The 143,717-nt window shown below is 51.6% G+C and overlaps 1 protein-coding gene across 2 annotated transcripts; it reads right to left on the bottom strand.

The window, feature by feature from the left end:
- Positions 1–52,754: 52,754 nt before the first annotated feature.
- Fbln2 (fibulin 2) lies at positions 52,755–115,056 on the bottom strand. Of its 2 annotated transcripts, XM_041635374.1 has the most exons (18): positions 115,014–115,056; positions 92,640–93,931; positions 76,248–76,359; positions 73,834–73,963; positions 71,818–71,998; positions 68,951–69,160; positions 68,374–68,472; positions 67,684–67,785; positions 65,714–65,854; positions 62,082–62,216; positions 60,444–60,581; positions 58,780–58,923; positions 58,538–58,666; positions 58,233–58,358; positions 56,508–56,624; positions 55,988–56,116; positions 54,790–54,913; positions 52,755–53,693 (listed from the first exon to the last, which is right to left on the bottom strand). In XM_041635374.1, the coding sequence occupies exons 1-18, from the start codon at positions 115,049–115,051 to the stop codon at positions 53,336–53,338; spliced, it is 3,705 nt and encodes a 1,234-aa protein (XP_041491308.1). In that variant the 5' UTR covers positions 115,052–115,056; the 3' UTR covers positions 52,755–53,335. The 2 variants fall into 2 exon arrangements, with proteins under 2 accessions (XP_041491308.1, XP_041491317.1); XM_041635383.1 differs by lacking the exon at positions 65,714–65,854.
- Positions 115,057–143,717: the final 28,661 nt, after the last annotated feature.

Raw genomic sequence — 143,717 nt, 5'->3', positions numbered from 1 at the left:
TGCCTAGCATGATGGTGCCCATGTGGCATGTCCCATGTGGCAGGAAGTACACACAGGTCCTGCACTGGCAGTTTCCCTACACAGAGAGTCAAACAACAAAACCCAGAGACGGTGTGAAGCAGAGCCAGGGAGACCCCTCTTAGACATGGTGGTAAAGATGACATTCGGAGCAGGCAGCAGCTGGGGCACAATCTGCTATGGCTTGCATCTGGACTGCCCGCAAAGGCCCTTGTGCTGAGGGTTTCATCCCCAGCTTGGTACCCTAGAAGGGAGAGAGACCTGTGAGAGGCAGGATCTAGTAGAAGAAGGTGAGGTCACAGGATATGCTCTGTGCAGAGTCTGGGAGGACAAGGACCCTGGTGTCTTCCTCTCCTTTTCCTTCATCTGAGCCATTAGAAAAACAGGCTTTCCCCGCCATACACTGTCAGACCACAGGCCTAAAAGCAACTGAACCAAATGACCAGAAACCTGAAACTCTAACATTGAAAGCCAAATGAAAACTCGTGTTGTGGGAAAGCAGCACAGGCAAAGGTCCTGAGGCTCCAAGAGAGACCAACATGGGAAGAGCCAAACATCGAAGTGGCAGCGGATAGGTATTGGGATGATGGGCATTACTGGACACTGAGAGTCAAGTCAAGGTCTTTGCTGTGTGTCTTCCATTCAAAGAGACCCTTCCTTGCCTTATGTCTTCTCCCAAGTCCCGAGGAAGTTCCCTGGGCTGCCCAAGGAGGCGTCTTTTCTCACACCAAACTGAAACTGCCTAAGGATTCACCCACCACACTCCTGGGTCTTGGCTTTATTCTAAAGTGATACTCCTGTCCCTACGGTGTCACACAGCCCCACTCCTGCCCTTACAGTGTCACAGAGCACCGCCTCTGACCCTGTGATGTCACAGAGCACCGCCTCTGACCCTGTGATGTCACAGAGCACTGCCTCTGACCCTGTGATGTCACAGAGCACCACCTCTGACCCTGTGATGTCACACAGAACTACCTCTGACCCTGTGATGTCACATAGCACTGCCTCTGACCCTGTGATGTCACAGAGCTCCGCCTCTGACCCTGTGATGTCATAGAGCACCGCCTCTGACCCTGTGATGTCACACAGCACTACCTCTGATCCTGTGATGTCACACAGCACTACCTCTGACCCTGTGATGTCACACAGCACCGCCTCTGACCCTGTGATGTCACACAGCACTGCCTCTGCTCCTAAAGTACTGTTATTGGCTTAGTTGTGTCTTTGGAAGGGAGAATGGCACCTTGAGCAATCCCCAGTCTAAGTGCAGTGTGTAATAGACAAGAAAACAAATATCAGAAGGAAATAAACATTGAGGCCACCTGAACCATCCTGACTCTAAAGGTACTCTGTGCAGCCATCACCAGCAGTAGCAGAACACAGCATCCTGTGCTCCAGAACAATCTACCCAATTACTGAACAAGAGGCTTTATCTCCTTCTTACCCATTTATTTTTGAGACAATCTCACTATGTAGCACAGGCTGACCTCAAGCTCATAACCCTCCTGTCTCAGTCTCTCAAATGCCACAGGCCTGTGCCACCATGTTTGGCTTTGCTGAATGACTTTTAAGCCAATTGGACACAGAGATGATACCACCACGACATGAACTGAGCAGCTTTGCCAACCACACACCTCCATCATGATGTGTTACGGAAAGTGAGGGGCCGGTGCTCTGTTGTGGGAAGGCCGCTTGATCATTCCAGCCACTTGGCAGCTCAGACCCGAAATAGCCACACAGAAACTGTATTAATTAAATCACTACTTGGCCCATTAGCTCTAGCTTCTTATTGGCTAGCTCTTACATATTAATTTAACTCATCTCCATTAATCTGTGTATCACCTCGTGGCTGTAGCTTACAGGGTAAAGTTCTGTCCAGTGTCTGTCTCTGGCAGGGCTACATGGCTTCTAATGACTCTGCCCTTCTTTCTCCCAGCATTCAGTTTAGTTTTCCTCGCCTAGTTCTGTTCTACCCTATCAGGCCAAGCCAGTTTCTTTATTAACCAATGGTATTCACAGCATACAGAGGGAAATCCCACATCAGTGACCGAGGCTGCAACTTGCAAAACTTTCAAACATGTGAGCCAAATAATTATTTTCTCATTTTAAGGTGATGTGCTCAGTGATAGTGATCCAAGCTGAATGAATACACAGAGTTACTCTATAATCTAAAATGTTCAGCAAACTATAGGGTATGAAAAGAATTATAAAGTACGAGCTACATTCTGGGGGGAAAAAAAACAACTTGATAGAAATAGTTGGGTGTCCCTGGCATTAGCTTAGATGAAAATAAAATAAAACTTCAAAGAGAATATTAGAAATATATCCAAATAAAGTATATTTAAAGAACTAAAGAAGTGTATGACAATAATGAATAAATAGAAATGGATATTGATTAGGAGATATGAATTACTTTTCAAGAAAAAAAAATGAGGTTCTTTAGTTGGAGAATGTAGCAGATGAAACTGAAATGACTGTATGAGTTTTTTTAATTTATTTATTTATTAAGGATTTCTGCCTCCTCCCCGCCACCGCCTCCCATTTCCCTCCCCCTCCCCCGATCAAGTCCCCCTCCCTCATCTGCTCAAAGAGCAATCAGGGTTCCCTGACCTGTGGGAAGTCCAAGGACCGCCCACTTCTATCCAGGTCTAGTAATGTGAGCATCCAAACTGCCTAGGCTCCCCCAAAGCCAGTAGGTGCAGTAGGATCAAAAACCCACTGCCATTGTTCTTGAGTTCTCAGTATTCCTCATTATCCACTATGTTCAGCTAGTCCAGATTTGTCCCATGCTTTTTCAGACCCAGGCCAGCTGGCCTTGGTGAGTTCCTGATAGAACATCCCCATTGTCTCAGTGTGTGGGTGCACCCCTCGCGGTCCTGAGTTCCTTGCTCGTGCTCCCTCTCCTTCTGCTCCTGATTTGGACCTTGAGATTTCAGTCTGGTGCTCCAGTGTGGGTCTCTGTCTTTGTCTCCTTTCATCGCCTGATGAAGGTTAATATTCAGGAGGATGCCTATGTGTTTGTCTTTGGATTCACTTTCTTATTTAGCTTCTCTAGGAACATGAATTATGAAGAAAGTATGGAATATATACATATTAGAGTATTACTCAGCAGTAAAAAACAAGGACTTCTTGAATTTTGCATACAAATGGATGGAAATAGAAAACACTATCCTGAGTGAGGTAAGCCAGACCCAAAAAGAGGAACATGGGATGTACTCACTCATATTTGGTTTCTAGCCATAAATAAAGGACTGTATGAATTTAACAGCTGATTGGGACAGTCAGTATGGAGAGAGACTAGGAGAGCACTCCAGAACTGAGCACATGAAGACAGAGAGAAATGAGCAGCATCTCAGAGGCCAGTGGGCATGTAGAAAGAGTCAATCAGTACAGACAGAAGAGGCTGAGAAAATGAGGACAAAATGGCCGAAACAACCAAAGAACAAACACATTACATAACCAAAGAGCTCAGCCTCCCACTGGAAGTGTCCAAAGAGACCCACACAGATAGACATCATCAAACTCTTGTGACCTAAAGAGAAAAATCTTAATGCACCAAGAAGGGATTGTTCTGTAGTCAGACAATGGTTGGCTTCTCCCCAGAAACAGGAGACCATGAGGGGCAGGAGCCACAGCCAAGTGATGGAAACAGAAAGCTGTCAGCCAAGACTTCTATATCCAGCAAAACTATCCTCCAAAATTAAAGTCAAAATAGAAATACTCCCAGGTAAACATAAACCCAGAGAGCTCATGGCTGGCTGTTTTGCCTTAAAAGAAGCTCTATAAGGGGCCTTTCAGGCTAAAAGAAATGATTTCAGAAATTACTAACCCCCAGGAAGCAATAAGAAAACAGCAAAAAGGTAAAAAAAAATAATAATAACTTACGACAAATATGTAGTTCTCATTTCTTTTTTTCACTTTCTTTTTAGTTCTGAGGGTAGAACCTGGACCTGTGCATGCTAGACAAGAGCTGCCACTGAGTCACCTCTCATTTCTTCTTTAACACCATCAAAGAATATATTACTATATAAAGCAATCATTAGGGCCATTGAGACACTTCATGGGTAAAGAAAGGCAGTTACCACCCAGGCCTGATGGCCTGAGTTGGATCCCTCGAACAGTAAAAGGAGAGAATCATCTTCACAAAACTGTACCCTTGACCTCCACACCTGTGTGCTTATACTCACACAAGTGCAATACACATACAATATTACTATTGTTATATAATAATAATAATAATGATAATAATAATAATAAATTCACTACCATAACACTGTACTGTTTGTCTTAGAACATACACCAAATCATGAGTACAAAGTGTAAAATATAGAGAAACTCTTATGTGAATTATATGGAAATATTAATGTAAAGGGGGAGAAAGAAACAAATCTTGGTGGGAACAAAGTTTGTGTTTCCCAGAGTTAAGCTGAAGTGAATTGTAGTCATTTAAAGATGCATACTGAAATTCATTAAGCAGCAATTAAGAAAACAACTTCAAGGGACTGGGCAGATGACTCTGTGGATAAATTACTTCCTAGACAAGTAGAATGACTGGAGTTTTTCTCCCCAGAACCCACATAAAAACCAGGCTGGCATGCCAGCTCTCTGTAATCCCCAAGTTTGGGAGGCAGAAACAAGAAGGCTGGTTCACTAGAGAAGCTAGAATTGGCAAACTGTGGGTTCAGAAAGAGACCTTGTCTCAGTGATACAGTGGAGAGCAATGGAGGAAGACATCTGACATCAGCTTCAGGCTTCCACACGCATGTACTCCCACACCCACACAAACACACATATATCCACACACACACATACACATTCAAGAAAAGAAAGAAAAGCTTAAAATGGGAAAACTCAATAGATAAGTTAAAATAGTACACCAACAAAAATAAATAAAACAAAACAAACTGCCTAACACAAATGAAAGCAGTCAAGAAAAACGCAAACCAATAGGACTGAGGGGCTGGAGAGATGGCTCAGTGTCAACCTGCTCCTCTTGCAGAGGATGTGGCCTGGACTCTCAGCACTCACTTGACCCACAACCTCTGGTCAGCACCACTTCCAAGGCATCCAAGCCCTCTTCTGGCCTCCACAGCCACTGCATATATGCTGTATACAGACACACATGCAGGCAAGATATTAGTACACATAAAACTTTTTTAATTTAATGGAACTAGCAAAGTGGCAAACTTAACTCCAGATGCATTAGTAATTACATAGAATGAGAGTCTAAATGCCAGAAACAAAGACTGTGGGACTGACAGAAAAAGAGAACCTCAACAGAAGACACACGGGCTTTGAAGAACAAGGCCAGGAAAAGCCACACTATAGGAAGCAGAGCCACAAAGCAGAGAAGTTTCATCTTTGTATCAGAAAAAAAATAAACTCTATGGCAATAAATGTTACTAGAGGGAAAAGTGAACATATCAGGACAACACAATCAGTTGCTACAGAAAAAGATACAATAATTACAAATGTGTAGACACTAAGCAAGAGCTTCAAGACATAAAGAGCAAAAAAAATGACAAAGTCAGAAGAAAAATAGACAATTTTACAATAATAGTTGGAGACAAAATAACATTAGAAGCAAATAAAAACATTTTTGAAGACAGATAGGTCAGTCTTTCAGGAAGATATAGCAGCTATAAACATAGTTGCTTCTAACAGCCCAAAATACAAAGTGGACACAAAGAGAGAAGGACAAGTCATCAATGGCATGGGGACTAAGAGAATAATATCATAAACCAATAGACGAACAATAGCAGAAGACTCCTCCAAACAGCAAGGAATACCCCTCAGGAAAGAATTGTCAACTGGACAATAAACCAAATCTCAAAACATTCTGGAAACTGAAGTCTTACAACTTTTCTTTTCTAACCATGAAGAAATTAACAACAGAGGAATCTGGGAAATCCCCAACCACTCAGGAATTAAGCAACACACTATCTACTGGGTTCAGAAGACACATCTTCTTGTCTTTCTAGGAACAGTTCTGGAGAACAATCGGCACAAATGTCAGCAACCTATGCCAACAAAGTAGGTGATTTAGAGAAAACAGACAAGTTACCAACAGACAACGGTTACCAGAGAAAACTGTAGTAGCATACACATAGCAACATCTGTGTCAACGTTACTAGTGATTCCAGCAGACATGTCCAACTTTTGATCCAGCAATGTCATATTGTCTACACAGCTCAGCCTCAGGATCCAGAAATCAAGTTTCAGTAAAACAAACCTCACAATGTTTTAAGCTGTTTGTGGTGTTGTGTTGGTCTGAGTTTATAGTTTCTCTTGGGCATGAGCAGCCCACAGCCAACAGCTGGTAGAAGCTGTGGCTATCTTGGTTTCCCAAAACACATACTACGATGTCTGTGCCTAGTGAAGTTGAATGCATTCCTCTGTAAGGCTCCACCCTCAGCAAGGCTCCACCCTCAGCAAGGCTCCACCCTCAGCAAGGCTCCACCCTCTGCAAGGCTCCACCCTCTGCAAGGCTCCATCCTTACAGGACAGAAATGAGCAGCAAGTAAAGGGACTACGAAAGAGAAACTCTTCACACAGTACAAAATGGGGAAAAACCATGGCCCATTATACTCTCAAAGTGCAGATGAACTGCTACTTCATATTAAAAAAAAATAGCATTAAGACCCTGAAAAGTCAGATTAAACACCCCAGCTACAAACCTTAAGATCCAAGGAACAACATGGCACACTACAAAAAAATGCAATTCCAATAATTGTTCAAGTGACCCAAAGGAATATAAGTTAAAAGAAATGGAGAAAAAAAGAAAGTAGACAGAAAATGAGATGGCAGATTGAGCCTTTACCTAACAATAATAAATTATATCAACTTTAAAGCACGGCATTGGATCTAAGTTAAAAGATTTGCACAGTGAACACAAACACTGAACAACTGTATGCTTTCTACAAGAAACTCACTCCAATAGTAAGAGTGCAGGTTGACTTAATACAAGATGTTGCAAGAGGGGCGCTAGTTAGTTCCTTATCCCAAAAAAAAAAAAAAAAAGCCCGCTTGTTCATTCTGGCTGCCCAGAACCGAAATAACCACACAGAAACTGTATAAATTAAATCACTGCCTGACTGCCTGGCTCATTAGCTCTAGCTTCTTATTGACTAATTCTTACATCTTAATTTAACCCATTTCTATTAATCTGCATATCACCACAAGTTTGTGGCCTACCAGCAAAGATTCAGCACATCTACCTCTGGCCGTGGATCCATGGCGTCTCTCTCCACCCTTCTTTTTTCCCTAGCATTCAGTTCCATCTTCCCTGCCTACCTAACTTCTGCCCGATCAATAGGCCAAGGCAGTTTCTTTATTCATTAATGGTAATCATAGCACACAGAGGGGACTCCCACATCAACAAGAGAATGTGGAAAATCCAGTACACAAAGATTGATAGCAAGGAAGTACCAAGCAAAAGACTTATCACAGAACTATGCTAATCAAGACTATGGTGCACCAGTGACACACAGCATACAAAACAAAGCAATAGAATGGAGAACTCCAAAACAGACTGACTATGAATAACTGATCTTTGACAAATATGCAGATACATTATCATCCCAACAAAGGTGTTAGACAGAGCAATTAGACCTAATTGCAGATCATATACAAAACTCAATCCAAAGCTGGCCTAGAATATAGCACTTGACTACCACAATGTCTTGGGTTCAACTCCAACACCACAAAAATTATAATAATCAACTCAAACTTGGAGAAATAGATCCGTCAGTGAAGTGCTCACTGCACAGCATGAGACCTGACACTCATTTGATAACTAACTCTTTGGCCACCAAAGCATGAGGACTGGAGTTCAAATACATAGAGCTCATGTAAGTGTGAGGGGGACACGTGTACCCACCTGCAATTCCAGTGCTCAGAAGGCAGAAACAGGTGAGCCTCAGAGCAAGCTGGCAAGCTATATTAGTTGTATCAAACAGCTCTGAGTTGAGAGACCCAGCCTCAAAGTATAAAGTGGAGCGATTGAGAAAGACTCCTGATGTCGAACTTGGGCCCACATACACCACACACATACACATACTAAAATAATAATTCATACTACTAATAATAATAAATTCAAAATAGGTGCCAAGTACACAAAGGTGAGCACCTCAGGTTCTACTCCTAGGTAGGCATGCCCATAGCAAAGCAGAGAAGGACACCCGACACCCTCTGCTGTAGGCAGTTGGCAGGCACCTTGTCTGATTACACTGTCGACCAGCCTGAGTGCCACAGTCAGGTGCTCTGGCTCTTGCCACCATCACCTCTCCCCGTGAAGCAAATGGATCCTTCAGGCCGCTCACTATTTCTGGTGAGGCCCATGTCAGAGACCCTTATGAGTCAATAGAAACATCAATGCTATCGCCTGACAGAGGCGTCACTTCTTTTGTAAGTGAGCATAGGAGTGAACTTCCCATGTACACTGCTGTTTACACGTGACTGCCAACATGGATCTCTCTGACACGGACATGATATATGCTTTGCTTAATGGCACTAACTGCGGTTAAATGGATTCTACACTACAGGACCCCATTGGGAAGAAATCAACATTCTAAAACACATTTTCATGAGAACTCTCCTTCCTGAGAAGCTACTCGTGAAAGTGGTAGTGAGACCCAACCTAGCACATGAGCAACATCAGGGCAACCCGACACCTCCGTATCATCCCAGCTCTCTAGCACTGGATTGGCGAGAAATGGAAATGGACGGTAAAAGACTCAAAAGAATAATTTTTAAAGGCTTGATGGATCAAGAGAACCCAGATGACCAGCTGAACAGACCTTGGAAGATACACAAGATAAGAATAAGCTTTGACTACTTCCCATAGCCAAGAGGACAACTATATGTTTTTCCTTTGGTTCACCTTCTTACTTAGCTTCTTTGGGATCACCAATTGTAGACTCCGTGACCCTTGTTTATGGCTAGAAACCAATTATGAGTGAGTACATCCCATATTCATCTTTTTGGGTCTGGGTTACCTCACTCAGGATAGTATTTTCTATTTCCATCCATTTGCATGCAAAATTCGCGAAGTCATTGTTTTTTACCGCAGCGTAGTACTCTAATGTGTAGATATTCCACACTTTCTTCATCCATTCTTCCATTGAAGGGCATCTAGGTTGTTTCCAGGTTCTGGCTATTACAAATAATACTGCTATGAACTTAGTTGAACAAATGCTCTTATCATATGATCGGTGGGGTGGGATGGGGGTAAGGGGAGATGGGGAGAGAAAAGGGAGAAGGGGAGAATGGGGGGAACTTGGGGAAAAAGGAGGATTGGGATAAAGGAAGGTTGGATAGGGGAGCACGGAAGCACAATTCTTAGTTAAGGGAGCCACCTTAGAGTTGGCAAGAGACTTGAACCTAGAGTGGCTCCCAGATGCCCAAGCCAAGGTCCCCAGTTAGTTCCTTGGGCAGCTGAGGATAGGGAACCTGAAATGACCCTATCCTATAGCAATACTGACGAATATCTTGCATATCATCATAGAACCTTCATCTGGTGATGGATGGAGATAGAGACAGAGACCCACACTGGAGCACTGGACTGAGCTCCCAAGGTCCCAATGAGGAGCAGAAGGAGGGAGAACATGAGCAAAGAAGTCGGGACCACGAGGGGTGCACCCACCCACTGAGACAGTGGAGCTGATCTATTGGAAGCTCACCAAGGCCAGCTGGACTGTGACTGAAAAAGCATGGGTTAAAACTGGACTCTCTGAGCATGGCGAACAATGAGGGCTGATGAGAAGCCAAGGACAATGGCACGGGGTTTTGAACCTACGTAATGTGCTGGCTTTGTGGGAGCCTAGCCAGTTTGGATGTTCACCTTCCTAGAAATGGACGGAGAGGGGAGGACCTAGGACTTACCACAGGGCAGGGAACCCTGACTGCTCTTTGGACTGGAGAGGGAGAGGAGTGGGGGGAAGGGGAGAAGGGTGGGAGGAGGGGGAGAAGGGTGGGAGGAGGGGGAGGGAAATGGGAGGCTGGGAGGAGGTGGAAACTTATTTTTTTTCTCCTTTTCTCAATAAAAAAATGGAAAAAATAAAAATAAAAAAAAAGAATAAGCTTTGAAGGAGAAGCAAATAGCACTTTTGGAAATGAGAAGCTAAATGACAATGAAACTTCTCCCAGAACCCTTAGCAACAGGTCAAGTAGTGAGAAGAGCAATGAGCTCCAGATGGGCATCAGAGAGACTGCTTACCCAGGAGAACAAGGATCCAAATGTCTAAAATACCATCATAAGACTGAGAAATCAGAGGTCATGGGTTTAAAAAATAAAATAAAACCCATAATTAACATGGAGTAGAATGAAATGTAAGTCTAAAAACCAAGAAGGATAATGAAACAAACAGTTCTTTGAAAAGATAAAATGAATAAACTTTACCTAGATTAACCTGGAGAAGAGAAAAAAAGTCCAGATAAAAATAGATATGGAAAAGGAGACATCACAAGAGATACCCAAGAATTCAAGGAAGCATCAAAGATAGTCTTAGAAAAACTATACAAAAATAAATTAGAAGACCTAGAATAAATGCACAAATTTATGGACACAAATGATCTCCCAAAATTGAAATAAGATATTTTTTTAAAAACCTGAACAGATGAATAACAATGAGATTGAACAATAATAAAGTCTCCCGTTGCAGAGAAGCCAATATCTATCAGCTTCTCCGGTGAATTTTAGCAAACTTGGTGTGTGTGTGGCGGGGAGGTCAGAGGTCAACATTTAGTATCTTCATCAGTCACTCCCCATCTTGCTTTTCGAGGCAGGATTTCCCACTGTGCCTGGAGCTCACCATTCAGCTAGACCATGAACTCCAGGGATCTGCCTGTCTCTGCCTCCCCATATCTGGGTTTACAGTTTCTTATGTGGGTGCTAAGGATTCAAACTGAGGCCCTTGTACTTTCAGAGAGTGCTTTACTGATGGAACTGTTATCCGGGTCCTCAACAAACCCTTGAAGAAGTAGCAGGATGCTTTCCAGAACATTCTGTAGAATAGAAAGGGAGGAAGCCTTTTCAAGACTCCTTTGGTGAGGACAGTTAACCCCATTACCCAAACTGGAGTACACAACAACAGCAGAATACAACTCCAGACCAACATCCCCGTGAACAAAGACACAGAAATTTCTTTAAAAAATATTCATGGGTCAAACTTAGTGGCTCATCCAGAGAATCACCCATGATCCAATAGGTTCCTTCACAGGGATGAAAACATGTTTCAACATAACATGCCATCTTAATAGGATGACAAAAATGATTTGATGATCTGAACAAATGGAGTGAAAGCATCTGGCTTTTTATCACATCCTGTGTGATAAAAACCCTGACCAAAGTAGATGAAGGTAGATTGGGCCTTAGCACAGAGAGGGGAATGGAGATGAACCCACTGCTGTCATCATCAGGAAAGCCTGCATATGTTTCCTCCAGCATCAGGAACAAGAGCAGAGTGAGCTTGCCCTGCTCTTCCATAGACTACTGTAGGTTCTACCCTGGGCCGTGAGATAAGGTGAAGAAGAAAATACTTGCAAACTGGAGGGAGCAATCAAATTAGTCATGGCAGATCAGGAAACAGAGAGAGAGACGTGGGCCAGAAGCCAAGCAGGCTGGGAACCTAAAGACCTGTTCTCACTTCCTCCAGTGAGGCCCTTCCTCCATGGGGCTCCATATCCCAAAACAGCACCACCAGCTGGGAGCCAAGCATTCAAACACATGAGCCTGTGGGGAACCTTTGACATCCAAGCCCTAACCGTAGGGTTTAAAAATGAAAAATAAAAATGGTACTGGTGAAATGGCTCAGTGGTTAAGAGTACCTGATGCTCTTCCCGAGATCCTGCATCTGATTCCATGAGCCCACATACCATCACAACTGCCTCCGCCTGTGACTCCAGCTCCAGGAAGATCCAGTGCCTGTGGCCTCCATGGGCTCCAGGATTCATGGGCACACAGACACCATACATACACATAGTTTAAAAAAATAAGATACAAAAATTAAAAACAAAATCATATGTAGAGGTTAAGAACAAAAGGTAAGGCGACAATTCATCAGTATAAAAACAAAAAATATAGAAGTGTATACACCTAACTGAGCCCCAACTACACGGCAGAAAAACTGACAGACCTGAAGATGAGAGCAGGCAACGGAGCCTACACAGCTGTAAATTACAACATGCTGCTTTCAGTAATGTCTCCGGCAACCAGGCAGGGGATCAAAAGGGAAGCAGTGGGGTGGAGAGGACTGTAAATTAAGTAGACCCCATAACTCTCCAGAGCCCCACCCAGTGGTGGAATGTACAGGGGACATTCCATGAAAGACTGTGTGTGGCAAGCCAGGAGGCCAGCTCAAGACATTTGAACAGAGAGGAGCAATGGGATGGAGTACGATGACATTCCAGTGAGGGAAACTAAGGAAGGGCACAGATGCGTGGGTATCAGACAACACTTCTTACTACGCAGCGAAGCAGAGAGGAAATTGGAAAAAACACTTCGAACGAGTGAAAACAGAGATGCGATATCCCAAACTTCTCAGATTCAGAAGGAAAAAAACAGAAGACCAATTTGTTATACTCAGAAAAAGAAAAGGGGGCATCACTTTGTCCTCACAGAAATAAAATGGAATACTTAAAGCGACTCTATGCCATCAACTAGACAGGCTACATGAAGCAGATGCAAACTGGGGCAAGGGAAGAAACTAAGCCAGGTCAGAGAAGAGTACAAACGTTCTCAAACAGAGGCTGTCGCTACTGTCCCCGGGCTACAGACAGGGCCTGGGAAAGGAGTTCTCATCCAGGACCTGCCACAGCTAGACCGGTAATTTGAATATGCTCTCCTTCCTTCCAGCCGTCGGTACCCGGGATCCTTAAACGCTGCGATGGTTGGATGAGGCGGGATTTGGATCTAGCGGTGCAATGGCCGGCTGTGCTGGAGGCTGAGCTGTGAGGGAGGAAGGAAGGTGAGTGCCTCTCCAAGGCTGCTTGGTCCCTGTGGTCTTTTCCCAGCGCAGCTTCCCCGGGATGCTTAGCTGTTCCTAACATCCAGGATATTCCCAAACAGGGAAAGGCAGGCCTTGCGCTCAGGACCAAGGGACATTAGGGCAGGCAAGAAGTAGCAGCCGCACCATGTCGTGGGTGTCTTTCTTGAAAGGAAGTAGTGACATATTGCTCTCACTGGCACTCAAAAGAGAAGCTGGCCAAGAGCAAGGTTAAGTGACACAAGCCTGCTATTGGTGGTGTGTGTTTGCCACAGCCAAGCGCCTTTACCTGGAAGAAGATATCCCATACATAAAGCTGCTATTTGTGGCCACTGAACAGTAAGTAGCCACAGCTGCAGGGAGCAGCCAGGTGGCGGGACAGCAGCTGGAGACCGACTTTACTCACACCTATTAAACTTTTGATTTCTGAACCCTGTGATCATAGCTCAGATCCAAAGAAAAATTAAATGAGAAAATAAATTTGAAATTAAGACAAGCGTGAAATAAATTAGAGCCATGCCCACTCCTCCAGCAGAAGTCTCAACTGTGGCGCCTGACTGACCGAGGCTGAGCAGCCACCAGCCGACCAGAGGCTGCTGCCCCTGGGGCACTGATTGTGGCAGTGGGCTGGATTCCTGGGCACTCAGCCCACTTCCCACCCTCCACCATCAGTCTGCTCCCAGCAGGTGCCAGGAACAGCTCACTCGGCCCATGGCACCCCCATCAACGCACAATGTCCAGCCTGTCCCCAGGGCCCAGTGAGAGGTCGCATGCTTCACCTCCCAGGCTGCTTTCCAGGTGAGTGCATTCAGAGGTAAGGGAAGCAGCTTGCCTCTGTGGTATGCATTTAAAATGGCTGTCTGGATTTGAACCCAGGCCCCATAGGCTAGAGGCCAGAGTCGAACACTACACATCCAGCTAAGGAACCACAGCTCTACCGCCTTTGGTCTCAGTCCTTGGGCACTACAGTGAGCCCTAAAGCCCAGAGCGAGAAGAGCCGTATAAAAACTCACATGAGAGCCACAGGTGGTGGGAGTCCTCAGGAAAGAACCCACCATCTTGGCATGTTCCCTGCCGTCTTCCCACCCGACCCCAGTCCCTGGCTCTGCTCACACCAGGCCTCACTCACATGGCTCCAGTTTCACCTAGAACACACACCTTCTTCTGTTGGAGACCACATGCCTCTCTTCCTACAGACGATCACAGAGAGGGGGTTTTAGGGGTTACTGTTTCGATCCAGGACGTCTACTGGGAGCCCTAGTGCTGAAGAGTGGGTCCCCAAGCAACAGTGCTCAGAGGCAAAGATTTGGGGAAGGGATCGGATCACAACTCTAATCCATGAATGGGCTCATAACCTGGCGGGCTGTCTACTGCGAGGTGAGGATCCTAGTTACTGTAGAATCTGAACCTAGTTGGAAGCAGTAAGAGGGCAGAAGTCTCTACCTCTGAGACTCAGCCTACTCCGTCTTTCCTTCCTGTCCCGGTTATAGACACAAGATGCTGACCAGCCCTTCCATCCACAGATTCCCCAGAACACACCTCAGGATCACACCTTTTCCTCTTCTCCTGCAGGCAGGGGCGGGGCAGATGCAGCTGTGGGCAGAAAGGTCCCCAGGGAGTGCAGAGCTGGCCCTTAAGCCAGTTCCAGATGGCCGCACTCTGGACAAGCCCAGCAGCAGCACCCATAGCCTCATTTGCTTGTCTCCCCAACTAGAAAGCTCAGTGCTGCCCCAGGTCTGCCCTCTGCCTATTCTGCTTGCCTTAGGACATCCACGGCCCAGGGTTCAATTGGTACCAGACCTCATAGTAGCACAGTGAGAAACATGAAGGCACATGCTAAGGAGTAGAAACCCATAGCTGTGTGAAGAGACAGGGAAGCCAGGCCCAAGGGGCCAGGACTGCACCAGGGCACAGACTAAGGCCAGGAGCAAGGCAATGGAAAGACAGCCTAAAGGAAGGAGCAATAACTTGGGCAGAGGAAGGGCTGACCAGAGTCAGGGAGGGTACCTATGATCCCAAAGAGCTCTGCCCTGACACCCCTCCCCCAGACAGGCCATAGGAGAGCAAGCAACAGTCAACACAGCAGCTGGGAACAACCTTCAGGGGCTCAGGATTGGAGTCAAATCCTTCTCGTTAGTTGTCTGCCTTTGGGCACTGTCCTCTGCCTCAGTTTCTTCATCCACAAAATGGACCTGAAAGGAGGTAAAATGTAATCACGGCAGAGCACTGGGTCTAACACATAGTAGGCCTCCGGCAAGTACATGCTGGTTCTTATTTATGGAATTCCATGTTCTAGGATTGAATGAATGATTGGGGTGGGTGGAGCTGGGCTGAGGCAAGCCCCTCAGGCAGATGGGGGCCCAGGAGTCTCAGGCTTTCCCTAGGAATGACCATTACAGCTAAGTACTAAGTCTACTCACTCACCAGCTCCAACAAGATACTGAGCCAATCCATACCCAGTGTAGGTGGCTCAGCCGGTATTCGAATATGAAAGAGTAGGCCAATAAGATGAGGCCCTGTGCACATACACAGAATGTGTGTTCAGAACAGTATACACAGAGAGGTGCATGGTCACGGAATACATACACACACAGGTAAGCACATTCACACATACCAATTCCACCTTGCCTTTGGGATTGTAGAGGCATAGCCTTTAGACAGACCCAATAACCTCCATTGGGCACACAATCTATAATGTTGAAGGTGCAAAAAACTTTTAAAAGGTTTTGTTATTGCTGCTTTTATTATTTAATTTCTCAAATTAACAGAATTTTTACCTGTCAGTTGGACATATGAAAACCTTCCCCCAAGCACTTTCTTTCAAGGTCAGGTGCAAGACAGAGACCATAGCTTGTCTACAAGCCCTCACACACCCCCTCATCCCACAGGAAGTGTTATCTGGGAACATTGCTGGCTGACCAGCTCCAGGAAACTACATTTCCCAGCCTCCCTTACAGCTAATTAAGGAGCCTCAGGGAGGGAGGGAGGGCTAATGGGAAGGGAGCCAAAAATGAATGCCACTTGGGGTCCGTGAAGGAATGGGCATTCTCCCCTCTTGCCCATCTCCATTTTCAACTGCCTGAAAATGAGAAAATGAGGGGACAGTGAACCTGGGAGCACTTACCCTGAACTCACAGAGAGTTCTGATGATGCCAGATTCACCTCTGGTACTAAAACACCATGTTGGACCATAAACAGGAAAAACTGTCAGAACTCCCAAGTCTCCATCACTTGTTCTGTCTTGTTTAAGCATCGGTGTTTGAAGGGCTCTACATTATGGTAGCCAAGCCCAGACCCTGTGTAACAGGACCAAGGAGATGGGCAGGGCCTCAGAGGGACACAGCCTAAGGGAAGATGGCCTCTCTTTCCACCCCTACTCAGGGACAAACACACAGGGCCCCTAGGAACATGATGGAGGAAGGAGGGAAGGCAGACTGTGAAGCAGATCCCTGCCCCAGCTCTCTCCATCCTGATGCCTGTGTGCTTCTCCCTCGGCTGCATGAAGCGTTCTCGCTCAGACTGTTCCTCGGTCTGCACAAATCCTCTCATCTCAGCACACTAGCACTGTAGCCACACAGGCCAGTCCTGAGAGACTGCCCTCTCTCCTGCATCTCCTCTTCTTCTCGAATCACACCAAACTCTACCTGCCTCTCGTCTCAGCCACTCAGCAGCTAGAGACATCATTCAGACTCTTTGGAGGACGTCATTCCGCTGCTCCCCAGTCTCAGGTGCTTACTCCCGGTTGGCCTGTGCTGTAAGCTGATGCCTCTTCCCCGTGCCTGCCTATCACATGACAGCTCTTTCCTGCACACTCTCAAGATCTGTGTGCAGTAGTGTGAGCCCGTCAGGGCTCCTTTCAAGAGCTGGCACCATGCTGTTTGGACGTCAGCCTCCCAAAGTACGAGCTAGATAAATCTCTTTTCTTTTATTAAAGCATCCAAGCTCAAGTATTTTGTTATAGTAACAGATAAGAGGCTGATAATGTGGAGATTTTCAAACAGAATTGGAGAAGACAGCATAGGATGGTTGAAGAAAGAAAGCCAGTGTGATGGAAAAACGGAAACGAGACCAAGTGAGAGGACCAAAGGTTAGCAGCCAAGGCTGGCACTGAGGCCTCGAAAGAAGGCTTCAGGTCAGTGTTGTGAGTGATGGGATTAGTCACAGGTTTTCCTCGGGAGGCTAACAATCTTTCAAATACCATGATACCATGATACCTGGATGATATGGCAAAGAGCACCCAGCAGAGCTTCGTAAACTATGGGTCTCAGCTCATGTGGGGTTGTGTAGCTGAACATGAGTGCTGAAAAAAAAGAAGGTAATAGTAAAATCTTTCTGAACATAAAACTACCAAAATTCAGTTCAAAAATCAAAAACTTAATGAAGCCAGGTGCTCCCGTTAGCGCTCGCTGGGCTGCACCGCACTTTCCCACCACAGGCTTGGTTCTGAGCACACACGCACACATGTATACATGCACACATGCACTGGGCATCCTTTCACCACACAGCCCCACCCGGTGCTGCCTGGAGCCAGGGACAGCATGGCTTCACTGCACAATGCAGCTTTCTGCTCTTACTGAAGCATAATGGCCGAATTACGGAAGCAAGGGCTCCATTTCCCTACTGCCATTTCCCGGTATGTAGCTGACAGACAAGGCTGGATTGTATCATGCAATGTTTTACTTTTAAAATTGCTTGAATTTCAGAACTTGAGTTTTCTTAGATGACTTTATGACTTGGAATGAGGGCAGACTTTCCAACAACTTGTGAAATGACCCTAAACATATTTTTGCTGTATTGTGTTACATATTTATATGAAATAGTTCTCAGCATTGATGACTATAAAATCAAAATATTGATCAACTCTGAAGATGCTAAAGATGCCCTCTAGTTTTCCAGTATAAAACATTCAGCCAAGATTTAATCTTTAATATGCAAAACTGCTTTTTTCTTTAATAGATGGTAAAATTACATGTATCTCAAAGAAGTATTTAAGATATCTGTATGGTTTACAGTCAGCAGATATTTGGACATTTTCATATCCCTATATATGCAATGTCACACATGCATAGCATAGTGGCTCAGTTTCCATGCTGTGCCACTACATGCCAAAGCTTTTTGGGCAAAAGGATTACCAAACAGAATCCCTGGGTTAAAGGAACTAAGAATTTTTTTTTCTCATGCATGTCACCACCTGGTGAAGGTGAAACAGGCCAGACACTTGCAGTGGTTTAGGAGATTCAGGCTACTTCCATCTCTCATACTTTCACCTGCACACGTGGCCACCAAGGCTTGTCATCATCCAGCAGGAGAATACGTAAAGGAGAGTATGAGATCTGAAGCCAGGCCTGGAGCCGATGTTGGTACCCCTCTGCCCACAACCTGTGGCCATGATCCATGCAGTGCCCAGAAAGAAAGATGGTGACACAGATATCACCGTATACTAGTCTCTCCACAGTCCACCCCTCAGGCTCCGAATGTCTACAAGGGCCATCCATCCAGACACTGATAAAACAAAACCCAACCTCTCTCCAAGAGGAACAACCCAAAGTCCCATGTAGCCATGGCATAGTCTGATGCCCATGCTGTAGAGGCTATGTGTTTGTTGCCCTTTATACACATGACACACACACATACACACACACACACACACACACACACACACACACACACACACCAGGAGATGACAGTGGGACAGGGTCATGGAGCTCAGTGAAACTCCCATTAAAGAAAAGGAGAAATGTCAGCCATCCAACATCAAGTGGCCCACAGTACAGGTCAACCTCGTGGGTGCACAGAGGCTCCCACTTTGATAGCAAAGGCTACCCCCAGGTTCTACACGTGCCTTGAAGCCTGCATCCATGGCTTTGTTTAAGGTTTTCTTTCTTGAATGTTCTTCCATGGCCATGGTCAATGGAGTAGGGCATGCTGCCCTCCTGGGGTGCTATGGGCTTCTTGGTCTGGATACTTGAAGGCCAACAGGATAGTTTAAGCTTTGTTCAAAGATTCTCCTCAGAGCAGAATCACCATTTCTTTTCTGATACAACTCACGACTCACCTAAGTTTCTCATCTATTTGCATCTGGTCTATTCTGCAAGCCATCAATTGTACCTACGGGTCTTTCCTTGACTGTCAAGCCCTGTGTGTTTCTTCCCTGCTTCCTTGCCTCCCTACCTCTTCCTCTCAATTTCTTCATGATGGTCCTAAGGCCACATCATGGAGGGAGATGCCTTGTTCTCACTGCAGACTGAGAGTCTTCAATTTCATTTCCTACTAAACCAGGCCCAGAAGGGACTGGCTTTTCCATCCCTAAGAACTCCTTCCCTGCTCTTTCTGTTTCTTCTTCGGACCAACTGTTACCCTGTCTAGCTCTGCTCTTCCCAATGGTGCTGACACTCAGCTCGCTCTCCATCAGCCTTTCCTGGAGCTGCAGGCTCTGTGCCCTGTGCTCTGTCTCCAGTTCTCTTGGGCAACGCTTCTCCCAAACCTGCTACCACCTTCTAACACGGGCCACAACATTCCAAAGACTCCGCTCTCAGTTCCCCTCACACTGTGCTACCACACAGCACAGCTTGTAGAGGGACTTTTGGTAGCCTCGCTTCTGAGTGAGCAAGGGAGTGGTCACTTCAGTAATAAATAGCCTCACACCTCCCATTCCTCGCGACACAGGCCTGTTTCTTAATCTTGTCAGTTAGAGGCGGATTGGCCAAGGCGTCCTCCATGCAGTTACCCTGGGCCTGAGTTCCTCTTGTTTACATCACCTTGACACCATCCAGCCGGAGGTGGAGTCAGGCCACAGATGTGCAGGAGGGCACCTTTCCAGGACAGACTCAGGAGCAGCTGGCAGCAGCAGTACCACCGCTGTCCATGTGACCAGATGTCATACCACGCATGAGCCCAAGTCCTGCCTCTCTGCAGGGAGGAGTTAGATCTCAGATTTAGGTCTAACCTCAGCCCCTGCTGTTTCTATTCTGAGACCTCCACCCAGGGGATGAGAGTCCAGGCACACCCAGCCTCCAGCCCTCTAGTCCATCTTTGAGATTTCTTTAGCCACAGCAGAAACGTCAAGTCCCTGTCCTGTGCCTGGCACAGCCTCTTCCCAATATACCTCACCTGGGACCAAGCACATCAGACTTGTGGCCGTGTGTCTAGCCTGGCACAGACCAGGGCCGAGTGTGAAAGAGACTCTGACAGGTACGCTGGCCAGGACCTGGATTCCCTGAAGCTGGTGGTTGTTTCTACACTTCTTACCGCTTGGAAGGTGTCCCAGGACCCTCTTGTCTTCTATTTCTCATCCTTGCCCTGGCTATGGCAGTCACAACCATCTCTAGAAGAGAAGAACCTGGAACATCTCACATGTCGCTCCGATGCTGTCTCCTGGGTACGACACAGCAGACCTGAGCCACATTGACAAGATACAGGGGCAAACCTGAAAGGACTAGGAAGGTCGTTTAGCCCATGAGCACTTGGCCCAGGAGTAGTGGGGACCTTCTATTCTTGAGGAACAATCCTGAGGCACCCACCACACTTCTCTGAGGGGACCTGGCAGGTGCAAGCCCTCATGCCACACAGCAGTGACTGGCTCAGGAGTACCTTCATGGATCAACCTCCTCCCCAGTCCCGACTCTCCCTTACTTCTACTTCTGGCTCCCAAACAAACAGGCAGGTTGTAAGCCCTTGCTGCCAGGGACACTTTCCTGAGTGGAAAGTTTAGGAGTCCCCTGAATCTGACCTGCTCACAAGGACCTACATGCAAGTCAGTTACCACTACAAAGATCATAAGACTGTGGGTCCCCAAAACCGCTGATCTGCTCCATCCCAACTTGATGCAGGGCCGTGGTTTGAAATGTCCTTCTCACCCGGAAGCTGCCAACAATGGGAACTGTGCCATGTGTCTATCCAAAAAGGAAAGAGAACCAGATCCCCTTGTCACCCAGGGCTCCAGACCCACAGTGTCCCCAGCTCAGCCTCCACTTCCTTCTCTCCTTAGTGTCCCCACCAACACTCTAAGACAAGTTATACTCTGATAGGCAGTGAAATTGCAGCCCTCGAGACCTCAGCTAAGACTGTATCTGGAGACAGGAACTTTGTGGGGTAGCTAAACTAAAGCAAGGTCATTAGCACAGCCCCTCATGCTGCTGGTGTCTGAAGAGAGAGGAGGACAGCAGCTGCCAGCCAGAGGGAGTGACCTCAGAAGATGGCATCTTGGAGGGCATCTTGGTTTTCGACTCCTGCCCCGTGGATCTCTGAGGAACAGTTCTCTGTGCTGTGGTGTCATATTAGCCTGAGTAAACTGCACACTCTTCCATACTTTGTCCCCATCTCTGGGCCAGGCATGCAAGCCCTGCCATGCTCAGGGGTCCGTTTCTCACTGGCCTCCCTACTCAGCTGCAGAATAAGTGTCCGCCTCCCATCCATAGATGAGAAGTATCACACTCCCTCACAGGAGAGGTAAGATAACGTAGAGCCCACAGTGGGTCCAGAACAAAGGAATCCGTCCTAAGAGCCTTGCATCCAAAGGACATTCTGGCTGAGGGGCGGATTTGGAACCCACCCTCCCAGGCTGCCTAGCCCCACATATCCAGCCCTATGTGGGGATCCTCAGAGCCATCCCAGGCCAGCCTGCAAAGAGCCCTGCTCAGCCACAGCTGTGCTGCCCAGCACAGCTTGTACCTCTACCAATGTGACTCAGATCAGACCCCTTTTATCCTGTCCTGTTGATTGAGAGACAAGGCGCTCACTGTGTCAGCAGGCCTATTCTGGGAGAATCCAGAAAACTTAATGGATATGCAAATTGATGCAAATGAACCAGTTTGAAGTAGAGAGCGTTTCCCTTGACACCCTTTGAGAGCTGTGCTAGTGAATAGGGGAAATGCTTGTGAGTGGCAAGGCGATCGGTCGGCATGGAAACAGGGCTGCCAAAATGCCTAGGAGACTTCAGTCAACCCCAGAACCAACTATGAGAAGCATCCCCTCTCAGCAATCCTGCTCACACTTGAGTCCCCACTTGACTGGAGAGGGCTCTGGACGCTGGAGATAAGCTTCCCCCCTGAACCCTGAGTGCAGACTCATGACATGTGAGCCCCAGAAAGCTCAGCTGGGGAGCCCTGGAGGTCACATCCTTCCCAGTCTGGGGAACGTCTAAATTTCGGGGGCGCCATCACAGGAATTCAACCGGAAGGTACTGACTGCCCTTCCCATCCTTGGACAGGGACCAGTAGGGACAGAGACCTGGTCAAACTCCTAACAAGTATTCCCCTCTTCCCGAGAAAGGGCCCTTCTATTAACTCCATCCATATAGCTTGGTGGGCTATTTTTATTTGTGTTCTGGGTGAAATAAAACAAGTTAAAGCAGAGCATGAAATCTGAGGATTCCACCTTAAGGGGAAAAAAAAATTCCCCCTTGCAATAACAATTCTCTAGAGCCGGTGTGCTACCTACTACCGCGTGAAGCCCTCCCCTCTAAGACAAGTCCGAACGCTGCAGCGTTACAAAAACTCGGAGGGCTGCCATGCCACCGAAAATTTATGACCCCCAAATCATTCCTAAAAGACAGTGCACATTCCCCCCTGCGGACCACCTTCTAGTACAACCAGCTCCTCTCTAAGTGAGCCAACAGGACCACAGCTGCCACGTCAGACACATTCAGGCTGCCTGGGGCATCTGTTCTGTGGGGCCAGGAACATTCTGTCTGTGCACATCTGCCTAGCGACAGCGTTATAAAGCCCTGGAGCGTCGGCTTCCACCCCTTAGAAACCGTAGTCACCTCCACCCTCAAAGGCACAGAGAGGATCTCGGTTCCAGACTCAAGCCCTCCGGCTCCCCACCTCCAGTGGGGGTGCTAAGGTGACTGCCCTCACACCGTCCTCTGAGAACCACCTTTGCCTTTGAAGACAATGAACCAGGGCACACCTTGGCTAAAAGGAAATTTCTAGAGCGTGTGACTCCCTGAGCTTTGGGGATGTGGAAACCAAAAGGGGTGGCAGTGCAGGAAAACTCCTTGGTCCACGCAGGGGTGGAGCTCTAGACCGGCCCCCGAGTCTTCGCCAATTCGGGGGGGGGGACCTCTCACACAGCAGGCAACCTAAGGCATTGGAATCCAGAACCTCGTCAAGCACCCAACTGCCCCAACCCGGGAACACATTCAAGACAGTCTATCTATCAACCCAAAAGGAAGGCCATTACAGCAGTCACGTCCTTTAGTGTCAACGTAGCTCCAGAGACAGGGTTCATGGTTTGGTCTTATTTTTCTTACCCTCGGTTTCTCTTGCCGCCCAGCCCCCTCCCAGATTAGCTGTGGGCTGACTGCTACTCTTTGTCTCCCTTTGGAAAGGGCCATTCCCAGGCCACGCCTATTTCTGGTCCTTGCAGGTCCTCTTAGGGCCCTTCCTTCCCTTCCTGGCTCCCCAAGCAACAGCTACATACCAGGCACTTCCTTGCCGGAGCTCCCTAGATGCCATAACCACCTGCCCCAGGCTTAAATCGGCAACACCAGCGGAAATGGGGCCTGAGAGGTCACCCAGGCCAGAGGCAAAGCGCCAAAATGAGGGCTTTACCCTGCCTCAGTCCGACTTATCAATCCCTCTCCCCCAGTCTATAGCCTCCATCTGACAAGCATGAGGGCGGATCCCTGAGCTCACCAAGCTCAGCTGCAGATAACCAGGCCACTGCCTCACCGACAGTCGGCCAAGGCTTGTGCCGAGCCCTCTTTGACACACATTCTCCAATTCACTCTGAGGCTCAGAGACGCTACATAACTTGCCCAAGATCACACAGCAGGTAAGGAAGGATTCCAATGAGTTTTATATCAGGTGAATTAGGGGTCACAATCCAGGCAACTCAGGGCCAGGTGGAGCGCACTGGCAGAGGGAAAGGGGACACAGAACATGCCCTCTATGCAAGAGAACCACTCCCCATTTCCGTCTGCCATTTACAGATGGAGTCACTGGGATGACCATGGTTTCTGATTCTTCAAGAGAAGGTAGAGGGGCTGGGGTGTGGCTCTGTGATGGAGGGCTTGCCCAGTAGCCACAAAGCTCCAGGTGCCAGCCCAGAAGCAAAACAGAAAGTGTAAAGTTGAACCTTAATAGGAAAAGCCACATACAGGAAGAAAACCTGCAGGTTGACTGGGCCCTAAGGCTGCCTGCTACATGGGGCTTGGGAGTCTTCGAATTTGAGAGGGTGAGCATGCAGCTCCCCACAGATGAGGAAACTGAGGCCCATGAAAACTGACCCCTGGCAGAGCCCCTTAGCAAAAACACATGAAAATAGCCAATACATTCTGTCTTGGCTCCTAGCCCAGGTACACAGACTGTGGCCAGCTTCAAAGGGATACCAAGGGCTGAGGCTCCCAGCCTCTCTGGGTGACTGGGATCAACTAATGTCTCAATGTATCCATCTGCAAAATGGGGAAGAACTTAAATGAGAAGGGTTCCCTCATGGAGACAATGAGGGATAATGAGTGTGAATAAATGAATGTCCCTAAAAGCGTAAGAGGCGTTCCCCCATTCCTGCACGAAATGACTGGGCTGCCAGACTAGAATAGACCCCATGTCATAGCCTTCAGCTTTACAATGTGCCAAGGGACTTGATGCTCTGCGATTCTCTCCGAGGCTCCACCAGTGGCCAGAGACCGGGGCCAGTGGCATCTCAGGCTGTGCACTGCCAGCCCCCAACCCTCTGGGCTGCCACCACAGCATAAGCTCATTCCCTGTCCTTTTGAAGTTCAAAGAATGGGCCTCACCCCTCCAAAACAGGCAGTAAATCAGGTAGGAGAAAAGAACCTGTCCATCCCGACTGAGTTATGGCAGCTGCGGCGAGACAACCCTCACCCTCTAGGCCGGCAGCCCCACCCTCACCTGCCCCTTCTGCCCCTTTCCTGGACCTGCCCAGCCCCTCCATCCCCTGCCAGCCCAGGACCCTAGAGCACGTGGCTAAAGGCCCCACCAGACCCATCCTCCAACCCCATCTTTTACAGGATGGGTTGCTGGCCCCTTCATTCTCTATTGAGGAGTTAAGTCAGCACTCACTTCCATACCACTGGTGTTGTAGGGGTTCACTCCTACACACGGCTAGTCCTGTGTAAGGGCTCGCCATGGGCTTCCCATGGCTTTCTCTTCTCCCTCTGGGTCCTAGGCCTCCACCCTAAGATGTTTCTGCAGAGATGGGGAGAGAGCAACAATTGTCTTGGGGGCTCTCTGTGTCTCAGAGCTATCTAGGGAGCTTTATACATAGGTGCAGTAAACAGGTCTGAGACAAGAGTGTGCACATGTGGGCAGATGAGAAGTGTGGCTGCCTGTGATATCCGTGCAGAAGCGAGCAGCCTCTGAGGCAAAGGGAGGAAGGGAGCATCTGTGGGTGCACACACAGATGGACAGAGGTCAGTCTGTGAGTGCTACAGAAAGGAAATGTTCGGGAACTTCCAAGTGAGGGAGCATGAGAGATGGGGAGATGCTCAAAGCACTTGCTGTGCACTCGGGAGGACCTGAGTCGAGATCCCCAGCACCCACCACAGGAGTGCACACCTGTGATTCCAGCTCTAGGATGGGTGCTGGGGAAGGCAGATCTTCAGATCTTCCTACTCTCTTCCAGTCTAGCCCACTGGGGAGCTCTGAGTTTAGCGACAGACTTTCCTGAAAGAAATAGGAAGGTAGAAAGCAATAAAAGACCCAGGACATCAACCTCTGGCCTCCACATACATGCACATATATATTACATGGGCCCCTGCCTTCACGTGTGCACACACACTAACAGGACATAGAGAACAGGAGATGAAATGAAAGTTGCGGGGGAGAGCGTGGGTGCCGTGTGTGTGCAGGAGCCGTGTGACGGGAGTTCTCTGAGACTCTGATGGGAAGTATCAGGGCGTGAGAGTCGGTGTGTGGCAGCGGTGTGCCAAAGGTGGAAGACCTGTGGAGAGCGGGTCACCAGCATGACCAGCATCTAGTGTTCCTGTCTGAATGGGGCTCCTGCCTGGACAGTGTCTCTAGACACCCCAGTGCCCGGACTCCAGTGAACCCTAGATGGGACTCGGTGGCATGGGTCTCATGGGCAGGCCAAATCTCTAGGGCATTGTTCCTCATTCTCAGTCGAGTGATTTCCAAGAAATGATAGGCAGGTGAATGGTTACCCTGCCCTGCCAGGCCCCTCCCAAGGCAATAATTGAGTTTCTGGTGGTACATTCTTAATCAGGGCCCCTCACCCAGGCCAGGAAGTGGCAAACTCAGGTTCAGACATTTTGAAACCATCTATCTGTCTGCTGCCCGCTGCTTGCAGCCTGCAACCTGGGACCAATCTCAGCTGTGGATACCCAGGAAGGAATTTAAATCAAAAGCCAGTCTTTGGGGGCACCCCCTAGATATCCACTGTTCAGTGGGTACTCTGCAGAAATGCAGGGGAACCCCCTGCAGGGTCATCCCTCTCCATCTCCGCTCTGAACCTATTTCTCGCTCAGTAAATGGACCGATACTCCTGCCTTCTGATGGAGGTTGAGCACTCAGGATGGTGGCTGTGAAATGCTGATCCCCGGGCCCATGGTGACTACAGTGTGGTCCAGGGTCAAGCTCTAGCCCCTCTAGTGAGAGGATCACCCTAGTAATCCATCTGGCTGGTGTCCATGCAACAACCATGCTTCTCTCTGCTATCAGGACTCTCGTTTTTCAGCACATAGTCCCAGCGGATGCCTGACACTAGGCACGCACAAATAGTGATGTTCCTCTTGTGATCATCTGTCTGTCGCTGGCTAAGGAATGACCATGAGGGATTGTGCTGGAGGCTTCTGGGAACCGGTGTCTACCCAGATAACAGAAGAGGACTGAGAAAACCCCTTTGCACCCCATTCTTGCACTTCCTAGTTTGAGTCTATGTTGTGGTTGCTGCTTGGAAATCTTTTTGAGACCAAGAATCAACCCTAAAAAGGAACAGTAAACATGCTGAGGAAACTCCACCAGAGGATGGGAAATACTGGGTCCCTGGTGTCTTTGTTGAGCCCCCAAGTCCTCATACCCCACTCACTTCCTGATTCTGTTAGGTAAAAGTCAATGCCCTTGGGCTCCCACAGATTCCAAATAACACATTCAAGGACACGCCAGCATTCACCAGATGGGTGGGACACAGAAATGCCCCCCAAGTTTCTTACCAGTGTGCTGATAATGGGGGCAAGGGTAGCACTGTACCCTGGCACAGGAGGACAGATGTAAGCCAGGCTGTGGGTATGAAGGGGTGAAGAAGGAGCCACCCACTCAGTATGGAGTCTGGACATTGAGGAATGTCTGTGCTGGAGGGTAAATTTGAATGGGAGATAGGTTAGCAAGAGAGACTGGAGGTGGGGAGGCCAGGGAGGATGAAGAGGAGAGCCTCTGGGCCAGCTGAGGGGAAGAGAGGAGAGCAAAGAGCTGAGGAGCCGCAGAGGAAAATGAACAGTCCAAAGAGGACTGACGGGGCAGAGAGCAGCCATTGTCTCAACGCTCTACAGCCTCCCAGCGACACCCCCCATTCCTGCCATCCATGTTCTAAGTGCCAGAGAAGCCTCAGATAACCCCCGCCATGCCCCATCGTTCTCTGAGTAAGACGCCAAACTTCCCAGCTGCCTTTGATGCCCTGAAGATCTGTGAGCACCCCACCACTGCCACCTCTCCAACCACCCCCCTCCCTGCTGAGTCTCAGCCATTTGGCCTTCCCATGCCAAGCCCACCTGCGTGCCTTTGCACCTGCTGTCCCCACTGTTGGAAATGCATTCCCTTCAAGAGTCCCTAAGTTCCACCCCTCATTCCTCAAGCCTGTCGGTGAGGTCTTGGCTGCTTTCCTTCACTCTGCCAAGTTTTTCTCCACGGCATGGACACGAGGCCCATAATGCACATGTGTCCACTCAAGTACTCCATGAAGGCAAGACTCTGTCCTGGACACCTGTGTCCAGCGGCCTAAAGTAAGTGATTGGGGCCCACAGATTGAATGCATACATGATACCCCGAGGACTGTAAGGACTGCCGAAAGTCCTGGGTCTCACAGTGAACCCAAACTCTGGACGATGACCGGGTAGAGGCAGCAATGTGTGACTTGGCTCTTGAGAAGTCTGTCCATGAGTGCGGAAAACAGAAGGGGATTTAAGTTTTGCTTTCAGGTGCAGGACAGCTGAGTGTGTTCGAAGGGCAAGTCCAGGAGAAGGAACTGATAGAGTGGTCCAGAGTAGATGGATGGAGAAGGGGGTCCCGCCGTGGGATGGGTGGGCCTGCAGCACCCTTGGAGAAGGGAATGGGTTGTAGGATTTACATAAGGTGTCCCTGGCACGGGTGAGGCACATCCAGACACAAGGGTCATCCAGAGAGGACTGGGGAGGGGGGGCATAGACTTCAGGAGCAGGAGCAATCACAGTGCAATTGGCCAACAGGCATCAAGAGCCACTCTACACCAAGAACTGAAGAAAATTCCACTTGTGACAGTCAAAAATCAGTGCCATGAAACACCCATGTCTCTGGGAACAGTGACAATCACACTAGCTCTGGTGTCTCTCCTTTTATAATTTGTGGACAGTAGGATGATCAAAGCCCAAACTGCAGATGGACTTTTGAAGCTGTGCCGACAGTGAGGTGTGACCGCGCATGCGCACACGCCAGCTCATGTTCTGCGGGGTCAAATTTCCTCCCTCCCTCCCTCCCTCCCTCTCCCTCTCCCTCTCCCTCTCCCTCTCCCTCTCCCTCTCCCTCTCCCTCTCCCTCTCCCTCTCTCTCTCTCTCTCTCTCTCTCTCTCTCTCGTCAGACTCTACAAAAGCTGGGCTCAGGTGGCTCCAGCAGACTGTCAGGGTCATGGACTCCACACCGCCTCGCCTGACTCTGCTTTCTTCCGGGTGTTCCATGTTCTAAGACAGCTGCAGAGTTCCAGCTATCACATCCGCATCCGAGCTAGAAAGAACAGCAAATATGAAAACAAAGCTTTTAACAAAAAGATCCTACGAGAAGCCCTTCTAGCAACTTCTGCTTAGAACTCACTGGGCAGCACTGATCTGCCGCTTACAGCCACAAGGAAGCCTGAGCAATGTAATCATTTACCTGGGCATGTGGCAGCTCAGACCAAACCTGAGCCCCAGTCCTGAGATGCAGGAACTGGGCAGGGATGCAGGAAACACAGATGTCTGCACATACCCTGCAGGGCCCAGGCAGCCACAAGGAGAGTATCCATCTGATCTGTGGTTGGTCTTCAGTTTCCAGAGCAGGACCAGGCACACAGCTGCTTCAACAAATATTGATTACTCAAGAGGAGCTATGCGCCTCTTGTATGGAAAGGGTGTCGTCATCCCTATTTGTGTGAAAACTAGACAGCAAAGGAGTCACCGTGCTTATCATGTTCCCTCTCAGGGTAGGGACGGGATCAGGGCCACACAGCAGATCAGGGCCAAGATGAGAACCTGGGTATTCAGAGATACATCTCAGAGGAAACCTGGTGGGGCCCAAAGGTGTCTCTGGCAGGGCCACTCTTTCCTGAGATTCTGAAATCTCACCACTGACCGTGTACTTAGCCATGACTCACAGCGCTGCTGGAAGGCTGGGTAGATGAAGAGAATAATTAATAGCTTTCGACCAAATTCAGGGTGAAACTGGCAAACAATGAACTTGAGGCGGGAGGGGGTTTGTTTCCCACTAACAGTCCGTCTCTGTGGGTCATGGCATTGTCGGTGCGGCTTTCCCAGTGGACCATGAAGACCTGCACATGCCCAGAAGATGTAATCCCTTAATAAGTGCCCAAGAAGTCCCGTGCTGGCGCCCTGACAAGTTGCCACCCGAATCCCAAGAAGAGTTTCAGCCCCCAGAGAGGAATCAAAGTCCCCGTTATTAAAATGGGTTATTTATGGCTTACGGCAAGTCCTCCAGACCCTTGACAGCTCCGGAATGAGCTCAGAAATGAACGCTTTGATATTATCACGGTCAATCCATCTCCCAGGTTCCTTACCCCTTGTTCATGGTTTCTGTGTTTTTATTCCCCCGAAAGGCATGCAGGGAAGAGGAATTTCATTCAGAGCACAAAGGAATAGTGGGGACCTCACTAGTTCCCTCCTCAAGCTGCCCTCTGATCAGAACCCTCTCGTGAAAGCACAGATGACGTCCTCCAGGGAAGGTGGCCAGGGGACAGCTGGACAGCTCCAGGAGACCACCTCCTTTCTCAGAGGCTTGACAGGACAGGACCCTATCCACCACCCGGCAGCCTGCCCCGACTGAGTCCCCTCCCAGAAGCCCTTGGTCCCAGTGTCTGCCACTGCACAGGGCTGTAGTCAAGAACACAGTGTCTGGCCCACTTCTTTTAGTGGTCAGATTCCTGTGTACTTCTTACTGGTCCACTGATGACAGGTGACCATAGGCCCTAGGAACCTCTGAACCTGAGGTCAGACTAGGTGTAGGGAGCCTCAGCCGGGGAATTTCGGGGTTGGGAGGTAGACTGAGGCACTTGGCTACACTGAAGCCTTGCAAACACTGTGGGATGGTGGCAGTCTGTCTACACTCAGGCTGCCCTTTAAGGCTGTGAACCTTGACCAAGCCGTGCAAGAGATTTGAGCCAATCACAAGGTGACCCTGGGCCTCGATTTCCCCACAGGATTGTTTGGATGCCAAAGGTTCTAACTTGAAGAAAGGAGGTGTGAAGGCACTGGCACTTCCCCAGGAGCCTGTGTCTTTTGCTAGTGTTGCCTCCCAGTTGCCCCAGACTTCTCTTCCTCCCATAGAAAGCAAGATGGCCACCAGGTCTGTCTTAGTCACATGATTGTCCCAAGTACCCAGTCACTAAGTCCAGCCAAGGCAGGCTCTTCTCTAACTGACCATGTTGGTCACATGTGCCCTGAAGCATGGAGTGACAATTCTCTTGTCTTCCCCTCACCTAAACAGTGATCTTCCCTCAGAAGACAAAGTGGGAGGCAATGGTGGGCTGCGTGATCCCAGCTTCAGGAGGCTGAGGCAGGGGATTGGACTTCTAGGCCTGAATGAGTTACAAAGTGAGACCCTGCTTCAGAAAAAAACAAAAGGGAGGGAGGAGGGCAAGAAGGAAGGGATGGAAGAAAGGGGAGAGGAAAGAGAGAGAGGAGGGAGGAAGAAGGAGGGGAAAAGAAAGTGAAGAGAAGGAAGGAGTGGGGGAGGGAGGCAAAGTAGGTGTTGGTCAAATCCACTAGAGGCCCAGGACTTGCAACACGCTAGCACATACATGTACCTGACATCTGAGGCCGGGGGCATTCACCTCCTTTGAGGGATTAGGGTGGACCAGCCCCACTCACCTGTTGCCTTTCCATCCTCTTGCAAGAACATGCTGTGCACTGCCTCAGGCCTCCATCTGGCCATGTTACCACCAGTGCCAGCTGGATGGTGAACCATATGACCTCATGCATAGCTGCTCTAGGTAGCTTGTGAGGCTTAGGATTGGAGTCTATGCCAACAACAGCCTGAAGTTGGGGATTGCCCTACCCTTTCCTTTCCCACAGTCACCAACGTCACCCTGTCTTACACCTCACTCCTATCTTGGCCAGCAGTATGTCCACCTTGCTTTTCATCCCCCTGGGTGGATGCTTATTGTCCGTGCAAGCTCCCACTTGGTGGGTTCTTCTTGCAATAGCAATAGTGCCTGCTTCTACAACAGTCCCCAACCTTCTACTAAACATCTGGATACATGCATGCATGTGTGCACAGATGGGTGGGGTATGGATGCATGGCATGCATGAACAGGTGGATAGAGGTATTGGGTGCATGCATCAATGCATGGGTGGGACAGGTGGGTATGTTACAAGTAAATAGGTGGCTAGGAGGTCATATGAATGCATGGGTGGTTTCACCAGTAGATCCATGCACAGGTAGATAGGTGGGTGAATGAGTGGATATAGGTGTGTGGGTAGGTAGGAGTGATGGTGGAGAGATAGAAGATGAATCCATTGGTGGGTACATGGCCATATCGATGGAAAACATGTCTTCCAAAGTAGCCCATTTCTCTCCCAGAGACTAGGACTGGAGAAAAGCCCTACTCAGCCAGAGCTACTCCCTCCTCCAGTCAGACCATATGCAGACAGAATCCCAGCCACAGGCTTGCCTGCCTCTCCCAGTCACAACCATATTGCAGCAGCCCTACAAATGCTTGTGTCTGGGCCTCTGAAGCCAAGTAGCCCAATTCTTCCCAATGGTCATCCCTCCCAATGGTTCTCCTTCCCAATGCTCCTTCCTCTCAATGCTCCTTCCTCCCAGTGCTCCTCCCTCCCAGTGCTCCTCCCTCCCAGTGCTCCTCCCTCCCAGTGCTCCTCCCTCCCAGTGCTCCTCCCTCCCAGTGCTCCTCCCTCCTAGTGCTCCTCCCTCCCAGTGCTCCTCCCTTCCAGTGCTCCTCCCTCCCAGTGCTCCTCCCTCCCAGTGCTCCTCATTAAGGGATATCTCTTGCTCAGCTGCCCTCTCTAAAAACAACCACAAACTGCACCTGTCTTGTCTCTAGGGTGTAGCTGCAGCATTTAGGGGATCTAGAGATTCAAGGGTGTAAGTAGTGATCCCCTCCCTCCCAGTGGGCTCTGTGCCTTAGTAATAAAACCTGAAGGCATTTTCTTCTCTGGGCTACTGGGCACTCAGCACTGAGTCAATCTTCCCCTGCTTGCCATGTGCCACTTGCAGTGTCAAAGCCTACATTATTTCCATTTCTTTCTCTTCATAGGTTTCCTGCCAGTGTGACAAGGCCATTCCATGGCTTCAGATCATGCCCTTCTTAGACAAGCTGTCTTCTCCCAGCCTTGAGCACAGAAGAGGTTCAGCTTCCCTGGGAGGGGGACAGTTCAGTGACTCAGCCTCAGTTCCTTACCAGCCTCTACTTCTCTCCTCAACCTGGGCTTCAGTTCCCCACCGACCAGAAGTTTCCAGAGACTCAGCCCTATGCCCCAGTCCTCCATCCCTGTGAACCATTGACAGATGGAGAGAACCAAGTGTGTATTGTGCCTTATGAGTAAGAGTGAGGTCTCTGGAGATGGGCTTGCCCCAGGCTGTCTCGGAACACAGAAGACTAATTACAGCCATCACACGCCCAAGTTCCTGATCAGAGCACAGCAGATTCCACAAGAGGACTTTCCGCGCTAACCCATGAGTTCTGCGGCCTCTCAGGAGAGTAGTTTGCCTAGATGTAAATGGGAAAGGAGAAGTTCTCCTTCCTAGTCATGCCATCATCATGAAGACAAAATGAAGTCACTAAATGGGCTCAGAAGACAGGACTCCAGTCCCTGCTGCGCACCGGACCCATGCCTCCATCCTTTACCACACACACTCTTTAAAGTTTTTCCCATTGTACAGCTGGGGAAACTGAGGTTCAGAGAGGGATGTGAGTCTGTCATTGCTCTGTTGATTAAGAGAGTAGCAGTGTCCACCCTCAGGTCCCTTCTGATATGCTTCCAAGTCCACAGGCAGCCCAATTTTCTTTTCCAGGAACCAGCCCTGGCTGCAAACAGCCATAGTGAAGGGAGCCTTCCTGTTCACTCTGCAAGAGAGACCACAGCTGACTGTCAGCCAATGCCCAGTCTGATCATCCTCCTCACTCCATTCCCAATGGTATCATGCTGTGATGACCACTGGTAGGGTAAGGAAGAGCTGGGGGCAGGACGGGGACACTAAAGCTGGGTTGCCTGGAAGACCTGGAAAGTCTGGGTGCAAAGAATCAAGCTGCGTGGCTTGGAGAGAAGAGAAAAGAGGCCGAATTTGAGTGGAGACTCCACCCTCCACCAGAAGGGCTCAGGGCAGTAGGTAAGGACAGTGGGTCTGCTGACTTCCCATGGGCTCCTAGCTGAGCAGGAGCTGGCCTGTGGGTCGATGTGCTGGGATGTGGGGCAGGAAGACAAGGGGACTTCGGTTGCTGCCAAGAGGTATTGATTCCAGGCAGTAGGCACTGTGCTGGGGCCCAGCCAAGAGATGAGGTCATGAAGGACAGGACGGTGACTCCGGGGGTGGTGGTGTCCCAGCCGATGACGTGATTGCCAGCCATGAGGAGTCTGCCTGGAAGACGGAGCCTCTCTCCTTCCTTCTCCTTGGCAGCCTCCTCTCCGTACCCCAGCATGTCAGGGAGGAGGCCCATTGGGCCTGTCTTCAGGATGTGTGAACCTGGGTGAGTGATCACATCTTTGGGTTTCTAGGGGTACCCCACAGCTCCAAGAATGCCTCCAATATTGACTTTGGGCTGTTCCCACCGTGACTATTGGCAGCTCCCAACTACCACACATAGCTGCCTCAGTTTCCCCACCTTGTACTTAGTTAGGTATAGGAGGCAGCCTTCTTCCCAGCTCCACCTAGACTGTCTCTGTGTGAGTAGGCAGTGGCATGTTGGAGCCTGGCTGTGCCACAGAGGGGCTGTGTGTGAGGTACATTGTCTTTCTGCTCCGTGTCTAACTTCACCACGAGGTGGGAACTTCTCTACACAGGGCCTGACAGTTGGCAGGACCCGAGAGACAGGACTGGGATGTCATCTTGTCGTATGTCCTGTAGGTTCCAATTTGTCCTTCTAGATCCAAGCTTTAAGGCTCCATTTCCTGAGCCTCAGTTTCAACCGGGGATCCTATTGCTGGGAACCTAGAGGGATGCTGCTCAGGGTGAAGCTTGGCATGGGGCCTGGCACATAAGGGCACTGTTCCCTTCGTTGCTGTCAGCATCCCGGCAGACCCCACACCTGCCCCTTGCTCTGTTCAACCCAAGGCAAAGTGGCCCCCATCCTCAAGATTATGGGTACTGTATCAACAGAGAAGAGTATCAGGGGACCAACTCCAGAGCCACATGACCAGAGCAATGGGCACCCACCAGCGCTAGACCCCCTCCCAGCTACAGAACCACAAAGCCACGAGTATCCATAACTCTATCTCTACCTCTGCTCAGGGACAGAAGCAGGGCATCTGCGTTGCAGGGTGTGGTGTCTACACTCCAAGGCTTGGAATTTACGCTCCAGTGTTTGAGTCTACGCTCCAGCACTGAGCACCTATGTTATGGGGGTTGTGTCTACGCTATACAGTTAGTGTCTACGCTGTCTTTCTGGATGCCTGTACTGCAGGACTATACCACAATCTCAGCCAATGTGGGGAAGGGGTTGGTAGTCTTTGAGGCAAGAACGGAGAAGAGGAGGCCTGAGTAGGAACTGTGGCAGCAGGGAAGCCACTGGGCCCCAGGAGAGAGATGCGTGGCTTGGAGGTCCATGGTGTTACTTCCATGGTCTCAGGTCCTACCACCACCCCCCTTCTGCCGGCATGTTCCATCTTCTCTTCCCTGCCTCCAACTTTGACACACCAGGCAAAGCTGCCACAGGGCCTTTGCACAAGCTGTGCTCTGGAACACCTTGATCCAAGGCTTGATTGCCCTCCTTTCGTCTCACAGGTTTCTGCTCTGTGCCTTCCCAGAAAGCCCCTGGTCAGTGAGTCACTGGCAACCTCTGGCGTCACCCTACTTCACTTCTTGCTTAGTGATGTGCTCAGAGCCCACACTAGAGTCTTACACAGAACGTGGACCTTACTTAGAATGAGAGTTGAGCTCCCATGCAAACAACTGCCCCTTCCCACTCACCCAGGTGGCCCCATGGAAGCCGATTCCCTACAGCCCAGGATCCAGGTAGAGCCTGCCCTCTAGAGTCTTCTTAGAGCAAGGCTCCATCCACAGTTCAGGCATTCCTGGGTGCCCCTCCTTTGCCCCAGGCAGGCTAAAGATTAGTGGATTTCACGAGAAACAGAAGGAGCAGCCCATGGCTAGGAAGGCTACCATCAAGAGGACAGCCATCCCCAAAAGGGGGGTCCCAGTGCTGCATGGGGCCTTGCTCCTCAGTCTGTATAGCTTGTTTGCTGTTTGGGGGAACCTAGAACATGGCGGCTTGTACCAGTCCATTCCTCCCACCCCAGTTTATGCAGAAAGGCCTGAGGTTGCATTCTGGCAGACTCCCATGCAGGCTCCAGCCCTGTCCTCCACTTCAGGTGGCACTGGACCTTCAATCTTGCATCTAGGAGTGACCTGTAATCAACCCTCCAAACACTCGGATGTAAGCAAAAGCGCCCCGCGGGCTTCCAGGAGCCTTTCTAGGGCTATAACTGATACCTCCACTTGGCTCCTTTTCCTCTTGTCCTCCTTTGACCTGCTAATGTAGAACATGAGGGACTGGAAACCTGGCGGCCGCATTGGGCATCCTCCTTGGTTTGGTAGAACCAGCAGCTAGAAGGAAGCCGGTTCCCTCTGCCCAGCCCATACTGGAAAGTTTTAATATGAGAAAGATAGCATTGCTGTCTTGTTTAAGCCACTGGGACTCCCTTCCGCAGCCCAGCTCTCCACTGCATGGAGGGTTCCAAGAGATCCAAGTTAGATGTTGTCTGTGTGCAGCCAGACAGTGACTCAGGGCAGAGCCAGGCAAAACTGGAGCACCTGTCTTGTCCTGTTCTGTTGAGTCACAAGGCCCTGTTCCCTGTTCCCTTGGCTAGCCCTCTCCTCCTTCATGCCCATTATGGCCCTGTGGCCATCACGAGGCCCAGGTTCAGCCAAAGGAATGGTCAGTCTGAGCAAAGCTCCCCCCCCCTTTGTCCTTTGTGTCTTACTGGCTAAGCTACTGACACAGACCCACCAAAACTGGGCACCCCTGACTCCTGATTCACCCTTCAATACAGCCTCAGAACAAAAGTTGTCAGGATGCCCTCTTCTTGCCACATGGTCACCCAGATGCTGCTCCAACCCTTTAGGGGCAAGGGTTACCTACTCTGGTCCACCCAATGCTGCTGAGCTGGCACAAGGAACCTGGTCCATACTCCAGACTGGACTCAGCTTCCTGCCCTGGGCTCTTGGTTCAACTCTAGCCTGACCCCATCACCATCCCAGACCAAGACCAGGATTCCCTAAGGCTGGACTGCTCTCCTCTAGGCTCTGGGCACCTGCTGCTGTGACTTCTGTATCCTGAGAGTGAGCTCCACCTCAATTTTGGGGGTGCCAAAGTTTGGGGGAGGGTTTCAGAGGCTCCCTTGCTCCCCAAAGGAAAGAAGGAGCCAATCGCTGAAACCTGGCTATGGCCATGCAGTGATCCAGGCTCCTCATCCTCACCTGCTCTATTTACTCACCAGGCTCCTGTGGGGTCAACCTAGCTTACAGACAAGGGCCCTGAGGCCTGGGAAAGCCAGAAGAGGGGCAACTGCCCAGCCTGGCTCGTCCCCCAACCCACCCCTGCCTGTCGGCCCTCCCAGCACTGTCCCGGTTGGGACAAGACTCCGACTTGCAGGAGAGATTAGGACTAAGGAGAAAGAACGCTGTCCTGGCCCCGCGCATGCCCTGAGTATTTAAATTCTTTTTCATAATTATCTCAGATAGTAATTACTGCAGAAGCAGATGCGCTTATCGCAGACAAGAAGCCACCTGCCTTCCCATTTTTGTCAAAAGTGGAAACTGACATTATTTTTGCGATTTGCTTCAATGGCTGTTTTCACTGTAAATACCACCTTCACCACAAGGAAAATAACCCTGGAGACGTAGGGGGTGTCCAAGGCTCGGGGCTATTACACTGATCCAGCTGTAGGCATTGCTCAAGGGCTGGAGGAGACAGGGGAAAAAGCTTCCACAAAAGTACAGCTGAGGTTCACTCCCAGGGAAGGTTGAGCACCCCTCTCTCACCACACCTCCCTTCCCCCTGCCCCAGGGCTGCTACCCTCTGGAATCTACCCCCACACCCACCACAAATATCAGTGTCCTGGACCTTGAAAGAACTGGCTTCCATGAGAAGTTCTCATAGCTCTCAGGAGGATGCCCCTTCAAGGGTCTGGCACTCAGAGCTCTCTCACAGCCTCACACAAGAGACTTCAGTATCGAAAAGAGACAGCCTGAGAACCTTCCACCAAGGGAAAGTCCTGCAACTGGGCAGGATGATCTACTTACAGGAATCAGATGGGACTCCCAGGCCTGGAACTGGCGCCCTCTCTGGTCCCCAGTTTCTCCTCTGTCAAATGGGCAATCCTGGAGGGTCTTGACCACCTGTCCTAATGAGAACCTGATGAATAAATCATCTCTCGTGGCAAGCTTTTGGCATGAACATCTGAACATGGGTCACTTTCTACTCTCAGCCCCAAGTCACAAACGACTTCACTATTGTAACTGTCAAGAGCTACAGCCTACATGCTGGGCATCTAGCGGACACTGTGCAATCGCAGCATTGATCTCACCCCCAGATCCCACACTATTCGTCCGTTCTCATCCCGGTGTTTCACTTGAGGAAAAGACTCAGACCAGACGCGTTGCCCACAGTCACAAAGCAAACCTGCGAAAGCACTGTTACTGAGCACGCAATAATCTGTTCCCGATTGCTCCCATTTCCCAGGTGGAGGCACCGAGGTTCGGAGAGATGCCCCTCGGGGGAAGGAAGTACAGGCGCAGCAATGAGTACAGAGGGTGCCCTGCGGTGTTAAGCCTGACTTTTGGAAGAGTCCCGCTGGGCTACCAGCTGTACCTTCTCACGGCTGCGTCTTCTGCTGCCCCCGTGTGATCAAAAAGGGTTGACCCGGCTTCCAGTTGTGAAAGCTGAGGGTTTGCAAGAGTGTCGCTGGGTGTGCCTGCCGTGGTCGTGGTCAGAAGGCAAGTGTGCACGGGAGCACAGCCCTGCCCTGCAGTCGTTCTCAGTTACTACTGACTCCCCATAGGCAAACCAAGTCCCATCCTTTGTCCTAGCAGATCTGTCTAGGACAGTCTTCCCTGACTTTTTATTTCTTTCTAACAGGGTCCCCCAGCCCTACCCATTGCTCATCTTCATAGTTGTCACCATTTAAGACCATGATGTGGGTGTATCGGTTTTCCACGTGCAGAAATGAACCTGGTGTAGGTACCTCACAGTGGACTCCGGCTGGGCTCTCTTCCTCCTACACGCCTCTGGACCGCAAACCTGAGCTGGTTCAGCTTGCAGGCCCTCTTTCATACACAGTGTGTCAGGCAACGGGCCGCAAGCCCCCATCCCGCGCTGCAGTCCTTACTCTAAAGGCACAGTTCACTAGCACATGCTTGCTGCGGGATGCTACCCGCCACACCTGCACTCAGGTAGGCAGCTTACAAAGGGGCGTGGACTGTATGGAGCAGGGGGACAACCAGTACACCAAGGATGGCTGTCTTTTCTGGGACAAAGAGAATGGCCTAGTACTGAATTTGCCTCCCAAATCAACCTAGTGGAGCTTTTCATTGGTCTTGTCTTCCCACAAGGAGAAGAGTTTGATCCAAATGTCTTTCGGGTCTCGTAAGCACCTGCCAGGAGACGGTGCCACCTGCTCAGTGACCTGTTTTTCGCCAAATCCACCAGACCCACCAGTCAACTGCGCTGTGATGGTCGGGAACATGTATCTGGGAGTGCTCTAGGTTTCCCCGTTGCAACCCTGTGCAATCTCTACTCGTACCAATCTCGTCTTACAAGGCAGGAAACCAGGCACAAACTTGCTTAAGTCTCACAGCTGAGAAAGAGCAGAACCGAGAGATCGGAACCCTTGCTGGGCGGGGCAGTGGGCTGCAGGGTCCGCATCCTGCAATGTACTGAAACCCAGGGCGTGCCAGCCGAGATCTGCTGTAAGCAGAGCGTGTGACCTCCGGGTGGAAAGTTTTAGGGCATGCGCTTCAGCTCTCTGCGAACTAGCGCTGAGCACCCCAGCACCTGTGCGTTCTGCGGTCGCGCTCACTGAAGGGACAGCGATAGTCGCAGCGCCCCCTGGCGGCGTCCCACACCTTCGGCGGTGATGGCCTTGGAGACGGTTCTAGCTGTGCCAGTCAAAGGCGGGTGGCCACGCGAGGGACCAGCACTCGCCCCCTGAGCCTGACCACCTGCTGTTGAAGGTCGAGCTCATTTCCGAGAGTCCTTGCGTACCCTCCCGGTGGCTCCGGGCCAAGCTGCAGGTTAAAGCCCGGGATCAGCAGAAATACTGCGGCCCCTCTCAGTCCGCCGTGCGCAGCTGTCCCGTACTGGGTTGTGGGGCCCGAGGAGGAACCCGAGGATGTCCACCTATGGCCACGCTGAGGACTGCGACGCGCACCCGCCGGGCCCACATCCTGTCCTCGTGGGCGCTAGCGAGTAGAGGCGCCCAGCCTGCTTATCACCACAGAGAGGAGCGCAGGAAAAGCCAGGGCCAGGGGAATGGAAAAGGGAGGAGTCCCGGCCCTAAGGCCACGTGAGTTGGGAATATGCCCCTAGGTCGAGTGCCCTGGGGCCTGATCTTCCGGCTACACTGCCTGTCCTCCAGAGCATCACAAGTTGGTGACACAAACAACACTTTGGGGAGGAGCTGGGGGAAAAGTACAGCCAGAATGACGCCCGCCCCCTTCCCACCCACACCCCCCCTCCTCAGCCACTGGTCCCTACATAGTCAGACCTCAGGCAGCTGGGGAGGAGATAGCCAAAGGCAGGCCCCCAGTCTAACAAAGGGCTGGATGCTCTCTAAGCTCGAGCCAAGCCTGTTTCCATGGTAACCCTTTTCTAGGATAAAGCAAAGGTTCCGTTCCCCAACATGATGCTACTGGCTGTGAGAAGGGGAGCCCTGCATTAGAACACGGACGGGGAAACTGAGTCTTGGGGAGAGATAGGAGCGCCCTGAAAATATCCCCCTTATCCCAGACACCCAGTTTTCCCCACCATAAGTCAATCCATCACACCGCAACACTTGTTTCCTAGAGCCCCCATTATTTCATACGGAGGACAGGAATACTGTTCGTAAGTGAACAGACTCTGAGAAAGCTACATTTCTCTAAGAAGACAGAGTGCAAGGTGGTGGGGGAGTCTTCATGGAAAGACCTGGTGTTCTGCGAGGGCCTACCTGAGAAAGACATGGAGAAGCAGGGAGGGAGGGGGCCTCGCGAACATCGAGAAACAGCATTTGGGGCGGAGGCAGTGGTCCCTGGCCACGACAACAAGTTTAGCCTGCCCATCAGAGGGATATGAAGGCAAGGGGAGAGTGAGTTAGAGAAGTGGGCCGAGGCTGCTTAGCAAGGGCTGTGTCTACAGAAGCAAGACTCCTACAGAGGCTCAGCAGGAGGCACACTGGAGCACTGAAGGCAGGGCAAGAGAGGCAGGGCAGTGGTTAGGCCAGAGTAGTCAGGGCTACATACAAATGGCCCACACAGTTGGATGGGCAGGAATAGGGAAGCTTGGGGTGGGGGTAGGGGTCAGGTTCTGGAGTGTTCTTAAGGTTTCATTCTGCAGGGCTCACCAATGGTTGGAAAATGTTGGAAAAGAGGGAGGGGAGGTCAGGTCTAGAATGATCTGGGGTCCAATAGATAGAATACAGGGGAGTGAGAGGGGAGCCTTATTTCCAGCACAAGCAACAGAGTGGCCACTGGGCTAACTCTCCTCTGTCCTGTTCAAGCCTGAACTACCTGCCCACGCCTCTCATGGCCATGCAGTCCACCCCTCCACTTTGCTCTGGCCCCGACCTAATATTTTGACAAACACAGCGGTCTATATAGCTGGGAAAGACCTGCCTTTGTCAGAACCTCCTTTATGTCATGGCTGGTGCCAGCTATTAGGGCTCAGTTTACAGCCAGCACAGCCCCACCCATCTCTCTCCCTTTCTCTTCCATTCAGAATCTCACATTACTCCTCCCTGCTGAGAGGCTTCAACTGTAGCATCCATGACTGGAGCCACAAGTAGGATACTGTGCAAGGAACAGGCCAGCAAAGGGCACGCGGGCTGAGGGGCTCCCCAAGAGGGCAGGATGTGAGTAGGCCAGGAGGGCAAGGCTACTGAGACTGCCATTCACAGTAGAGAAGCTGGGGTCTCCAGCTGCACAACAGCCAGAATGGCCCAGACCTGGGCCATGGTACACTTTGTCTTCTCAGGGCTGGTGGGCTTTCCCCAGGAGTTCTTGGCCCCCTTAGATGACAAGATGACCCTTGTTCTCTTTGGGCTTGACTTTTGGAGGCAGGTTGATGCCAAAAATCCTCAACCACATCTGCTATCCCTCGGGCTCTGCAGGACGGCTCAGCTGGCCGAAGGGCGTTGTCCTGATGACCTACGAGTGGGAGCTTCAGGCATAAACCCTGACCCTGATGGCAGAGCCCTTGAGCCAGCATGGAAGCCCCACGGTCCCTTCCTGTTCCCACCCTTCCTGTGCCTCACGGGGTCCTGGAGTAGGGAGGGCAGCCTCAGAAGCCTTGACCGCAGCCAAGCAGAACTGGCCTTGAGCTTCTGGTCTGATAAAATGGACAGGAATGAGGATAAGGCTGTCTTTGACTGATCCACCAGGGCACAGAGAGCCTTGGAGGCAAGCCCAGTTTCTGGGGCCGGTGCCGAGTTAACAGCAGCTTCATGGGTAGAGAGAGGACACCTAGGCAACTCCTATCTAACTGCTCCATCAACCTTTTCCTCCAGAACCGGCTCACCCTGGACATTCTGGTGAACTCTGAAGAGTGGAAAAGAGCCCCCTTCCTCCCAGACCGAGCACACCTGTGGAGCTGGTTCACTTGACATTAATCTGCACACTTTATGCCTGGTGCTGGATGGGCAGTGGCAACTCAGAGGGGAGCTATTGCAGGAATCGTGAAGGCCATGGGAAACACCAACTCTGTAGGGGGTGCAAAACGGGACTGAAGGGGTGGCAGATGGGCTCAGGAGGACCAGCCCCACCACAGCCTCTTATCAGCCCTAGTTAGGGTCCCTGAGTAGAATATGGAACCTCTCTGGACCTTGGTTTCTGTGTCTATAAATTGGAGACAGGCATAGAAAGGCATTGGCCACACATGTTCCTCCCAGCGCAGTCAACGTAGGTAGACCAGTCCTGCATCACTTCCTACCCCTGAGAGTGGCTGGGCAAGGGCCTGGGAGTCACAAAGGCCAAACATCACAGAGCTGTGGGTCGGGTGCCACCCACAAGGCTCCCCACACCTAGGCACCCAGGTCCTCCAGGCACCCAGCGTAGGACAGGCCTCATTTACAGCCACTGCCCAGCACAGCTATTAGGACTGCCTGCTGTCACGTGGGTGGCCAGATCGACTCAGCAAATGTGACCTATGGTCAGCATCCCACACTGGCCACACACAGGAGTCACCTTCTCAGAGGTGCACACCCCCGCGTGCATGTGTGTGCATGTGGGCTGGCAGCTGGGCACACCTAGCATTTCTTAAATGCCAATTACACAGAAATTACAGTTATCAGAGCACCAAGAGGCCTGTGGTGGGGCTCTAATGGGCCTCTTAACCCATACAATGCTCTCCAGTGGCAAGATTCAAGTCAGTGTAATTTCTGTGTACACTGAGAGAAAATGGGTATGGGAGCTCTGAGGTGCCTGGCAGCCACAGTCAAAGTGGCAGGGATTCCTTGCCTGTGGCAGGAGTGACAGGAAAGGTGGCATGTCCATTGGAGTTTGGGAACAGGTGAGGGGCCTCATGTGGGTTCGGCACACCCTTGTTTATGTACACCCCCCCCCCCCCCCACCTCTCAGCTTACCCAGTCTGCACTGACCCAGCTGCTAGCAATCCCTCCCTTGACCGCTAGGTGTCATCAACACTCCCCCACGGGCTGGCGAGGGCACTACCATGGAGATGTCAGGTTCCACGCTGGGTGAGAGAGACTTGAAGCATTGGGGTAGCACCCAGAGCCTTGCTGCTACCAGTCAGCCACTGGGGTCCGTGTGTACCCAGATATGGGTGTAAGAGCAAAGGGAAACCCTCCAGTGGGTAATCCCAGTCCTTGAGTGTCGAGCCCTCCCCCCCCCGGGGGGGGGGCGGGGGAGAGGACTGGACAGGCAGATGGCAGAGCCAGAGACCACAGCTAAAGAAAGCCCTGGAAGCCAGGACTCAGTTCTCAGATTTAGAAGTCAAGAACTCAGAGCTGTGGGTGCTCATGCTGGAGGCTCATTGCCCTGGGCTTTAGCCCCCCAGTGGGCCTGGCATTGGGCAGCTATTGTAACGCTAGGCTTCTAGCAATGATTAGCGGCAGCAAGCGGGTGCATGCTAGTGTCACGGCTCCTGGACAGGTCTCAGGTACCAGGCTCCTCAGCTCCTGCAGTGACTGATGTTACAGCGCTCAAGCTTCGGGTTGCCCTAGATAACCTCAGTAGCGGCAAATGTTAGGGTGTCTGAGACCCTTAGCCCTGGAGGCTTAGCGGCACCAGGGCTCTCCCAGGGATGGAAACCACAGCTTCTGCGTCTGCCTGGAATCTCTGCCTTCTCACCCCATCCGTTTCCACTCTAGCTCATCCCTAGTTGTTTGGCCTCAGCCACTCTTTGAATTCCTCAGCAACCTGTGTGATTGGGGAAGTGACACAGACTGCCTTTGGTGAATTCACTCAGATCTCACCAAAGACCAAAGTGGATGTGTGTGTCCCCCCCCCTCCCCGTTATCCTGGAACACACTTCAAGATCCCCAGTAGGCACCTAAAATGGCAGATGGCCCCGAGTCCCATGGGTCTTGTGTTTTTCTTTTATTTGCATACCTACGATAGTTCATTTTATCAATGAGGCCTGGTGAGACATGACAGAAATAGCACACGGCAGCAACAACACAATGATCAGATGCTGTGCTATGCTGTGACAAAGGCTATCTAACTTCTCTCTCCCCCTCATCCCCACCCCACTTCCGTTCGCTCAGAGAAAACACTTCCTCCTCATGTGAGGGAGCACTCACTTTCCTTCACCTGGCTTCTGTCCCCTGAGGAGAGCATGCCCAGATCCTCTCCCCACGAGGGGATGTACCGGTCACCTTTCTGCTACTGTGGTAAAAATACCACGACCAAGGCAACTTCTAGAAGAAAGGGTTTACTGGGTTATGGTTGCAGAGGGATGAGGGTCCATTGTGGTGGGAAAATATGGCGGCACTCAACAGGTATGGAGACAGGAGCAGGAAGCTGAGTGGTCCCATTTTCAACAAGAAGCACAGAGCAGAGCCGGTGGACTCGGGACGCAGGGAGAAGCTGCATCCTCTCAGCTCTCCCTCAGTGCTGCACTTCCTCCAGCAAGGCCTAAACCTCTTCCGGACAGAGTCACCAACTAGGTACCAAGTCTTTAAATTAGCCTCTGGGGACATTTCCCAGCAAACACCACAGCCCCAGATGGGAAGCACTCACGGCTTCTCTTCAGCACACCTGGGTTGCCAGCATCACTACTCTGGAGTCATTCTAGGCAAAGCAAGGGCCACTTTCCTGGGCACCGTGGCCATAGCTGCAACCCTAACACTTGGGAAGTGGACACAGAAAGATCAAGAGTTCAAGGCCAGTCCCAGCTACCCAGTGAGTTCAAGGTCAGCCTGAGCCACAGGAGACCTTTTCTCAAAACAACCAGGAATTGAAACTTAAAAAGTAAAACAAAAGAGTCATTTGAAGACAGTAGATTCTACAACCAAGATGACAGTGACAGACAGCCGGAACGGCAGGGCAACTCACACCCTGAAGTAACAGAGAGTGAAAGCAAGACAGAGTGTCATTCAGTGTGGGAGAGGTCAAAGCCAGAGAATGATGAATTACTTATTTTAAATTTTTGTTATTTTTTAAATCAGTTTTCATTTTATGCATATGAATGTTTTGCCTACAATTATGTTTGCATACCATATGTATGCCGGGTGTCACCAGAGGCCAGAAAATCCCCCGGGACCAGAGTTGTGAGCCACTGTGTGGGTGTTGGAAACTGAGCCCTCTTCACTTGAGGCTCCTGGAGCGCTTACCGATTCTCTTCACCTGAAGGACCTCTGCAAGTACAAGCAAGCGCTCTTACCCACTGAGCCGTCTCAAGTGCCCCCACATTGATTAGTCCTGTGTGTGCATACACGTGTGTGGGGGGGGATGGGTGCCACCTGTGGAGGTCAGAGGTTAACCTGGTAAAGTCGGCTCTCTCCTTCCACCTTCTGGGATCAAACTCAGGCCACTTGGCAAGGGCATTTACCCACTGAGCCGTCTCACCAATTCCTGGCTTATTTGTTTCTGGAACTTCCTCTCTGATGTTTTTTGGGTGGCTGACTGAAAGGCGAAAGCTCACACGAGGGGCTGTGGAAGCTGGGTCTCACTGACGGCTCCCTGGTGACAGAAACAGGACATACTTTCACGTGCATATCAGCCGTCTGCGCACATGCGTGTTCTCACCGAGATGTCTGCTCATCATCTGCCTGTGTTGGGTTTGTGTCATCGTCTGCTGTCATGTGTTAGGAGTCCCTTGTATGCGTGACAGCTGTCCGTTATCAGCTTCGCGTTTGCTATTATTTTCTGCCAGTCTGTGGCTTCTCTTGTTTGCCTGGCTTTGGCCATCCTCACAACGTGTGAATCCTTATTTGGCCCTTGGTGAGCCCATGCCAAACTCCGCCTAGGCTGTGGTGGGTGAGGCGAGACTTGAGCCCCCAGCACGGAGTTTGAAGCATGGGGCTGCTTCTCTGGGTGGAGTGTGTTGCCCACAGACCAGGAAAGTCCCAGGCCTTCACAGGAGTTGTTTTCCGGGAAGACTCTTGCATGTCGGGATCCATTAGTCCTAGGTGGGGCAGGGAAGTTGACTCTAGGGTGACTATGGGCCCAGACACATGGTTTAAGGAAGGACAGCTAGCTCTGCTGGTCTCCTCAAGGACCATTCCCAGGCATCCCACTTAATCTCCAACTGTCCACCTAGACCTCTGGTGTCAGCTCACACTAAAACTTTTCCAAAGCCACTAAGGGCCACAGTGTGAGGCCTCAAAGCCTCCCCTGGCACTGTAAACACCTCTACCCAAATCCACCTTTGCCATTACTTGTTGACTGGGTTGGGATGTAGCCACGAGAGGGCGCCCTTGCTCCACTGTGTGACAGAATCCGGCCGGAGACCTCTCCTGTGAGCCCCATTTATAGCCCCCAGAAAACACTGCCCTGCCCACAGCAGGATGATGGCTCTGTATATACACAAAGAGATTTGTGGTGTCTCTGGGCCATCCTGTCTAAATCATGTGATCTCAAGAGGTCATCAAATTAGAAACTTTCAAGAGAACAGCTTGACTTAAGAAACTCAGGAGAAAAAGGAAGCCCAGAGCTTTCAGAGAAGTTCAAGGCCTAAAGTCATATGTACATTTTCTCACTATTTATATGATGCTCCAAACTTCTCTAAATGTCATGCCAAGAAGTCAGGGGCCTCTGCTGCAGGACGAACTCTGGTTAATAATGTATCCGAGAGGCTTAGTTAAACACCGCAGGTATTCACGTGCCATGGGCTCCCCCCTCTGCCCACCCAGACCATCAGCAAGTTAGCTGTGTGTCCCCTTAGCATTTGAGAAGCACAGTGTCAGCGTCTGCGTACCACTGTTATTGGAACAACCCTATGCAAGGACAGTGTGGGGCTTTGACACCTGCAGACAGCATGCCCTCCTGCACGGGTGTCCTCTATAGAGGAACCCTCACACAGGCACCGTGCTCTGCGGCAGAGTCTGCGGGTGGCATCTGGGACAGCCCAGGTAGCTTCAAGAGGGCCAAGGGGGAGAGGGCGCCCCTCAGAGGACCTGCAGCCAATAGCATTGGCCTGGATACACATTCCTCGCAAGCTTAAAATGCTGAGTGCCTAACTTTTCAAAAGCCAAATATCCATTGGGGCCGGAGAGATGATGGCTCGACAGTTAAGAACACTGACTGATCTTCCAGGGGACCCACTGGCTGCTCACAGTTAACTGTAGCTCCAGTCCTAGGAGATCTGACATCCTCTCTAGACACAAGGATGCCCATAATGCACAGGTATACAAGCAGACAAAACACCCATGCACACACATTGAAAATTTAATTAACTGAAAAACTACTAACCGCACGTTCAGGCCGTGTGCTTTCTCCTGACTACCCTTAGATCAACCAAGACCTCCAAGCTTAAGGTCTCAGCCCCCTAAGTCCCCCTACCATGAAGCCACATACAAGCCTCTGGTTGCTTTAATTGAGCTTCTGATCAAGTGGCTGTTACTCCACTATAAATATGCGACAACAGAGGATGAAATGTCCCCAAAGGCTCGTGTATTTAAGAGCTTGCTCTCATTTGGTGGCACTGTTTGCGGAGGTTGTGGAACCTTTAGGAGGCGGAGCCTTTGCAGGGGGTGGGAGGAGGAGTACGTCACTGGTGTGTCACTGGGGGCAGGGCTTTAAGGTTTTATAGCCTGGTCCTGCTTCCGGCTCTCCCTCTCTACCTCCTGACGACCAGGCTGTCCACATTCCCAGTGCCCTACCTTCCTCGTCATGACAGACAGTCTCCTTAGGAACTGGAAGCCAAAGGATTTTTCTCTTCAAAGTTGTTTTTGGTCTTGGCATTTTATCATGGCAACAGAAAGGAGTAACTGATAGAGTGGAGAAAAAGAGAAAGAGCCTGACGGTGAGAAACTTGACCAGCAGACTTCAGCCATGCAGCCACGGTGAGTGGCCACATGACAGCCTGTGTCCATGGCCTTCCTACCGAGGACCCCAGAGCTCCAGCCCAGTTATGAGGATGACTCCTGACAAACCCAACAGGAGGCATTGTCTGATTTATTCCCAGTCCTCAAAGCTGCTGAGATCCAGCCAAGATCCTGCAGGGTCAGGTGTGGTACCCTGGGAGGGGTCTGTGATGTTTTGTAACAGGAACGTGGTCTTCATCAATGTTCCCTAGCATAAGAGGTCTGAGCTAGCCTTGAACTCACTCTAGTTGAAGATGTCTTTTTTTTTTTTTTTTTTTTGGTTTTTCGAGACAGGGTTTCTCTGTGGTTTTGGAGCCTGTCCTGGAACTAGCTCTGTAGACCAGGCTGGTCTCGAACTCACAGAGATCCGCCTGCCTCTGCCTCCCAAGTGCTGGGATTAAAGGCGTGCGCCACCACCGCCCGGCTTGAAGATGTCTTTAATCCTGATCCTTCTGCCTTCATCTCCCAAGTACTGAGATTATCGTGTGTACCACCTGATCACCATTCCCAATGGAGTTAGGGACCAATTCAACTCTTAAGGAGTTGACTTCATGGAGTAGAAGGAAACAGGAAGTAGTGAAAATCAAACTCAAAATCCTCTGACAGGAGTTGGGTTGGTGTGAGCTAATTCCCTAACCTCAGAGGGAGAACAGCTCCTGCCCTTGAAGCCTCAGCCGCCCCCCACCAGAAAAAAATGTCTGTTGCCACACAGCGAAGTTCACCATCAGAGTGGGCAAACCTAGAGGTGAGATGGAGAAAGGGAGGGGGTCACAATCCAATGGGGGCACATTTCTAAATCCACGCAGAGGGGATGAATTGGTGCAGTACCCTCTGAGGTGACCCAATGGAGCTCCAGCTGCTCACCAACCTGGAAGGGCCTCAGACAGCTGCGCTTTACTCCCAGTGTAGAGGACAGTCAAGTCAGAGACGGGAGAGAAGCAACATGCAATCTTCCTCATAAGTGGAGTCCTTGAAAGGTGACCTCACAGAGAAGCTGAGAGCAAGACCCCGGAGGGCAGAGGAAGAACAATCAAAGAGGGGTGCCATGTGATTGAGGGGAGAGGTTCTGGTGTATCATGGCACAGCACACAGGGGGACAGGAGGCAGGATAACTAATAAGGTGTGTTGAATGTCTCATAGTAGCCTGAAGAATCAGAATGCGGTCAGCTTGGAAGAACAATGAAAATCTAAGGTTGTAGATACCGTAGCACCCCTGTGTTTATCACTCCCAGAGGTAGTTTACATAAAATGTCTTCAAAGTCTCAGCACTGGTCCCCAGTTGGCAGCACCGTTTGGGTAGGATTAGGAGGTGTGGTCTTGCTGGAGGAAGTGTGTCACAGAAGGCAGGCTTTGAGAGCTGAACACATAAGTGCCGCTTGCTGACTTGCTTTCTCTTAGGGTTTGCAACTCAAAGTGTGAGCCCACAGCCTACTGCGCAGGCCGCCGTGCTTGCTGCTCGCTGCTCGCTGTCACACTTCCCACCGTGATGGACTGCTGTCTCTCAGGAACTGCAATCCCAAAGAAACCTTCCTTTTCTAAGTCGCCTTGCTCATGCTGTTATAGCAATAACAGAAAAGTTACAAACACCAACCCGATGGAAACACAAACCAAACCATCACACTGCTGTCCGGGGATGGAGCTCGGAAGCAGAGTGCTTCCTGCACCTACAGAGCCCTGTCTCTCCATTTCCAGCACTGAAAAGAGTAACTCACAATAGGACAAATATTATTTTAAGTCATCTAATCCTAGCTATTAAAGAGGCTGGGACAGAAGGATGTCAAATCCAAAGCCTGTCTAGGCTACTTAGTGAAACCTGATCTGAGCATAAAAAAGAAAAGGCAGAAATAGCCTAATGTAGAATACTGGCCTTGCATGCCCAAGGCCCTAGATTCAATCCCACTTCTGCCTAAATAAATAAAGTGAAAAGCATGTGTGTGTATTTTTCTTTTCTTTTCTTTTCTTTTCTTTCTTTCTTTCTTTGTTGGTTTTTTGAGACAATGTTTCTTTGTATAGCTTTGGAAAGTCAAAATGTCCCCATGGGGCTCTACAGGACCAGGGAGAGTTAGCCATACCTGGAAGATGGGAGTCAGGGGAGCAATTCAATGGGGACTGGAGATCTTGAACCACTATGAACAGTGGGAATCTGACTTCTCCTGAATGCAGTGGAGCAAGGGTATTTGACCAGCGTGGTGGGGAATGGTTTTGCAATGGGAGCTGTTGAATGGAAGCCACAGAGACTGCCCAGAAGTACAACTGAGACTGGTTGCTGGCCAGTTTACAGTCAAACGCTGCTAGGGCTCATGTTCCCCATTGGAAATACTGATGGATGTAGCTGAGACATTGCCCCCAAAGAGTCCAGGGACCCTAATGCAGATCCAGGGGAAGTAACCATGAGCTGGCAGGATGCCCCAGAGAACAGGGGTAGGTGCTGCCAGCTGGGAAGTGACCTACATCCAGATGTCACTGATGTGCTTGTCAATGGAGCTCCATCTAGTCCTTTGTCTTGCAGATAGTATCACAGCAGAGCTGCAAGCTCTGGGACTCTGAAGGCCAAAGAAGTGAGAAGGGAGATGGGTAGGCCAGTAGCAGAGCTACACTCCTGGGGAGAGGGGACAGTGAAAGGGAGAAAAGAGGAAAAGTCACTGGGTGATGACCTCTGCAAGAGCTGTGACCGTAGGATTTGCCTGGCTTATGCTCGTTTTGTTAAAATTTATTTATTCTCTCTTATGTGTATGAGTGTTTTATGAAACACAATTAATAAAAACTACAAGAAATTGGGGTTCAACCTGAAGATCTGAAAGGCAAAGCCACCAGTCACCGGCTCTTACCTCCACCTCAATCTGAAATGGCGATCCTGCCTCCAGGAATCTCAGAATGAGACTGTGTGTGAGAGCTGTTTCTTCCTGTTTTATAATCCTCTCTAGGGCTGGGAGTAAAGGCATGTACCACTGGGATAAAAGGCATGCATGCCCGGTTTCTGTGGCAACTAGTGTAGCTACTGGGAGTAAAGGTGTGTGTCACCACTGCCTGGTCTGTAAGGCTGACCAGTTGGGCTGTTTAACTCTCTGTTAAAGCTTGCCTGAAGATCAGAGAGTTAATAAAAATGAAATGCCACTATACTGCTTTACCTGCATGTCTGCATGTGTGCATGTGCACCACGTGTGTCTGGTGCCCACAGGGACAAGAGGGCATCAGATCCCCTGGAATTAGAGTTGCAGATAATTGTGAGCTGCCATATGAATCTCTTAACCACTAGGCCATCTTCCCAGCTCCCATGTTTACTGCTTTCCTTTAAAAAAATGTATTTAGAAAGTGTGTGTGCTCACATGTGTGTGTGTGAGCGCGTGTGCACGCACATGCCAGAGCACAAGTGCAGAGGTCAGAGGACAGCTTGTGGGAGTCAGTTCTCTCCTTCCACCATGTGAGTCCTGGGAACCCAACTCAGGTCTATCAGGTCCCTTTACCCACTGAGCCATTTGCTGGCTCTCATGCCCAATTTTTGTTTTTAAAATTTCAACCACAGCTTAAAACCAGGAGAATTTATACCAAAATGTGGTTTCTTAAAAACATCTTTAAAAAGAATGCCAGCCAATGGGGGTTAGGTGCCACCATTCCTGCGGGCCACTTCTCCAGGTTCTACCCACTGCTCACAGTAAGATTTTCTACACCCAGCCAGAGCTGGTGTCCCACGCACATGTGTGCGCGGACACCCACACTGCTGTTACTACCCGTGACACACTCAGCCGTGCCTATGCTATCTCCACCATTTGGTTTTCCTGTGTGGTGCTAGAGAGTGAACCAACCAAGTGCTCTACCACTACACTATATCCTCAGCCCCCCACCCGATGCTTTTAACTCTTTGGGACAGAGCTACCACTAACTGTCAATCCTCTTGCCTCAGTGTCCCAAGTACTTGGGATTACAGATCTGCTTGACCCAGCTCAGTTTCCATCCCATAGTTAATACCGACTGCCGCTCACCACATGTAACTGTTCTAGACTGCTCACAGAAAGAAACCCCGTCTCAGGTGACACAGTCGAGTTGGCAGGCCCACTCTGACCCTCGCTGTAGACCTCAGGCACCGCCCCTCCACTCTCAGGGCCATGGTTTCCCACATTTTCATAGGTGCCTCCTTGGCTGAAGCCTAACCGAGCTGAAATCACACAGGCTCAAAGAAATACATATCTGTTTTAGCCCCACCCAAGTCCACTCCAGACCTGCTGCCATCATATCCAAGGCGACAAGACAAGCAGCTAGGGTCCACATCTGAGGAGGAGGGGGCAGCAGGAGGGAGCGAGAGTGGGAAGGAGGAAAGGACTTGTAATAGAAAGGGTCAGCTAGCTGACCTTCGGATCTCACTCTAAGCTCATCACTAGGTTAGGGACCCTGTGATGTCCTGGTACTGATGTCAAACTTCAACATTTTTACAAAAGAAAGGAGACAAAGAGACTAAATAACCTTTTTGTGCTATTTGATCAATTTTAATAACGTATACATACTATTCTTATAATTAAACTATAGCAAAAAAAAACTTGAGATGATTTTTCTCTTATTTTTTCCTTTTTTTTTTTTCTTTTTCTTTCTTTTGACACAGGATTTCTCTATGCAGCCCCAGCTGGTGGAACTCCTAATATAGACCAGGCTGGTCTGTAACTCACAGAGATCTTTCTGCCTCTGCCTCCCCACTGCTGGAATTAAAGGCCTGTGCCTGCCACTAGGCACAGATGGGTTTGTTTGTTTTTTGAATTGAAAAACACAGTGGGACCAGGAATAAAATATCAGCTTTAGCCAGAGTCACGGAGTGGAGTTCTGAAGCCCCTTGAGGCTGTTTCCAGTCTGTAGGCCATCATCCAGTCTTGGGTGACCGTGACCTTGACCTGTACCCATTGCCTGCTGGGGAACATTTCCCTCCTTCCAGGGCAAAGACTGGAAACCAACACATCAGCACGATTATGTTAGGTCACAGAGTCACAGTAAAGGCCACTCAGCAGTGGCACAGCTGCCCAGATGCCACCTGAAGGGATTGGCTCACGGGGCACCTCATGGGGCAAAGGTGGTGAAGAAGATGTACATCTTGACCAGGAAGGTAGTGACCGAGCCCTGCCGCCACAGCTTCATCTCGACATCCAGGGCAAAGTCCCGGGGCTCTAGGACAGACCTCTGCAGGGATACCACGCCAGTGTAGGCATTGGGTCTGCTTGTGATGAAGTAGCCCTCCTCATTCCCCTTGGTGATGGTCAGAGAGATGGTGTCCCCAGCAAAGGCAGGAGCAGGGCCAATGCGGAAGATGTGAGCGGGTACCAGTAGGCCAGTTTGGAAATTGAGCTGGTAATACGTGATGCGGGCTGGAGAGGTCTGGCACTCAGCAATATCCTGGCATGTGGTGCGCTCACACTTCCTGTGAGGGGAGAATGCTTGGTCAGTGGCTGGCGATCCTCACTCCCATCCCAGAGATGGGACAGAACCCAGAAGTTGGCTCAGGAACCAGAGGACCAGAGGTCAAATGTGAGCTCTACCTATAGGAGTCCAGATATCACTTTACCTCTGGGCCTCAGTTCCCACTAAGAGATGGTCTCCCGGTGGGGTGGGGTGTGGTTGGCAGTGCCCAGCAAAGGTCTCGGCAGGCCTGTCAGAAGCTCTTTTTCATCCATGTTTGCTCCTTCCTTTCTTCCCCTCCCACTACACCCCACTTCCTGTTACAACCTGAGTGCTACCTGCTGGCAGCCACACTCCACCTGTCTCCTCTTGCAGGGATGGGTGTTGTCACTTCCAAGTTAAAGTCAGCTTAAATTCTGCATCTCCCTCACCTAGTGGCCTGCACTAAGGAGGGCAGATCCCAAGCAGCCCTTGAGAGGCTGAGGGGCGAGGAACTGAGGCCTCAGTCTACAACCTGGTGAGTGCCCTCACCTAACAAATGCAGCCAGCAGCCAGATGACAGGGTAGGGACAGGAACAGCTTGATGGTGTGCTCAGGAGGCCCCCACTGGGGGTTGTCTCATGAAGCTGCACCATGAGGCTGCTCTGGGTGCAGGTCCCCAGAACCCCCCGGGAGGTAATGAGTAGATCTATAGCAAGGGGTCAAATGCTGGGGGGGTGGGGTACACAGTAGGTGAGGTATGAGGGGTGTGTGTGCATGTGTGTCTGTGTGTAGGGAGGTGAGGTTGGGAACTGAAGCTCCCAACAAATACTATGTTTGTGTTAAAGATTCTATAAGGTTGATTAACTGATTGACTTCATAAAACTGCTTCTGTGAGCATGTTATTTGAGGCAACCTTAATTCATGTTCCTGGGCTGTGGCCATTCATATCTGGCTCCAGATTAAATTTACTGTCTTGGAGGTGACAGCCCTCTATGTGTCTGGACAGATCTCTATTCTCTTCATAGTGCTTTACAGGAAGGGGCAGGAGGTGGCCACGGCAGGGACCACCTGCCATTGGGCCTGTGGCACAGGGGCCATGAAGGACGCTGAATCACACCAGAGCTGAAGGCACTCACGTTTCCGAGACACGGACATAGTTTGGTGGGCACTCGAAGCGCAGGCAGCGGAAACCGCCCTGGAGGTTATGGCACGTCTCAGATTCAGAGCAGTTGTGGGTGCCCAGTGCACACTCATCCAGGTCTGGGAGGAGAAAGTAGGGCTGTTAAGAGCGTCCTCGTGACATAGAAACCCAGCCTGAACCACTCCCATCCGGCTGGAGGCCTGGGTCGCAGACACCATGTGGTCTAAGAGTGTGGTTCACTGTCCAGCCCCATCACCATCACACAGCGGCAGCAGGTTCTGACCATGCTGGCTTCTCAGGTTCTCAGAAAAAAGTGCAAGGTGCCCACTACACAGCAAGTGCCACCACTAACGGGGATGCAACCTGGTGCTGGACTAACTCCCAGGACCCACAGCCACCAACCTGAATGCAGAGTTGCCCACCCCATGCCTAAGGCACTCTTTCCTTCAAGACACACAGGGGCAGGGAGAGCTAGCCACCGAGACCTCCTGATCTGTTCACTGCACAAGGCCACCCAGACTTCAAGTCCAAAGCTCTTGAAGGGGAGTCAGGGCCCCTCCCACGGCCACCTTGCCTTGATGTCTTGGCAGGCCCAAAATTTGTGGTCAGTGGCACTGATTAGAATCATAGCTCAGGGACCCAGCTCAGGGAGAGTCAAAGTCACTCTGGTCCATCCCAGAACTATCTCCTCTGTAGCAAATCTGATAAACTGCTAAAAAGCTGGGGCTTTCTGTGTCCCCAGTGGCAGAGCCACCTCCCCTATCTCCTGACTCGCACTGTGGTAACAGGGGGCTGTCAACCTGCACTAGACAGTGCTGACCTCCCTGGGACTCCTTCCCTACATCCCGACCTGTGGACCACACACTTTGCTGTTCCAACCTGCCACTAGACAGTGTGATGGAAATTTGAGGACACCAACTTGGGTCTCTGAGGCTCGTAGACAGTTCCCTGTCTCTTCACACCAGGGCAGGGGACAGGTTCATGGCCAAGCCTGGGAGATTCTATGCTGGCATGAGTGGCTGGAAGCCCATCCTCTTCCTCACCCCAGGTCTGGACAATGAGGACTATTGTCCCGAGCAGAGCTGTTCTGAGCACATGGGATTAGTGCGGCTCTCCAAGCACGAGGCAGTTTGCAGCACCTAGTGCATGCACAGAGCTGTCCAAGGCCTGGCGAAGTGGAGGCTGTTACTTACCCTTGCAGGACCTCCCATTGGCCATCATAGTGTAGCCCTGCTCTGGGCATGCACACTGGTAGCTCCCGGGCACGTTGACACAGCGGAAGGTGCAGAGAATGCCAGCGCCCTGTGCACACTCGTCGATGTCTGCCAGAAAGGGTCATCTGGTGAGCCTCGGCCAGCCATCCACCGGCAGAGCCGGGAATCCCAGGGGCCCATTTGGGAAGACAAGAAGGCTCTAATGGTGCGTGTGACCTTCTCAGAGCCACATAGACGATGGGGGCTAGAACTGGAGTGTACCTCACACAACAATGTGTGTTACTGATCATGATGGTACCAGCCCGACTTGGGTGATACACTCCTGTTGAGATCAGGGTCATCATCTCACTTTACAGCAGAGGAACCTTAGGTAAGAGTAGAGAGACCCAAGGTCCCACAGCAGGAACACTGTAAGCTGGGATATGAACTCAGACCTATCCCAGCACACAGGAAATGGGTCCCTTCTTCACAGAGTCCGTGGGGGAAGACAGGTGCCCACCTGTGCAGCTATGCCCATCCTCTGCCAGCTGGTAGCCCTGGCGACAGTAGCACTGATAGGAGCCGTAGATGTTGGCACATTCCTGGCTGCAGCGCCGGGCCTCACACTCATTCACATCTGTGGGGATACAGGCTCCATCACGGTGGATCCTCCCAGCCCATATATTGGCTGGGCTGGCTCACCGGAATCCTTGTTCAGACAGACATTCCTTTCAGTCACCCATTGGTGAGGGTGGGACCAGGCAAGGAACGCAGCAAGGGCAGGTCCTCTGGCCCCAGGACAAAGTCAAGGCAGAGCCTGGTGCTATCCTGCTGGGGACACACAACTGCTGGAGCAGATGGCTCTCGAGTCACCTGGGTGCACCATAGGCCAAGAGTTGACACTGCATGAAAGTGGGGGGGTGCAGGAGCTGGAGTGGGGGCGAATCAGGAAGGTTAGTTCATGACTTCCTCAGAGCGTCTGCCCACTGAACATTTCAGAATAGACTGTGCCAGGCCCACACTGGACGTGGGGAGACAGCCATGAGCAAGGCAGACAATATCTTCTGGGAAAGCTAGCTCACATGGGCAGAGAAGAGGGGAGGAGAACGAGTGGCAAATGAGACAGCTAGCATGCCTAAGTATGTCAAGTGGCAAGGGGAAAACATCAGAGAAATGGGAAGGGGTGCCTCACGGTGGTCCTGTGGTGGGCTGCAGCCTTATATAAAGTGGTCAGGGAGGATGTGATCAGTGGAACAGGGCCATGTGACCATCTGGGAAAGGGGTTCTCCAGGTAGAGGGCTCAGCATGTGCAAAGCCCCCGAAGTGAGAGTTGCTGGGTGTTTTTAAAGGAACATCAAGGAGGCAAAGGTGGACAGAGGGAATGTAAAAGAGGGCAAGCCATGCCTGACAGTGTCTAGCTCCTAAAATCCATGCCATTCACAGAGACATGTATCAATGTGTGGTTTTGTCTGCTCTGCTGGACTAAGCTTCTGGGCAGTGGAATCCATGCTCAGTTCACCTCCACGTCTCCAGCACGCAGCAGTGGGAGCACAGAGACGAATGTAGGAGCTGTGCCTAGGCAGAATGCTGAGACAGAGGCCCTGCCCGCTCCAAGCTGCTCACGCCCAACCTGGATGTGGCAGGCCCATATTATGCCACCAGTGTCCTGCCACAGCTAAGCCCAGAGGACTGGGAGTCCCACCGAAGTCTCGGGAGATCTATCTCATGTGGAAGAGAGTGAGGGAGACAGTGCTAAGAAAATGGGGCCAGAGATGCCATGACCCAGCTTCCCACTGAGCTGCCTCATGACTTCCTTCCCCAGCGGACCGAGCCAGATGCACTAGGGGCATCTGTGTGGATAGTGTGCCATCATTTCCCCAGCTACAGGCCCGTCACACTTGAGAAGACTTGACCCACAGCCATAGTCCGTGCCCACACTTGGTTTAGGTCAGTGTGTACCTCAAGGCTTATGCCATCGGCAATGTGCAAGTAGCAGCTAATTCTACATTCATACTGAAATTCCTGAAAAGCCAGAAAAAGTAGACTCTCCTGGACCTTATGGATTGATGACATCATCCCTGGGAACCGTGTGGCCATTGCTCCTTCACCTGAGCTCTCATGGTTGCCTTGTGGCATCTTGGCAGCAAACTCCCTGTGATCACAGTAGGAGCAGAGCCTGTCTGTCCAAGAGGGATCTGGTGCCTGCGGTCAGAGGTCAGGGGTCAGAAGTCAGGGTGGGAAGTACCTTCACAGTGCTTGCCATCTGCAGCCAAAATGAAGCCAGCAGCACAGGAGCAGCGGTAGGAGCCCGGTGTGTTCTCGCAAGTGTGCTGGCACAGGCGTCCCGGTGAGATCCAGCATTCGTTCACATCTGCAGGGGAGACAATGAGCAGCAGGCACAGAGTGGGCAACCGCACGGGAAGTGGTCCAGAAATAGAGGTACCCAGGGTAAAGGGTGAGAGGCAAGGAGGACAAGAGCACGGAGGAAGGGGTGGCTTAAAGGCTGATATCCAGAAGGTCCAGGGGATCCCAGACCCCAGCATCCCTTACCGATGCAGGTCCTGCCGAATGCATCCCTCTGGAAGCCGGGCTTGCAGTCACAGCGGTAGGATCCAGGGAGGTTGTGGCACAGCTGGCCCTCACCACAGCGGTGCACACCTGTTTCACACTCATTCACATCTGTGGGGCAGGCAAGCAAGGCACCCTGAGGTCTGGACAGCTCCTCTACAGGGCCTCTTGGGCAGAGAGCTAGATGGGGAGGCTGCGTGGATTCAGGGAGGCTCCAACCTTACCCACACACTCAGAGCCATCCTCATTGGCATGGTAACCACGCCCACAGACCAGTGGGTTCCTCTGACATGTGTAGGAACCCACTGTGTTGATGCAGCTGAATCCCGGGCGGCAGGGCTCCAGCAAGGATGTGCATTCGTTGATGTCTGTAACAGGGACAGGATGCTGGAGAGCCTGTTTCACCCCCTCCTATGCTTGTCTGACCAGCTCTGGGCCTTCAGCCTAGACCATCCCACCCCTGAACCCTGGTATATGAGAGTCCCACCTCCAGAAGCCAGAGCCACTAGGCTGACTACATCTGTCCACATCTGTCCAGTGAAACAGCTAAAGCAAGGGGAAGGCAGGCAGCTGGGGTGACTGGAACGGCAGGCCCCTGCTCTTGCTTTCCAAACAGTGCCTCCAGTACTGACAATACAGCGGCCTGCCAGCTGCTCCCCCAACTCTGCAGTGCTCTCTCTCTCTCTCTCTCTCTCTCTCTCTCTCTCTCTCTCACACACACACACACACACACAGAGAGAGAGAGAGAGAGAGAGAGAGAGAGAGAGAGAGAGAGAGAGCTCCATTACCTGCCACACACTGTCCCTAATGTTTCTAGTGCTAGCTTACTTCATTCCTCAGGCCATTGGCCAGTGTTATCTCAAGGAGACCCTCCTGGCTGATTATAGGTTGTTAGTTATTTATCAGAGTACACATGAATTACTGATGTTCTTATGAACATGACTGCCTATTTGGTCTCCTCCCCACAAAACAGTTCAGCCTATGTTACGGCTGCCCTACCTAGAACCCCGGAACATAGGAGGCACTCAGAAACCATTGAGAAACTGCGTGAATATGTAAAATCCTCCCCTCCTTGCCAGCTCTGGCCTGGAGGGTGGTCCCAGGGCCTACAGGATCCCAAGGATCCCATGTGCACTGGGACATGGTGCTGGGAGACATTAAAGGCAACACTTGGGCAGGAAGGGATCCAGCAATGAGGCTGTCTGGGGGAACCCCAGAACCTCAATGAAGCTTCAGACAGGCAGAACCCCCTCTGCCATTTGGTCTCCTTATGATGAGCCACTGTTGTCACATGGACTGCCTGTCACCTAACCAGTTCTGCCTCCTGCACACTGCCAGCCATTTGCCTCTCTCATCATCCCTTCTGCCGTCTGTGTTCTGACAGGAGCCAGGTCAGCAGCTCTGTGGATGTGGCCTGTCCTGACTGTTTGGGAGAAGTGAGTGACGTATCTCAGACCTTCTCAGGACAATGTGTGACAGTGTGACCAGCATCCGTCACACTGGATGTCCCTACCCTAAGCTCAGCACGGAGCTGATCTAGAAGAGCTCAGCTTCACTGAGCTTTGACAGTAAAGGTTCCTGTGGGTTTCACTACAGTCGGGAACCCTGTGGCATTGCATCATAGACCTTTCATAGACCTTTCTTCCTGTCACCTGGGTCAAAAACACATGATCTGCATTCTTCCAGTGTGGTCCCACAAGACAGTAAACTGAGGCCTTGAGAGGAAGAGCTCCAAGGCAAGCAGAGCAGCTACCATTTTGCATTTGTCCTAACCACCCACACTCAAAGGATGAAGACATGTAGGCTTAGAGAAGGAGGCAGTCACTTAGAATCACCAGGCCTTTGAAGCTCTCAGGACCCCAGGAACGACAGCGCACAGCCCGCTTACCCACGCAGTTGCCCTCAGGGTCCTGCAAGAAGCCGTCCATGCAGCGCTGCCGGGCCTGGCAGTAGAAGGAGCCTTTGGTGTTCTGGCATGAGAAGCCTTGTTTGCAGTTGTGTGTGCCTGTCACACACTCATCCACATCTGTCATACAGAGGTCGGGCATCAGGGGTGGGATGCAGGTGGGCCCCATACACATATCCAGCAACCCTGTCACATGTCCCATCCTCACGCCACTGTAACCTCAGCAGTCACAGAGGTCTGCATCCCGGCAAAGCTGCAGAGCCAAGTCACCAGGGAGGCTCATGTCCCAGGAGTAAAAATGTCATAACCACATGCCCTGAGCTCCTCCATGATCCCGAACTTCTCCATGCCCTGAGCTCCTCCATGGTCCCGAGCTTCTCCATGCCCCAAAGCTTTTCCATGCCCCAAGGTCCTCCATGGTCCTGAGCTTCTCCATGCCCTGAGCTCCTCCATGGTCCCGAGCTTCTCCATGCCCCAAAGCTTTTCCATTCCCCGAGCTTCTCCATGCCCCAAAGCTTTTCCATTCCCCGAGCTTCTCCATGCCCCGAGCTTCTCCATGCCCCAAGGTCCTCCATGGTCCTGAGCTTCTCCATGCCCTGGAGCTCCTCCATGGTCCTGAGCTTTTCCATGTTCCAAAGCTTCTCCATGGTCTCTAGCTTCTCCATGCCCCAAAGCTTCTCCATGGTCTCTAGCTTCTCCATGCCCCAAAGCTTCTCCATGGTCTCTAGCTTCTCCATGCCCCAAAGCTTCTCCATGGTCTCTAGCTTCTCCATGCCCCAAAGCTTCTCCATGGTCTCTAGCTTCTCCATGCCCCAAAGCTTTTCCACATCTAAAGCTTCTTCATGCCCCAAGTTCCTCCATGCCCCAAGTTCCTCCATGATCCCCAATACTATGCAAAGTACATGAGGTGATTTATGTCATCCTCACAGCAACCCAAGATGTAGATCCTGTGACTAGCTCATCTTCCTGAGGGGGAAACTGAGGCACAGGCAAGGTTCCATTGCTATAGAATGTTAGGCACAGACAGAAAAACGTGAGAGGAGCACAGGAGCTCAAACCTGGGGCCCTTGCTGCGACCCTTCCTCCACATCAGAAGCCTCTATGCTTGCTGTTCCGTAGGCCAAAAACACCCTTCCAGGTAAGTGACCATCGCCTGGATCTCAACTGCATTCTCACTTTTGTGGGGCCTTTATAGACCTGCACTAAAGACACGTCCTTCCACCTCCCATGGCCATTCTGCCACCGCTATAGTCCTCTCTTCCCCTACCAGAAGCTCACAGAAAGGTCACCTCACATCAGTGCTTCTGGTACCCAGAACCCCATGTGGCATTAAAAGAAGTTTGAGAAATATTTAAGATGCTTTAAAAAAAATCTCTTCTTTTATAAAGCTAGAATTTCCCAGTGAAGGGAACATGAGCAGTCTTCTGTGGGGCTCCATTTCCACGTGCAAACAGGGAACTGAGGCACAGTGAGGGGAGAGACTGGCAGAGGCCAGCAGGTGGTAGGAAGGCCAGGGGCAGATGACAGGGAAGCCAAACGCAGGAATGTGGGCGTAGGGACATCCCTGCGGTGTGGTCAGTCTGGGGTACACACGTGAGGCTGGCCTCAGCGCTTTCTCACCAGTGCACTCGCCATCCGTGAGCGCGTAGCCTGGCTCACACGTGAGAGACTTGTAGCACTGGAAGGAGCCCGGCGTGTTCACACAGTGCTCGTCCCGGGTGCACGTGTGCAGGTCCGTCACACACTCGTTGATGTCTGTGTGGAGATCAAAGCAGCTGTCACGGCCAGCAGGGGCTCCAGGTACACAGGCCTAGCACAACCAGGTACCAGGAGGCAGAAAACCCCAGGCTCTGACTTCAGGTACTCACCATGCAGGGAGAAGCACATGGCTGACGTCCCTCATCCAAGTATCCCTTTCATTCAACAGAGATTTTTCACACCCTCTACGTGCCAAGCAGGGCTCTCGGCAAGAGGGACGGGTGAGTGAGCGAGACAGAAACACCTGCCCTTGGAGTGGCCACTTGGAGATGCTGGCATATGCAATGAGATTGCTCAAGAAGACTTTGGGGACCACAGCAGGAGGAGGGCAGGCTGAGGTGTAGACAGCGCAAGCAAGCTTAAGGTAGGGACGAGGAGCACTGTCAGAAGGATGCGTCTGAGCAAGAATGTGAAGAGGTGACAGCAGGAGCCACTCTGACAGTCCAGGCAGAAGGAACAGTTATATGACAGCCCAGGTGAGTTCAGGACCAGCCCAGAGTCAGGAGTGGCTGTAGAGGAGAGAAGAAAATGTGAACAGATGAAGTTAGGACAAGCAGAGGATGGGAGCCATAGAGGGCTCCTGGTATAGGAGTGAGGGCATCCTGGCTGGAGCTGAAGAGTTTAGGAGGAAATATAATTATCCCTAGAGGGATGGTGGTTGGTACCACTGGGTGTGGGAGAGGGCAGGAGCAACAGGACCCACTGATGGGCAGAGAACCAGGAAGTTAGTCAAGCTTTGATGTTGAGCAGCTAGGTAGATGCCAGCACCTGGGAAGGGGCAGCTGGCTGGATCAGGTGTGCAGAGGAAGGTCCCAGAATTCTCTGGGGCTAGAGACTGACCTCTGGGCTCACTGAAGGAGCTGAGGGGAGTGGTCTGGTGGCTGAGGTCACTTTAGGGAATGGGTACATGAGGAAGAGGCCACGGATGGACATAGAAATATTATAGGAACGAGCAGCTGGGAGGAGGGAACAGAGAACTGACACAAAAGGAAACAGAAGTCACCAACCTAAAATTGCCTCCAGGCCAAGGCTAAGGTCCCATGGAGGCTCTGCCCAGCCCTGCTTCTCCTGCCTGTACCTGGGAGGTAGTGGCACTAGGCACAGTCTAATTGCTCAGTGCCACACTGGCCAGTGCTTATTCTGTGCAATGTTCCTGGAGCCACACAGTGGTCAGTACAGCCCCTGACCTTCATGAGTGGTCAGTCGAATGGCTGGATCATGGCAGGCAGGGGAAGACACAGATGAAGACATGTGAGGTGCCCAGGGCTCAGCTCAGAGGACTGCCCGCCCAGGACCAATGCCAGCTGCTTCTCGGGGTGCTAACATTTGAGTTGAATCTATGAGGATAACTAGGGGACCAGGTAGGAAAGTGGGGGAGGGAAAGAGGCCCTTCCAGGCAGAGATGGCATGGCCAGGAATAGGGACAGGGAATTGACGGTTCTGATCAGCCACCACAAAGACTTCTGACTTAGAGCTGGACTGGCCCAGGGAAGCAGACACCCAGGACCCCAGAGGTTTCCCACAGCTGGGAGGCCTCATTATTGAATGATAACAACTACCACTCAGAGGATCACAGAGGTCAGAAAGTTACAAGAACTGATGAGACTTCTTGTGATACGGGGTGGCCATTTCACAGATGGGAACTCTCTCCCCCAAAGGGATGCCACTGGACTGAGTTATGCAGTCAGCAAGGATGAAGTCAGGGAATGTGGTCCAAGCTACACCCTTTCTTCACCGCTTGCTTTCCGCTGCGGCGGGGGGGGGGGGGGGGGGGCAGAGCCAAGGTTGCACCATCTCAGCTCCCCACTGTCCAGTACAGCTGGGAACTTTCATAAGAGTAAAGCACGGGGGGGGGGGTGCTGTGTAGCAGAGGCTACGCCCAGTCCCGTCCCCAGTTTCCAAGCCTCAGTGGCTTAGGAACCCTGCCAGAGCTCCTCCCAGGAACTAATGCATCTGACCTCCATGGTGACCTTCAGAGGCAGACACCATCATAGATCTCTTTCTTAGGGGGAAACTAAGGCTCAGAGGGGTTAGTGGATGTCAGCAAAACCACACTTCTTCTTAGCATGATCCTGTCCTTCCCCTGTCTGGGTTATTGCACCACAGTGGAGCAACTGGGGAACCCCCAAGCCCCCAAGCGATATTTGCATGGAGCAGGAGAGAGGGCTGACAGTTTTTGCAGAACACAGAGGGAAGAAATAGAGCCTGCTCATAAATCTTGCTGAATGGAATGTAACTTGGCTTCCTTATCCTCGGGCCCATCTTCCAGCTGCTAAGGACCCTGCAAGCACAGGTCTTAGCTGCTGAGCCAGGGAGTGGCAGATGGGAGGATATCCTACGAAGGGGCTCACATGTCCCCCAACAGGCACACACAGACCCAGCCCACCCAGGAGGAGCTGTCACCACTGGCAAGCACGTCAGAGGGTCATGTTGTACCACGGCTGCAGCCAGGCAAACATGTTGGCCAGCGCTGCTGCCCAGCAGCACAGAGGAGTAAGAGGATATGTCCAGGCTGGACATGGTCCCCAAGCACAGACAAGACAGACAGGACTCCGGCCGCAAGCCCTGAGCACTCTGCCCAGTTTGCACCACCACACCTTTGTCTCAGCTGCCTCCTTGCTGCTCTGGGCCTGTCCTCTTCTCCAAGTCCCGCCCATTCCTGGAAACAGGGGTAGATTCCTTCTCCCCTGGGTGCCACTGGCAAGAATGACATCTCCTGTTGCCTGTGTCCCTGTCATAACATTGGCCAGGCTTCCTGACTTCCCCACTATTGCTGAGATGCCCAAGTCCAGGGCTTTTGTTTCCTCAGTGAGAATGCCAGATGACCCAGACACAAGACAGCATGGACCCCATCCTTGTCCACGGAACCCCAGAGTCCCCACCTACATAGGTATAGGGAGACAAGAGGCCCAGGCATGTGTGGGCTGACACAGGGCCCACACTCTCCGTGTCCACTGAGGGAAGACTCAGAGTAGAAAGTGCCATCTGTGTGGCTCAGGGCCACATCTGGACCCAGTACAATTCACTCGCCTTTTGGGAGGCTCCAGATAAATCTGTAGGCAATCTAAGTGTCTGAGGTGACAGGCTTCATGACCCAGGCTGTGTGCACACTGCATATGTCCCACAATCCTCCTGGTGTCAACAGCTTCCAATAGCTGATAGAAGACAAGGTCCTAAGCCACTTGGGTTCTAGGCCTCCCCACCTCCACACTGCTGCACAATCCTGCTGCCCACATCTGGCCTCTCTGTCCCTGACACACCAGGGAGCTACCCCATTCGTTTTCTGAGTTACAGGCATACCTGGGAACATAGCCACTGAGGACAAGCGGGACAAGACACTGGGACACAAGGGTGTGACAGAGAGCGCAGCAGGCCGCTGTGTGGGAGCTCACATGCAAAGGATGGGTCCTTTAGCATGTGGCACGGTGTGGTGGACTGGCGTGGAGCAGAGCAGACAGCCGTGGCACGAGCGGCAGGCAGGGGCTCCAGCTTACCCACACACTTCCTATGTGCGTTGAGGATATAGCCCTCTGCACAGAGCACTGTGTGGTTGACACAGTAGAAGGATCCCAGGGTGTTCACACAGAACTGTTGCCAGCTACAATCGTGAGTGCCCATCAGGCACTCGTCTTGGTCTAATGACAGCCACGGAAGGAAAAACAGAGGCTGTTAGAGACGCACAGCTGCCAGGGGCATCCAGGGACAGAGAGAGAAAACCAAAACAAAACCCTCAAAAACCCTATGTGTGCCTGTCAGTATGATGGCTGAACCTTGGACCCAAGTTGAGTTTGTAAAACTCAAAGATGGTAGAGAGCTGACTCCCACTGCCTAGTAAGAGCAGATGGAGTAAGACTCAGGAGAGGGCAAGCAACGGCCCACACCACACCACGGGCAGCCTGTGGTAATGCCCGAGTCTGCAGCCGCCAAGGAATTACCAGCAGAAGAGTCTGCAAGTTCAGGGGCTTTGGGGTCCAGGCCGGCAGCATTCACAGAGAGAGTGGGGGCGGGGGGGGGGGCTCCTGAGGCTGACAAGCTAGGCAGGTTTATGAAGTTTCATTACAAACCCAAATCTGAAAATGTTTTTAAAGTTCTCAGGCTGTCCCAGCAGAGAATTCCATGACTGTTCCTGAGAACAGATTGGGGTAAGCCTTCTCCTGTGTGGGCGTTACATGAGCCCTCACAGATGCTCTTTTGTAACCTCTGACTTCTACCCCTCAGCCCTTCTGCTGGGGAGCTTCTGGGGAGAAGGAGTGTGTGGGAGAAAGTTAACACCGGCTAAGCTGCATGGCCGGCAGAGGCGGTACCCTGGGCACCCCGTTCCCAGGTCCCTGGTGGGGATCAGATCTGAAGACTTCTGAACCAAGACACCCTTCTCAGTCCTTAGAGCCCTGGGGAGAATCATAGCCCACAGAAAGGTCGGTCAGTTGCCACATGCTGTACACCTTAGCTACCTTCTCTAGACTAACAGGACGACATCACTCATATACAAACTGAGTCCCCAGGATGATTGGACATGGGATCTGAGTTTCAGAGAGGAATGGGGGCATCCTCTTGGACAGACTTGGTCATCATATGCAGACACTCAGACCATGTCTTCTGAGCCCTGGACTTGTAGCTCGCTCTTCTGCCTCTGTGCAGATGGGAGAGGTAAGATCCTAGGACCGCTTAAGCTAGATCAGACAAAACTCACGGAGGAAGCCAACTAGCCAGTGTCAGAACTACTGCTCCCACTGTACACTGGGAGTTTTAGTACACAGAGACCCAGCTGAGACAGAACCTCACCTACAATGCTCACTGGGGTAAAGGGCGTGGACTTTGTGACCATCATTCTCCATGTGCTTGTGAACGCCAGAGGAAGCTGTCACCATTGCCAACTCTCCCTCCATGACTGAAGTTCTTTCCACTTCGTGTGTGAAGGGTGTGTTGTGTATGCTGGGGGGTGAGGGTGGATGCTGCCCCTGACACACTGACATATCACTCCCTTCTCTTTCTCCACCTCAGGCTTGAGCATGGATGAACTCAGATCACTACGCAAGCCCAGCCACAGCCCAGCCCTCAGGGAGCAGAGTCTGGGTTAGTATGGCCATGGGTCCTGGTAAGAACACATGTTCTGAGCTTTCCCCTAATCAGGACGTCTGGGGAGCCTGTAGAGTTCCCAGGAATCTGTGTCCAGTGGGCCTCCAGGTGACACGGGACAAGTTCAGTTCTGAGAAACATCCTCTAAGAAGCAGCAAAGTGACCAGACAGGAGCTGGGACCTTGGACCTCTCCAGCACCATGGGAGGCCCATACCGGGGCTCAGTGATACCAGAGGGAACCACCCATGCTGCTCTGCTGGGTTCTCTGTCACAACAGCTGAATCTCATGATCAGTGTGCGTTTGATGTCGTGGTCACACCTTTCCTAAGCCCTCACCACAGGACAACCTGATCTGCAAAGGTTAGAGGGTGATCCCGAGGTACTCACCTTCACAGGACACACCGTCCGCCATGATGGCATAGCCAGGGAAGCAGGAGCACATGGCTGTGCCTCCGACAACACGGCATACCTGCCTGCAGGGCCCATTGTCTGAGGGAAGATTCCTGTAGTCAGAATACATAGGCCTTGGCCCTGACCACACTGCTTATCCCCCCACTCTGATATGGGTTGAGGTCTCCACTGCAGGCCCAGGGAGGAAGATGTGAAAAGATGAGAACCCCATGTCTGTGGCTCTTCACATGGACCCCAGGAAGTGGCTACAGTCCCAAGTGGCACTAGGAACAGCACTTTGGGTCTCTCCGACATTCCACTCAGAGGCCAAGCCTTTCCTCGAGGGCCAGGGAGAGCAGTGAGGAACAAAAGGCCAAAGGCAGGAAGGGAAGACTTCCCAGAATTCCTGAATGAAGTCTTGGCTTTCCGGAAATGAGACCGAGCAGGTGACCCACTTGACCAGGGTCACACAGAGACCCAGAATCCCCTGATGCCACCTTCTCCTCCTCTCCCTCCTCCTCCTCAGTCATCACCAGGTAGGTCCCACCCTTCTACAGAGCAGAGGTATCTGATGTCCTGGACCAGCTTGCATACACCAGCCCCAGAGCCCACCACACCACACAGCCCAGACTTCTACAGCTCAGGCCCTCCTGGCCCTCCCTGCAGAGAGCACAGCTCTCCACTCACCTTTGCAGGTGTTAGGCTGTGGCACAGGCAGTGGGATGGTGTTGGGAGACACTTGGGCAGACGACTCCCGCACAGTGTCCAACTGAGGGGCGCCTCTATCTGTTATGAGCAGAACATACAGCAGGGGGCAGGCTTACATCTTCTGTCTGGCCTTGGACACTCACAAGCAACCATACCAGGCACTGACGATGACCTCACTGACCACGCCCCTTGTCCATTCATAGAGGAGGAAACTAAGGTTCTGGGTACACACACACACACACCTTAGACAAGAGCTATCTCACAGTTACTGGGAGAAGACAAAAGAGGGAAAGAAGCAGCAGGTATCTAGACTAAAAAGCAGTTCCACCCCCATACAGTCGACAGGAAGAAAGGCACAGTGCTAGGGACACAACTAGGGCCTGGAGAGGGTCTCTGAAGCCCAAGCGCAGCTTCAGGCAGTCTTCAGAGTCCCCAGAGCTAGGAGCCTCCTCTGGTTTCTGCCAGCATCAACCCAGAGTCAGGAGGAAGAGAGTCTAGCAAGGCCACCCCTCCCCACTGGCAGGACAAGCCTGTACCTGGACTGCCTACAGCTCACCTGGGCGGCAGGTGCGGCCGTCGCCCTGCAGCTCGAATCCAGGGAAGCAGGCACAGCGGTAGGAGCCCACAGTGTTGATGCACAGATGCTGGCAAAGCTCCCCAGGGAGCAGCAAGCACTCATCCTGGTCATCTCCCGGCAGGCTATTGGGAAGTTCCGCTTCTGTGCCCAGTGACAGGGCCTCCCGGCTTGCCATCTCTGCCTCTGAAACTGGGTGGTTGGTCAGCACTTGGAACATAGCCAACTTGACCAATGGGTGGCTGAGCCCACAGGATCCAGGAAAGCAACAGAGGCTCAATGGATGGTAATGATGGAGAAGTGAAGGAGGGAAGAGGGAGGAGGAGCAGAGGGGCGGAGGGGGAATGGAGGGATGGAGGGGAAATGGAAGGACGGAGGGGGAGAGGATGGATGAGGGAGGGGATGGATGAAGGGAGGGATGGGATGGAAGAAGGGGAGGGATGGGATGGAGGGAGGAAGGGGAGGGATGGGATGGAGGGAGGGGAGGGATGGGATAGATGGGGGATGGGGATGGAGGGATGGGAGGGATGGGGGATGGATGGGGATGGAGGATGAGATGGATGGGGTGGGGAATAGAGGTATAGATGGAGGGATGGAGGGATGGTAGATGGATGAATGAACAATAGTGAACCTCTGTAATGGGTCTGAGTCTTCATCATCTGGGTCCCTTCAAAAGGACAGACTATGCCTAATTAAGGCTCTTGCTAAAGTGCTGAATTGGAGTCATAGAAAGAGTGCTGGCCTAGGTTGAGACAAATCAGGCTATGACTTCAGCACTAGGCTCTTTGTGTCCCCCAGGTCCTGGGACCCACAGCCTGCTCTGCAGAGGGTAGTAGTGAGAGAAAGGCAGCTGATGCTGGGCTGCTCTGCACTGGCCTGATACCTCAGCCCTTACCATCAGCCTTGGGCATCAAGAGAACAAGATGGCAGCATGAAGCTGTATGTCATAGGACATGTCATAGGCAGGGTGTCTGCATTGAGCTCCATCATGAGAAGCCCTGGTCTGGTGCCCACAGCTGTCCTACGGACCTGGAACAGTGACCAGAGGCAGACCAAGGCCCAGGGGTCCCTGAGCACACCAGCATGTACCTCCGTGGACCAGGCCCTGCTCATTGCCATCTGTGTGCCTTTTCTGACCATTCTCCCAGCAGAAAAGGGAGAGGATATGCCTGAGGCCATTTCAAACAGGACTTGAAGCAGAACAGTCTGCTCCTACCACCAGCATCTCCCAGAGTCAAGAAGACTCCAGAAGCTCCTCAGTGGAAAAGACACAATGTTGTGTGGGTGGTTACGTTGAGGATGGATGGACCCTGGCCAGCAGTGTTGTCTATCTGGTTCCCTGTGCACTGTCCTCTGAGTTTGGGTCTCCTCCTGACCTCTACCTTGAACCACTCTTTGGATATAGCTTGTTCTTTGTAAGTTATTTTTTCAACCAGCACCTCAGCTAAGCTGGCAGATGGCTGGGTAAGTGGATGGATGGGCAAATAGAGGGACAGATGAAAGGAAAGATGAATGGATGAGTGGGTGTGTGGGTGGACAGGTGAAAGAACAGGTGAATGAGTGAGTTGGGGAGGTGGATCATGGATAGATTTGGGGACTAATGAGGAAGTGGAACAATGAATGGATAAACAGAGAATTAGGTGGATAAGAAAGATGGATGAATGTGGATAGATGATAGGATGGATGGGTGGGTGGGTGGATGTGGATGGATGGATGGATGGATGGGTGGATGATGATAGGATGGATGGGTGGGTGGGTGGATGATGATAGGATGGATGGATGGATGGACGGATGGACGGATGGGTGGATGATGATAGGATGGATGGATGGATGGGTAGGTGGGTGGATGGATGGGTAGGTGGGTGGATGGATGGGTGGATGATGATAGGATGGATGGGTAGGTGGGTGGATGGATGGGTGGATGATGATAGGATGGATGGGTGGATGATGATAGGATGGATGGATGGATGGATGGATGGATGGGTAGGTGGGTGGATGGATGGGTGGATGATGATAGGATGGATGGGTAGGTGGGTGGATGGATGGGTGGATGATGATAGGATGGATGGGTGGATGATGGTAGGATGGATGGATGGATGGATGGATGGGTAGGTGGGTGGATGGATGGATGGGTGGATGATGATAGGATGGATGGATGGATGGGTAGGTGGGTGGATGGATGGGTGGATGATGATAGGATGGATGGGTGGGTGGGTGATGATAGGATGGATGGATGGGTGGGTAGGTGGGTGGATGGATGGGTGGATGATGATAGGATGGATGGATGGATGGATGGATGGGTGGATGATGATAGGATGGATGGATGGGTGGGTGGGTGATGATAGGATGGATGGATGGGTGGGTGGATGGATGTGGATGGATGGATGGATAGATGGATGATGATAGGATGGATGGATGGGTGGGTGAATAATGATAGGATGGATGGATGGGTGGGTGAATGATGATGGGATGGATGGGTGGATGGGTGGATGGATAGATGGATAGATGACAGATAAATGATAGACTGATGCACAGATGACCAGATAGAGACATAGATAAGCAGACCTGAATGGTGCAATGGGGAAACAGTGGAAGGATGTGGATATGGTCAGAGCAGCCAAGGTGTTGATGGTCATTGGTGATTGGTACAGAGAGAACTGTGTGGGACTGCCATGCCAGCACCAACAGGGTCAGAGTCTAGTCAACAGTCACAGAACCTCTGCAGAGCTCAAACCACATACAACAATGGATCAGAGTCCCCACTGCAGCCTGAGGCCACCCAGCCCAACCAATCTAAGAGCCCTAACCATCCTCCTCTAACTACCTCCACCTGGGAGAGTATCACCCACCTCTCCGTGGGGCAGCCTCAGGCTCTGGTGGCCGGCGGACCTCAGGCACTATGAGGGGTTCTTCGCCTTCGCAGCAGGAGAGCATGACATGGTTGCAGGGATAGCCCAGGTTGGGGTTGGATTCGCATGACTGGCCCTCAGCCCGCACACGGAGTCCCAGGCCACAGCAGTCACAGCATTGCTGAGGAAGACAGAGCATCAGTACCTCAGAGCCTGCCTGTCTTCCCACAGTCTGCCTGCCTGTGACTCATTCAGGGTCCGTGGGCATAGCCTGGGGCAGGTTCTGGGGTGAATTAACATTGTCTAGTTCTTCTGTCTGTATGCTCTCCCAGGCTGGAAGGTGGCCTACATCCCAAGTCTGGAGAAGGTTAGGACTAATGTTAATTTTCTTTAATGGATGAATAGATGTCCCTTTGGAAAGAACTACAAATGAAGCCCAGCCCTGCTCACCATGCCCCACCCTTAGAAGCAGACCTAGATCCTGTCAGCTAAGCAAAGACAGCATTTCTCAAGGGCCATTGTAATCCCATCGACTTCATAAAGTGCTCAGGACAGGGTCTACTTGGGAGTGTACCCGTCTTGCTCTCCCTGGTGCTCCTCCTCACAGTGTGTATGTGACAGACCTCCTGGTGTCATGTCAGGTCACAAAGGGACCTGAAGCTAATATCCCAACAATGACAATTCAACAAAAAGATAGTGGTTGTATCCCTAAGGATATACAGACCCACCCAGTGAAGATTGCCAACTGCCACAGGGAAACCAGATTTACATTGTCAAACTGTGGCAGTAGGCTGGGTGTGGTAGCAGCACCAGCTGGCCAGCCTCCCTGGTACCCAGCCTGTGGCTGGACAGCTCAGCATCTCAGAGTGAGCTCCAGCTTGGGGTGACCAATCACTTGCTTTGGTCACGGGTAAAGGTGATCATGTGCCCATTTTGAACCTAGGCTTCTAAAGGTCTTACATGCCATGACAGTGTGAGTTTAGAGTATGCCTACTCCAGGGTCCAGAGCCGGTCTAGTGGCAGGTATTAGGTCACTGAGGACATGTCCTTGAAGGAGAATGGAGGACACAGGTCTCTTCCATGTGAGCAACTGATTCTACCATGCTGCCATCTCACCAAAGACAGCAGGGCCAAGCAGACAAACCGAACCAAAACCTTTCACTCTCTCATAAGGGGGTGATCTCGGGCATGTCACACTGAGGGAGGCTGAGCAACACATACTGTCCATCTCTTTCTGAACCAGGCCCAGGCAGCCCGTTGTGGAAGAGAAGGTTCCATTCCCGGAACAGAGACAGCTTAGCTGTGGGTCACCTGCATCACCTGGCTCCAGAGCAGCCAGCCAGTGATAGCCACACAGGCCCAGCTGAACATTTGCTGGTGCCAGGCCAGTCACAAGCACAGCTGTGGCGAGTGATACCCCAGTCCTTCATCTGATGCCGCAATACCCACTGCTGGAGACCATGTGACCACAAGTCCCAGGTGCTGGTACTGGGCCTTGCCCGCCCCAGAAGGGGTAATTCCTTGCACCCGTTTTGTGCACGTGGAAACTGAGGCTGACAGAAGGGAAACTGACCTGGATTAAAGGTAACCACAGAAGCTGGACTCGAGACCTGCCTGCAGCAAGATCCTCTTCTAATCCCAGGCCATCCCCCCCTTCTTTCCCTCCCTCCTGCTTCATCCCTGTCCCTGGTGCAGCTTGGCCCTGCCTGTCTCTAGTCTCCAGCATACACACGCAAGGGAAACCAGCTTCTAGGCCATTCCATCGCTTGCAGCCACACCGATCCTGGGGCCACTGTGCACTCCAGCAAGACTTCTACCCACAGGCCTCTTCAGGCACACCCTGCCACCCTCAACCAGACCTGTCTCAGAGAAAGCAAAGTCACCTGGGTTATTGGTGGAGCTGAACACATACTTTGTGGATTTGTCAATCAATGCCACAACTGTTAGCTTTTCCTGGGCAGGCAGTGAGTCTGCCCCCCACCCCACCCCCAACAGTTGCGGAGGCAGGGGACTTGCCTTGTACAGGGAGATGCCACAGGTATCATTGTCCTCGGCTCCACAGGTCTCACCCTCCTTGGCCCCCACGACACCAGCCATGCAGCTTTTCTCCTTCAAGTAGGAGACACAACAGTGCCTCTGGGCTATCCTGAAATAGGGGGCTGCCTCAGTACCTGTCTTCCTGGAACCCTCCCCAGGAGGGTGGCAGTCCCCACCTCACAGCCCCCACCTGAGGTCTACAGCGAGAGGGGCCAGTACCGGCAGCAGGGCAGGTACAACCCCCACCAGGTCCAAGGCCTGGGACGCACTGGCCTCAGAGCTGTGTTCTTGACCTCTGAAGAGAGGCACTGGCATTCAGAGTTCCACTACCAATCCTGAGAAAGTTAGATTCAACCTCAGGAAGGGCAGGGTAGATCTGGTGGGGGGGGGGGGAGTGGTCACTACCTGCCCCTCTCTGTTGGTTGTTTTTTCCTCTTTACTCTTTGGGTGGCCCACCACCAAGCTCCCAAATAAATCACACAGAGGCTTATTCTTTCTTATAAAAGTCCGGCCTTCACTTGGCTTGTTTCTAGTCAGATTTTCTAATCTTAAATTATACCATCTACCTCTTACCTCTGGACTTTTACTTTTCTCTACTTCTGTATATCTTTTCTTTCCTTCTTACTCCATGTCTGGCTGTGTGGCTGGTCCCTTCTTTTCTCACTCCTTGACCTCTCGCTTCCTGATCCCTCTTTTTCTCCTATTTATTCTCTGTCTGGGAGCCCCGCCTATCCTTTCTCCTGCCTTGCTATTGGCTGTTCAGCTCTTTATTTGACCAACCTGGTGTTTTAGACAGGCACAGTAAAACAGATTCACAGAGTTAAATAAAAGCAACATAAAAGAATGCAACACATCTTTTCATCATTAAACAAATGTCCCACAGAATAAACAAATGTAACACATCTTAATATTTCACAATACCTCTCCACATGGCTAATCCATGGACGAGGAGGCTGATAAGCCAGCAAAGCTTAGGTTATGGGAGGCGGGACTCAGCACTACATGGGAGTGTAGCTATGGTCGATGTGAGGTTAGCTCCGTCTCAAGAGGGATGTAAGCATTATGGCTACAAAGCTCAAGACACATGGGGTCTGAATTGTAAGTGTGCGCTAACCATTCAGTACCCCAAATGGGAATGGCAAAAAGAAAAGGGGAGGGACAAGGTTAGCATTTAAATTTCTCTAAAGAAGGCAGAGTGGGGTCAGAGAGGGTAGCGTACTGTTCTCTTTTATAAATTGTTGCTGTCTTTTATGTCACAGTTGTCAGAATCAACAATTGCAACTCTGCCGCTATCAGCAGTGTTTATGCTGCGAGAGCCAGCAGCCCGAGGGAAATCTGTTCCCTCAGACACACCGACTCTATCACAGCCACAAAGGGAACTTAGCTAAATCTGTCACTCAGGATTCAAAGGCTGAGGTGGAATCCAGCTTCCCTGAGAGGCTGAATAGCAAGCAGCTCACCAAGCTCGCCTCCTCTCCTGTGTCTCTCCGGAAGCCCTCATGTGTCTCCTCCTCATCCTTAAAAACTGGCCTTAAAAACTCCACCCGGCTCCTCTCTACCACTTCCCGTCAGCTAGTGGCTGACCGAACCTCCTGACCGCAGGTGAATGTGACTTTCATTTAATCAAACACATCTTTGCATCATTAAATAAATGTTCCAGAGCATAAACAAAAGTAGTACACCTTAAAATAATATTCCACAACCGTGGCGTATGCTTTTAATCCCAGCGCTTGGGAGGCAAAGGCAGGAAGATTTTTGTGAATTTGAAGTCAGCCTGGTCTACATAGAGTTTTAGGTCAGCAGGGCTACATAGTGAGATTATCTCAGAAGAGGAGGAGGTGGCAGAGGCAGAGTGAGCTGGACATTAGAAAACAGGGGTTCTAATCCTGGCCATACTACTGGTGGGCTGTGCAGCTCTAGGTGAATCACACAGCCTCTCTGAACTCCATTCTCCTTTTTGAAAAAATGACTAGGCTGTTGAAAGATGAGAAGGGGAGTAAGAGCTACTAATCCTCGCAGGGGAAGCAGAGCACACACATCTGAGCCACAGCACGGGTGGCAGATGAGGACAGAGTGGCCAGGCTCTGGAGCATTCAGGGTGGCTGAACTGGGGAGGGGTAGCTGCAGTAATCAGGGAGCCCCAGACACCCAAAGGTGATGATGTTCCTTTGAACTTGCTCTCAGTTGCACACCATTGTATTTACACACCAAAAAGACAGCCACAGATCCATGTGGCCAACTGACAATCAGGACCAGATCATCTGACTCTCAAGACCAGTCTGTCTCCCCACATCAGCCTAGCCAGAAGGCTCACTTCATTCCCTTTGGGACACCTTCACACACTTGGGGTCCCGGGAAGGCAAGAACAGGTCCCCTCACTCCAGGCCACTCACCTGCAGACATCACTCTCAGCACCGTTCTCGGGGATCTCCTGGCATTCATCATTGTCGATGGCCCACTGCTGGCCGGCTGCGCAGCACGTCTCAATCAGGTCTTTGGTGGAGCCTGTGGGTTGCAATGTGGTTAGGTTTAGGAGGTGTGGTTAGGTTTGGGGACACCAAGTGCAGGACACACCGTAGGCACTGGGCAAAGAAACCTCTTAGCCCCAACCTTCAAACACCCCCTGCCCTGCATGTCCAGCCCTTCCTTTCTAAGGAAGCACTAGGGAGACTGGGTCCTCCTGCAGGGTGGGTAGAACAATGGGCAGCCAATGACTGGTTCCAAGGGCATGGGAAGAGTGTGTGTGTGTGTGTGTGTGTGTGTGTGTGTGTGTGTGTGTGTGTTTTGCAGGCTGCTTACTCCAGAGCCCACAGGATCAGACTGCACAGGCAGCAGCTGACCTGTGATTTGTCTAGCCCCTTCCCCAACCTCTAGACTGTTTCTGTCAAGACATGTCTCTAAACAAATCATTGCAAACATAAGAAGCCCTGAGTGGGGTTCTGCTTCTAAGGAACCTTACCCGAGTAGCCTAGATAGGACAGGAGATAAGAAAAGAGCTTCAGGGGCTTGTGGGAGTTCACTAAAAGCTACCTTAAGTTGCTTTTCTCAGGAATTTGGTTGTACTGATGAAGTCTAACTAATACAAATTAATACTAATTAACAATTATTATAACACAATGATCAAAGCCAAAATTGATGTATTCAAATAATGGTTTTTCTTAATACAACAACAGGAAATTTAGAAAAAAATGCCATTTAAAAGAGAAATCTAGAAATAAATCAGCAGTAATCAATCATATTGTCCAACAAGAAGGGAATCGCTCTGTCTCTCTCTCCTCCTCCTCCTTCTTAGATTGATGTGTTACTTTGCTGCATGTATATGCACACATGAGTGCAGAGCCCACGAAGGCCACAAGAGGGCATCAGATCCCCTAGAACTGGAGTTGCAGGTGGTCTTGGGCTACTGTGTGGGTGCTGGGTTGAACCTGTGTTCTCTGCTAGATCAGCAAGTGCTTTAACAACTGTATTTGAAACACATACCATGTATACATACTGGAATAGGGTCCATGTATTCAGGACATGAACCCTCCAGCATGAGAACTACAACTTTAATATAATTATAACCAAGGACCCAATCTGTTTATAGGGCTTGTCCAGGTGATTCTCAAATTCGCACAAATATCCAGGCCTGGTGGGACTAGCCCGTGATCCAATATTCAGACAGTTTTGCAGCAGGATTATTGTTCAAGATCAGCAGGGGCAACATTGTGAGACTATCTCAAAACAAAGAGGGGCAGGGCCATGGCTCTCAACCAGTCTGACTCCATCCTTTTCCCTTTTCAGGGATCAAATCTCCTCAGAGAATGTCTCCCTGACTCTGTGTACCCCAACCCCATCGCATCACCCCACTTAGCCTCCATTTACAAAAGTGACTACATAAAAGTATACAAGACAGGCAGGGGAGTATATGCCTGTAAACCAACCATGCTGGAAGCTGAGGCAGGGGGATTACAAATTTGAACCTGGGCTCCATAAAGAGATACACACACACATACACAGTGTACATACACATGTGTGTATGGCAGAGGTGGCCCATAGGCTGGGAACCCAGCCTTTAAGACATAATGAGCCTTGGCTGGGGCATTTTATATTCAAATCCTAACACTTGGTCTTCCTTCTATAGGCGGGAATCTTCCCTCCCTAAGGCTTTTCTAAGAAAGCCTTGTGGGACAACCAGATTGCACCAGATCCTGGGGTCTTGGCCAGGCAATGTATGATGGATGCCTCAAGAGATAACAATGACAGCCCCGACGTGCGGAGTGCCAGCAGCAAGCCAGGCATGGGGCCAAAAGACTCCAGCTGCTCTTACTCCCTCTGCCCAGAGCAAGTGGAAACTAGATGGCCCCACCACACTTCCTCTCTTCCCTTTCCCTTCCAGGCAACTTGATCCAGCCAGTCCTGAAAGACCAGTGAACACAGCCTCCAGCATGAGAGGGGCCGCGTCAGCATGGACTTGGTGGTCTTCTCTTCTAGTTTCTTGGTCTCAGACCATTTTAACTTGCACTTGGTAGACTTCCACTATTTTCCCTCTGGCTTTTCCCACCCCAGTTTTCTCACTTCAAAGGCATCTGGAGCTGTGACCTCATGCTGGAAGGTCAACCTATTTGGAACATAAGGGGGACTGGGTCTAATGTGGACTCAATGTCTAAGATATGGGAGGCAAGGTCACAATGAGGACTCTACCCCACAATTTCCAAGATGAGCCTGAGGAAGCTCCCACAGGCCTAGGTCCCTCCCTGACCCCAGACACCCTAGTCTCTGTCTCTGTTTCTCTGTCTCTGTCTCTCTCTGTCTCTCTCTCTCTCTCTCTCTCTCTCTCTCTCTCTCGGGATTTCTTGAGCTCTCTGGCTTCTGGTCTGTGGAGAGTACACCAAGCCTCTCCTCTTCCTCACACTCTGACTCTGGTGATATCTTCTGATCCATGAACTTCCTATGTCACGTTGCCTTGGCCCCTCCTACACTTTTGTACCTAGCCTGGTCATAGGAATTTGTGCCCAACCAGCAGTAGACTTGCTTCTGGTTGCTCCTGGCTTCCCAAGGCTGGGATGGTTGCCTCCTTTTGATGCCTAAACTGCTGCTTTACAGGACCTTTTTGTGTCAGCGAAGTCCCTGAGTGTCCTGAGGACCCACTAGGTCAAATATGTCCCCTCCACCAGGGCCACCCACCTGTCTTATCGGTCTGCCTAACTCCTGACCCTCTGCTTCCATCAGTCCTCCCATCACTTTCAGGATGGTACCCAGGTGACTGTCCACACACAGGGATCAGATGAGGACTTCTTCATGACTGTGAGGTCCCACGGACGGTCCTGCCTCTCTATTTTTTCCCTTCTTTGCTCTCTCTGCTCACTCATTCCTTGCTGTCTCAGGTTCATTTCTTCCCAGGGCCTTTGCTCTTGCTATGCTGTCTGCCCAGGATCTCCCACCCTCCCCCTGCCTTGCCCCACTTCTACTCTCAACCAAGCCAACTCCTTTTCCCTCTTCAGGGATCACTTTTCCTCAGAGAGGGTGCCCTGGCTTCTGTATACCTCAATTCTACCACATCACCTCACTTACCCTCTCTTATACTGCACTGACCTTAAATAACTCTGAGTCACCTTAGGGAGCCCTGGAGCTCCATGGAAAGCCATTACAGGACAAAGTGCCACTCCCTGGTGTGACAGTCCAGGCCTACAAAGCAGTTCTCACCTTCTGCCGAGTCACTTGGGCCTCTGCTTGTTGCTGTCTTCATTGGTGATTAACTATGCTAGGAACACCCTCCTCCTTCCCGTCCACCTGGGGAATGTCCACCCATCGGTCCTTAAGAAGCCCATCCAATATGACTTCCTGCCCCTCCAAATGGCCAGCACACACCTGCCTCTGGGAAGGTCAGTTGGCTCCCACTTCTGGCTACACACAGAGACACACACACTGCACCACAATATCCTTGCCGAGTGACACACCCTTGGAGAGTCCTGTGTCCAAAAATGGGCCTGAGTTACCTCAGTTCCCCAGTGGGCAACACAGGGCCCAGCATGGACCAAGAACAACACAAATTCTGCTTCCAGGTGGGGCGTTCAGGCTCTCAGCAGCCATCAGCATTTAAAGTTCACACCAGCCTACGATGTCTGATGTCTGCACGTGTAGTAAAGGGGCCGCTCAGAGATGCCCTTGTCCACCAGCACACATGGTGAGGTGTGTTGCACCCTTCTGAATGAGCTAAGCCAGCACAGCACAGCAACAGAACCAATGCCTGATGGAAGGCTGGGCCACTGCCTGTTCTGTGATGCTGTCTGCCCTTCTGCCTCTTCTGGAATGGCTGAGCCTCCCTATTCCTCCCAAGGATGGCCGGGACATTCTCACCTCCTGGTGAACAGTGACTGGCCTGGCTCTGACCACTCTGCTATGGTCTTTGGAGTATTGGGCTTCAGGGTCCTCCCAGCTAGAGAGTACGGTTGTTCCCTGATCTCACCTCTCACACCCCTGGGTGGCACAGAGAGAGAGAGAGATTTGGAAAACCTGCCCTGCTATCTGCTGAAAGGGAAGATGTGCAAACTCATTTTGCAGAAATTTTGTTATTAGGAAAACAAGAAATAGATGCCCCAGGGTCCCAGGCCACTGAACAGTCTATGCTAGAGATGTCTGCAGAGACACGGTCCCTATGTAGCAACAAGTCACTAATGAAGACCAAAACCACCATGTGACATGTTCATATCCCACAAGCATGACATGGAGAAAGACTCTGGCCACAGGAAGAGACAAAAACAGGATAAGGTAACAGGACTAGAAAATCCCATAGTGAAGACTGAGGCTCAGGAATGATATAGCACAATCTAGACACACAGACCACAGACAGCAAGCACATGCCTCCACTCAGATTCAAAGACAGATGCGAGGGGGGCACCAGGGGTGGGGCTGAGTATTCAACAGGGGCAGAGTTTCAGAAGTTGGAGATCTCACTCCAGTGTGACTTCATTTAATGCTGTTCAGCTGCATGCTCCATACTTGGAAATTTCATGCTATTTAAAACACACACACACACACACACACACACACACACACACACACACATTGCAATATAATATAAAGAACTGTGAGCTGGAACTTCCCCTTCCAGGAATCTCAGATGCTGACAGGCACCACCATGAACCCAAACAGGAGGGTCCCAGACGCATGATGCATTTGTGACAGCAAAGATTCCAGGAATACCTAACAATCAGAGATGAAACAGTGAAGAGGCTCCCAGCCAATCACACACAGGTGTCAGAGAGCCCGAGGCAGACGTGTAGATGAAATGAAGTCATTCCTGAACGTGTTTTAGTCCGAGTTCAGGAGCTATATAAACTGCCGTCCGTCTTTTAAAAGGATTACACAGAGATGCACCTGGCATCTGAGTGGAAACCCAAGCCCCAGCACCAGATGGTGTCGTGGGGAGGAACCCAGCCTTCTGTATATTGCAGGCAGGTATCAGCCATTCCTGAGCCCTTCCCTTGTAAATAGATTCAGGGATTCCGGAGGCTACAACCTCCTTTGATCACAGAACAATGGCTCTCCCAAACAATCCAGCCCAGACATCAAGACCTCCTAGACAGTCCCCTTTCCCTGACATGAAAGCCCCCTCTCCCCACAAAGCATTCTGGCTTTGAAACGCTGCATCGCATTTTTCTCTCCTGGCAGGAAGGTAGCAGTGGGAGTCCCCACCAGAGCCCTGCCCAACAGGATGTTTGCTTTGAGGGCCTCAACACACAGCCCAGAGAATGACACAGCATCGTGGGTCCCACCAGCCTTGAGAGACATGGTGACATTTCCTGTACAACCCAGGGTGAGCCTTTCTGGGCCACCCAGGAGCCTTGAGCATTTTTATGAGGCCTGTGAAGTAGACAAATCAGAAAAGGTCCTGACCTCAGCTCTGCCTTCTACCCCAGGTTCATGGGACTGTGCAGAGGAGTAATAGGGACCAGACGGGACCATTGGGATGGGGTTCCACCTAAGCCCACCCAGCCTTGGTTTTTTTTTTTAATTTATTTATTTATTATGTATACAATATTCTGTCTGTGTGCATATCTGTAGGTCAGAAGAGGGCACCAGACCTCATTACAGATGGTTGTGAGCCACCATGTGGTTGCCGGGAATTGAACTCAAGACCTTTGGAAGAGCAGGCAATGCTCTTAACCACTGAGCCATTTCTCCAGCCCCCCAGCCTTGGTTTTCTATCTCCATATAGGTTCTTCCCAGACCTATTAGCACACATATGCCATGCACCCCTGCCTTCCGTCATGCTCTCCCATGCCTGGCTGGTCCTGCTGTATGCTGATCAGAGTCTGAGTCCAGCAGCAACTGCGGAACTGCAGCCTGCACCTGTGGCACATCCCTTGGCTCTCAGTGGAGGGTCCTGCCACTCTGCCACGTTTATGAACAGCTAGACAGAGGCTCAACCTATCATATACCACACACACTCAGAGGCAAAAGAGAATGAAAAGGGGCATCCACAAGGAAAGGTTCTCAGCACCACAATTCTCATGAATGCGACTTAAAACCAAGAGGAGATGCTGCTCTATCCTGGGGCCAAGGACGAAAGATAGCTGGCACTGGGATGGACCAGAGATGAGAGTGGTGCGAAACCACCTGCCCCCCCCCCCACACACATAAATCAAGCACACGTAAACTTTGGGGTGCTCTGGAAAATGATCAAAAAACATCAGTCAATGCTATAAGCCCTCCACCTAGGTGTGCAGTTAATACACAGGGACGCCTCTTGCTTTCCAGAGACAGAGGGATCTGCCAGTAGCACAGATCTAAATGCCTATCGGTATCAGAGCAAATCAGCAAGCTATGATTCATTCCCACAGCAGAATGGCACTGAGACATTCTGCTTGCCATCTCAACAGGAGCAGCAATTAACACTAACAAAAGTAATTTAACTGCTACACACAAGAATGTGAATAGGACCCAATGTATTCTTCCAAAAGAGCCAGACACAAGTGGGATCATTCCATTCTACAAAACAAACACAAGAATAGGTGATGTGGGATTCCCCTCTGTATGCTGTGAATACCATTGGCTAATAAAGAAACTGTCTTAGGCCTGCACTAGGCAGAACTTAGGTAGGCGGGGCGAAACTAAACTGAATGCTGGGGGAAAGAAGGCGGAGTCAGAAGAAGCCATGGAGCCTCTGCCAGAGACAGATGCACCGAAACTTTGCTGGTAGGCCACAACCTCGTGGTGATGCACAGATTAATAAAAATAGGTTAAATTAAGATGTAAGAGTTAGTTAATAAGAAGCTAGAGCTAATGGGCCAAGCAGTGATTTAATTAATACAGTTACTGTGTGGTTATTTCGGGAGTTTGGGCAGCTGGGTGATGAGGAAACAAACAAATGGGCTCATACAACAAATAGGCCAGGGAATTGGCAAGTCAGAACAATCATTTTAATGAGGCCAGGAGGGAGTGAGAGCTAACAACATGGAGGTATCACCAGGGAACACTGGTCTCCATCCGCTGGCTGAAGGGCCACGTGTGTGCACAGGTGTGGCCTCTCTGTGCTGTCCACTGAGACCTGAACACTGCTGTCTGCACATTAAGCTCCAACAAGACATTTGGTGAAGGCCTGTTCCATTGTGCTACATTAAAAGACACTTGAGACTGTGTGCATTGGGCTTCAGGGGAGTTTGGGAATAACAAACCCAGGGAATACAAACGCCACGGTAAACCAGATGCTGGTTAATCACCCTTGATTAGATATTACCTTTACAAAACAAGTTTTACAGCCCACCTTGGGAACAATTAGAGAAAGCAGAGTATTAGATGCCATTAGGGAATTAACTGGGATAGATGTAGCATCTATTTTTTAGCATTTTAAGATACAGGGTCAAGACTGAAATGTTTCCAGCATGCATGTGTCTATATGCTGGCCCTCTCATCCACTGACGCTACAGCTGTGAACTCAACCAACTCAATATAGGAAAATATTTCCAAAAGACCTGTATCTGTATTGAGCAAAAGTGCACAGACATCCTTCTGGTGTCTGGTCTCCAGACAGTGCAGTGTAACTGCTATGAACACATTGCATTCATCCTACCTCAGAATAACCAGCAACCTGCAGGAATTAAAGTAGGATGCACACAGGATCTGGTCATGGGTTTTACATAGAGACTTAAGCATCCTTCAACTTTGGTACCCAAGAGGAAGGCAGAAGGTCCCTGGAATCAATTTCCTGAAGATACTGTGTGTTAACTCTGTGAGTATCTAAGTTAGGGTTTCTATTGCTGCAACCAACATGACCAGAAGCAGGTTGAGGGAGGAAAGGGTTTATTTGACTTACACCTTCAGAACATAGTCCACCATTAAAGGAAGTCAGAGTAATAACTCAAGCAGGGCAGGAACCTGGAGGCAGGAGCTGATGCAGAGTCCAGGGAGGGTTGGTGTTTACTGGCTTGCTCAGTTTGCTTTCTTATAGAAGAACCCAGGACCACCAGCCCAGGAATGGCACCATTTACCATGGGCTGGACCCTCCCCCATCAAACACATAATAAAAAAATGCCCTACAACTGAATCTTATGAAAACATTTTTTTTTCAGTTGAAGTTCCCTCCTTTCAAATGACTTTAGCTTGTGTCAAGTTGACATAAAACTAGCCACAATGCAGTGTGTGTGTATGTGTATGTGTGTGTGTGTGTTGGTGATGATGCTTCCTCTAGGCATAACAACACTATTGCTGCCTTGAAATCAAAGCTGCAGTGATTGTCCACACAATGCCCTTTGAAGGCTGGGCCTCCTAGTATTCCTTCATGGGAGTGAGACACGAACCCTGCCCACTCCCCAAAGATGTACCAATAGTCAACAACAGATATTAGGGGATGCACACTAAGTTGTGTTCATATTCTTGTAACCCCAACTAAACCCATGGGTTCACCAGGGACTTGTATGGAATCATTTGGTCTGTCATTATGGTCTTAACTGGGGTGAACAGACATTTGTTCATGCCTCCCCAGGAAATGCTAACACAAATGTAAGTATATGTGTACCCATGTGTCTCTGTGAGTATCAAATGAGTCTACCCTGGATGGTAATGGTCCCACAAACAGTCCTAGCAGCCTACCATGGGTTGAGTGAGAGAAGGCCTGCATCCATGGTCAAGGGCACATGCCCAGAGGCCTAAAGACATCCCACTAGGCCCTACTTCTTCTTTTCCTCCTCCTCCTCCTTATTCTCCTCCTCCATCCTCCCTCCTCTTCTTCTTTTGGTTTTTCAAGACAGGGTTTTTCTGTGTGGCCCTGGCTGCCCTGGAACTCACTCTGTAGACCACTGGCCTTGAACTAACAGAGATCCTACTTCTGCCTTCCAAGTGCTGGGATTAAAGGCATGTGCCACCACTATGCCACCAGGCCTCAATTCTTAAAAGTTTCATCTTTCACAGCATTGAAGTGGGAACAAGGGCTGTGAAATAATGCTTTTGCACACTCATGTTGGTTTAATAAAATGCTGACTGGCCAGTAGCCAGGCGGGAAGCATAGGCAGGGCAATCCCAGGATTCTGAAGAAAACCAAAAGTGACCACGCTCAGTCTCTCCAGCCCATGAAACAACAGAACCAGCATCTTCTATACAAGTGGAATCTGACCTTCCACCAGCCTGGTATCTCTAACTGCTTCTGGGCCACGAGCCTCCCAAAGGTGTAGTGGACCCCCAGGCATTGAGCCACAGCCGGACCCCATCCCTGCAGAGTAGGCCTCACCTCTGCTCACTGCTGACATGTTCCCAGGCATCCAACACCATCCAGGAGCTTGGCCCATCCCATCCCAAGCTCAGCGGCTCTCTAAGCAAGAGCAGGACAGTCAGACCCTGCGCTCAGCTTCCCACACTCCACCACCTACATCCCAGAGACTCTGGCTCTCTGGTCCCTGGACTGAATGACGCAAAGAGGTCCAGGCCAGAGGCCAGAGAAAAGCCGACAGTCTGCCAGCTACACACCAGCCCTGCTCTGCCCAATGGGCCCAGTGCCCTGTAATCATTCCAGAGCCTCCATCTGGACAATAGAGACACATTTGCCTGTACAGTGTAGTTGGGCACTCAGGGGGATGCCATGCAGGGCTAGGAAGTACCAGGGCAAAAGGCCAAGTGGGTAGTCAGCACATTTCTCTGTTTCATTGGCCTTGGAACCTCGGATAGTTCCCTTAACCTCCCTGGGCCTCAATCACCCATCTATAAAATGGGTATAATGACGGTGAACCCCTGAGGGTATCTCAAGGAATGAAAAGATCCATACATAGCCAGAGTTGAATCCAGCACCTGACACATAATCCACTCGCTTGTTTACCCTTAATGGAATGTCACCTCACAGACAGGCAACACTACAGGTAGAAAGGACTTCAGGCTGGGCATTTGTTCATGGCTGGCAAAGGAGTGCCAGAGGAATACAGAGTAAATGACAGGCAGGGAGGAACACTTAGCTAGAAGGGGAGCACAGCACAAGGAGGAGGCAGGCAGGGAGGAGCACTCAGATGCACATCTGGAGGCAGCTGAAATGACAAACACATGGGTGGGGCAGGAAGTGAGCAGCTAAACACTCCAGCCCATCCCCAGCAGGCCTGGCCCCTTGGCTCTTTGGCAGGAGGGACAGGCTTCTGACGAGCAGAAAGGACACAGATCTGTCAAAACAAAAGCACAAATCCACGCTCCTTGCACTCCCCAGAGCACAGCAACCCCTGCAGGGAAAGCAGAGAGCACACCACACAGCAGAGCTCTGCAGCCACTCTGAGCCCTAACAGGGCTTCCTACATCTTCCAGATGCAGAACTGAGGCTCAGAGAGGGTGACTCCTTTGCCTGCGGTCACACAGGCAGGAGGAGCAGGGCCTGGAATCCACTTTCTGAGAGTCATACTGGGCTCTTTCCCAGGGCACCGAGCTGGGAAGCACTGTGTGCCCATGGGAACGAGGGCCTTGCAGAGTCCTACAAAGTTCTCCTGTCTTCCAGTGGCAGGCAAAGGATGGCAGAAGGACCTCTGTAAGGCTCTTGTACAGGGCAGCCAAGTAATTTGCCTAAAGGTTATACAGTGAGAAAGATCTGAGTCATCTAAGCTGGGATCCTCCCAGCAGGCCAGGCGGCAAGATCTGCTCTTGTGCAGATCATGGGGAAATGCTTTTGTTGTGGGGAGCAAATAAAATGGGGCATCTGAAGCTCCTGCCACAGTGTTGAGGGCTGGCAAGCAGGGGTAGAGAGGCCCCTCACTCACTCTCTTGCTCATTCCTCAGGGCCTGCTGAGGACTCTGCAGCCGCTCTCCTGGGGTCAGACTTCTGACAGAGCTGGCTATGGAGAGCATCAAGCAGCAGCGTCGCTGGTGCTGAGCCTGCACACAGGACCACTGTGCACTCTTCATCCTTGGGTTAGGACAGGCTGGAGCATACCAGTTGAGGACGAGAAACCTTGGGGAGCGGAGATGAGTCAGGGTGGGTCAAAGATGAGACCATGGGAATCGAAAACAAGACCAGATGGAGCAGAGACAAGACCATGGGGATCAGACCAGGAAGAGCAGAAATGAGACCCTGTGGGTCAGAGGAGACATCTGTGAAGAAAACCAGAAGCACCGGCAGTGGCGTGGCTTGGGAGAGTGGCAGAGAGGCAACCCCACAGCCCTGGAGGTGGCACATGGTCGGGGAAACCCAGTGGAGAGGTTCCTGAGCATCCTAGACCATCAGGAATCCACACATCAGTGGGCAGAAGGGAGGGAGCAGTCATAAGCTGAGGAAGCAGCTGGGACAGGCTGTGGAGTCCACACATGCTGAGAATAATCTGGAATTAGGTTTAGATGATTTCTGCATAACTGTGAATATATTAAAAGCCACTGAACTATGCCTTCAAATGCAGGGGACTTCTGGCTATAAATATGATCTCAATAAATCTGCTTTTAAAGAAAGACATTAAAGAAACAGAAGATTTAGAGAAAGCTGGTCCCCGTGGAGTGGCAGCCCTGAGAGACACCATGAGAACATCCCACTCATAAAGATGACAGAATATTTAGAGAAACTTTGATCCCCATGGTCTTGTTCCCCCAGGCATGGCGGTATACATCTGTGCTGGACAGTTTGTACTGTCAACCTGACACAACCTAAGTCACCTGTGAAGAGGGAATGTCAATTGATCAGACTGGCCTGAGGCCCTGGCTGAGAGAAATTGTATTGATTGATGATTGATGTGGAAGGGCCCAATTAAAGAACCCCCCCCCCCCAGTGGTCCTTGGCTTCAGACTGTGAGGACAACTTTAAATGTAACTGGTGCCTATAGGGAGGATAGTGCCTAGGAAACCCATATGAGCTACCTGTGAGTCCCTCTTCCCACAGCCACCATCTCTGTGTGGCCTTCAGAGAAGCCCCCTTAACCTGGGAAGACAGTTTCCCCATTGTGTCGGCCAGACTGTGTCACTCCAGGGTTCAAACAGTGGCCCAGAGAAACAGACCCAAATCCAACTGCCAACCACTGGCGGTGACTGGAGGGCTAGCAGCCACCTCTGCCCGGTGAGAAGGGCTGCCTCTCTGTCTGCCCTGCGGCTGGCCTGTGGTACGTGAGCCCAGCATGGTCACACCTGCTTATCATGCAACAACACCAGGCAGAAGTGCAGTCTCCCAGAGGCCTTCTCACTTCTAATGACCACGAACATGCTCTGTAGAGAAGCCGACAGGTAGACCAATGAGGGCCAGGATGGCAGGTTCGCAGAACAGAAGCAGGACACCTCTGACAACACTGCCCAGTTGTCCCTACGGATCCTAAGGGCACTGGATCCAGGAGGCCCTGGCACAGCCCCCAAACAGCAGGTGTTCCAGTCCCGTATATGAGCCAGCCTGGCCTCTGCACAGCCACTGTATGCTCTAGATCTTCTCCAGACTACGGTCACACATCACTATGCTGTGTGGACTGATGTTTAGGGCATAAGGACCAAACTGCTTGTTTCACACAGTTTCAATTCTTGTCTCAAATGTTTTGTAACCAGCGCTGGTGGAAACACAGACCATAGGGTCCTCTGCATCTCCAAAGCTCTGACAGGAAGGTCAGCACACTCGGTACAGCTGAGCTGTAGTCAGGGCCTTGCTGAGGACAGCAGAGGCTGCAGAAGCTGGGGAAAGCCCCGGGCTCCTCCCAGCACCACAACCACCCAGCAGCCCTGGCATGTCCTATGTCCAGGCCCTAGGAGCTGGCAGTGGGTGGGGGGAATGGAATCAGAAGGTTCCCAAGTGCCTGCAGGGAACAACTTTATACACAGCCCTTCATCCTCATGATGCCTGAGACACCTCACAGGTTTAAAACCCCTGTGGACTCAGACAGGCCCAGATCTTTTTGGTAAGCAGAGTGCTGAGGAGAGATGACCCTGCCCATGCCCGGCTGCACTCTGCCACTAAGCCACACCCCATGCTCTTTTGCTATCACCTTTTCCTCTGAGGACAGGGTCTCAATCATTGCCCTGGCTGGCCCTGGTCTTGCAGCCCCACCGTCCCAGACTCCTAAGGAACGGATTATTTCTATGCCTCACCAGACATGGTTCTGGGCCCAGATCTGCATCCTAGGACAGGCATGGTGCCCTGGGTTTGGCTTCTGCCCCTGCGCCAACAGCTCTTCCTCATATCAGCTAGAGGATCTCCTCTTAGATTTCATTCCTACTGGCTGCAGGAACTTTACAGACACCCCCCTTCACGGGCCCCTCCTAACACTAAGCACAGGCAGTCTCCCCTCCAGTCTCCCTGACCCACAAGAGATGGGCACAGGGTACCATACCTCATGCCAGCCTCCTCTCACTATGTCCATAGGCCAGAAAGAAGGCAGAGCTCTCTGGAACCTTCTGGGCTTTGGTGGGGACAAAAGGGCTTAATCATCACTGAGTTTATATACTAGTGCCCAGAGGATGGCGCCTGTGACAGGTAGGAGCCTGCACCTGTACTTGGGCACCAGATAGACACCTGCCCTGCAGAATGAGGCAGCCCCAAGGAAGGCAGCCCTTCCTGCCCAGCTTTCTGACAGCCTCTTCAAGGCCAAGTCACCTCCTGCTGCTTCTGCAGCTTCCTCTGCTATGCCAGTCCAGTAGAATCAGGACCCTCCCAAAGCCCCTTGAGTGACAGCAGAAGCAGACGTCAGAGCCCCTCTCCAAAGCCCAGAGAGGCAAGCATGTGGCTTCCATTTAGGCAACATCTGGACATGCTCAGGCAGGGACAGCCCAGCTGAGGCCGTGGAGATCCCTGGTACAATTCTGACTCCCAGGCAGGACCCCCGCCCCAGTTAGGCCCAGACAGTGGATAGAAACCACCTTCTCCAGGCCCCAGAGCTGCCATGGCAACAGGGCTAGGGTCATTTCCGGCCTGCCTCTCAGTGAGCCCAGAAGGTTGAGTAGGGCAAAGCTGTCTCTCCCAGCTTCTCCCCCACCCATGGACCCAAACTTCCCTCCAATAGCAGCCTGGAGACTCTAAGTTTCAGACCCCACTTTTCTCAGAGGCTTGGCAGGCCACCAAAGCCCCACCCACAAGGCCTGCTGTCACCCACCCTCACCAGCTGCATGCCCCGCTGGCTGCCTTTATCTGCTTAATGCACTCCACTCTGCTAGGCCCCCGAAGGGTCGGCTGAGCCCGCCTTGTTCCCTAACACTGCCCCTGACTGAGGCTGGGCCCCACAAATGCTGAGGAGGAGAGAGTTGTGGCTGAAGGGCAGACGAGAGTAGAGTCAGTCACATCTCATGCTCTGGGAGCACTCAGCCCCATGCCGTCGACAACCACAGAGGAGCTCGCTGCGGCCTCAGAACGGCCCTAAAGTAGGGCTCTACACTGCCTGCGGATGGAGAAACTGAGGCACAAAGGGCCAAGCCATTTGCCTATGGAGGGCTCTGGGTCCTGTTTTAAACCTCCTCTTCCTCAGCTGAAGCTGCAGGGCCCTCGTGGCCCTGCTGACTATAAACTGGGCCTTTCCGTGAGTTGGGCCCCTGTTAGGATGGCCCTGCAGTAGGTGAGGGTACTTCAGGCCTAGTTCCAGCAACTTTCATTAACGCCATAGCCCAAACACAGCTGAGAAAACCCAGCATGGAGATCCACCAGGTGAACAAAGCTGCTCCCAGATCCCTTGGAGTCACCGGGGAAGCCAGGGCTTTTCCTATCCTGGAAACCCAGAGGCTGCAGGCCAAGGGCACTGAGCCCTCCCACACACATGCACTTCATTAGACCTTCCCTGCCCCCTGTACTTCCAGGCTCAGGGCGGAGAACAACCTGGGCCCCAGGCCCAGTCAGTCACAGGCCTCCTCTATAGCCACACCTCCCTAGCAGGCTGGGAGCAGGGAGCCACGGGGATGGGAAGCAGGCTGGAAGCAGAGATGCTGATGGTATGAGGACCATAGGCCTGGAGCCATCCTAGTCATAAAAGACACACTTTGTGGCTCACTCATAGCCACAGAGCCTAGAACAAGAGAAAAGGATCATGGTCACAAGATGACTGCCTCAGAGCCCCTCACCCACTCTATCTGAAAACCCACCTAGGCCCTTCCCTGACATCCATCCCTCAAACCCGAGGCCCAGAGCCACACCAGCCCACTCCTGCTTTCCCCGGGGCATTGGGGCCCTGCTCACAGACAACCCTGCAGTATGGGGCTGAACAAGACACAGGCTCTGGCTGTGGGGAAACCACATAATTTCCCAGGCACTATTGTAAGGAAAACCGGGGAAAATAGAGTTGGTGGGTTGGAAGGAGACAAGACTCAACTGCTCCGGAAAGACTTCCTGGAGGAGGTGCTGTCTGAGCTTAGCAAATGCTGAGAACAACTGGGAGATCAGATTCTCAGGGAGACAGTGAGTCAACAGAGTTGAAGAAGAATGGGGAAGAGAGGTTGGCAGTGGTCTCCCGCCGGTTCCAACCATCATCCAATGTTTACAGAGCGCCAGCTGTGCACAGGAGGTACTGGAGCCCTTGGGCTCAGCCCCAAATCTGACTGGTATAATGCTAAACATCAGAAAATAAGCAAGGACCGAAGTGATGATGCCTCTAATGTCAGCTTTGACTGAGAGAGGTCAAAGCTGCAAGAAGGCAGGCGGGTGGCAGAGAGGGCACCCTGGAGAGGCACCTGACACAGAGAAAAGGAATAGGTCATCCAGACACCTGGGAACGCATCTCAGACAGAAGCTGTGGCAAGTGCAAAGGTCCCAGGACCAGAGGCTGCCTGTCCAAGACTATGAGAATGGGCCTTAGCTAACTATGAGAGTGATGGGGTCAGGGGAGGAGGCAAGGAAGTCCCCAGGCAGCTGAGAAAGACATGTGGACACCACGGGAACTTTAGCGTCTACTTTGCATAAGGTGTGAGCCACTGCGGGGCTAACACATTAACCAGACTCATGGCTGGAAGGAGCAGCAGAGTTAGAGCCACGATAGAACATGTCCCCTCTGCCACCAGCCCACTGTTGGGCTTCTATAGGAGGACACTCACAGACAGTTGACCAGACCTGCTGAGCCCTGTGATCCCTGCTAAGACACCCTTGGACTCTAGTAGGCAGGACAATACTCAATTCTGATGAAGAAAACCTTCTGTGCCCTCAGCCAGAGCCCACCAGGGACTCTGTACCTCCTAGAAAATGACCTCTCTGTACCCCTCGGCCAAGCCTATGAAAGGGCAGCTGCTGAGATCCCTTGCCAATGTCTTTCTGTCTTAGGCCTGCAAGAAAGCACCATGGAAATCTCCACTAACCCATACCACTTTGTCTCAGGCCTGAGAGAGGGCAGCTAAAATGAACCCATAGGCAGTGACAATTCCTTCCAGGCTCAGTTGTCCTGCAGGGACACAGGAAAGGGCCTTACCATCAGGACCACTTCTGGGGACAGAATGTACTGAGTTAGGGTCTGTGTCCTCTTCTGCCCGGGATCGAGGTCGCAATTGTGGGTGGTGGGGTATTTCTTCAGGCACCTCTGGGGAGGACGTGACCTGGGCTCTGTCAGGCAGCAGTGTGGAAAGGGTGGGGTAGCTGCTGGACTTCACTGGGTCCTCGGGAGAGCTGTCTGTGGCCAGGGATGGAATGAGACCAGCCATGCCTGACTTAGGCAGGGGAGCAGCACCCTCCTGCCCTGCACTGGGAGGAGTAGCCTGGGCATCAGGAATAAGGTTCTCTTCTGGTCCTGCCTTGGCTTCAGCCTCCTTCTCCTGGACAGGGAGGTCAGGTCCAGCTGGGGATGCTGTAGGCAAGCTGTCCGGCCTCCCGGGGTCATGTGCTGCTGGTGGCTCAGTGACCGACATCTCCTCCACTTCATCCTCCTCTTCCTCATCAATGTCCTGGGTCACTCTCCTGGCTTTGGCCTGCATGGGTGCTGGGGGACCCAGGGCAGCAGCTGCTGTGGGTCTGGGGAGGGCAGCTGGCCAGGGAGTTGCTCGGATGGAGGATGGTGGCAGATTCCCGCCTCCTAGAGCAGCTGGGGGGCCCTCTGCACCTGCCGGGACCTCATTCACAGTGGCCATGGTGGCTTCTGCCTCAGCCACCTCCTGATCATAACTGTAGGGGTCTTCGTACTGTCGCTCAGCATCACCATCCTCTGCATCTGAGAAGTTCCCATGGCAACCAGGGAGCTGGTAGCAAATGAGCTCACCACCAACATCAGGGCAGTGGCAGGCCCGGCAGGGTGAGAGATGGACAGTGTGGCCAGCTGCATACTTACGGCCAGAGTGGACACAGCCCACCTGGCCACACTGGGGACAACTGTCCGCTACCACCACAGCCTCAATGCAGTTGGGTGGCAGTTCAGGGCACAGCATAAACTGGCAGCTGATCTTGCCACCACCCTGTGGGCAGGAGCACTCGGTGCTACCAAAGTCTACAAAATAGGACTGGCCAGCTGGCACACGGCCGTCCACGAAACCTCCCTGCACACAGTCATAGTACTGGTAGCCTTCACAGGCACAGCCCTGCTGAACACAGGTGGCGCAGCAGGCTCCTGGCTCCAGGGCTTCCTCGATGCAGTTCTCCAGTACTGGACACTCCACGCCTGTGCAGTCCTGCCACGGGACAGCCATGCCTGGGCTTAGAGTCAGTGCCGTGACCAGGGCCAAGGCCAGCCACGCTCCTGCAGGCTCCTGGAGCAGCATCATGTCTTGAGAGGCCCTGGAAGGATGGAGAGGAAGCCGGTCACGCCAAGGATACACACAGAGATTAGGTGCACACCCCAAGCATGTGCACACACAGCACACAGCCATCTCCACCTCCAGGCACGTCCCTCTGCCCACACTCACGCAGCCTTCGGGCCTGGTCTCTCGCACACACAGACAGCCACCTGCAGGGAAGATACAGGAACATGAGCATGTGTCATTCAGGTGCCACAGATGCTGAAGTAGGTCAGCAATTTGGCCCTACATCTGTGTTCTCAAGGTGACTTGAGTCCTCTGCGACATCTACTCCACAGACACATCATACACACACACACACACACACACACACACACACACACACACACTAAGGTAAAGGCAAGTAAGTACATTTGAGTACATGCTCACTCAGTCCAGCACTGTGGCCTCACCCTGCCCAGTCACCCTGACACACCCATGGGTCATCCTGCACAGGTATTCCTATGCCCACATCTACATACATGCCCACATCTACATACATGCCCACGTCTATATACATGCCCACGTCTACATACATGCCCATGTCTACATACATGCCCACGTCTACATACATGCCCACGTCTACATACATGCCCACGTCTACATACATGCCCACGTCTACATACATGCCCACGTCTACATACATGCCCACGTCTACATACATGCCCACGTCTACATACATGCCCACGTCTACATACATGCCCATGTCTACATACATGCACACATCTACATACACGCCCATGTCTACATACAGCCACCAGAACAGTTTTCCTCCTCCAAACACTTGACTGAGTTCCCAGCCATGTCTGCCAGCCAGGGGGTGTGGTGAGGGGCACAGGGCAGGAGCAGGCCCCCTCTAGGTTCCGGCACAGCCATCCAACCGGGTGTATACTGCATTCCCAGCCATAAACTCCAGAGTTCATGATCATCTCTCCCATGAGACCCTGGAATTTCAAGGTCAACCTTGGACGTTCTCCATTTTCTCACACACCTTGCTGTCCCTGTCCTGCCCATCTCCAAGATCAGCTCTCTTCTGCTCTGCTGCCCCAAGCCACACCTGCCCTGCCTGATTCCCAGATTAACCATCACCCCATCATGCTTCCCCGACCTTCCCTGGGATGCCAGAGTGATCCAGAGGTCTAGCTTCCATCACCAGGAAGAAGCAGCCAGAACCCACACCATGCCCAGCACTGGTTAGGTTCCCCCGACCAACCATAAATGCTTCCAGGAGCCTCCCCTTTCCTGCTCCCTGCTCTCCTCAAAGTCTTCCACAGCCACTCAAATCCTCACTCCTGCAAAAGTTACAGATCCGCACAGGCACAGTGACTCAACATCAGGTCAGCCCCTGGACAACACAATCCCCTGAAGTCACGAACAGTGATTCTCACACCATCCGTTTTGATGGTACCTGTTTGGGGTATGTGTGTGTATGCGCGCGCGCGTGTGTGTGTGTGTGTGTGTGTGTGTGTGTGTGTGCACATGTGCATGTGGGGGGGTTATGTATGCATTTGTTCCTGGGGGGGTCACATGTTGCATATGTGTATATGTATGAGTGTGCCTGTGTGCACATGGGTGATGTCAAAGAACAACGTCGGGTTTCATCCTCAGAAACACTGTCCACCTTCTTTAAGACAGGGTTCCTCACTGGCCTGGAGCTGGACAATTAGGGTAAACTAGCTGGCCAGTGAGCTCCAGGGCTCCTTCCTTCCGTCTCCCCAGAGCTGTGATTACAGAGATATAGCATCATGCCCGGCATTTTACGTAGGTTCTGGGGATTGAGCCCTGATGACCACCTCACTGATTGGGCAAGCCTAGCCCTGTTTTATATCTTTTAGAAAATACAACAAAGCATAGTTCCTGGGTCTCGATATTTGTCAATTTGTTTTAGGGGGAGTTTTTTTTTTGTTTGTGTTTGTTTGGAGACAGGTCTCACATTGTAGTAACGGCTAGCTTGAACTTGAGAGAATTCTCCTTCCTCAGCCTCCCAAGTACTAGGGTAAGCAGGTCTATACCACCACACATAAGTCTCGCTTTAAACACTAAGAAGATGGATGGTAACTTCTTGAAGGTCTGAGAAAGAGGAGCAGAGAGGGTACTAAGCTTTCTGGAGAATGGATGTGCCTGGGATACCCAGCTCCTGCCCAACCCAGGCAGGGTAAGTATGGCCTGTGGGCATGGCCTGAGCCCTAAAGGAAGCAATGAAAGAATGGCACGTGGTCACCAACAGTTGCGGCTATCAGCTGGCAGGAATCTGTGCTGGGTACATCCAGGGACTCGTGTTTCGTCAGCCAGTAAGATGGGCTAGCTGACAGCCCTGAGGAAAATGGTACATGCTTGTAGTGAGCCGGACAGGATCGCCATTACAAGATGGCGCCGACATCCTGTCTTGTTGGAAACAAACAACTCCATATTTGGCTATGCCTTTGAGAGCTGCGCGTCCCCCGCTTCCCGCATGCGCGGTGGATGAGGATCCTTGAGCCTATCCCGATGCGGTCTGGTGTCAGCTGTTGGTGGCAGCCAATCACGGGGCGACCCATGTACCATTTCCCTATTTAAGCAGCTGCCTAAGAGCCCTTCACCCCCTTCGCTTCATGCTCTCCCTGCCCCTTCGCTTCCTGCCCCTTGTTTTCCTGACCCCTTGTTTCATGCTCCCCATCAATCAAGGGCACTCCAGTAAAGCGTGATCTGAGTGGAATCCTGATGTGGTTGTTCTTTCTCGCTGGTCGAGAGGTCCGCCACACATGCTAACCTGTTCCAGGCACTTGTGGCTCTGTAAGGCAGTAAATAGAGAATCTGGGGAGGGTCTGGTTGCGAAGCCTGCTATCCTGAGGACTCAGGAAAGACGTCAGGAGGTGGCGTCTGACAGACTTGAGGAGGCAAAGTGCTTTGGGCTAGGGACAGCAAGTGCATAGGCTTGAGGCAGGAGCAGCAGGACACAGGGAGGGACTCGGGTAGGAGGAAGGATGGGGCTGGGAACAGGTGAGCAAGGAGATAGTAATGAAAGCAGAGCAGTGTGTTTTCCCGAGTGAGGGACGTGGTATGCCTGCAGCCCAGGGGCCTGACAACCTGTGTCGAGTACAGCAGAAGACAGAGAGAACAAGAAGTGCGGGCTGGCCCAGGAGAAGAAGGAAGGTGGGAAGAGGTGCTTGCCGTGAAGATCAAGTCCACAGAGTATGCAGACAGACAGACTCTGGTCAGGCAGGGGAAAGAGGAGGGGTTTTGGAAGCCTAGAAGAGGAAGCCACAGATGGAGTCCATGGATGTGCTGGAGACGTGAAGTCCTGTTGGGAGTGGGAAGGGTTTGGGAAGCCAGGAACCATGCCATAAAAATAACCCTGAAAGAGAGAGCCTGTGTCCATGCCAGGCACGGAATCGGGGATATCTGGAGCCCCGGGAGCTCATGCCAGCTGATTCTGTCCTCACCTGCTGCAGGATAATTGCCACACTGCGAACCCCGAGATTACATTATTTACTGCAAAAACCTGTTTCTATCTCTGGTGTGTCTCAGCTCTAGCACACACCTCTAATCCAAGAGCTTTCTGCTTGAATATTGTAAACAGGATTAAATAAAGTCAACGATAGGTCAAGAGGCAGAGCCAGCAATCAGTCGACAAGAGTTGAACTGTTAAGTGATTATTAAGAAAAAATAATAATCAGGAAGTGGTTATTAAGAAAAAAGACCATATGGAGTAAGAGGGAATCAGGAGAACAGATAGATACACAGGAAGTAGAAGGGAGGGGCATTCAGTTGGAGGAGTTTGGTTTGAGATGGTGTAGGGAAGGCGGGAGGTTTCAGGGACGTAGGTAAAAAGGAAGGTGAGCTGGGTGCTTGCTCTGCCTCTCTGAGACAGCAGGCTTTCACCCCCAGCATCTGGCTTCCGGGTCTTTATTGGTAGAATTGAGCGATTGATATTTTGGTAAAAAAAACAAAAAACAAAAAACAAAAAAACCCACTCATCCTTCCAGAGGTGACAGTAGGAAGGGGAAGGAAGATTTAAGCAGGCTGCAGTCTCCACAAACCTCCAGTGAACCCCACAGGCCTTCAGGGCCCTTCACTAGCCTTCCCAGTTGTCTCTTAACATGCATGGATGAAGTTACCCAGAGTAAGGTCACAACCACACTTAGCCAGGGTCTCCCAGAGTTTCCCCTGAGAGCCCCCCTCTTCAGAAGTGGGGGGCAGATAGGACACATGCTAGAATAGCATCGTGTGAGGACAACTCCATCCAGTATGTTCTGAAGCTGCCCGCACTACAGAGCGCCGCATGCAGTTGACACATACTTCACACCCAGGAAGCACTGGCGTGGTCTGCGGGTTGGGGGTGGGGTCACTGTGGGAGTTACTGTCTGGCTGTCCATCCCCAGATGTGCCGCTCTGTGCCAGGGAGGCTGGACTCTGCTGAGACCCCATCTTGGTTCTCCAGCTTCCTGTCCAGTCAAAGGGAGGGACAGAGAGGCTGGGGTGTCCACTCCTTGCTTGTTTCCCTCTGTCCCTCTGGGATACCATGGCAGTTCACCTTTCCCCATGCCCACAGTTCCTCTTCCCTCACCACTCCTCCTGTCACAGACACGGTTGACTTCCGTGACTGCCCCTTGTCATCCAGACCCAGGAGACCACAGATCCCTTTCTGCCCTGCCTGCAGCCCGAGAGGCATGCCCCTTGATGGACCCCACAGCATGGAAAGCAGAGACCTGGTGCACCTTCAAAATGGAATGCTAAGTGGGAAGAGCAGGAAAGAGAACAGGAGCACGAGTCACTGAGGCAGCCCATGTGAAAGCAAGCATGTTCCTGAGATAGGGGACACACGCTCAGGAAGCTGAGGGCTGGGCCAGCCTTGCTGAGGACCTGAGTTTGATCCCCAAGGCCCATCTAAGAATCTGGACACAGCCACACCATGCCTGTAATCCCAGCTCTGGGGAAGAGAAGACAGGAAGATCCCTGGGGCCATGCTAGTTGACTCAGTGAGCTCCAGGTTCAGAGAGAGAATGTGTCTCAAAAGTAAAGTGGGGCAAGAGAAAGAGGAAGACACTCATCTGTGACCTATGACCTCCATACACACTTGCAAATATACACATACATATACCACATGCATACACAAAACTTTTAATTTTTAGAAAACACATGACTTGACGTCACATGGACAGGGCCTTGGGGGTAGAGACTCTTTCAGCAAAGTTCTCTCTCCAAGGGTACCCATTGAAGATCCCATCTCCACATCCTCATACAAATCCCTTGGTGAGCAAGGATGCCCAAGAGGAGCAGGTCTCTGGCATATGAGCCTCGGGTGCTCTAGGATGTTGCTTAGACTTCTGCTGGTCTCTGTGACTGGCCACATTTGAGTCCTCACTGTTCCAGACCCTCTACAAACCATGGTCCTCCAGTGAAGTGATTGACAAGTTAACCTCCATATTGTTGCACAACTCTGAGCCGGCAAGGGCATTGGAAGGCCAGAGTGGCCCCAGGAAGACATTCTATTGTTGCCATTGTAAAAGTGGGGTCTGTCCAGAGGAGAGCAGTGACCACATAATAGCAGTGCCCAGAAATCCCCCTTATTCTCTGGCAAAGGATTCCTGGATCCCTGGGGATGCCTGAGACTTCAAACATCTCCAAATCCTGCAATCCTGACTTAGATCAAAGTGCCCAGCCAGCAAGCTTCTCCTTTACTTACCCCTCCCCTCCAATGAGCACTTCCTGACTCTCTTTGGCATATGGATCACCACCATCAGTGCTTCTGTGCTTTGGGGCCATGACTGAGTGGCATGGGACCACTTAATAGCAAGTTCCATATCAATGCCACACCCTATTAAGTAACTAGCAGGAGGGTAGTGAACACAGTGTGAATCCACTGGGCAGAGCGGCTCAGGTCCCAGGCAGGAAGGCACTAGAGGTCATCATTCACCCCAGAGTGCACACCTCTTCAAACCTGTGATGTCTAGTCCTGAGATTTGCTACTTGATATTTGAGGCCACTGTTGGCTGTAGACAATTAAGCTATGGGAGATGAAGCTTTCAACAAGTCTTCTGCATGTTACACAGTAAGACGGGTCCTTTGCTTCTCTAATTTTCTAAGAACTTCTGGTTCTGACAAGAAGAGACCTGCTAGAACTAAGAAATAAAAACCCGGGCCATGCAGTCACACTGGGATTTCAGACAGCGATGAACACTAGTTTAGCATGAGTACACTCCTGCAATATTTAGGACATAGTCACTGGATGGGTTTCTGAAACCCTGTTTTAACTGGCAGCCTGCACTGGATGGGCAGCTCTGGAGGAAAGTCTCAGCCTGGCGCTGTATGCCTTACAACTTCTCAAGCATTCGAATCAATCTCCTTTAAATGACAGGCAGCTACAGAAAACCCTGGGGCTTGCAAACAGCTGGGCTGACAGCAGGGAAATAAACACACGAGACCTTCTCTCTGGCCAGTCAGAACATGAGCAATCAGTTCCACCTGGCCAGGGTACTGCCCTCAAGGCTTCCAGACCCATCCCCTCATCCAACCAGAGGACAGCACAAGCCAATAGCCAGTCCATGTGCACACAGCTCCACCCATGGGACCTTGTGTTTATGGCACCAAACTGAACACACTGCCCTTGACTGATTCAGCCTCTCTAGCTCTCTGTAAGACCTGAGAGCTCCTGGTCTTGATTCCACAAGGACTTAGGCTTCTCCTTTGTTTGAGACACAGTCTGGCCATGTAGCCCTGGATAGCCTGAAACTCACTGTGTAGACCAGGACAGCCTTAAACTTCAGGGTAACCCTTCCTCTACTTTCCCTCTACTCAGTAGCCACTGTGTCTAGCACTAGTCACCCTCCGTGTGTCAGTCTCTTCAGATTCAACAAACAGCCTACAGCTCCTCAAGACCCTCAGTGTAAGAGATGTGTCCCCTGTCCCCACTGGCCTCAAGTCTGGGATATGGGCACGTGTACAGGCCTCAGCAGGCCAGAGCTCCTGGGTACGGGGAGAGAAGAGAGGAACTAGGGTCTCAGCCTCAGCACAGCACTAGGGCTACCAATGGACTGGGCAGGGCAAAGGCCTAGGAACCCAGCCCTCACCCCACCAAAGACCAGGAAGAGCTACCATCCATCATGTCAAGATGAGAAGACACCTGCCAGCCAATAGTGAGAAGCTGGAGAAGGTACAGGTGTGGATCATTAGCAGTCAACACCTCCCAACTGGGGTCTCCAGGTGAAAAGAAACTGGATCCATGCAGTGCCTAGCACACATAGACATAAAGAGAGACAAAAGCAAACACATGACACACACCCAGACCCACACATACAGAAACAGATAGAATATGTGCACACACAAGCACACACAGAGACACACAAACCCACACACAGACCCACACATACAGAGACAAATAGAATACAGGCACACATACAGACATACACACACACACAAATGCACAGAGAAACACACACATAGACACAGATACACACAGACAGACAGATACACACACATACAAATACACAGACATACAGACACATACAGAGACAAACTCACAAGCATACTGACAATGGATTCTAAAATTGTTCAGAACCTACCTTTAATGCATAGATTTTCCTGGGTTCACCAAAGGCCCAGAAAAACAAGGTCATGTTCATTAAATTAATCCCACATGACCACACTCACCACGGCATGCCACCCACTGGTCAAGAGGCCAATAAAGACAACCAGATGATGGAATGCCACCAGCCTCAGCAAGGACATTCTGGGACAGGCCACCATGCAAATGCCCCTTAAAGACATGATGTCCAGTAACAAAACATGCTAGTCAAAATGGACACTCACTGAAGAGTCCACTTACACTTACACAGTCTGGGAACTGTGATGGAGAAGTGGACACACTTTGGGTACAAGAGGACAAAGGAGGACGAAGAGGCGACATTCCAACTGAGACTTATCCAGGAAAAATATGTGTAGTCACCCAAGCTCCGGGGAATGGCAACAGGCAGGGGAAATGCATGTGAAAGGGCCCTGGGGCATGGCATAGAGCAATTGGTGGGTTCCAAGACACAGAGGGGGCGCTGGTACTGAATGGCCAGAACTTCTGCTCAGGATTAGAGTCTAGAGATAGAAATGGAGACAACTGCACAACACTGTAGCGGCTCTTAATGACACTGAGCCACACACTCAAAACTGATACATTGTGTGTGTATTTTACAAAACAAACAAACAGACCCACCTCACACATGCAGTTCAAACCAAAAGCCAAAAGAGAGTGATCAGATCACAGAGAGGGGACAGGTAAGACCTGACAGGAAACAAGAGCTGCCCCTGAAACCTGCCTTCAGTAGTAAGCTTCCTGGCAGCCAGTGCCAAAAGGGAAATTAGAGGGTGACCCGGTGCTCCTCATCTGATAAGAGGAAGTCATTAGATCACTGGGAAAATAAGCTTGTTCTTGGCACCAGCCCCCAGGCAGGAGCTCAGCAACTGACCAGCTTCATCCTCATTTGAGCTGCTCAGAGCAGACAATGCCAACACCAGGCTGCGAGTGTCCAGACATGTTTATTTTATTTAGCTATAATTCACTGATGAGGAAACTGAGGCCAGATGGGATAAGTGATCTATCCAAGGACCCACAAACATAAAGAGTAAAGGGATATAAACCCAGATCTGAATGGGGACAGGAACTCAAGTCCTTGAGTTCAGCAAGCGCCTTCTCACCCCATCTCCCATCAGCCCTTGCTGAGTACCAAGATGGGACAGTGAACATGACCAACAGAAGTCCCCCTGTCAGGGAAACAGGGAAAATGTGATTTAAGATCACAAGTTCAAGGTTAACCTGGGCTACATAGTGACATGAGTATCGTGTGTGTGTGTGTGTGTGTGTGTGTGTGTGTGTGTGAGAGAGAGAGAGAGAGAGAGAGAGAGAGAGAGAGAGAGAGAGAGAGAGAGAGAGAAACTGACTCTTCTGGAACCAATAACCTAATGTAGAAAAAACACATGGAAGAAATCAGTAATCCAATCTGCAATCTGGGCATTGTAACAGTGAGCTGGAAACACCCTTGGTAAAAGAGGAGCAAGGAGGCTGAGGGGGTGACATTTCAACTGAGATTTACCCAGCAAAAATATCCAAGGGTCTGGAGAATGGCAATGGGCAGAGGAAATGCAGATGAAAAAGCCCTTGGGCATGAACCAGTCTGGCACACCGCGGGTACCATGGAAGAGAGACAGCAGGAGCTGGGAAGTAGACAACAAGAAAGAAGGTGGTCAGGGGACAAGGGAGAGGAACGGAAGGGAAGGAGACCTTAATTACACCGGTCCAGTGAGTGCACTGGGAGCTTGGCAGACACCGGCACGCACTGTTCTGCCTAACTGGGTAACAGCATGCTTGAAATTCAAAGAGAAGCTTCTGAGGTCTGAAGACAATCCTAGTCCTAGAAAGCGGAAAACCAAGTAGACGTGTCCAACCTCCAGCCTGCAGGCCACATGGTTCCACATGGTTCCAGCAGATCTGTGAAGGCAGCCCACACAATTGTAGGTGACAATGGCCAAAGGCTGGACATCCCTATTTAAAGAATGAGGCGGGAGGCAGAACTAAGAACCATGTCTCCCCATGGCCAATCCCCTGGAGGATGGGTCCACAGAACCACAGTGCCTTCCAGGGACAGCCGTGTCCTCTTGATACATGAAGGTGGTGCTGCCCAAGGATCTGCCCTCCCGCCTTACCCCGACACTGATGCATGTTTCGTACATGTGCTTTTCCTCGGTAAGCTGTTTTTCAAAAGAAAAAGAACCACGTCATTCAGAAGAGGGCAGGAATCTGGGGAAGGGATGTAAAGCCACACACGACTGCCAACCATCATGGAGTCTGGTTTCTCTCCGAAGCTCTACTTCCTTTGTGCCCCGTGACCCGGTCAGAACACAGCATGGTGTGATTGCCACACATCAAGGCTGGCTGTGCAGGGAAAAGAACTAGTTGGGACTCAGAGAAGGGTCTGGAGTCCTCTGGGGCACAGTACTTGGGTAAGAGGCAGGCCAGGAAGAATGGTTCAGGCTGAAGACAGTGGGTGAAAAGGCTGGGGACACCCACCCCAATTACCCTGGAAAGAGAAGGGAAATTCTGAATCCAAATGCAAGTCATGAATTTAAACTAGTGACCCAGAGCCAGGCGTGATGGCACATGCCTATGGCTCAAGCTACTTGAGAGGCTGAGGCAGGAGGATTGCTGGAGGCCAGGCATTTCGGGCCAGTCTGGGTTACATAACAATAAAAGAAGTTTTAAAAACAAAAATGAGCCAACAAAACAAAACAATCTGGATGTGTTTGCTTGGCCCCATGTGGGATTTAGGGTGCCGGGCAGCTTCTCACTCACTCTCCAGCCCCTGGACTATTCTTCAATGGAGTGAGCTCATGAGAATGTTGGAAAAACAAACTCTCATTGGAACAGCCAGGCTTCACCCTCCCTTTCCACCCCTCCCTAAGAAAGAAAAGAATAAAATGCTGCCAAGTGTTGGGTGACGGCTGAACCTTGGGTTCATAGGTATGAACTGCTAATCTCATAACCAGGACAAGCAGGTGAAAAATTACACAGCTTAACGCCCAGCACTCTTAATTAACATTGGAGAAAAGAAAATGTTGCTTTTGGCGCTGTGGTGCTCCATCTTCGCCTTCCCCAGTTATTAGCCTACAAAGCGGAAGCAGTCCCAGGGTGGAGCAGTGAAAAGGGCTTGACTGGGCCAAGGCTGATCTCAGCACTCCTACCTGGGGCCCCATCCAGCCTATGATGAAGCACCCTTGACCTCTCTGAGCTAGCTCAAGGGCCAGGCTGCCTGAGCTGTCTCCCCGGATCCCCTTAGCGGGCTCTGCAAACCTCTGTGGGACACAAAAGATGGCTCTGACCTGCACACTGCCGGTCTAAGAACAGCTCCTAAATTGCATGCAACTCAGCACTTCCATTTCCCTTGCAACAGTGATGGATATCAAGTCAGTCAGAGCCCACAGGACCCAGCTCAGGGGACACAGTGGGAACAAACTCTCTCTATCACCCTGTATGAGGCATCAAGGGTCCCTGAAGTCACTCTGTCCTCAGAAGGAGACTGAAGACACTGGAGCAAGTTTGGCTCAAAGGAAGGAAGGGAGGAGGGAGGAATGGGGAGGGAGAGGGAGGGAAGAAAGGAAGAAGAAAGGGAGGGAGGGAAAAAGAGAAAGAGGCATGGCCACAGCTGCCGGGCACCTGCACTAGCTACACCTAAAGCTAACTGAAAAGCCAAACTTGTAATGAGCTAACCCAAGCTAACTTGAACAAGGCTGTCCCTGGAACCCAAGTCTTAACATACAGGCATATTCTGTGGAGACAGGGACTGGTCCCTGCCCCTCCCCCATAAAATGAAAACCTCAAGGATCACTTTGCAAGCACACATCCTTCTTCCCCACCCATCTCTCCCAAGCTGTCTCCCTCTGGAGCCCTCCAAAGAACCAATTCCCACCAAACTGGAAGATTCTTCCTGATTCCCTTCTTATCATTACCCCAACCTGAGATATCTTTCCTCTGAAATTGCAGCCTCTAATCCCATTCTATGATTAAGATCAAGTCCAAAAGGTTAGAAAGTGGATAAAAGGAGAGGAAGTAGCTAGGTAGTGGGTAGATGGAGGGAGGCATGGAGGAGTGACTGGGTGAAGGGAGGGAGGGAGGGAGGGAGGGATGAATGGATGGATGGATGGATGGGTGGATGGAAAGTGGATTAACAGATGGATATATGGTTAGTAGGTGGGTGAATGGGTGGGTGTATGGATATATGAGTGGAAGGGCAGATGGGTAGATGGTGGGAAGGTGGCTGGCTGGGTGGGTAAATGGATAAGTGAATGACTGGACAGGTAGATAGGTAAATGTATAGGTGGAAAGATGGTTTGATGGGGAAATGAATGTGTCAGTGGATGGGTAAGAATTAGAAGATAGATGGGTGAAAAGGTGAGTTAATGGACACATGAACTTAGAAAATGGCTAAGTAAGTAGGTATTGGTGAGAAGAGCGTGGGGAGCTGGGTAGATGGATTGTCGGTGGATGGAGGGCAGATGGCTGGGAAGGTAGACTGATGGGGCCATCAGCAAGTTGGTGGGTGGCAGTTGAGCGGATGAGTAGATGGAGAACAGAGTGGGTAGTGGCTGGGTGGGTGAGGAGATGGAGGACGGAGGTGGGTGGAAGGTGGGGACATCCGCATAGGATGAATGGAATCAAGGGCCAGTAGACAGTGACTGTATGAATGGGTGTCAAGAGTCAGGCTTGCCCACGAAAGTCAGAGACCAAAGGAAGTCGTGAGTCAGAGTTCTTCATTTCCACAATACAGCCCCGACCAAGCCCCAGGGCTCCACAGCTGGCCAGCACCTCAGACAGCTCCCTGCCCTGGGGACCAGAACCAGAGCTCAGGCCCTGGAGTCCCGACTGGCCTGGTGGAGATCCTAGCAGAGTGAGTTCCCCCGCTGTGTGTCCACAGGTGAGAGGCTGTACCTCTCTGAACTCAGTCTCCTGCCTGTTGCATGAGAACAGCAGTGTCCTCACAGGAGACTGAAAATGAAATGTAAGCCTTTTGACAGAGGCCAGCGTGAGGCAGCACAGACAGGGCCCCTCAAAATTTCCATCCTATTAAAAGATTGTTTTAAAAATTGCTCCAGGCCTTGAAAATGGAATGTGCCTCCCCTCCTCCCATTATAAAACCAAGAAAATCCTAAAATCTAAAGCAGACACAGACAGCACAAGGGAAGACCTCGCTGCCCACTCTCCACTGTGGCATCGGACGCCAGAAGCCACACAAGGCTGGAAGTCAGTGTGGTTCACCATTCTGGCAGGCAAGAGCCAAAAGCAAATTCAAACATCCCTAGATGCAGAAAAACGAGCAATAAAACCAACACTGTGGGATTCAAATCTCCGAGAAGGGCTAGCCCATCTCTTTGTAGACAACGAAGTGACCTTTGGGGGATAGGGCTGGAGGGAGCAATGGCCGTAAACATGGCCCCATAGTCTCTCACAGCGGTTTTGTCTTTCCTTCTTCCTCAAGGCCTTTCTGGGGTAAACATGAAGATTCTTTTCCAGGGTCACGTGTGCATATATAGCCACACATGTGATGGCCTCCCCTCACTTGGTCACTTCCCACCTCTCCTAAGTACGAACCAGCTCTCCCACCCTGGCTGTGGAGCATAAGCCACTCCCCCGACCCCAACTTGCCCTGATTCCCTTTGCCAGACCATACAGCCTTCAGGGTCCTTCAGTGACTGACTGGCCCTCTGCACCCATCTTCCCCAGCTGCCATCACAGCTGGATGGAGATGTCAGCCAAGGGAGAGGGCAGCTGGCGTCTTCAACTCCCAAGGCCTTTGCCAAGCAACGATTTTTTGGCACAAACCTGGAATTTGTGTATTTCTCAAGACTGCCAGAGAGCAGGTGGTATGCGAAAACCAGCAAGATCTGGTCCCAGCCATGGTACAACCACCAGACCAAGAGTCTGAGAAACCCCACCCCACCTTGCACCCTGCCGACACAGTCAGCAATCATGGTTGAAGCAGAGACAAAGGATCAAGACCAAGCTGGGTGCTCCTGACGATAGGGCTGAAAATCAAATCCATGGATGCTGGGCAGTTCAAAAGCAGGTGACCCAGGGCCCCAGCATTACTCTCCCCTGCAGAAGAATCCAGCCACTGCAACCTCTCTGCAACCCGAGGAACGCAATCATCTTAACTGTAGAAGACTGCCCAAGGGACCCAGGAACAGAGGGTGTGTGTGTGTGTGTGTGTGTGTGTGTGAGAGAGAGAGAGAGAGAGAGAGAGAGAGAGAGAGAGAGCGCCTGTATTGGGTGTAGGAATGTCTACTGTGTGTGAGAACACTGCCTGAGCATAACTGTTTTTGTTAGTGCCAACGAGTGTGCATGTCTGTATATAGGAAAGAATGGGGGATACCTCCAAGGCTAAGTGCACTTGCTATTCTTCCAGAAGACTCAAGTTTCATTCCTAACATCCACATCCGGTAACTCACAAACCTGTAACCCCAGATCTGACACCTCTGGAGTTACATGCATGGACACAGGAACACAATAATTAACAGCAATAATAATTCTTAGAAGGAGGGAGTGTGTATATGGATGCATGTGACTATGGATGTGTGTTCCTGTGTTTTCTTGTGTGCATATGCCTATGTGCATGTCAGGGACTGGAGTGTATTGGCAAGTTGTCTTTACAAGACATTCTATGCACCAAGACTGCCTGCCCTGATGCCCTGATCCCTGGGTCTCAGGAGGACCTCACCTTCCTCACTGCATCCTCTCTTCACCTCCCTGACTCACTTCACTGTCCTGGGATCCATTCTCAGAATAGGGTTAGACCCAGGGGAATAGCAAGGAGGGTACTCAAGGGTTCTCTGATGTGTTTCCCAGTGGAGAAAACCCTAAAACCAGAACTTTCTGGATTTCTTGAATGCTCCCTTGGATAAAAGTCAGGACTGGAGCTGAGTGGTGGTGGCACATGCCTTTAATCCCAGCACTTGGGAGGCAGAAGCAGGCGGATCTCTGAGTTCGAGGCCAGCCTGGTCTACAAGAGCTAGTTCCAAGACAGACTCCAAAGCTACAGAGAAACTCTGTCTCAAAAATAAAAAAAAGTCAGGGCTGGACATTCAGGCTGGGGGAGTCACAGGTAAGGGAGTATGGACTCTGGGGGCACCAAGAGCTGGGAAGCAGGACCACAGGCCAAAAGTCAACTTGGCAAAGACACCTCAGCAACCAAAGGAGTGACAGGTGCCAAGAGAGAAGCTGCCACTCAGTGCTGCTCACATGCCCAGCATGTGTTTCGGGAGGGGTGCACGGATTGTGACCTCCTTCCGTCTCCATCTGCCTTTGGGAGGGGACTGTCACTCAACCACTCCCCAGATGGAGGCTCTGAAGCTGGAAGAGATAACCTGTGGCTAAGGCCAAAGGCAAGTGACCAACCAGTCTTCATCCCCACACTCCGATACACAGCCTGGCCCTCCTTACATCCCAGAGCTTCTTTCCACATGCAAGCCATCCTTGGTCCCAAAGGTGCTGTCCTCACCTCAGAGATGAGCCACCTGAGGCCCAAAGGGAAGAGAGACTGGGGGGATCGGGTCTGCCTCAAGCAATGTCCTCTCGTGGACGCAGCATGGGTGCTCAGTGCCCCAGCCCCCACTTCCTGAGGCTCCTACCATCCCCTTGGCCTCTGCCCAGTGCTGGGGTGGCACCATTTCCTCACCAGCTGGAAGACGTGGGTGGAGACCCTAGCCAAGGACAATACAGTCAGGCTCCCACCCCAAGGAAGGAAACAACCTCCCCTAGACCTGCACTTTCTCTGCAGCAATCAGCCTGCATGCAGAGGCATTTCTGAACCCTTTCCAAGTTACAGTAATTTCGAGGACAATGGCTGTAAATGACGCACAGCCTGACCCTCAAGGCACCCTGGAAAAGGACATGCCAAAAGGAGGCCTGTAGCACCTCACCACCGAGAACATGGAGGTGGACAGAGCTGACTCCAGTCCATTCTTCTTCCTTAGTGTGACTGCAAGCAGGCACAGACCCTCTCAGAGCCTTGATCTACCTGTCCTGTCACCTCAAGAGTTCTGGCTTTGTCCATCCTGTGTTTAGAGTTTCTGAAGTGCCTGTCCCCGGTCCGTTTCTCCCTCTCATGATCAATCCACTCGCCAAGAGGAAGCATGCTTTTTCAAGGCCCCAGTGTCTCTCATTCTCCCTTTCCATCAAAATGGTGGTCCCCCCACATGCCCAGGAAGCTCCCCCAGCTCCCCTGAGGTTCAGCTGAATGTAGCTGCCTCCTGGCTCAGCTTCGGAGGCCACTGAACTCCCATCACTCCAGACTGTGTACCTAAATTGTGAGTGCCGCACCTCAGAGCCCTCGAGACTGCCACGAGAGATATCCTCCTCCCTCTGTGCACCTTCCCCAGCAAGGAAGCCTGGGGAGCAAACTTAGGAGCCCCAACTCCAGCAAGCACCTCCATGACATTCTCACAAAATGCCCACTAGATTCTCAACTGTCCCTAAGTGTGGCCACAGTTTCCACTGCTCCCATTGAGCCCCCGTCCCAGTCTCCACTCACCTCTTCAGTATACAGAGTTTCTGTACATTAAACTGAATTTCCCCACTGCCACCACTGCCAGGTTCTAGCCTTTTGGGAGGGTATAACATACAGAGGGGCTTTCAGGCCTCGGGAGGAGAGCTGAACCACTGTGAACCCAGATGATACAAGGATCCTAATCAACGGATCTATCATCAGGGGACCCCTGGGTCTTGTACCAGCCTCCACTTTCCCCCACTCTACTTCTATACAGCAGGAACCTCAGCACCCCTACCTTCAGTTGAACCCAGAGTCTCATCACTTCTCATTTTCAACCTGACCACTTTGGTCCTAGCTCCAACTTCCAACTGTAGTAGTAGGCAGGACATAAACTGATGTAGTGGGGGCAATAACCCTGATGTCACTTCCAGCCTGCTGTCCTGATTGCAGTCATGGGGACCTTTCATTTCAACCAGACCACCCTAAGCCATCAGAACCCCCTAGCAGTGCGGCACCTCCAGTGGCCATCCTCTCTCACCTCCACGACTATCCACCTTGATAAGTTATGGGGTGAGGAGGGGTCTTATCCTATAGCTGGTTCTGGTCACTTGTTCCTGACATGTCTCTGTGTTAAGGTCTCTCCTGGTAGCAGTACCCAGGGTGGGGGTCCCTAATGTTAATCCCACCCTCAGACCCTGTTCTAGGCAACCTCATATGCCCCTCTGCTGACATGGATATGTGCACCACCTGCCTCTGGTCTGCATCTCCCACCAGATCAAGCTCTGTGATGTGGAGGATGTGGCCTGGACCACTGCATTATCCTCACGACTCAGTGGTACTCAGTGAACACCTGCCGGAGGAAGGCATGTCTTCTCTGACAAAGCTGAGAAAGGAAGGAAACTGAGGCTCGGAGGCTGAATGAGCCAATGGGCCTGAACAAGAGCTGTGAACCTCATATGAGGCCAAACAGGCTCTTTTTGCACCAGCTTCTTCCCATGCGAAAGTGGGGTCTGAGCCGGTCCCCTGAGTTGGGCTATGTACCTAAGACCAAATGAGGACACACACTCCCAACCAAATGCCAAATGCCCATTCCAGACACCCCCCAGGGATTAACCAGGGGTGCACACCCCAGGAAAGGAGAGAGGAAAGGAGAGGGAGAGAGGAGGGAGGGAGAGAGGGGAGGGATTTCCTTTTGCTCACTGGCTGGACTTTGCAAAGCGTGACTTTGGCACCATATAATGTAATCTCTGTGGAAACTTTCCCAGGTCGTGCCAGGGAGAAGTCGGTCTGTTCCACGAGGTCATGAGCACAGGGATATGGACACCAGCCCTCACTCACAAGCAAACACCCGTTCGCTGATGGCTTTCAGCTCTGTGTGATGTTCGGAGGTTTATTTTCCGTGTCACTCGGGGTGGCTCATAGGGTTAAACACATTAACCACATGCTCAACTACTAGTCAACACCCCAGCCTCTCCTGCATGTTCTGAGCCTACCTCACCAACAAGGCTCAAAACTCCAGATACAACAAGGCATGCAGTAGGGTGTCTCACCTCTCTTGCACTGACATCCCATGCCTTTCCCCTCAGGGTAGTGGCTGCTCCACACGCAGGCCCCTGAATGTGTATTCTGATCTTACGCAAGGCAGCATGGCAACACAAGAGGCAGTTCTTCGTTATTATCTTCCAGCAGACCTTCTAGATCTTTCCACACAGCCTTCCCTCTGTTTCATCTCACGGGAAGCTTGGTGTGCCCACCAGGCCTGACTCTGAGGAGGCTCAGCGGCCACACAGCACCATTCTGTGGAGGCACAAAGCCTCTGGAACCCAGACACTGCCCAAGCATCTTTACAGGAACCTGTATCTTGGGGATTCCTGATCCAAAACTTCCAGGAACTTCCAGGGCATATTGGCACACTTCTTTAATTGGAACACTAAGGAGGCAGAGGCAGGCAGATCTCTGGGAGTTCAAGGTCAACCTGGTCTCCATAGTGAGTTGAGGCCAGACAAAGCTACATAGTAAGACTCTGTTTCAGAAAGCAAAATAAAACAAACAAACAAACAAAAAAACTTCCAGGAAATTCCAAACTGTTGGGCACCTCACACCTCCTCTGTCCCTACAGCCTCCTCCCCACAAAAGCTTCTCCTCTTCCCTTTTTCTGCCTCACAGGCATCAGGGGGACTCTTACCCTAGGCCCCTTTCACTAGCTGTTACCATGGCTACCACATTTCAGTTTAGAGAGTCCTCCTCAAAGATCCTTCTGCTCAACCCCTAAGCCTAGGAGAGAAGGTAAGATCTAGGCCAGCCCCGTTATATAACAAGACTGCCCCACAGGTGCGCACAGGCGCGTACACACACACACACACACACACACACACACACACACACAGAGCACAGCACAGGCTTCACCCACCCCTGCCCCCAGGAGCTCTGCACCCACACCTGGCCGGGACAAAACGTTAGCCAGTCGCCCCATCTCCACTTCCTCACTACATGCTCACAAGTGCTAGAAGATTCCAGACATCTCTACCATACAAAAGAGAAGGCTGAAGCCCAGGGAAGGGTGAGGCCCAGGCGGGCAGGGGGCAGCCAGGCTCTAGACCTGCTAAGGGAGGCCAGTGGCTGCTCCCTCTCCATGTTCCATGAGCCACGGACAGGCAGCCACAGGTCACAGGGGTGCTCGGCACACCTGAAATCAGCCACATACAGAGGACGAGTGTGGAAGGCCACAGAAATTTCAGCTTAGAATAACACATTGGTCACCACACCCTGCGCTACCCATCCGGCAGCTGCCTGCAGGAACGTGAGCGTGGCTTGCCTGGTATCCTGAGTCCCCTCTCTGCGTGACATCTCATTTGCCGAGGCCAGCTGGAGGAATACTAAGAAGAATGGCTCAGAGCCTAGCTTCTAACTCTACAGTGCCAGGCCAGCAGACGTCCGAGGGGAGGCACCTGAGCAGTGCCACGGTATGCCCAAACTTTGTGCTCTCCACCTGGTGACCACAGGAATCACAGTGATAGGGTCCTGTGGGCCAGGCTGTGTGTAACCTCACCCCTGAGCTCCGTCCACCATGATCCTAAGGAGCAGTTCCCTCTCCTTAGTCACGCGGGAGCATTGTCAGGCTCCTACTGTGTGTCAGCACGGGTGAGACTCAGGAAGGTCCAGAGTCACCGATGGCAAGGTCCCCTTTCTTAGGGTTCAGTGCTGGAAGGCAGAGAGCTTTGTCTGTTCCAGCCCTGCTTGCTGAACTCTCTCTGAGCCCCCCTTCACTGTGTGTCAATCAGAACCAATATGGCCTCAGAGAGTGGCTCTCAGGATCTACGAAGAAAAGAATGCTATGTGAGGCCTACCTTAGATCTAGCAGGAGTTCTGAACTTTCTCCAGTGGGGACACCAGGCCATCACCCCCACAGACCAGCACCAACTGTCTACCCCATCACAAGGATCCCCTGTAGACCGGAGCACTGGACACTCCCACCTCTAGTGACCAAGGTCCTGAATGGTGGAAGACTCACTGAAGGCTTCCTGCCATGGCAGAGCCTGGGACCACCCTTGAGGTAGTCAAGGGATCACATGCAGTCAAAGGGTCCCAGTGAAAACAGGCCCCTAAAGGTCAGACAAGAGCCCATAAGGAAGGCCTGGTGGGGACTGCACCCAAAGGTGCACATGGCCCGTCCCTAAGGATAGCAGACAATCAGCACTGGTTGAAGCAAGCCACAAAAGCATATGAATCCTGAGCCACCAGAGCTTGTGTTTTTCAAGAAAAGACGGAAATCCAGGCTTTTCTGTGAAAGCTGCCAGTTAGTAAATGCTGGCAGCTAATTCGATTTTTAAAAACAATAATAGCATGTTGAGAGCCAAGCAAAACATGCAGAGCCAGTCACGGCTGGGGCTGGCCGATCTGTGTCTCAAGACAGAAGCTTTCCACATATTAGATGGTGGGGTGGGCGGGAAGTCAAGGAGTACCTGCTCTTGGCAACACCTTCATCCTGCCTTTTCTCTTGGGGGTCCTGCACTGCACCCACCCTTGGCACCTCAGGAAGGTGAGGCCCTGAGCTCCCGTCATTCCTTCATAAATATGCATCAGCTACAGCCAGTGCCAAGCCCAGGGAGCCCTCTGCTGCCGCCAAAGCCAACCAGCCTCTCCTGGGGGGCCTGGTTCACCACCCTCTGAGCAACATTCACTCACACCATAGACTCCTTTGTGTCTCTCTGAACTGTCCCAGAACACCCGCCGGCTCAGATCAACTTCTGACTGGCCTGAGTGCCCATCATCACAAAGCAGATGGGCAAGATCTCAGGACAGCAGGGGAGGAAGATATGACACTGTTGCCTAGGAAACGAGGGTGATGGAGAGAACCAAAGGGCTGTGAGGAGCCAGGCCCACCCCTGAAGATTGAGCCCCTCCTGGGCCCCCCACAGCCTCCCGGGCCACAGTAAGTGTGAGCCAACAATAACACGAGCAGACACCCTCCTTCTCCCACTCAGCTAAGGCCCCCACTTACCAGGAGAACCACAGATGCTAAGGACTATGATGTTGTTTATGCACCTGAGTGTGGGGACCCTCTGTGTCCTCAGGCCGGCGTGGGAGATGTGTGTGAAACAGTGGATGGCGCTAAGCATGCCACAACAACCGGTGTTGGACCAAACTTGTTATGGGTGTTGGAAGCACACGTGTGTAACACGACACATTTGCGTGTCTGAGGGATGCCTGAACGGCAGGCTGGTGTGTGTGAAAGCACAGCATGCAGAGGGATGGATGCGGGAAGGGAGAGTTTGCACAGCCCCTGCGTGAGAGATTCTGGACTAGGGGTTCGGGTGGTGGCCTGTGCCTCTGCAGAGCTTGCAGTAACTTCTGTTAGTGTAAGTGTGAGTGCGTGTGTGGCAGTGTGTGACTGCAGGTGGGGTGGTGCCAGACTGAGAGGCCCAGTCTTCCCTGCTCTGGTGGTGGTGGGGGCTGATCCTGGGAGACCCCGAGGGACAAGGCTGGGGGTTGGAAGGCCAGAGGGATGCAGCCAGGGGTCAAGGCAAGATGACCGACCAGGAGGGAGCGCGGCGTGGACACTCAGGGCCCCGTACTCACCCGGTGCTCTGTGCTGCGCTGCGTCGCCGTCTGTCCATCGGTGGACCCGCCGTCGGTGAATCCAGAGCCCGGGTTGCGCGCGGCGCGGGGCGGGGAAGAGCGGGACGAGCCAGGCCTTGAGGCCCCGCCCCACAGGTCCCGCCTCAGGGCGGGGCCTCGGCTTTTGCCAAGAGATCTTCGTCCAGCCCCTGGCTCAACCCGCGCCGGGCTTTCTTGTCCCGGTCTCTGAGCCTCCTCTCGGCACCCCGTCTCGGCGGCACGTTTCTGCATCCTGGCTACACTTTGACTCTTAGATGTCTCAGCACTGCTCCGCTTCTTCAACTTCTTCTGGACCCAACTCCCTCGAACACGCTGTGATGGCCAGAGGTGCCCAGGCACAAAGCTGCCCAGAGGCAGGCCTGCAGAAACTAGGCAAGGGCGCACCCATACCTCAGTTCTCCACAGTCTAGGTCACCCTGCCCTTTTTCCAGCCTAGTTGTGTTGCATGTACATGGTATACCTTGGCCAGTACCCTTGACCCCTGTAGGCAGAGAGATGTGGAGAACCCTATTATCCACAGCGTAGGGTGCAATAGGCAGTCAACACACGTCAAGTAATAAACTCCAAACATACCGTTCCTGGGTCCTTGTCTCCCCACCCCTCAAACGAGGCAGGTATCCTGGTTGCCACTGTCCACTCTCAGCAGGCCCAGGGTCTTATGCATGATAGGAAGCTGACAATGAGCCTCACCCAGCCTGCCTCAGCTTCCATCTGAACTTGACAGGCCTTCTTCCACGGGTCCTTTGCAGAAAGGCCTCTCTCAGGCAGGGCCTTTGCATGTGCTGTTACACTCTGCCTGAAAACTTCTCTCCCAGGAGCCCAGGGCTGGCTCTTTCTCCCTTTGAGATATAGCTACAACATCCTCACTTCCCTTCCCTGAGACCCCATCAGAGCCACTGTGTCCTGCTACTTGGCTGTATTCTCTCCCTGGCTACCTTTCTGAGATTGATTTATGAATGATAAATTATAACTTAGCTGCTAAGAATTCGAACACATGCAGCTGTGTGAACTTGGGCAAGTCACTTCCCTCTGAGCTTTGACTGACCTCTTCAACTGTAAATTGAACAAAAAGACATCAAAGCCCACAGCAGGGGTTGAGCTGAAATCCCAAAGGGGTGTGCTCAACCAGCTTATGAGAATACACAGCAGATGGCCAAAAGCAAGAAAATGCAGCAAGTGTGGACTCTTTCCCCACCACAGGTCCGAGGTCCCAGGTTCAGAAATGAGAGACAAACAGGCAAAATTCAGGCTCAGGCTGCAGACAAGGAGCCAGGGCCTGGCTGTCTTTCCACCAGATAAAGCAGAGGTTGTTTCCCACCTCCGTCATTTGAGCCAGAGATGTGGCTCGCCTAGAGCCTGCCAGGACTCTTATCGAAGACAAAGTCTGCATCACCCATCAGGAATTTGGGGCCGGGGCTTGGCTGACACAGAGTTGAAGGAAGTTATAGGCTGATAAGGCCCAGACAGAGTGTCACGGGGGGCAGAGGTGTTATTCACACAAGTGCCAATCTCTTGGCCTCCCCAGGCACTGAGGCGCCACAGACAGGAGACACGGGGCTCATCTACACCACCTAGACAACCGGGCTTGGAAGGAAAGGCTCATAATCTTTGAGGGAGGGGCCTGCATCTATACCTGGTGGCCTCAGGATGGTCTCTGCCCCTCTGTAAAGGCACAGGACACTATCTAAGGGTTTGGGAAGGTAGCCTTCAAGGCTAGACAGCCTTGTCTTAAAGTCCTTTCTGAGTGGCCTTCAGTCAGCTCCAGGGTTCCCATGTTAGATTCTGGAAGCAATGTCTTGACATGCTAAACCCTTGACTTTATTATTGTTGTGACTATACTCATGACAAACCTTCACCCTGGGCTGTTTGTGGGAGAAAGGGTGTAATGTCAGTGGGACTCAAACCTGGAGGCAAAAGAGTACCCACAGGGACCCAAATCTTGCTACCATCCTGGTGCAGGCAGCAAGGGGCCAGGACTCCTATTGGAAGCTGTCCTCCTGCCTCTGGGGATTGATGTGACTCTCAGCCTCCGACAGTGGCTCTCTGATGCTCCCACCCAAGCTGCACCTCCTCCTCTCCTGCCCTTCCTTTACCATTGCAGTCACAGTGAGGTAGCATCAGTCCATTGGTTCCCCAGCGGCCCAGGAAAAGAGGACAGGAGGTGTCAGAGTCACCAAGACCCTCCAGTGGAGAGCGCTGTCTCTCCAGGCCAGAAACGGCTCTGCTAAGGCTTGAATACCCTTCGAGTGTCCTCAGGTTCCTGAGACCTGAGTGTGCCCAAGGCTCCTGGAGATGGGGGTGATCGGGAGGGTGAACATTTTGCAGTGATAGAATCTTCAGGAAGTGGGCCTGGTGGAGCGTGGTTATGTGGGGGCTCCACCCTCAGATGGGATTAATGAGTCTCTCTCAGACCCAGTTCAGTGAGCCGTTGTTGTAAAGACCCAGCCTGCCCACCCCACCCCCTCTGACTTCCCGTTTCGACATGTGATCTGTCCCTCTCACAGAGTTTCCACCATGAAGTGGTGCAGCCCAGGGGCCCTCCCCAGGATGCTGGCCCCGTAATTGCAGCTCTCCCAGAGTCTGAGCTAAATAAGACTCTTTTCTTCATACAGCAGCAGAAACTGAATGAAGATAACTTTCAAAGATGACAGCCAATGACTTTCAGAGGTCAGCCCACCCATGGGGGGGGCATCACCCTCCATCCTGTTGTCCCACAAAGACACTGGGCAGCACCACTCCAGACAGCCGTGTTTGCCAATGAACAGGATACGCTCGTACTTTCTGTCTTTATCTGAAATACAAATATCTACACTGCCTAAGTCCACTGCTTCAGTGGGTAGAGTGGAGCATCCGAGTTCTCAGTAATTCCCAGGTACCTGAGAGGTTATAGCACAGCTGGGCAGAATGCCTTCCTAACATTGTCCCTTCACAGAGGGTGAGGTGTGTGCAAGAAAAAGGAGAAAGGCCGTCTGGGGCCCCCGAGGCTTCCCCGGCCTTCTAGATGGTAGTACACCCGCACCTGGAATTCCTGCCTGTGCATGTCCTTCCTACACCCTGCTGCCTCCCCAGAGTGGCTGCACCACCACCCTACACATCTCGGACTCCAGGGAGACCTGGGACAAGAACTAGCAGTTGACATGAGCAAGGCATTGGATACATAGAAACACAGTCAATGGTTAGGGTCGGGCTCAGGCCCTCTCTGATCTGGATCCCCTCCTCTCTAGCCCTTCACCCACTTCAAGGCTAGAACTGTGGTCTTCACCAGTGAGAAGCTGGTTTGCCCGCCTGGGGACATCTCCACCCCTCTGACTTCCAGCTCACCATGAATTTGTTCCATCCACCCAACTCCTTCCTACCTGTGGCAGGAACTAGACACCTCTAGTTTGGTTAGAATTTACCCATTGTAAGTTCAGATGGGCAGGTGAGCCTGGCTAAGGACTGCATTTCCTGCTGCCACAGCCATAAACATTCTGAACCACTGGAAAGGAGCAGGAATGATATGACCAGCTTTAAGAAAGGACAAGCCTGCCCTTTCCTTTCACTTCCAAATGGCTGGATACAGGTCATGCCCTGTTAGATTGGAAGGAACCCTTGGGTATCACAAGCTGCCTTACCTACCCTGGTGCTTCACTTGGAAATGCTCCAAAGCACAGTCCTTTATTACAGCAGTCTGACCTGTACCTAGCAAATGCACCAAAGCACAGGTCCCTTTGTTACAGCAGTCTGACCTGTACCTAGCTAACCTCTCTGCTAGGAAGCCCAGATGTGCAATGCTGTAACTGTGGAGGAGTGGGGTTTGTGGATCCTACAAGACCTATGCAGTCCACAATTTAGTTCAACAGTTACATCCCCAGGTAGCGGGGCCTTTGCAGAACTTTCCTCTCTCTATTCTGGGTCTACACGATGCATTGGGACTGGGAGGATTCCCCCACTTCTTGGCTGGACACCTGGCCCAGGTGTGGCCTGCTGGAGAAGTCTATCCCCAGCTTTAGTGGTTGGATCAGGGAAGGGAGGTAACTAAGTGAGGGTCAAAATGTGTGGAGCCCAAAGAGGACACTTGCTCTGCTCCTTGATGGAGACTGAGCTTGTGGCCATGGTCTTACATGTGACCTGCCAAGAATAAACAGAGACCAGCTCGAAGCAGCACAGGAACACAGGAGCTCTTCCTGATAGTAGATGCTTAAGCACTTCCTTCTCAACCCAGAGCTATCCGATAGCAGGCTTACACTATAGGGGCCAGGAAATAGTTGCTTTGGGAAGCTCCTGCCAGTCCGAGTTGCAATTTTGAACTAGCTGTTTCATTTGAGGCTTTGGCCAATTTGACCAGGAGTTTCTTGTTCACAAATTCTCCTAAAAAAAAATAAGTTTGGACAGAGGCGGAGCGGCGGCGGCCAGACGCACAGAGGCGGAGCGGCGGCGGCCAGACGCACAGAGGCGGAGCGGCGGCGGCCAGACGCACAGAGGCGGAGCGGCGGCGGCCAGACGCACAGAGGCGGAGCGGCGGCGGCCAGACGCACAGAGGCGGAGCGGCGGCGGCCAGACGCACAGAGGCGGAGCGGCGGCGGCCAGACGCACAGAGGCGGAGCGGCGGCGGCCAGACGCACAGAGGCGGAGCGGCGGCGGCCAGACGCACAGAGGCGGAGCGGCGGCGGCCAGACGCACAGAGGCGGAGCGGCGGCGGCCAGACGCACAGAGGCGGAGCGGCGGCGGCCAGACGCACAGAGGCGGAGCGGCGGCGGCCAGACGCACAGAGGCGGAGCGGCGGCGGCCAGACGCACAGAGGCGGAGCGGCGGCGGCCAGACGCACAGAGGCGGAGCGGCGGCGGCCAGACGCACAGAGGCGGAGCGGCGGCGGCCAGACGCACAGAGGCGGAGCGGCGGCGGCCAGACGCACAGAGGCGGAGCGGCGGCGGCCAGACGCACAGAGGCGGAGCGGCGGCGGCCAGACGCACAGAGGCGGAGCGGCGGCGGCCAGACGCACAGAGGCGGAGCGGCGGCGGCCAGACGCACAGAGGCGGAGCGGCGGCGGCCAGACGCACAGAGGCGGAGCGGCGGCGGCCAGACGCACAGAGGCGGAGCGGCGGCGGCCAGACGCACAGAGGCGGAGCGGCGGCGGCCAGACGCACAGAGGCGGAGCGGCGGCGGCCAGACGCACAGAGGCGGAGCGGCGGCGGCCAGACGCACAGAGGCGGAGCGGCGGCGGCCAGACGCACAGAGGCGGAGCGGCGGCGGCCAGACGCACAGAGGCGGAGCGGCGGCGGCCAGACGCACAGAGGCGGAGCGGCGGCGGCCAGACGCACAGAGGCGGAGCGGCGGCGGCCAGACGCACAGAGGCGGAGCGGCGGCGGCCAGACGCACAGAGGCGGAGCGGCGGCGGCCAGACGCACAGAGGCGGAGCGGCGGCGGCCAGACGCACAGAGGCGGAGCGGCGGCGGCCAGACGCACAGAGGCGGAGCGGCGGCGGCCAGACGCACAGAGGCGGAGCGGCGGCGGCCAGACGCACAGAGGCGGAGCGGCGGCGGCCAGACGCACAGAGGCGGAGCGGCGGCGGCCAGACGCACAGAGGCGGAGCGGCGGCGGCCAGACGCACAGAGGCGGAGCGGCGGCGGCCAGACGCACAGAGGCGGAGCGGCGGCGGCCAGACGCACAGAGGCGGAGCGGCGGCGGCCAGACGCACAGAGGCGGAGCGGCGGCGGCCAGACGCACAGAGGCGGAGCGGCGGCGGCCAGACGCACAGAGGCGGAGCGGCGGCGGCCAGACGCACAGAGGCGGAGCGGCGGCGGCCAGACGCACAGAGGCGGAGCGGCGGCGGCCAGACGCACAGAGGCGGAGCGGCGGCGGCCAGACGCACAGAGGCGGAGCGGCGGCGGCCAGACGCACAGAGGCGGAGCGGCGGCGGCCAGACGCACAGAGGCGGAGCGGCGGCGGCCAGACGCACAGAGGCGGAGCGGCGGCGGCCAGACGCACAGAGGCGGAGCGGCGGCGGCCAGACGCACAGAGGCGGAGCGGCGGCGGCCAGACGCACAGAGGCGGAGCGGCGGCGGCCAGACGCACAGAGGCGGAGCGGCGGCGGCCAGACGCACAGAGGCGGAGCGGCGGCGGCCAGACGCACAGAGGCGGAGCGGCGGCGGCCAGACGCACAGAGGCGGAGCGGCGGCGGCCAGACGCGGCGGAGCGGCGGCGGCCAGACGCGGCGGAGCGGCGGCGGCCAGACGCGGCGGAGCGGCGGCGGCCAGACGCGGCGGAGCGGCGGCGGCCAGACGCGGCGGAGCAACACCGCATACAGGAAGAGGCTTTCGGGGACCGGCGCAGAGACAGACCCAAGCGGCAGGAACAGGCGTGCAATAAGGAGAGCAGATCGCCCTACTACAATCGAATCAAAGAGGTAGGCCTTTGGTTGGCCAGGTCACTGGCACAAGGGGAGCCTGGTCCTGTCCTGAAGATCCTTCAGAGGGGTGAGAGGGTTCTTGGCCTGCAGCAGGAACCACGAAAGAGAGTGAGGGCATTTTGTAAGCGGAGCCCTTGGCCAGCAGGGAAACCTGATCCGGTTTTTAAAGGACCCATTGGATAGGATTAATAGGAGGAGATGGGCAGGCGTCAAGGCAAGAATTCTCCCAATAATCCGAAAAACAACATGAAAATATCAGAACCCAATGATCTTACAACAGAAGTATTTGAACAACCTAACACAGAAGAAATGGAAAAAATCGACTTTATGAAGATAATAGAGTCCCTTAAACAACATGTAAAAAATGCCCTTATAGAAATGGATGAGAAGTATAACAAAAAGTTTGAAGAAATGAGTAAATACGTACATGATACCCTGGGAAACCAAGAAAAAACCATCAAACAGGTAATGGAAACAGTTCAAGAATTGAAAACTGAAATGAAGGCAAAGAAGAAAATACAAACTGATGACCAGCTGGATATGGAAAATCTAGGCCAACGAGCAGAGTCTACAGAAACAAGCATAATCAATAGAATACAAGAGCTAGAAGAAAGACTCTCAGATGCTGAGGACACCATAGAGAAAATAAACGAACAGATCAAAGAAAACAGCAAAGCCAACAAATTCTCAACACAAAACATTCAGGAACTATGGGACACAATAAAAAAACCAAACCTAAGAATAATAGGAATAGAAGAAGGAGAAGAGGCACAGCTCAAAGGCCCAGAAAATATTTTCAACAAAATTATGGAAGAAAACTTTCCCAACTTAAAAAAATAAGTTTGGCTGTAAACTTGATTCAGTGAAGCAAAATGGCCTACCATGTGCAGCCCCCACCACTGACCCAATGCACTTCTCAGGCCCCTCCCCACAATGCCCAGATTTTCATCACTGTTCCAGCTTTACAGTTGAAGAAGCTAAGGCTCCATGATAAGGCAGTGTCCCATGCAACCAGCATGCTCTGCCCTCCCTCCAAGCACCATGAAGAAAAACCAAGTGCCCCTTTGCAAAATACGCTGAGGGTCTGAAAGCACATGGAACCCCTGGGGAGGTGGGGAGTCATTACTCTTCCATGAGTTCCCTGCATGTTCCAAGAAAGCTGCCGGCCTGACGCCTCCGTCTGGGAATGGTCGGCTTCTGCCTCTGTGGTCCAGCTCAGTACTGATTCATCCCCCACTTCCCTCTGCCTGGTGTGATGAAATTTCTGGCACTTCAGAAATGCTGGTCACCAGGGACAAGACTTGACCCACCCTGGCCATTCAGGCCAGCTCTCCTGGCTTGGGGTAGGGTGCTGAACTCAGAATGAAGTTCAGCCCTATGGAACAGAAAGTAGGCTGGGAATACCCAGAGCCCCCCCACCTTTCCAGAACAGCCTAGAGAGGGAAGAGACTTGTCAAAGGCCAAATAACAGGCAGTTCAGAGACAGAAACAATAGTTCTGAGCAGCTTCTATCTATTCTAAGCCTTGGTTTTCCCACCTATGAAATCCTAGAGTCTAGCTCTGATTTTAATAAATACAGTACAGAATATAAAACAAACTGTCTATACCAGCAAACGTCTTCTCAGAAGAATCTGCTTCAATCACTTCTGTTTTATGCAAATGTATATATGATGAAAGAATAAATGCATGTAGGAATGTATCACTATATGTAAGTATGAGCATCTGCCTCAGTGAGTGCATGTATGCATATGTGTGTGAATAAATGTGTGAGCCTGAGCATGTGGATGCCTCAAAACACTCTGCTTACTGTCTCTCCGTGAGCTGCCCCGGCATTTTTCTGTGTCTTCCAAACACAGCTGCGGTCAGCGTCTCTTCAGAAGTCCCTTCCATTCTGCCCAGTTTGTTGATACAGTTCTGACCATTTCTAAATGGTTTTATTATTTTAAAAAATCATTTGAAGAGTATCTTTGGATTTAGATTTGGGCACCTGTCCACCTCCAAGAAGTTGCAGTGGCACAGGGCACAATGCATCTCTAGATGCTTTTGATGCTTGTGCTGACTGATCCCTGAAGGGCACACTTTTTCCTCTGCCACGCCAAGAGCTGACTGGCACTGGGTGCCCAGCCTCCTGGCTACCCTCACTCTGGGAAGGGTGCCTCAGCATGTACAATAGACTCTTTCTGAAATTCTTTGCATAGAAAAGGGGTTCACCCTTTTCTCTACAAACACTCCTATATTTTGGTCATGTGATTTTTTTATGTAGGGATTTTTTTTTTTCAATTGATGAAGGTGGACCCACCAATATTTTTTTCTAAGGCAATGAATGATTCTCAACCTTCCTAATGCTACAACCCATCTAACACAGCTCCTCATGCTGTGGTGGTCCCCACCCATAACATTATTTTCTACTTTATAACCGCAATTTTACTACTATTATGAATTGTAATGTAAATATTGGATCTGCAAGATATCTGGTAGATGACCCATGTAAAAAGGTTGCTTGACATCCCAAAGGGTCGCGACCCATAGGTTGAAAACCACTGCTCTGAGACTTCAGGCTCGGGAATTCTTGGAATGGCTTCTTCCCTTCTAAGACAGACACAGCCACTGCCTCATTCATATATTCATCCATCCATCTATTAATTGCCCTTAAGCCTGACCCCAGCCTCTCCAGCCCCATTCTGCATACTGGCGTTGGTCCCTTAGCATGCTGCCTGGGGATGAGAGGAGGGAATTGCCAGGAATATGAGAAAACAGAGAGATTTCTGCAAACAACCTCCGTCTGCCTATAAGAATACCCCACCTACCTTTGGGAATTCATGAGTTTAGGGTCATAATCACCTGAAGATTGGTGGCCACAAGAACACATCCCCCCCCCCCCCAGAGGTGATGGACCCCCTCTACTCCGACGCTTGCAGTTGAGCTGAGGCCCCTGTGTGTTGCTGTCAGGCAATAACAGCATAGCAGCACTAACACAGGGACACCAGGAAACGGCAAGGAGTTTCCTTGGGCCTGGGCAGCTTGGCCAGAGGCTTCTGAAACTGAACCCCATTCCCAGCCTTCCTGAGCTCCCAGTCTCCAATCCCAGCATGTGTCAGAACTGTGCAGCCAGCAGCACCTCTCCTGCTCCCCACGGAGCTCTGAATCACCTCATCCAAGTGGCCAGATCTCTTCAAGTTCCACAAGTCAAACTAACTCAGTTGCAGGACCAGCAGCTCTGGGAAGCACAACAAGGCATGACAGAGCTGCAAACCCCCTTCCATGGCTAGGGAGAGTGGGAGTCCTCAGGCCCTCTATCCAACTGAACCCAGAGGAAGGAGTCAGATGGAGCTGGGAGTGCCACAGTCCCACATATGCTACAGCAACTTCAGTGGGAGACAGCCTCTTCACACAGACTCTGTTGGGGGTGACTCTGGCTGGGGGTGCAGACTGCCCTCTAGTCCTTTGCATCGGCCTGCTCCTTCTCAGTCTGGGCTCCATGACCGTTTCCTCCTGAATGTACTCCATGACCCAAGTTCATGTCTCTAACCCAGGGCTATACCAGGGACTGAGCAGAACAGGCTTCTGGCATGGGCTATACAGCCCATAAGGATTCTCTTCCACACTGTCACCTTTAGGCTTTAGGACCCAAGCTGGTAGAGTTATTGGGAGTGACCATGCTAAAGCGCCAGACATGTTGACCTCCTTGGCCTTGCAGGACCTTAGCATTCCATGTGGGTTGTCCATTTGTCCCAGCTGTCTGTACTAAGTTGTTCTCTGGTATATTCCCACTATTTCCATCCTGGAGACCTTCAGCCTCTTCTTCCTCCTGGCATCCCACTAAAGCCAAACTCAGGCACCGGTCAGGGACCTATACCCAGGGAATCACATTGCCCAGCTGGCTCCAGCCCTTGGAAGCCAAGAATCCCCTGGTGAGGTTCTTCATTCCTTCATCACCCTCCATCCTAGGTAGGCTCCCGAATGCTTGGGCTCTGAGAGCAGTCTCTGCTCTACACCCTGCTGACTGTTCTGGATCCCCCAAAAGGGATACAACCTCAGCATCTGCCCACAACCTATCCAGATAGGATGATAGAGCATAGAAGGAACAGACCAGGCTGTGGTCAGGCTGCCTAGCTGCAGGTCTAAGCCCCTACTCTGCATTCATCACCCTTTGACCCAGAGACATTGTCTCTCCTGCACAGTGGAGAACTCAGTGAGTTTGGGGCGGGGGCTGCTTGAGCTACTGGAGTCCTCCATGGAAAATGCTCTCAGTGTTCGGGAGCGTATGTGTGTATGGAATACTCAGGACACAGTTTGTTCATATTGAGTGCTCAGTACCAAGCAATGTCTGGCCAGTCATTCTGTACCTGGGTCTATGCAGCCTGTGGATAGGACTCCTCCCTGTCCACATAGAGCTCAAACTGTAATACAAAGACACAGGCCATGAGAAGTACCAGAAAGCATCAAGGTGGGGCAACCCAGAGGTCCAAATGACTCTCCTTAACACAGGTCTGTCCTCTCTGGGACTTCTCACCCCCTCTAGGAAGCAGGGGCACCAATTCTGCCTCCTCCAGTGTCAGGGTGATGAATAAATGAGCAACTAGAAGAGGAGCTGCAGAAGGTGCCCTAGGCAATTGCCAGGTGCAGTGGAAAGGAGATGAAGGCCAGTCGTTTAGAGGGAGAGTTGAAAAAAGAGGATGAAGGCAACCTGTACACTGTAGAAAGAGTTTATGATAATTCAGAGAACCAAGGGAACTGTGGGAAGAGGCTGGTTCAAGAGAACAGGCAGACATGACGTACAGGCTTCAGACCAGGGCAGCTTCTGGGCAAGAAGGCGGATAGGGAAGGTGCTAATGAGAGAGACGGTGCACACCAGGGTGATGCTGGGAGCTGGGAGGAGCAGGGGTGGACTCCTCAGGTGGGGAGCAGCCATCCCTGATGAGTCGGGAAGGGGCTGGATAGACCTTCCACAAATCACAGAGCACTTGACTCAAACATACTTATGCCAAAGGGGAAAGGAGGTTCCGTACTAGAATAGAAGGGTGGACTTCAAGCACAGCTGGATCCAGAGTGACATTCTCTACTCTCATCTCTCATCTTTGATTTTCCTCCAAGGCCACTCCTTCTGGTGACAAAATCGGCCCTTAAGGCACCAAGCACAGTCCTAGGCTTAAGGTGGGTATCCACACCTGAACCATTCACTCCTGTGGGAATGGGCTGTGTTGGTTATCTCAGTCCAAGACTATGGTCCTCCCAAAAACCTGAGGCAGGGAGGTAGAGTGGGAATGAACCTCCAAGGGCTAGCCGCTTGGCAGGAATCCACGAATGGCCCTGACTGAGCTGCCAATCAGCAGCCTGGCTTTGAAGCCAGCACCTTCTCTGATTCTCACTGTGCAAGACATGTGTTTAACACACATTTTAGAAGTATGTTCTCTGCAAAATTCCCAACAGGTACAAAGAGCTTCACCAAGTTCCCCAGTGACCAGTTACCAGCCGGAGAATTTTACTCTTTAGCAAACCAGCCAATCAGAACTCAAGGGATTGCATCTCCCACGGTCACTGGCCCCCTTGGCTTGACCAGAGCAGAACTTGGTGGGTCTGGTAATAAAGCCAGTTGCCTGTGGTTAATGACTAATAAGACAATCAGGTTACACCCATCACAAAAATGTGGGCACCAGGAGAGAGAATGACTTGGGCTTTGGGAGTTTGATTGAAGTTACATGATCATAGAGGAAGGGGTTCCTGTGGCAGGCAGCCATATCCCACCCAGATCTCCTCTCCCAGGGCCTCCAGATGGATGACTGTTTCCTGAATGGAGCTCCTCTCTCTGGATGCATCCCTAATCTAGCTTTCAGGCTGTTCCTAAACTCACTAGAGAGACGTATACTCTAAGTGTCCGTCATGGCGCTGAAAATGGGGTATGTCCATGTGAACACTGGTGGTTCCCCTGGTCTCTTTTCAACACCTCATACTATTCTACAACCCAGCTATAACATGCTGAATGAGTCTCTTGGTTGAGGGCAATTAGTTGCTTTGTTTCCTCGGTCCTGCTACAATCCTGCCACAACAGTTTTGTGGCTGTCTCCCTGTGACATCATAGGAGTCCTCTAGGGCAGCCATCCAGGACAACGGGGCTGAGTCATGGAGTTTACACTAGCTGGAATTCACTAGCCCAGGCCAGGCTGCTGCTTGCGAGTGTCCCTACCCATGTGCGACCTCGCTAGCTGCTGCCTCCCAGCCCCTTGGCTGACATGTGCCCAATGCAGTAGGTGTTAAATGGTGTCTCCGGGTGGTTCTCATTCACATGGCCCTCTGAGAAGGCTGAGCCTCCGCCATCTGCTTTTCCTCTTGTGTAAAGTTTCTGCTCGTGTCCTTTGCCTTAAAATGTTGTTTGCTTTTCTTTGATTGCTCTTTCCCAAGCACAATCTAGCCATGTGACTCCTTGCCCTGAAGCCCTCCCATGGCTCCCTTGAGTCCAGAAGCAGAGCCCACACCCAGCAGCCTGGCGGGCAAGGCCTTGTGGTGGTTTGGTTCCAATTGTGTCTCCATTCCCTGTAGGAGATGCTTCCTGACTCTTTCCTCTCCCCCTCCCCTCCTCCTCCCAGGGCTTTAGGGTTCTTCCATATGTCTGCCATGTCTTTCTCTCTGCCACCTTTCAGGCTGGGTGGGGCTCATGCTGTACCACACAACAGGAACAGCCAACCCACAACCGCACCTAGCCGGCTACTCCCTCACTTTCCGGGTGTCAGCTGTAACATCCCTTACTCTTAGGAGCCTTCTACTCTACTCTCCTGTCCCCACTTCCCCCCAGCCACCCCAAACACCTCAGAGTCATCCCAGAGCACTGTCCCCAGGCTGTATTATCTCAGGCTTCTCCAAGAGGCAGCAAACTTCCTTCAAGCCAAGGTCATGACCCTTCGGTAGACCTGTATCTACACAGGGCCACCTCTACATCTTCCCAAAGCCCTCCAAAGATGGGCATGATTGGAGGGACAGGAAAGCACAGAGCTGGTGAAGAGGGACCTATTCCTGCACAGGTCCCAGGAAGGATTTGGAAGCCACCAGGAATCCAAAGGACAGTACAGGAGGGGAGGGTTCTGAGCTTGGACTCAGGAAACTAGCGCTGGTTCTATCTGTGCTGGTGACACATTTATCTTGTTATTTTATCCTCCTTGCCTCAGTTTCCCCTATAACTCGGAAACTTCTGGCCTCTTTCCTATCACAGACAGTTCCCCAAATAGCCAGCTTGAGGCCCAACCCACAATTCAGAGGGAACAGGCAGACCCTGGAGCAGACAAAGGGGCCTTGTTCCCCCAGCTCTTTGCCGGAACCCCCCCCACCTCCCAGCTTGGCTCCAGCTGAACAAAACCAGATGCCAACATGTGGGAGGAGGCAGAGGGCAGGCAGCATCCCAGGACCCCTCTCAAGGTCTGGGCTCCTGCCAGAAACACCAGATGCCATGGGATCTAAGGAGAGCCCCCCCCCCCACACTTCCCCGTAGCCTCAGTGGCACCAGGCCCTTGTCTGAGTCTCTGTCTGTCTCCCCTAGGGCAAGGGAGCCCGGAAAACCCTGCTCCCTCTCATCTCATGCAAGGCACATCCAAGCCTCCAGAAAGGCAATAATAGGTGGCCCTTTTGCTGATGAGAGGCCGGAACCCTTGGAGGTCATGGTCCCCAGCCCACAGGCTCAGCTTCAAGTGACTTGAGGCATCCAGATGATACCACCTTATTTCCCACGCCAGACCCTCCCCTGACTTCCTCTGAGAGGACTGCACAAGTGAGCTTCATATCATAGGAGTTCAGCTGACTGGAGTCTTTCTGCCCCACCCCACGGACACAAATCCGAGCAGGCAAGGAGACAATCCCCAGTGTTGGCAGTCCCTGCCCAAAGCCCAGGAACTGTGGCCCAGAGGCTGCAGCTCAAAGCCCGAGAGTTGTAGAGCTCCAAGGTGTAGAAGCCAGGTGTAGACTTGGGTTTCCAGGTGTTCAGACTGGAGGCTTATTGCCTGGGCATGAAGCCCCACAGCTCAGCACTGGGCAACTGCGGTATCCCCCAGCTCCTGAACAGGCCTTGGGCACGGGATCAGGGCCTTTGGTGGCAATATGTCATAGCTCTCTGGCCCAGAGTATCTGAGACTCGAACCCTTGGGGCTCTGCAGCTCCCTGGAACTCTTAGCTCAGACAGGCTCTCTGCCACTCTCTCCCTTTTCCTGTCCCTTGTCCCTGCTGTCTCTACAGCCTTTCTTCCTGGCTGGCAGTATCCAGCATTCTTTGACACACTTTATACTGTACTGGTCTCAGGCCCTCATGTCCCTCAGCTGAGGCCCAGGTGAGCTTAGTAAGTAAGAAAGGGGTGTGATCAGGTTTTCTGTGACTATCACAGTACAATTTTCCATGCCAAAGAAGGACTGTGTTTGCACCAATCACAGACCTCTTGCTGGGTACCACAAGAAGTGTCTCCCCTACCCCTACTCCCGGGCACCATGAGGACAGTGCAGCATCTGAGTACCAGAGAAGGGACTAACAACTGTCAGCTATGTCTCTGTAAATTGGCCCATCCCTCATCTTAGCTTATTTAAAGGAAAAATACACACTAAAAGGGTGTTTAGAGTAGAGGCCTGCTATTCACATTAGCAGCTTACTTACTAGATCTAACAAAAGAAAAAGTAATAAATTAAATAAGAAAATAATATCTAACAACTAAAGAGGGGGTGGTACCTCTGATTTGCCTCACAGGAACAGAAGCCACATGACACTTGTGGGCCAACTTCAGGGAGAAATGAGTCGAAGCTCCCATCTTCCACTTAGTCCCCAGGGATCAGTTAAGTGGCCAGCTGTGGCTTCCTGGGCTTACGGCAAACCAGCTGGCAGAAGGTCTCCTGCAGAGTCCGGCCCACGGGCAGAACTGCCACCCACCAACTGCGCGAAAGCAGTGAGGGAACCTCTGGGTTTAATATGGGCAAAGCAGACGAGGGCAGCATGGGGCATGGAACACATCACATACACGCATGTGAAAGCTGAGGGCATGCCTGCTTGCAACTGAAGGGGTGGAATGGAAACCAGAAAGTGGGCATTAAATGGAACCAACAAGGGTGCTCTCCCACTGCTGCGGGCCTTCAAAGGGGACAATCACCAGGAAAAAAATGGTTGGGCAGCACTGGTGAGATTGCTCAGTGGGTAAGGGCATTTGCTGCCAAGTCTGACGAGTTCCATCCCAGAGACACACATGGAAAGAAAGCAGCACCAGGACAGAACTTCAAGGAGTCTGACGTAAATGATGAAGCGTGTACAAGTGTTCTGTAAAATTCTACAACAGAAGAATTTTCTGAGCTGTTATTCGGTGTGGAACCCCTGCCTAGGGTGCTTCAGACCTGGGTCCCATCACCAGAAGTGGGTATCCCTAGAGCCACTTGGGTGGGGAGTAGGGTGGCAGGTTCTGTCCAGGGTCTGGGTACCAGAAACAGGCAATTGCTCAGCCATGAGGAAGTTGTTGGTAGACAATTAGGCCTATGGAGCTAGCAAGGGCCAAGGTACTACACACAGCTGCACAGGACTGCATGCCTTTGTTCCCTTTGTCCTCAGTCCTAAAGCCAGAGGTCACCTGCATCCTCATGTACGATTTACCCCTTGATATAGATGGCTTCTTGCCTACCTGCCTGTGGGCAGATCATCCCAAGGATGCTGGTAGATAGTTACTAAAAAGCCTGGGCTTTCTGGGATGCATCTGGGTGTACCCTACAGGGTCACTGTCCAGTCACATTGAACTCCCAGCAGTGATGGCATCTCCCTTATCCTGTCTCATCTTTGCCCCGCTGCCCGCTCCCATCTTCTGTGTCCCTCTTGGGACAAGAGGAAATGATGAATGGTTTCTACCTGCATATGGGTATGAGGAGAAGGATGCCAGTGCTGGATCTAACCAGAGTGCATGGTGAGGCTGTGGACAAATGCTGAGTCTTAGTATGGGAAGTCCTTCTGTCTATGTGTTGTTTTTATTGGTTAATGAATAAATCTGTTTCGGCCAGTGGCTTAGCAGAATTGAGCTGGACGGGAAAACTAAACTGAATGCTGGGAGAAAGAAGTGGAATCAGTGAGAAGCCATGTAGCTTCCCTCAGAAGACGGATGTGCTGGAACCTTGCCAGTAAGCTACAGCCATGTGGTGATACACAGATTAATAGCAATGGGTTAATTTAAGATATAAGAGTAAGCCAGAAATATGCTTAAGTTATTGGCCAAACAGTATTTTAAATAATACGGTTTCTGCATGATTATTTCTGGGCTGAGTAGCTGGGAATGAACGAGCAGCCTCTGCCAACAGAGTCTCGCCTAGCTGATCAGGGTGTTGAGGGACAGCTCATTCTCAGGATTTAGTGGCCTGGACCCCACAATCAAGACAGAGGAGCATCTTAAAACTTACTTTCTAAAGGGAGCCAGATAGTGACCAGACACAGCCTGCAGCCCCCTGGAGACTGAGTGCCTGCAAAGAGGGGAAATAGGCCTCTTTTATCAGTGACTGTCCTCCAAGCCAGACAAAGGCTACCATGGGGAGTTCAGCAGAGCCCCTTACCAATGATCATCCCAGCTGGATTTATCACAGTTTACACCCCTCATGGAGAGGTGGCAGAGGGCTGGAGATTTTTGCCTGAGTCTCCAGCTGCTCCCCACCACCTGGCAACACTGCAGGCAGCACATGGCCTGTGGGAGGGGCTAGAGTATTGTGAGGCAGGAAAAAGACTAGGGGAGGGGCTCCATCTATGGCTATAGCAAAGCCCTCATCCCTGCTGGTAAGGCTTTCCAGGTACAGCCAGTTAGGGGAGGAATGCCCACATCCGTATGGGTGACCCTTACCTATACTCTGCATGGAAGTACAATAAACACACTGGTCCTAAGCTTTGGCAGAATTACGACTTTGGGGGAAGGCTGACTTCCCCTGGGAAGGAATTTCAGCAACAGCCATCATCTCCCTGGGATGTCATCTCATGCTGTGATCACAGCTGGCCTTCAGGCCTGAAGACAAGAGGAGTGAGAGAGCTGTCAGGCCAGAGTTCCTTCAGGTCAAATGGCTGCACTATAGGGGGTCTGGCCTGGGCTGCCTGGGCTGTTCCTGGGCATGGGGGGGGGGGTCACAGAAGCAGCAGCAACTGTGCTGAGGGTAAGATGGTTCTTCCAGTGCCAAATGTCCCAAGCCAATCCCCAGCAGAGAAGGTGTCCTCCATAGCAAGAGCTTTGGAAAGAATGCACTACAGGGGTGCTTCTTCAAGGGCGTTTGCATCACTGATAGCCAGCCACTGCAGTCAGGGAGGTCGAGAGGCCAGGAGAGTCAGTTTGGCCTGGTGGCAATCTCTCACCTCAGAGAAAGACAGGCCATGCTTCTCCTCCCCGTCCCTGTGTCTGGTACCACAGGCCACATGGTGCCAGATAGGAAGGGGCAGGGGCATCTCAACTGTCAGTGGCTCAGCTGGGCTTTTCATGTTTGAGCACTGGGAATTCCCAGAGATGAGACTAGAAAACATGGGTCATCAGAGCCTGAGCCATAGGACAGCACCGAACAGACAGAAAAGGAGTCTCTGTTCTTCATCCTTAAGAGTCCAGACTGCTCAATACACATATATTTGTACCTGAGCTGCCTAGAGAAAGCACGGAAGGATAGTGGGAGATTTTGCGGCGAAGGAAGTCAGGCTGTGGCCCATCCCCATCCATGAAAGGCTCTGCTCCTCTTCAAGCAGGGATTCTCTTCCCTCAGTGACACTGAGATCAGCAGTTTCACCACCCCCAGGATCACTACTGCCTACCCCAACATACCCAAGCTTAAGCCCACAGGTACCGATGAAACTGTCCTGGCTTGTGGACATGCGCCCAAGCTTGGGGACTACATCCAACTGAGATGACTGAGGTGTCTGAGAAGCGGATCCCAGTCGGGTGTGGGAGAAGGGGGATTGAGCAATATGTGCTCCTAGCCAAAATAAAAGACCAGCCATCCTTACCAGACAGAAATTGGAAACACTCCTAAACAGACAACCCCATTAATCCAGTCCCTTCTCAAGAGACAGCAAAGGCAGGTGGGTGGATTGTGCTTCTCCAGAGCCAGGCAGCCCAAAAGCGCCAGATATGTGGCTCAGTGAAAGAAGGCCATGGATCTAGCATAAGGCTAAGCAGTTGGGACCGGAACTGGGTCTCTTGACCCAGCAACAGCACTTGTAACTTGAGCTCTTAAAGATTAGACACCCTGTTCTTGTTTCCTGGGACACACGCGCATGCATGCATTTGTCCTCTCTCTCTCTCTCTCTCTCTCTCTCTCTCTCTCTCTCTCTCTCTCTCTCTCTCTCACACACACACACACACACACACACACACACAATTTTTCAAAAAGTTTTTAAACAGCATTTCTGTGTAGCCCTGGCTGTCCTGGAACGCACTCTGAAGACCAAACTGGCCTCAGAGGTCCACCTGCCTCTGCCTCCCAAGTGTTAAGCTTAAAGGCATGTATCCAACATCCAACTTTTTTTTTCTTTCTTTTCTTTCTTTCTTTTTTTTCTTTCTTTCTTTCTTTCTTTCTTTCTTTCTTTCTTTCTTTGACAGGATCTCACTATGTAGCTCTGGCTGGACTGGAACTCATTATGTACACCAGATCCATCTCCTTCTGCTCCTCCTCCTGAGCAGTGGGATTAGAGGCACAACCATGTCCAGTTAAAGAAAATAAATCTTACCTGGACAGTCGTGGTGCACGCCTTTAACCCCACCACTTGAGAGGCAGAGGCAGGTGGATTTCTGTGAGTTCAAGCCCAGCCTGGTCTACAAGAACTAGTTCCAGGACAGGTTCCAAAGCTACAGAAAAACTCTGTCTCAAAAAATCAAAAAAAAAAAAAAAGAAAGAAAGAAAGAAAGAAAGAAAGAAAGAAAGAAAGGAAATCTTAAGGGTGTATGTGTGGAGAGATGGCTCTACATTTAAGAGTACTGGCTGCTCTTGCAGAGGACCTAAGTTAGATTCCGTGGTGGTTTGAATGAGAATAGTTCCCATAGGCTCATATATTTCTCATAGGCTCTTGTGTTTGAATGTTTATGGTGGACCTATTCAGAAAGGATTAGGAGTGTTAGGTCTCAAAGTCAGGACAAATGGCTAACTGAGGTGCCCATTAACCTGTCAAAGCCAACACTGATGGTCAGGTTCTCTCTGCATTCCTAGTCCCTACCTGTTACAGGGTATGACTGCCATACCTGGCCCCCTACCCTATACTTTTCCAGTCCAGTGGTTAGGCTGCCCTTCCCTGTGGAGTTCAGCCATGTTGGTCATGCCAGTCTCTTGGCCCAGGTTGCCCCTCTCAGTTAGCAGCTCATTTCTTGCTCTCCCTCCCCTTCTTTCCTCACATGGTTCAGCTCAGTCTGGTCATGTTCACTCTGGACTCTCCCAGATGTTCCTGCCTCTGACTATGTTCTCCCTTTTATTTATGATAAACCTCTTCCACGGCACCAAGAGCAGTCATGTCCTTTCTTTCATTCAAGGAAGTGTGGATTTACTGAAGAAGGTGAGTCACTGGGGGATGGACTTTGAGGTTTCAATATTCCACACCATTCCCAGTTAGCTTTCTGGTGCCTCATGGTTGTGTTTCAATAGGTAAGCCCTCAGCTATAGCTCCAGCTCCATGCCTGCTTGCCTACTGCCATGCCCTCTGTCTTGATGGCCATGAACTTCAACCCTCGGAAACTGTAAGCCCCAAATAGATTCACATTGGTCACAATATTTTATCTGAGCAATAGAAAAGTAACCAAGACAGATTGCAGGACCCACTTGATAGCTCATGATCATCTAAATTCTTAGGGGATCCAGCACCTTCTTCTGGTCTTCATGGACACTCCATGCATGTGGTACACAGACATGCTACAGGCAACACCTATACACATAAAATAATAAAATATTAAGAAGGAGAAAGAGGAGGAGAAGGAAAAGGAGGAGGAGGAGGAGGAGGAGGAGGAAGAGAAGGAAAAGGAGGAGAAGGAGGAGGAGGAGGAAGAGAAGAAGAAGGAGAAGGAGGAGGAGAAGAAGAAGGAGAAGAAGAGGAAGAAGAAGAAATAGCTCACAGTCATTATAATACACACTGGAGAGCAAGTTTGATGAAGTGAAACTCCCTCATAATGGAGGCATGGAAAGGAGCTAGAAGCTGACATGAGCAATCACTTCAGACGCCAATAGCTCCAGATCCATAGGTGCTCAAGCCCTGGACAGCTTCCCAAGCCTGCCTTTCCCCTCCTCTGTGAGCATCTCTCTCTTTTTTCTGCAAGTTCATCCTATACTGTTTATGTGATCTCCCACTTCCCACATGACAACTCTAGCCCTTTTAAAGCTAACTCTCCAACCTCTGTAACATACATTACCTTCTGGCTTGAATTTAACGGTTTTAGGGATGTCGTACAAGAAGAACTATCCAGAGCTTGTCCTTTTATGATCAGTTTGCTAATTTAAATAAACCAGAATTCATCCATGATACAGCTGGTGTCCAATCCCCTTCCTTTAAGATGTGGATGCCTAGTCTGTTGTTGGAGCAGATGAGCTGTGTCAATCTGTCCATCTGCCCGTCAGTAGATACTTCTGCTTAGGGCTGTGATTAGTGTGTGATGGGCCAGCAGTTCTTCACATCCCCACTTTCATGTCTTTGTGGTATACATTTCTGGGTTTTTTTTTCCTACAGAGACTCTCATATCTGTCCAGGGGGATCAGCCCCAGTTTGAAAAGAAGCAGGCCTGCTGTTTGCTAGGAGAGGAGCATGGTGAGGTGGGAGTATAGAGGGGATACCCTTGGACCACAAATGCACTGCTCTTGCCTGGAATAGTTTTAAAATCAAGACATTTGCAGAGTCTGTATTCTGGCTTCTCTTGAAAAGCCAGCAGGGGTATCTGACCCAGATGTCCACAGCCAAGACCAAGCCGTGGCCCTAATCTGTCCTGACTCTCTCTTATCTGTGAGTCGCCCATGCTGAGCTGAGCCTGAAGCTCTCAGAGACTGGGGGTGCCCTGAGAGACACCTCCCAGAGCTCCCTGATAACATGTAGTTTAGCTTTAGCTGGGGTTTAGTGGATCAAGGCAGAGGGGAGATGTCAGAGCCTTAAAGCAACAGGCTTGAAACCAGACACTGGCTGCAAGCTCCATGTTGGCTGAGGTCTGGATACCAAGAGAATGTGCTGGCCTAGCACACAAGCCTCACCCCTGTCAATCAACTTGACAGTCAGCCTGATTCTGGCCAAAGGGAAGGCACTTCCAGAAGCATACACTTGCCCATGCCACACCCTGCCTGGAAGCCTGGTGCCCTTGCTATCATCAGACCAGAGTCTGGATGGCTCAGCCTGGTCTTCAAGGTTCTTCTGTGCTTTCCTTTTCCCCTACCCCCACCATTCTCCTTCCTCTGTCCTGAGTCCCTTTCCTCTCACTCTTCCTGAAGCCTCCTACTCATCCTGCAGAACCCAATTCGGGCCTAATTTCAAGGCAAGAACCACATCCCTTGCACATCTGAGAGCATCTAAAAGAAGGCCTGGTACAAAGTGGAACTAAATGAACAAGTGAAGAAAAGAGGGGAAGGATGGAGTGTGCTGGAAAGAGAGGGAGGAGGAAGGAAGGGGAGAGAGACAGAAGGGCAGACAAGGCACAGAGCAGGAAGAGATGAATGGGAGATGGGTGGACAAAAAGGAGGATAAGGATGGGAGGAGAAAGGGAGGGATTGTGGGAAGGGGGGCTGTTGTAGGGAGGCTTCTTGTTTGTTCCTGGCCACTTAGCCCCGAAATAATCACACAGAAATTAAATCACTGCTTGGCCCATTAGCTCTGGCTTCTTATTGGCTAACTCTTACATATTAATTTAACCCATTTCTATTAACCTGTATATTATCATGTGGCTGTGGCTTACCTGGAAAAGTTCCGGTGTCTATCTCCAGTGGGATAACCTGGCTTCTTTCTGACTCTGCCTCCTTTCTCCCAAAATTCAGTTTAATTTTCCCTGCCTACCTCTATTCCCTGCGCAGGCCCAAGAAAGTTTCTTTATTAACCAATGGTATTCACAGCATACAGAGGGGAATCCCATATCAGGGGGCTGAACATGGGGTTGAGGAGGAGTTCTTGGAAGACATCAGGACCTTGCTCAGGGGAGGTTCTCAGCAGGAGCTGAGGCACTAAAGGAAAAAGAGATATTGGAAGTAGCACTTGGGCCAAGGATGGGCCAACGACTCAGGCTGGGCTCTGGGGAAAAGCAGATACACAGAGGTGGCAGCAGAAGCAGCCCCCTGAGGGGACCTGGTCAGTGAGAAAGAGGAGGAGTATACAGGAGAGAGACTAGGGTGGGGCCCCAGGGTTGGCTGCATGGAGAACTGTACAGTAGGGCAGTGCTGGAGCCTGCTGGGGAGTCTGAGCAAGGGACAAGCCCCACGTGAGACTGTGAACCATATGGGTCTTGGCAGGTAAAGAAAGAGGACGGCAAGGCAGGATGGAGTAGCCTAAAAAGAATCAGAGGATACAAACCAGCTGGGCAAGGCAGGGGAGTCAGGCCACAGAGGGCGTGCAATCAGCCTTTCTGAGACCCCCTCCCATACTCTTCTGCCTCTCAGTTCACATAGAGGGCAGAGTGGGGTTGGGCTGGGACCAATTAGTTACCACTTACAGCAACAGGGCTGCAGGGTTGTTCAGCAGAGAGAAGCCACTAGGGGGCAGGTTAACAGAGATCTGGTCTACAGGAAGTGGGAGTAGAGGATAGTTTATTTCTTAGTATTACCTGGATCTATATCTCAGACTCTGTTCCATCCCTCTTATTCCCCAACTCAGCCCCCGTTAGCCACTCTCATTGGCTGTCCTGGAACAGATGCCTGACCACTCCCATTCAGTGCACTAGTGGGCTTTGGCCTCTCAGTTCCAAAGAGTGGTCTTTCCTGCTGTCCCACCCCATCACACAGATGTAGCCCAGGTCAGCCAGACTCCAAATTCTCTTAGCCCTTACCCTGGCTGAATACCACCTGGGCCACAGCCCAGTCCTGAGTCTGAGTGGCGGTGGAGGTTAGGAAGTCTCCCAGGACCAGCATATCTCTGGCTGTGCCCTGTCATCCTAGAAAGCCCTTAGCTGCGATCTCATTTTCCCAGCCCAGATGGCTGTGAGCTCACCACCTCCACAACCCAGCAAGCTTGCCACTGAGCCCAGCAGGCATCCTCCATCAGCGGTGCTACTCATCATACTGGTGACCCTAATCCTATGTGCAGACAGGGCTAGCTAGCCCCTAAGCCTTCCTCTCATAAGACGTCCTTGTCTGGCTGGTCCTCTGCAACCCCCCGCCCCCAACCACTCCTTCTCCTCCGCTGCCAGGAAAGGAAGGAAGGAAGTTTCCTGCAGAGCATCTCCTACCACAGACCTCAGGCCAGCAGCCCCATCCTATAGTGAGAAGAGCCTGGAAGGGCTGAACGCGGGCTCCCTCCTGCTGTCACATCCTGATGCAGACCTCTAGGCTGATCCCTGCACCTTTCTGATGGATGTCCAGATGCTCACCTCCTCAGAACCGATTTAAGCACAGTAAGTCCTGTCTCATCTCCCTTGACAGTCCTCAAATGTCACAATCCCATTGCAAACTCCAGGCCCCATGTTCATGCAGCCTCAAGTCTGAGTCCTCCTGCCCATGTGCCTTGTTAGGTTGTCTCTGTGGCCCTGAGCAGACATGGTGGCCATTTCCTTTCCTTCCTAAGCTACCTTAATGACTTGTCTATAGCCATGACAAAACGCCATGGCCAAAGCAAACTTATAAAAGAAAGCATTAAATTTGGGGCTCACAGTTCCACAAGGTTAGATTCCATGATCATCACAGTAGGGAAATGCAAGAAAGCAGGCATGGAGCCGGAGCAGTAGCTGAGAGCTTACATCTGATCCACAAGCATGAGGCAGAAAGCTAACTGCGAATGGTGAAGGGTGCTTGGAGAGGTCAGAAAAGGGCGTAGGATCCCCTGGAGTGGAAATTACAACCATGTAGGTGGTTGGTAATCAAACAGGTCTTCTGGAAGAGGAGTCAGTGCTCTTAACAGCTTAACCATCTCTCCAGACCCACAAAAAATCTTTTAAAAAATTCAGTGATGGATTAGGGAATGTTGCCCAGCTAGTGATATGCTTACCTGGTGTGTAAAGAGTCCTGGGTTGGGTTTCCAGCACCACATAAAAACTGGTGTGCTGGCAGGTGCTTATTCCCAGCACCTGGGGGTTGGAGGCAGAAGAATCAAGAGTTCAAGGCCATCCTTGGCCACATATCAGGCTTGAGGTCAGTCTGAGCTACAGGAGACCCTGTCTCAAAAGAAAAGAAGAAGAAGAAGAAGAAGAAGAAGAAGAAGAAGAAGAAGAAGAAGAGTCAATGAGAAGTGTGGTAATTATTATTTTGCATTTTTACTGTCTGGCTTCATTAAAAACAGCTGATATTTTACAGCTGCTTCTTCAGTCTGTCATAATATCTGATTTTTGTTGAACCTATGTGAGGAAAATCTGGTGTTTCACAGATATGAGGTGAGAAACGGCAGGGCGTTTCCACAGCCTTTCATAGTCCCGGATGCTTCCATTTGCTGTAGCACCCAAAGGCAGCGAGGAGCCCTTTCCTCAACCCCAACTACAGTGTGGGGTGTGCACCACCTGGGGGAAAGCTTTCTTGTGTGATTACTAGAAAACTGGTAGACTGACCTTGCTCTCCAAATGGCTCTCACAACTTGCCTCCCATATTCGGGAAACACTTTCCTGCTCTGTACAGTTCTACTCCTGTAGTGTGGTGCCTGCACTACAGGACAGTTAACGCTACTGCTATGGTTCGCGAGTTTCTGGGCAAGGGACTGAAGATCGAAACATGCAGAGACACAGACACAAAGAGATGAGGACGCGGGTCATCCTTGACACAAGAATGCCAATGCCAAGTTTATTGTGCTCAGGGAAAGCTTATATAGTCCTCTGACCACACCCAGCTCTAATGTTTCAGCTGCAGACCCTCCAGCCTGCCATCAGGGTCTCATGATCAGAGCAGCTGCAGCCTTCTCAGAACAGAGGAAAAGTTGTTTGCTCAGAGCAGCTGCAAGCATAGGAAAAACAAGCTGCTCACAGAGAATTCGGGGTCCAGGGGACCATAGCCCCCAGCAGCTTCCAACACTGCTCATCTTTCAAATGGTGACTCACTCCACTATCCACTAAGCCTTGAATGTGATGGTTCCTTGGGCCACATCAATAGAATCATTTCTATGCACCACCTCCTAGGGCTGGTAAGCATTTCCTAATATTTTAATTTTTACTCGAAAACTGGTATCTTATCATTGCAACCCCAATTCCAAGGGTAACAAGATAGGAAGAGCTCCTGGCTTGCTGGCTTCAGGTTCCCAAAAGACCATGCCTCAAAGGACTAGGTAGAGTGAGTAAGGAGGACACTGATTCCCTCTTCTGGCTTTTGCCCATACATACACAGGCACATATAGTCACACTCACACTCACACACACACACACGCATGCACACACTTGCACAAAGTATAGTTGTATGCAGCCTGATTCATGTTTTTCCTGTCTTTCTATCATCATTGTAAATGTCAGCAAGACAAAAAGAATAAAAAAATCTGACGATTATTATGAAAATAATTCAAGCCATGTGAATCTTTCCCAGTCCATTTGTTCTGAGAGACTTTTACTGAGTAAGCCTGGCTGACCTAGAACTCACAGAGGGGGGCCTGCCTCCGCCTGAGTGCTGAGATCACAGATGTGAGTCCTGTGATTCTTCTGAGTCTTGGGTCATTGTCAGAGGCCTGCGGACTAGTAGGAGTACTAAGAGCCAAGGCTAAAGATAGATGCTGTGGAAAGCCAGAAGTGAGAGGCTGCAGGCTCCAGTCTTTGGAGTTCCAGGATGCTGCTGAACCTTAAGGACCAGGCATCCAGACACCTTTGCAATTGCAGCTTCTGAGCATCCCCACGTCCGAGGCCCAGCCAGGATGCTGCCTGCTGCTGGATGACAACTGTCTTGTGCCGGGTGGCTGGATAAAATCCAGGGTAACAAGCCCCCAGCCTGAGCACCTGGAGCTGTAAGCTTGCATCCTCTACAGCCTGGAGTCACAGGACCCTGGCTCTCAGGGCTTGAGCCAGGAGTCTCTGACTGTGCCAGTCCAGCCCTGGGGAACATCCCCCCCATTGATTCCTCTTGAGCACAGCAGGACCACCAGCTGAGTAGTGACAGCTGGAAGCAGTCTAGTGTGGGAGAGGGTCTAGTGTAGGGGAGGCCTTTTCAAGTATTCTCTATGGCTCTGCTCAGCAATGTCTATTTCACAGATGGGTAAACCAAGGTTCAGGAAGAAAGTGGATTCCCTTTCAGGTCACAGTGGGAGGCTACAATCAAAAAGTCACCAGATTCCTAGAATATTGTGATTGGGGAAGGAAGTACTGAGAGACAAAGGCCCCCAGGAAGGGGACGGAAGTTCACAATGTTGATTACTTCTAGATTTTCCATTTCTAGTCCTTATTCCATGTCAGACCAGAGAGGGGGCTTCTCTGAGCACAGATTATTTTTAACTCACAACAGCTCCGGGAGGAAGGAGACACATGCCCATTTTATAGCTAAGGAAACTGAGGCTCAGAAAAGTTAACTGGCTTAGAGCTGAATAACTAGTGAGTGGCAGAACTAGGGAAGGACCTAGGTCTCTGACCAGCAGCACCGCCATCAGCTGCCTAGGAGGAGGGAGCTTTAAGGCAGTTGGGAAAGAAAGCGACACCATGAGAAGCGTGTTTGGTTGGAGGCATCACCTCAGCCCCTAACACCTCTAAACCCAAAGAGTGGAATGTTTGGGTTAAGGCTTCACCCCAGTCCCTGGGTACCCCAATGAGTCTGGGATGTTTGGTGGAAAGTCCCATTCCAAGCCCCCTCTGAGAAAGCCCGCCAAAGAGTGACCCCTCCCCAGAGAGGATCAAGACCACTCCCACAGGCTATTTAAGCTGCCTCCCAGAGAACAAACACGTGGTCTTCCCTGTCTCCCTTTCCCCTCTCCGTGGTGTTTTCGGTCTTCCTTTCCATCTCCATTCCTGGGTGGCTGGAAGGCCACCCAGAAGCACTGGCATCCATTAAATCTAGACTTTTTTTTAATTCAGTTTGATTTGGTCTGATTTAGGAGAGGTTTATTGGGACCTTTAAACTTTCCAAAGGGCATGGAATAAGGAAGACTTTATTAAAAAAAAAAAAAAAAAAAAAAAACACCTTTCCTTCTAGCCTCGGAATCCCAGGCTCCTAGCCCTGCCTAGCTACCAAACTTCTTTATTCCCTTGGGATTTTACATATGCTCTTCCTTCTACCTGGATCAATGTTCCTAACACAGGAGTGTCATGTGTCTCTCTCTTCGGGAAGGCCTCCTGGACTAGAAGGGTCTTCTCATAGTCCCTGAACCTACACCTTTGTTCACGGCATATTGATTCTGCTGGACTGTCACGGTGGATCAGGAGGCTTCTGAGGTTCTTCAACCAGGGACCCTTTCCAAGAGAAGGGAAGCCCTTGGCTCTGGCCCCACTGGGACTGCCCCAGAGGATTCCCTCAGGAGTGAGGAGTATGTTCTTCCCAGTTTGGCATAGCTCTAGTATTCCCACAGCCAAGAGGACTACAGTCCTATGGGGTTTAGCACTGGAGGCAAGTTCCGGCTCCCTGCCTCTCCTGTCGTATCTCCGGTGCTGCCGAGAGGTGGGCAGAGACTTGGAGACCTCAGCCTGGCTCTTGAGGGTATCAACGAGGGGAACTCTGTCTCAATTGAGCACTGCCCAGGGTGAGGGGGTGGAGGAGGAGGTGGCAGGTATGGGACATCCAGAATGCCAGGAGGGCTAAAATCCGTGATGCAGAAAGGTGGGGACATGGGGAGAAGAAGGACAAGGATCTCAGAGGCAGCAGTGGGTGGCGGAGAGGGAGGCAGGAGGTGCCCTGGGTGGCACAGGAGCAGGGAAAAGATAGGTCTGAAGTAACTACTGTGGAAGTGGGGACAGAGTAGGCATGGGACCTACTTCCTGACCCAGTTTGGCAGGGCAGCACAGACCTAGTGACATCTTAGAATACCTCATGTAATAAACTCAGAGTCCTGAGCTGGGAACTCCCAGGTAAGGCTTGCCTGAGTCTTGCCAGCCCTGCTAATCAAGAAAGGAGGTTGGGCCCTACAGCCGGATGCCTGGGTCCAGATCCCTGAGTCTCAACTCTTACTGTCAGCCTACTGAACGGCCCACACTCACTAAGAAGGGGCCACCACACCCCTCACCCCACTTCTGGCAGATCTCGTGTGCAGCACCACAGGGATCTGGCTAGGTTCAT

The sequence above is a fragment of the Microtus oregoni genome, unplaced genomic scaffold, assembly GCF_018167655.1.
Source record: "Microtus oregoni isolate MIOR12 unplaced genomic scaffold, Mior012 000002F_ref0000024, whole genome shotgun sequence".
NCBI lineage: Eukaryota > Metazoa > Chordata > Mammalia > Rodentia > Cricetidae > Microtus > Microtus oregoni.
The sequence above is the reverse complement of the archived record's forward strand: the minus strand, read 5'-3'. Positions and strand labels throughout refer to the sequence as shown.

Bases quoted from the DNA above. Each gene is read 5' to 3' on its own strand.
- Fbln2 (XM_041635374.1), bottom strand. From the start codon at position 115,051: ATGGACAGACGGCGACGCAGCGCAGCACAGAGCACCGG. The intron at 71,999-73,833 runs GCAAGTCCCCTG...TGTCTTCCTCAG, and splicing joins GTGGCATCTCCCTGTACAAG to CAATGCTGTGACTGCTGTGG. The intron at 62,217-65,713 runs GTAAGCTGGAGC...ATCTCCACACAG, and splicing joins CGCACATAGGAAGTGTGTGG to ACATCAACGAGTGTGTGACG.